The 144,179-nt window shown below is 35.6% G+C and overlaps 1 protein-coding gene, 1 long non-coding RNA gene and 2 other non-coding genes across 17 annotated transcripts in view; 1 reads left to right on the top strand and 3 right to left on the bottom strand.

Moving 5' to 3' along the window:
* SYNCRIP (synaptotagmin binding cytoplasmic RNA interacting protein) overlaps positions 1–10,154 on the bottom strand; it is a 31,458-nt gene extending 21,304 nt beyond the window's left edge. For 6 of the 14 annotated variants that reach the window (XM_074310365.1, XM_074310366.1, XM_074310368.1 and 3 more), the window contains exons 1-6: positions 8,802–9,257; positions 7,184–7,343; positions 6,465–6,583; positions 6,211–6,318; positions 3,391–3,504; positions 3,124–3,300 (exon numbers count right to left, since the gene is read on the bottom strand). In XM_074310365.1, the coding sequence (XP_074166466.1) occupies positions 3,124–3,300; positions 3,391–3,504; positions 6,211–6,318; positions 6,465–6,583; positions 7,184–7,331 (666 nt within the window). In that variant the 5' untranslated portion in view covers positions 7,332–7,343; positions 8,802–9,257. Of the gene's footprint in view, positions 1–3,123; positions 3,301–3,390; positions 3,505–6,210; positions 6,319–6,464; positions 6,584–7,183; positions 7,344–8,801; positions 9,264–9,686; positions 9,791–9,959 lie in introns of those variants that run through there. The other 8 variants (XM_074310367.1, XM_074310370.1, XM_074310374.1 and 5 more) reach the window with 3 other exon arrangements.
* Positions 10,155–39,744: 29,590 nt separating this feature from the next.
* LOC141542033 (small nucleolar RNA SNORD50) lies at positions 39,745–39,817 on the bottom strand. Its single transcript, XR_012482038.1, has one exon. It is a non-coding gene; the product is annotated as a small nucleolar RNA SNORD50 (small nucleolar RNA).
* A 295-nt stretch (positions 39,818–40,112) lies between these two features.
* Positions 40,113–40,184, bottom strand: LOC141542032 (small nucleolar RNA SNORD50). The gene has a single exon (XR_012482037.1). It is a non-coding gene; the product is annotated as a small nucleolar RNA SNORD50 (small nucleolar RNA).
* A 2,681-nt stretch (positions 40,185–42,865) lies between these two features.
* LOC141541235 (uncharacterized) lies at positions 42,866–91,471 on the top strand. The gene is made up of 3 exons (XR_012481703.1): positions 42,866–43,685; positions 54,730–54,873; positions 91,242–91,471. It is a non-coding gene; the product is annotated as an uncharacterized LOC141541235 (long non-coding RNA).
* The last annotated feature ends 52,708 nt before the right edge of the window (positions 91,472–144,179 follow it).

Raw genomic sequence — 144,179 nt, 5'->3', positions numbered from 1 at the left:
CTCACAGCCCATTTGCCATAACCCGAAGGGGCAGCATAAACGTCATCAGCGGGCTGTATTTGGCCCGCAGGCCATAATTTGAGAACCCCTGCATTAAACTATTATCAACCTTTCATGTTTACAACTTTTTCCAAGTGAAATATATTCTCCATGTGGGCAAGGCCCTACTTGAAACTCTGATAACAAGAATGCTTTGTATACTGAAGTGCAACTATTAAAAAATATTGTTAAAAAATAAAAAGCCAAATCTTAAGAGTATCCAACAGTCACCCTTCTTTATCATCACACTTTCATTTTCTACTGGTCATAACAAAACATCTGCTAGTAATAAAAATCTCTTTATATTAACAAAAGAAAAAAAGGGAGGGGGCTTATTACATACACTACTCAATAAACAAATCACTATTAAATTTTTTCAAAGATAATTTTTTCCTAAACACTTGAAAACACAATTTATGGATGTAGAAAATATGTTATTTCCTTTTTCCTCCATCCCCAAGATAACTACCTTAAATAACATAAGCATAAATAGCATAAAATAACATAAATAACAAAAGCAAAGTAGACAAGTCTCCTAGCAAATGCAGGATTTAAAGTACCTAGAATGAAACCCTCAAATCCAAACTGTATTAAAAACAAAACTATATAATATGGTCTTAAACCTAGGGGAAAAAAATTTTGGTAAAATTGGTTCTCAAACAAAGTTATGTAAAAGACAATAATATGCCTGTACCAAACTTCCATTTTTAATCATCTTTAATAATGAACATCATTACATACAAAACAAAAAGTTGATCTGTATGAGTCCAATGACAGAAAATTGATTAAAAAAATTTTTTGGAAAATATTTGTGTGCTATATTCCAATTATTAAACTTTTCCTTCCCCACTGGTTTTGCCAGTTCCCTCCTCCTTTGATGCTGAGAAGTGAACTTAATTCTCCCCTCACCATGGTCCTGACCACAGTTATAACATCTCTTCAGGGTTATAATGCAAATAGGAGAAATATGTGATTCTGGATTCATCCCTACTAAGCATATATATCCATGATCATTTATATTATATTGCTATTTATATTTGTATTATAGTGCTAACCAAATTCAGGGCTAGATGCTACTACTGTCACTACTACTTCTGGTTTTAAGGGTCCTGAAATAATCTTACAGACAAGGCATAAATACAATAAACAAACAGAAGATTAGGTTTTTAAGAGATTAACCAAAGAGATAGCATTAATAAAATAAGTAAGATCTTACAATAGTTACATTCAAAATTAATTTCATCAAGAGGAACAACAAGGCATAAGAAATAGTGCGGGACTCAATCAGGAAAAACTGAATTTCAAAATCCTATTGTGGAGGCTTACTAGCTGTGGAATTATAGGCAAATCTTTGAATTTAAAGCCAACTCTAAGCTTAGATGAATTTCTGCCTGCATAGGTGAAAAGAGTTCATACAGAGAATCTTATCTACTTGTATACTGACATACTATGAATAATGTCTGAAAGACTTAAAAGACAGGAAGACCATTTCAGAAGGTACCTATCAGAATATACAACCATAATACCAGTTTTACTGTTTCTGAAAATCTTCTCTATATTCTGGTATCAAAATGTATTAACACCCTGCCAAAATACCAGTTTGCATGACTGATCTGATCCCTCCAAAAACTTTTAGTCTACAAAGTCATAGCTAAGTAATCAGACATTTTACAAATTTAACAAAATAAAATCCAATAAAATCTGATTGAGAATAATCTCTCTAGATAGATTTCCAATTTTATGTAACTATTTCTCTAATTTATGGGTTACCCAACTTTTTAACAGCTTAAGCTTTTAGTGCTATCAAGTATTAATTCCTCTATTAATTAAGGGTGCTACTGTGAGATGGTCTCTTCAGGCTTCTTTCAAGTCCAATAATTCTATGATTTTATTTGAACTACCAAATAGGGGGGGAAAAATTAGATCAAGTGCCACTGAATTCACTAGAGAGCTATATACCCTATATCTATGAAGTTAGAAACATTAATATGATAACTTAGGAAGGGGGCATCAAAAGAACAGAAATGTGCAAATACATCGTTTTAGAAAAGGAAGAGACTACAGCATTAAATCCTTTCTACATTTTCTTTAAAGATCTAGTGTCCATCAAATATCTGAATTTTATAAGTTATAATTTTGAAATATTCAAAACACCCTTGAAGAAAATAAAATGGAGGTTCAGCAGAGAATCCAAAATTACTTTATATGTCTTTGAATGTGGAGAAAGGAAGGCAAATTTACCTCTTGCCATTACATTTTATTTGATATTATTAATTACATATTAATGTTAATTAGTATAATATTAACAAACACTCCTAATCATAAGAGAAAAATAAGATGGCAAGAGCAAAAATATCAGTTTATGCTTTAAAGTATATTTCAAATAGAGATTAATTAAATCAATTAAAGTCAAAAAATAATAATTTTCTGGTCATTGGCCATAACTAAGTTCTGAAAACAACCATCAAAATTGTTACCAAAGATGAAAATAATCCATTTACCTAACAGAAAAAACACCCTTTTCAGACATGCTTACCTAGCCTATATCACCAAGTGTTTTTATCAATTTGCCACTGATTATTAGCTTCACTGTTTAACAAGATCACATCATTGGCAAAAGTCATTTGATCAGAACCATATCATATGAGGGTCCATGACAAAGAATAACATCCAATGAAGCTATTTCTTGAATCATTTTTCAGCATTTACATAGCTCTAAATTTTAAAATTAAAAAACATTGACACACACAGGCTCTCAGAAATTTTGCCTCATCATTTATCTCCCATCCAAATAAAGGAAATTCAACAATCGTTACTGTAGAGCTTTAAAGGACCTTAGAAACAGGCCGCCTAATCAAACAAATGAGAAAATTGAGTCTTAAGGAAGTTATAGAATCAAAATTAGAACTCAAGCCCTTTGATTCCAAATACTAGTGCATATACCACACCATCTATGAATTAAAAAAACAAAAGGATAGTGACTACAACTTCATGAAGTATGATTTAGCTCATAATTTGCTAAAAATATTTTTTAATCAACTTCAAAGGTTTTCCTTAAAAGGAAAAAAAAAAAAAAAAACTTACCAGTTTAACAGCCTCCTGAGCTGCTTCTTTTGTACAGAAAGTTACAAAAGCATATCCTCTATTTAGACCAGTAAGGGGATCCATCATTAAGCGCAGATCCCAAATAGGTCCAGCTTTTTCAAACAATGGAACAAGTTCATCTTCAAATAGATCTCTTGGAATCTTTCCCACAAATATCTATAAACATACAGATGCAGTTAAGATTCACAAATGTGCTTCATGAATATCAGTTCTATGGCTTTTAAAATTAAAAATGTTTCTCTTTACCTCTGTGCCAACAGAGGGCTGTTGTCCTGAATATACTGAATCTGGAGGGGGTCCCCCATATTTCCTCTGCCCGGTGGTCACATCAAGTGTGTAGCTTGTCCTTTCCAAGAGTGCCTTCAAAATTTCAATTGAATTAATATATTTTGGCCCAAAGAAATCATACCTAATTTTTTTTTAAATTCTGAAATTTGTTTAAAGGTTCTATTCATAGTAGCATTAGCCCTTTAGATTCCCAACATGATAACCCTTTTTCTAATTACCTGATAGTTATTTCATAGGATCACATTATTTAAAGCTGGAAAAAATCTTCAGGATCATCTAATCGTCCCAACTCATCATTTTGCAGATGAGGAAACAGAGGACATTAAGTGATTTGCCAAATAGGCATTTAGTAGTCCAAGCAAGATTCAAACCTGACACCAGACACAATTTTTCCACTACACCAAATTATGTACATTATACTAAAAATATGTATCTACTAAAATTAAAACAGGCGGTTTTGTCTATTAATTTTATTTACTTCAATTAGCACACCAAGCAAATTGCTTAGAAAAGACACAATGAAAATGTTAGAACATCTTGGAGGTCTTTGATTCTCAGTCTGCTTTGGTTTTGTTTTGGGTTTTTTTGCCTAGAATTAAGTCCAAAAATATACTAGCTTCCACCTGCTGCTTAGGATCAGTTTCATCCTGCCTAGAAGCAAAGGATAATTTACCTCTCAGTCCCCTTTACCTTCATGGTACCAAACAATAATTGTTAGGACTACTGGTTATAGTCTACCATACTGCCAGTTCCCTTTTCATGAACTCAATACTTTTAAAACAATTTAGAAATATATCATTGGTCCAAGTTTTAAAGCAATAAAATACACTGCAATATAAAAATTTGAGTTACTATAAATTTGCCAAGTGGTTTTTTTTTTCCGCTAAAAGAACAATTTTCTAGAGCATTTATCTATTTGGTCTAAATAAAATTCTGGAAAGTATAATTTGAAATGTTTTTACTATTTACACAAGTGTAAACTATTTTACATAAGACCCGTTAATTTTCCAATCCTAAAAATGTTATATATATTTTTTCTATATAACACCACTTCTCAGTAACAAGCAAACATGAAAAATTCATGCCTTTTCTTTTTTTCAATTTAAAACAAGCCCAAAAATACTATCTAATGATTTCAGGGGAATTTAATACACAAAAACATACTGATTAACCTTATTCATAATAATTTTAAAATCACACTTGTTCTAACATACTTAGCTCATATTTAGGTTTTTCAACATTTTAATAACTCAAGAAAACAAAAGGTTTATATCTATAAATTACATCTTTACCTTTTTGTACTAAGGGTTGTTTTGGTGTTGTGTCTCTTGATGAGAGCAGCAAAAAAATGCTAAATTATTTAGATTATAAATTGAGTAAAACTAAGAAACATGGAACTTTTGAGATTCATTTTAAAAAAGCCAAATTGTCTTATGTTAAACCTTGTATCCAAAGTTCAGCCTTGCCTAGAATGCATAATACTGAAACAAGGTCTCAGAATCTGATGAATTCAAGAGTATCACGGAAATAAAGAAATTCAAAGATACTTTTAATTTCCTTCCTCAGGGAATAACATATTGATCAGTATATAAAAACTTGTTACACATCAACTTTTATGCATCAAATTATCATTAGTGCTTTCAAAAAAGATACAAGGCAAAGAGCTAACTCATTGCACCCTATGTCAAAACAATATATCAAAGAAAATGCTGTATACTGTTATTTTTACATGAAACCTAGAAAAAGTTTTCCTGATCTGGCCCTGAACAATTGATTTGAAAATATGGTTTTGATCACATCACAATTTCCTGTAAAATTTAAAGAGAAAATCATTTTTATAATTTTAATTACATTAAGATATCCAGTTCAATGGTTTAATAATTTATAAATATACCAATGTGGAAAAGCCTATTTAGATTTTTCTAAAAATAGCTTTACTACCTATATGTGCATATATATATGTATATGTGTGTGCATGCATGCGTGCATAAACTCAGTAAACTCTTTTAATAATGTGAATATTTAAGAAATCTCCTTTAGTATCTGACTATCAACTTCTCTCCATGCCCAACTATCCTATATCCATTCTCAAGTCTAATATAACTTCTCCTGTTACTTCCAATGCCCCAATTCCTTTTTCCCTCTCATTTTTGTCAGTTCCTATCAGTAATTCTTAAATCTGTGATATAACAGGTTTTAAATCTGTTCTTGGCTCCCAACACAACGGATTGTTCTACAGATAAAGTGGATGGACCTGGGGGCAATAGGGATTTGGGCTTCCAAATACCCCTATTAAGTAAGTACTGTTTAGTTAAGAAGCTAATGGGGAAAGGAGGGGTAGATTCTAAACACCTGTTTAAAACATGAGACATCAAACCATAAAGAAGAGAATCTCTAGAAATCAGGCATACGCTTTCTTACACTCTAGTTCCCCCTTATTTAGGATTAAAAAACAAAACAAAAGGATAAATCTTAATTAATTGTACTCTAGAAATTAATTGTAAATTACAGATTTTCAAAGTAGTTAAGAGTACAAAAAAGATTGAACAGAAACAGGTGCTTTACAACCTAAGAATTAAAAGTTTAAAGTAAAAGGTCTATTTCATAAATGTTTCTTACAGATTTGCTCTTGCCATTCAGATTAAACATTCCATAGCTAGAAAGGCTAAAAGTTTTCTCAAACCATACTTATAAGTCATTTGCAGAAAAACTTCACAATTCTCAATTAAGTTTGCCTGTCTTGTTTTCAAGGAAAAAAAAAAAATTAAAGGTATATACCTTAATTTTTGCCTCATCTGGTCCTTTGCTAGAATCGGCCACTTTGGTCCCCTGTTTTTCTCTTTGCCTATATGTCTTCATGACTCCACATAAAAAGGCACTTTTGTTCTACAAATAAATAAATAAATGTTTCCTGTCAAGTTTAATGCAACTGTTACCTTCCTCTTTGTTTCAATATAAAAATTCCAGAAGACAATTCAAACATATGTTTTATCAAGCACTCATGAACAGTAGTATAAATCGGTGAACATTACCTGAACATGTGAGAGATCACTGTCTTTAAACTGTTGAAGTACTGCCAATGCACCGTCTTCATTAAATTCTTTTAAAGCTTCAATAGCTCTTTCATCTAGATCACTGTGTGCAACTAAACCTAGGGAAGAAAATGTTTACTAATTAGTAAGTACCTCATAATGCATATTTTTCCCAATGTTATTTTAAGGGGAAATTTCAATTATTTTAATAAAAATGTTCTCCAATAACAATGTCTCATTAAAACAGCAAGCTTCGTGGATAAGATTAGTCTCGATCACTCAATACTGCTACAGTACTGAACCTGCCTTATAAAAACTAAAAATCAATCTATTCCAATTGAAAACAACTCAAATCCAATTGCTATGTGAAATACAAATACCATCACCAAGGAAAATACATTAAGCAAATCTGAAGCTACTCAAAATTACTTAACAAGAAGCCTAGTGGAAAACACCAAACACATCACTTGCTCCCACTACTAACAGCAATTTCATACATGCTTCACTAGACCCCCTAGCCAGCCTGCCTACCTGTTCTATGCCCTCCCCTCCTCCATTATTTTAGTCTCATGACTGATTTCTATTTCAATAGAAAAATTACCACAAAATCAAAACTGCAGTCCCCATACTAATTGGAAACCACAAAAAGTTGCTCTTTTAGTTTAATTCTATAAGTCCAATAGACAAATTTCATAATGATTTTGCAAGTTGTATCTTACCTGCAACGTAAATTTCATCTAGTTTTTCAGCAACTTTCTGTGGTAAACCAGCATCAAGCAATGTCTGGAAATGCTCAGAATGGGTAACTGCAGAAGAAGTATCCATGGGCTCTTCAGTACCATTCCCATTAACATGTTCAGTAGCCATGTTTCCAGAGATCTGTTCAAATGCAATAGGCAAAATTAACCTACATTCTTCAAAAAGGACATAGATGACAATATTGAAGTCCCAGGCTGTCCTCTATCATTTATTAGCCAGACAGCACCTACTGTGAAAGACACTAATAATGCCTGACAACTGACTGAGTTAAAGGGCAGAAAAAGAAAATCACTATTTTACTCGGAACACCACCCCTGAACTCACCTAACACAATAACCATAAAGGAATATTTTTCAAACACGGGTAGGCATGCCACCTGCAGCTCCGCTGCTCAGTCACTTGGCAAAAGGTACGTGGAGAAGTATCAAAAGAAACCAAAAAATAATTTTTCTACCTCTAAAGATCCGAAATGCACACTTTTTCCCGCCTGCCGCTTTTGAATCGATAACAAGCAAAAAGAACAAAGCGCTCAGATAACTACCCCCCCAACTCTCCAGGCCCGCACCCCATCCCCCCAGCTCCTCTCCCAGAGCAGAGAGGCTCTACCATCACGGCCGCCAGGAGCCCATTAGAAACACGTGCTCCGCGCCTTCAAATGTCCTACAACTTCCTCCAACGTCTCCACACCGAGCTCCAAGGCCACAGTGGCAAAGGCCACACCAGACTCCAACAACACCCTTCACAACGAAAATAGACCCCAAGGTATCAACAACCTAGTCACCCCCATACCCCACAAGGCGGCAGGAGATGACTCCTGGCCACGGCTTCTTCCTCAGCTCCCCACGCCTTCCCCTCCCCCCTCCACCAAGCACCACCATCTCCGCCGTGACACATGGCTCTCCCCGGGGCGGCGGCACTATCTCCCGTCCCGTTCTCAACCTCGCAACACTCCAGCCCCATAAATACGTGACCCACAGCACGTTAAACAACTCCCCCACTCCCTCGACCGGTGCAATGACTCTGCAGCTCTGGGGTAAACCCCTCTTGCAACGGGGCATAGACGTCGGAGCGGGAGCCGGCATGAGGGAATTCCCCGGACGGCCCAGCTCCCCCAGCTGCCCCGCAGACCTACTCCCCGAACTCGCACCGCCTACAACCTGGCCCCTGCCTGCCTGCCTGCGGGACCTAGTGCCCCCTCCCCCCGCGCGGACCAGACCCACAGCACTAGCCACGACAGCAACAAACTCGGGCACCTCTGCTGCCCGCAGTCGGCACGGGGCACTCGCTAGCACCAAGGAAGGCGCCTCCTCCCTCCGGCGCTGCAGACAAAGCCCAGGCGGCGGTAGCACATGGGCGAGGAAAAGAAGCGGAGGCGGCGCTACGGGCCGAGGCCTAGTCCCAGGCAGCACCAGCAGCCAACGTGCTCCTCTCCCCCTTGGAATCCATTTTCCAGAAAAGCCGGTTTCTCTCTCCCCGCGCCGCCCTCTCCTTCCTTTCCCTCCCCCCCCCCGACAATGTCGCCGCGCCTAGGAGCCCAATGCCTTCCCTCCCAGCCCAGCTGGGCCCCGTGGTTGTTACCTCCCCGTTGGGCTGCCGCGGGTAAATCCTGTCCGAGGGGATCGGGTTGCGGGAATCGCGTGCTCGCTGCTCCCTATGTCCGGCGCGAGTGGAGCTGTTGTAAAATGGCGGCCGAAGCTCACGCCGCTGGCAGCAAACCCGATCCAGTTCCACTCGCCTCCGAGCGCGCTCCCGGTGCGCGCGCGCCTCCGCGTGACCCCCCCTCCCTCGCGCGTCCGCTTTCCTCTCACACAACCCCTGCTTTCCTCCTCCCCCCCTCCCCACCGCTCTTAGCACCCTCCTCTATCTTTTTCCCTCCTACTCGACTTCTCCTCTACCCTCCCCAATCAAAATTACGGCCCGAGCTCTATTTTCCGTGAAACGACGTCTCCCTTTCGCCTTCTTTCCTCCCTGTCCCCCACTGGCCTTTCTCCCCGGGAGGGTTTCAGCCCCTCTTTCTCTCTCCCGCGCTGACGTGAGACGGAGACGACTACGCCGGGTCGCGCGCCCGTGAGCTCCGCCCCGCGGCCGGCCACCTTCCTCTGCTCCCCCCCCAATGGGCGGGGCTCAAGACCCCGCCCTTCCGCTCGAGCGGCCACGAAGGGGGCAGACAGTGAATGAGAGACCCGCCCCTTCCCCTCCCGTCTCCTCCTCCTCTACTCCCTACCCCCCCCCCCACAAGCCTCTCGGCTAGGCGGGGCGGGCTGGGTCGGCGTGTCCCACTCGTTCTCCTTTGTCAGGAGACAGACATCTCCTACCCCACCCCCACTCCAACACACATGCCACCACCACTAGTCTCTCACCCACGCATCCCCTCCCCCTCGCCCCCAGCAGACTGGGAGCAGCGGGAGGAGGGAGAGGGCGGGGGTCACCCTCGGAACGCTGTCCTTCCCCTAGAACACCCACCGGCCGTGAGCGCGGAGCCCCAACCGCCAGCGCCGCCGCCGTCGCCGCCCGTTCGCTCTCCCTCAGCTCGCTCGGGAAGCTGCCGGCGCACGTGTCCCCCGGGGCGGGGCGAGGCGAGGGAGACAATGGGACTGCGGGGGGAGGGGACAAGCGAGGGAGGCGGCGAGAATAGGAGACACGCGGCGAGACTGGTACTGCCGGAGCCCAAATTCGGGTGCAGTTGTCCCGAGCTCCGAGCTGCCGATCGGGACGCACACCTACACATGTACATACTCTGCGCGTGGCGAGAGAAGCCCCGAAGTGCTGCGTGCGCCCAACCCCGCGGACTCCGGGGTAGCGGCGCTGGAGGCTTGCAGTCGTTTTCGGGGGTTGGAGTACCCGGTGCCGGTTGGGAACGTCTCTCCTCGATGCGGTCTCCAGCTAGCAGTCCCCGAGCCCGCCTGCTTGCTCTCCTAGCCGCCCTTCCTTGGGGAAAAAGGCCCGATTTGGAAGCGAAACCCTCCCTCCCCCCCGCCGCGAAGGGTTGTGCAATCGTTTCGATTTCTACCCTGCTTGGAAGCTCTCCAGTTCGTCCTCGTGGATAATATCTGCACAACTCGAAGCAAATTCCTGCGCGGGTCTGAGCAACTTGGTGGAAAACCACTTCTTTTCAGAAAACTTTGACTGCTAGTTATTATCATTTGAAATGGCATCTCCTTTGTAGTAACCCTTTATGAGTTACAAAGGACTTTAGACAAAGACACGGGTTTTGTTGGGTTTTTTTTTTGTTTGTTGGCTTGTTAAGGAAATTTTCCCTAGAAAGCTAACTAACCCATCGGAAAAGATATCATTGACCTTTTGTTTTTTTAAGTTTTTATATTTATAATTTCAACAAAACAAAACTTTTTGTGAGTCACTATCGAGTTCATAGTTTCGGAGGAAAGTTTGGTATACTTCCATTTAAAATGGTCCATAGTTATGCAACAGTTCGAAAATAGTTTTACCCCATTCGCACCAAAATAATAAATGTGTATTGAGCGTGAACTTGAAAACTTAACTTACCTTTTCATACATCCTCTTACTAGATATGTGTAGGATATAGGGTTTACCTTAGAATAAATTTTTAAAATCTTCTATTAGCTAAAATCCAGCTGCCAACCATTGGGATGCTTGGTGTCCCATTAAGGAAATCCAAGAAGAGCAGCCCAGTTAGTGAACAGAGAGCTGCCTTTCAAAGAATCGATGTCACATTATGATCCTGGTCAAGTCATTTCACCTTGTCGCAGCGCTCTAAAATAAGTTGCAGAATATTTTCCAAAGTACATTTGGAAGAATTTCCCTTCCTGGGAACTTGAAAGTTTATCAGATCCTCACTTCCATTCTCCAATCCTACCTTCCCCCTAACAAAAAGTTTTAATGAATAGGGCTTGATTCACGACAATAGATCATCTAATAAATCATCTCTTTTCTTATACCACTTGTTGAAAATTCTGTTCTAGGCTATAATAGCCTGAAATATAAAACATTAAATGTGACAATGCAAGTTTAAACATATTGCAGTTACTACAAGTCCCCCACTTTTAGATTTTTCTGGATACTAGAGAAGTATGGACATAATGGGAATGATCATAGTGAGAAAAATGGCAAACTAAGATATTGTTTGTTCTTTCTCAGGGTATTGGAAGGTCTAATAAAGTGGTCATTGCAGACTTTGCCTATCTCAAACACCCAACTGAACTTCCTCACCGGTAAATTATTAAAGAACCCTTCAGTGTTGTTAGTATCCCAAAGTGTTAAGCACTTATGAATACCTTTAAGCAAGTGACCTCCCTCTGGGATTAAACCCGAGAAACTATTATACTTTAAAGTGCCAAGTGCTAATATACCTCTTAAGGGCTATTTTCAAAGCAAATAATAAAACTATTTCCTAAGTTTTTGAGGAAGAAACATAAATTGAGAAAAATTAGCACATTAGCAATATAGAAAAATAATTGGATTTGAGAAATAGTTGTTCTTTGAGATAAATTGGGCTATAGTTTAAGTAGTGGAGATAATTGAATTATTTGCTGCTAAATATCAAATCAGTTCAAATGAGATAATATTTATTTAGCACTTATTCCTGACACACACATAGTCGGCACTATCTACATGCTTATTCTCTGTCCTCCTCCCCCTTCTTCCCAACACACATCTCAGAAAAGATAAATATCTTTACATTTATTTTGTTAGAATCTCTTGCTAAAAGTGTTTTGTCTTTGAAGGCCATCTCAATAAGCTAAAGAGAAAAAATATTCTGTCAAAATATTATGGGGAAAGGAGGAACTCTCTGACATACCATAGGAATTGGAACTGAAAGGGACCTTTGGAAAGGATAACAGTATGGTCCCATTAGTAAGCTAATTGGATTTAGAGTTAAGGATATGAGTTAGAATCCATGCTTTGCTCTGTCTGTATGGCCTTCTACAGGACCTTTCAACCCCAAATTCTGTAAGGCTCAGAGAGGTTATTTCCAAAAAGCCACAAAAGTCATAGCAAGTAGCAGAGTTTATATTTCAAAGCCTAGAACACCCATTCCACTATATCACATATCACCCCAAATAAAGAGCTTGGGTTAATATTTTCTCCTCTCATATCTCTCTCTCCCCTCCTACTCCTTTACTATGAAAAGTAACGTGGATAAAGAACTGGACTTGCAACCAAGAAGAACTGGATTCAGATTCTACCTCTGATGCTTACAACAACCTGGACAACTCAATGCTCTAGACAACACAACTCGATAAAACTGAAAGTTGTCAAATTATGTATTCCAGTTAACTGTGTTAATATGTAGACAGTCTAGTGGACTTAGAAACATGGGTCAGTCTTAATTCTTCCACTTAGCAAATATTTGACTACTTCCTTCACAGAACTTCAAGGATCAAATTAAATAATACCTGTGTAGTGAGACATTGGAAGTCAGTATCTACTAGAGGATATAAGGTTCCCAACATGAGGGAGAACTGTCTTTTCAGGTAGAATCACCACTCTGAAGCGCCAAGAGGCTCCAGCAGACAAATGTTTGTTCAGGACTTTATATCTACCCAAAGGAAAAACAAAACAAAACACTTATTCCCCAATGCCCTATTATATTTGTAAAGTGAAAAGTCTGAAGGCTTAAATCAATCTAAGATATTATTAAATGTGGCTTAAATCATGCTTTATGCGGCTAGAAAAGGTCTTTCATACCTAGCACCTCAGAAACTAAGGGAAATATACATCATCGAACTTTGAACAAAAGAAAAATAATTATTATAAGCGAAGGAACATGGTTTTGAGAGTGAAGATCTGGCCTTAGAGGAAGACATGGGTTCCAGCCCTCTAACACACACACTAGCTTTGTGAGTCCAAGTAAAATCACTTAACTATGTGCTTTGTCTAGCTATAAAATTTTCAAGGAAGGGGCTGATTTGCATTGCCTAAAAGATATTTCCTCACCAGGAAGTTTCTAAGCCAATAAAATGATTATCCCTATATCCAGAGAACTTTTGAAATGAAAAAGTAAGATACCCAAAAAAAGGATAAGGATCACAAAGTGGATCCAAGATATGAAGGGAGTGTGTGGGGAAATAGCTTTAGAAGGCAGAGCCAAAATGATTGAGTAGTGGGGATGGGGAGGAAGTACATCCAAATTCCTGCTAATCCTAAATCCCTTCAAACAGCTCTAAAAAGTTGTTGTTCAGTCGTTTCAGTAATGTCAGACTTGTTTGTGATCCCATTTGGTGTTTTCTTGGCAGAGATATTGTAGTGGTTTCCCATTTTCTTCAACTCACTTTACAGATAAGGAAACTGAGGCAAATAGGGTTAAGTGACTTGCTCACAGTCACACAATAAGTATCTGAAGCAGGTTTTAAACTCTATCCACTATGCCATCTCTTAAAGGAGAACTCTTAACAAAAAAAAAAAAAAAATCATTTTTCCAGCTCAATGCAGCCTAATGTCTCTTTTTAAAAGATAGGAAAAAATATCTGCAGACTCTGGGGGCAATCAAAACACTTCAGCCCAAGGAGAAACTGCATCAGGACCAGAATATACCCCAAACTAGGGCTCTGCTATCTTGTGTAAGATGTGGGAATAAGTACCAATTGGCAACTTTGTCATTTAGTACCCAGTTTCATGTCACCAATCCAGGATGCACTAAAGAGGGACTGATACTAAAGTAGGAGCAAATTTAAAAACAAGCAGCAAGGGTGAGATTGAGACCCCCTCTCACTTTCCCTCTTCCCTCCTCTCTTCCCCAGGACAGAGCAAGGTCTCAGTTCCAACTTCTAGCCCAGTGTGAGCCAGCAAAAAAAACACTGTCACAGAAATCCCAAACCAAAGGGAATCTTGTGATTCTGTCACTATGAAGTATCAGAGCTTCCCTGTTATCTAACAGTGGCTGAGATTAGCAGTAGACTGTTAAAAGACTGAAAAAAATACAAGAAAATGTAAGCTGTCTCATAGCAAAAATAACTGATCTGTTAAATAGATCAAAGGAAAAATATTTAAGAATCATTGCTGTTCAGTTGTGTCTGACTCTTCATGATACTGCTATTGGGTTTTCTTGGCAAAAGTACTAGTTTCTCATTATATCTTTCTCTAATGAATTAAGGTGAAGCAGCAAACACATTAAATGACTGGCCTAGAGTCATACAACTAGTAGTAAATATCTCAAGAATTATGGGAGTAAGAGCAGCTAGATAGTATGATGGATAGAATAGGATCTTTGAGTTTGAAGGACAATAAGTGCAAATTTCACTTCCCTTATTAGCTATGTGACCCTGAGCAAGTGACTTAAGCCTGATTGTCTCTCAAAAACAACAAATGCTAAAATATTACTTTACTGAGTTAAAAAAAAATAATAAAATTAATTTGGAAGAGCAAAAGGTCAAGAATTCCAAGTAATTAAAGGGGGAAAGGCAGTACCAGCTCTTAAATTATAAGGTAAGAGAATTATTGAAGATAAAAATGGATAATTTTGATTATCCTTTTCTTTTTTAAAATATCTTTTACTCCCCCCCATTACGTTAAAACAATTTTTTAACTTTTTTTTTTAAGTTTTGAGTTTCAAATTGTATCCCTATCTTCCTTCCTTCCCTCTCCTCTCCCTGAGATGGTAAGCCATCAGATATAGATTATACATGCACAATCATGTAAAATATTTGCATATTAGTAATTTTATACAATAATACTTGAATAAAAAAATGGAAGAAAGTAAAAAATAGCATGTTTCATTGTTTCTGTTAAACCCTTTCTCTAGTCAGTCAATTAGTAAATATTAAGCACCAAAAGCTTGGTTGGACATCAGAGATGGTAAAGTCATTCACAGTATCCCAGAATATCACCAGTCATTTTGATTTTTGTCTTGCCACTGGACTTCAATGATTGTGGAAGAGAAAGTAAGGCTGACTACTTTTGCACAACTCTGCCTTACCTAAATTCAATTCATGAGCAAGTCAAAACATTACCTATACATCATTGATTCTCTTTGAAAACTAAGGACAAACAACAATCAACTATTATGCCAAGTACGTGTGTTAAGATGCTAGCAATACAAAGCTATTCAGGAAACCATATACTGAAATTACTACAGAAATGTAAAAAGAAAAAAAATACAGAAATTCAAAACCAAGTAAAAAATATTTAACTCCTCTCTGAAGACTTAGAACAAAAAACACTTTAGGAATCAGACCATCTAGTTAATCACTCATTTTTACAGATGATAACTGATACCAGGAAAGTGAAATGACTTGTCCCAAAATTCATATAGGGAGCAAAGGGAGTAGAGCTAGGATTTGATTCCACAATTCTCAGAATGCAGGGCTTTCTTCACATCACAGACAATTTCACATGGACAAAGATTTAGATGCAATAGAAATACCAACTACGATTTCTCACCATGGAGGAATGATTTGTCTCCTTGGTTCTCTTCCTTTTTTTTTTTTCCCAATAACAAGAAAAGATTTTGCATGAAATCAGTTGGAGCAAGAACAAGAAGAGTCATAAATAAGGGATAAACCTAAATAGTAGTTTTATTAAAGAACTTCAACTCTAATCTAAAGAAATTATTTAAAGAAATGCCTGAATATAGGCAAATTCTAATCATTCTTGATTATCAAAAACTCCCTGAAAGACAGCATTGTAAAATAGGAAGAGCATATCATCAGAAGTTAGGAAAATCTATTTTCAAATTTTGTCTTTGACATTTACTATTTTTGTGACTTTGGGTGCATCACTTGACCTCAGCCTCAAATGCAAAATGATGTAGGGCATGGGGACAGTAGGACATGGAAGAAGAGATGGATTTACAATCCAATTCAGTCTTCTCCAGGAAACTGGTGTTCCTCTCCTTACATTCTATTTTCTCTAAATTTTCAGCCTCTCCTAGCAGCTATTACCCAGCTGTCTAAAAATAGTTCTATGTCTCCTCCATTCTTTAAAAAAAAAAAAAATCTTCAGTTGACCTCATCATTTATGCTATTATCCTTTATCTTTCCCTCCCCTTCTCCGATGAAAACTGAAATAGCCACCTATTCTTACCTAATCAATTTACTTTCTACTACCCAAAACAGCAGGTCCAAACTTTACAGTCTCTCCCCAAGAATCCCACAGCCCTTCTTCCCCCTACTTTCAAAGCTAAGAACCTTGCCTCATTCTTCACTAAAAAATTAAGACCATTTGATGAAAGTTCTCCCTTTTCCCTTTCCCTTCTATTCACATCATTCAGATATCGTTCCCCAACAATTTCCCCACTTCAGTCTTAGAACTAGAGCTGACTCTTTTCTTTGACAAAGAAAACACTTCTCCATTCACTTATGTCCTCTCCTTATGATGACTTCTTCAGCAGCTTCTCTCCTTTACCAAGTACCTCCGCTTCCTTTTTTCTCACTTATTTTTAAGCTTTCTGAAATCTGGCTTCCAACTTCATCTGTTGTAAAGTCTGAGCTAGCTCCCTGGGGGCCTCAGGAGCAGCTAGAGTCAGGATAAGTAAAGGTCTTTGGTCTTCAGGGGGAGAAGTGAAGGAGACAGACAAACTGCCACCTGATCGCCACCAACCTTTCTTCTCCTGGTCCTGCTGCAAAGTGAAGTTCTCTCACCTCTTTCATCCCACCCCTTAATCCTTACCTACAATTATCTGTATATACCAAACATCAAGCCAGCACGAACAGTGAGAAAGGCCATTTTTCCAAACATATGCTAATAGAATCATTGTCCCGTAGGTAATTAGCCTTAAGTGCTGGGTTGTCTTATTCAAGAACACCTTTTAAGAGTTTCAGCTCTTTACAATCTGTTCCAAGGAAGGAAGAAAGGAAAGGAAAGGAAAGAGGGAAGGAAGGAGAGAAGGAAGAAAAAGAGGGAAGAAGGAAGGGAAGGAGGGAGAAAGGAAAGGAAGGAAGGAAGGAAGGAAGGAAGGAAGGAAGGAAAGAAGGAAGGAAGGAAGGAAATAGGAAGGAAGAAAGGAACTTTCTCTCTAGTCACCAATGATCTCTTAATCTCTTATTGCCAAATTTAATGGCCCTTTCTCAGTTCTCATTCTTGACTTCTCTACAGCCTTTGACATTGTTACTAACTCTTCTGAATATTCTCTCTATTTTCATTACATTATTCTCTCCTAGTTGTCCTATCAGTGTGGTTGCTCCCTTTTGCCTCTGCTTGATTTTCACCCACTTCATCCAGGTGATTTATCCCCCAAGGCTCTGTTATTGGTTATAAACATTGGTTATTTTTGATTCTCTTTCCCATATTCTCTAGTTTGGTGATCTCATCAGTTCCCAATTAGTTCAAATCATATCAAGTTTCATATCACTAACTGCTTTTTAGATATCTTGAATCAGATGTCCCATAAGCATTTCAAATTTCAGATAATGCCCAAAACCAAAACTTGTTATCATTCCCCCAAAAAAAAACCCTCCCTTCTTCTCAACTTCTCTATAATTTTTTAGATCTTAGTAACTCTGTAATGCTGAAGAAACTGAGGCAAAATAGAGATTAGAAAGTTTTTAATATTTTATTTGAGAGGGAGAGATTGTTTTGGAAGCATGTTGCCCCCGGGGCTGATGTATCAAAGCATCCAGCCAGGAAGTGAGGTTCCCATGAAATATATCTACCGAGGTAGACTGAGGCAAGGGCAGAGTCAGAGCACTGAGAGCCGGAATGGACTATGAATCCGGTTCTGACAGGGTGTGGGAGGTATAGAGTGATTTGTCTTCATCAACCTCCACTGTCTATCTCTCGAACCTCTGGGAATCTTTAAACAACCTTTGAAATATTGATTAGCATATCCTTAGACCCCTCTGGGACCTGGTAAGCCAGGTATTTTCCATCTGGCTCCTCCTTGATTCCTTCCTTTGAGCTAACTCTCTCTTCTCCCCCAAGGAACCCCAAGGTTGTATTTCCTCTATAAAAGATGTACCCACATTGAAGATCTTTGCTAAGAATTTTTCAGGACTAAGACCTCTGTGAGATACTCTTTCTCTCTCTCCCTCAGAGTATTTTCCCTTTAATGACATCTTTCTCCTTCCCATAGCTAACTCTGGTTATTCTGCTAAACTCCTCTGTGGATCTAACCAAGCATACCCAGGCTTCATAGCATATTCCTTTAACAGATTCTTCCAAACTCCTTTCCTTGGTAATTCTATTGCTCTTGCGAGTCTATTTTCATATTTGCCACTCCTGGTGCTTATTTTACCCCTTCATTTTGTCTGTAACCTCCTAAATCAACCTACTTTTTTTGGTAAAGAGAATGACCAATATGAATTAGTCACGTTTATTTCAAACTAGAAATTTCTACTAGAAGGAAGGAAAGAAGGGAGGGAGAGAAAGGGGGTGGAAGGAAAGGAAGGAGGGAGGAAGGGAGGGAAGGAGGAAGGAAGGAAGGAAGGAAGGAAGGAAGGAAGGAAGGAAGGAAGGAAGAAAGGAAGGAAGGAAGGAAGGAAGGAAGGAAGGAAGGAAGGAAGGAAGGAAGGAAGGAAGGAAGGAAGGAAGGAAGGAAGGAAGGAAGGAAGGAAGGAAGGAAGGAAGGAAGGAAGGAAAGAATTTCTCAACTGATTAGCTCCAGTTTGTGGGACAGCTCCACTCAGGAGATTGTTGTTTGTCCTTCATTCTCGAAGAAAACCATGATAACAAGGAGAGGATACCATGACATGCAACTGAATTGGATGTAAGTGAGGGAAGCTATGCAAGGTCACTTGCCTCATTCTCCCCTCCAGAGCCACCTGGGTCCAGTGGCAAGCTGTCAGGACGACTGGAGATGGACCTAGATGCAATGAGAGATCTTGGGATTTTTAAGCTAAAGTCTTCAACAGATTTGTTTGTCTGAAGCTGCACCCATTCAGTGATTAAGACTAGGTAGCAATTGGACAAAGAATCTCCTCTTTCACTTAGTCCAAAAAAAATCTAGATAAGTAAATCTGGCAGGGGAAGACTCTTAGGGTTTCTGGACAAAGAAGAAATGATTGCTATTTACTTTCAATCTGAGTCAATCAGGACCCAAACAATCACCAAATGGGCTTGGCCTAAGAGCCATTGGTGGCCAATCAATGAAAATCAGAGCTGGTTTTGGTTTAAAGCAAGGTCTTTAAGAAAGAAACCCAGCCAGTATACCCCAAGATATCTTATGAAAATTCAGAGATCCAAAAGAAAAAAAAAAAGTTTTTAAGAGCATCTTGTATGTATGGTTGTAATGAAGGAAGAAAAGGAGGGAAGGCAGTAAGGGATAGGGAGAAAGAGAAGGAAGGAAGGAATATAGCCACCATCTTAGTGCAATTTTTCATCCTCTCATTTCTGGACTATTATAATAGTCTTATGGAATGTCTTTCCACTCTAAATCTCTCCCTATTTCAATCCATCATCCATTCATTTGGCAAAGTGATTTTCCTAAAACATATATAGATAAAACCATATCATCTCACGCCACCACTACTACCATCCACCTACAAAATAACTTTCAGTAGCTCCTTATTACCTCCAGAATCAAATATAAAATTTTTCTCTTTGACTTTTAAAGTCGTTCATAACCTGACTGCTTACTACCTTTCCAGTTTCCACATTTTAATCCAGTAACACTCACCTTCTTAGAAACAAAATACTTCATCTCACAGTTTATGCCTTTTCAGTATCTGTCCCTATCTCCCTGACTCTAACTCCATTCTTGGAACAGTCTCCTCCCTGCCTTCATCTGTTGTACTGCTCAGTTCCTTTTAAAACTTGGTTCAAAATCCCTGAAGGAAGTTTTTTCAAGTCTCCCCCTTGTCCCCTGGTATCTTCTCTCTGAGGTAATCTTTCATTTGCACTGTATATATCTTGTATATACAGCTTTTTGCTTATTGTCTTGCCCATTAGATTATGGGTTCCTTGAGGGCAGAGACCCTGTTTTTGCATTTTTCTTTGTATCCCCTTTATTGATTCACTGCCAAGCACTCAGTAAAGGCTTAATAAATGCTTGTTGGCTATTGATTGACTAACTGTTCTCTGAGATTCCTCCCACTAAATATATAAGCCTATAAACTTCAGGCTTCTTGTAAGTGAAATGTGCAGTAATGCAATTTCACAATTACTTACACTTTACTCTCACATCAGACTTTTTGTCAGAGCTGCTAAAAACAGCAAAATTGAGTGGCAAGTTTTATCCTTTCTTGTTTCACCTTGAGTATAAAAGCAATTAAGAAAGAAGAGATCAATAAATCAATGAGTCAGTTGTGTGATGTGAGGTCAAAAAGAGCTAGATTTGAACCCTGCCTTTGACATTTACTCATTCATTGACTGTGTGGTCATAAGTAAATCCCTCAATTCCTTTATCTGTATTAACTGTAGTATCTACCTTATAGGATTGTAGCTATAATTCAATAATGTACATAAAGTTCTTTGCCCTTAATAGAGCACTTTACAAATGACAGCTGTCATTATTTCCAATAATATTGGGTATCTGGGCTCTTGAAATTGTTTCTCCTTGTGATTCCAATATTTCTAGCTACACCACTATGATGGTGTAAAAAAAAATCACAAAATTTTAAATTTGGAAGATTCAACTAATTCAGATTCTTCCCTCCCCAATGCAAAAACTTCTTCTTCACCATAGCTCATCTGTTTTCCTTTTGGTGTCTGACTTATTTAAATACAACTGCACCATTATATATTATCTCATGTCCAAGAGGAAGCAAACAAATAACAAGAAAAATATGGAGAACTAAGTTACAAACAAGTGGATTATTAATCAGCCTCTGAACAAGAGAGGTCTTCACTTACTGCAGACTAAAAATAAAGTACCTAAGTGAATGACCACATATATTGTGTATGACATCTTTTTTTCTTAATATGGACAATCATATTGACTTATTATTACAGGAGATACTTTATATAGGTCAATGACCATTTATATCAGACAATAGCAACTACTGCTCATTGCTGATATTCAATGAATTTCACATAACAGTCTAGAGCTAATATTTTCTTGTAACTATTTCTTTCCTGGAGGCTTTTATAAAGCAGTTAGACAGGGGAACCAAAATAACATTTTATGCAAATCATAGTTTAACATTTTTAAAACTGTGAAAATATGACATGCAAATATGATTTTAAAAAACAATCATGACATAGTATTAAGTCAAGCTAAAGGCATTATCAAATAACTATCTCTTGGCATTACACTTAGATTGGAGAGGAAAAAATTGAATATATCTGTCCTTTCTCTTCTACCAAAAAAAAAATCTAAAAATATTTTCAATTCCATATAATTGTGAAAACAAAATAGAGGTGACTTTCTGTGGTGATTGAAATTTTAGGTTGGGCAGTCAGAGAGACAGCTTCAGGGAATTAGACAATTTCAAATTACAGAGATCCACCTAAAATAAAGCTGCCTAGTGATATGGAAAGATAATTAGACTTTGCATTAGAAGATGGGGAGCAGAGAGAAGGTTGGGAAGACAAGGGGGTTCCTCTGTGACCTTGACAAATCACTAATACTCTCTGAAGCTCAGAGTTCTCATCTTGATAATGTATGTTCCAATAATATCAGAAACAGAACTCATTGTTTTTCCCAGTACTTTTTTAAAAAATTTTAAATAATTTTTCTACAACTGCTAGGGGAACCATCCATTCTTACTCTATTCTCTTCTATGATTAACCTCCTATTATCTAGTCATTTTCCAGGCTGATTTCAACTCTCCCATCTGGTCATCTTCTCTTTACTCATAATACTCCCACTCTAGTCCAGACCCTGAACTATTAGAATGGACTCCTGGGGCAACTAGTTGGTGCAGTGAATAGAGCACCAGCCCTGAAGTCAGGGGGACCCGAGTTCAAATTTGACCTCAGACACTTAACACTTTGCAACTATGTGACCTTGGGCAAGTCACTTAACTCCAGTTGCCTCAGCAAACAAAACAACAAAAAGAATGGACCCCTAATGGGGTCTGCATTCATAATCCCTTCCCTTTAATCCTTTAATTTATCCTGAACATAGCTGCCAAATTGATATTCCTAATGTTCAGGCTTGAGCACATTCCTCTGCTCAAGAAATTTTGAGGTTTCTACTGCCTTTTTTTTTTTTTTTTTTTTTTTTTTTTTTTTTTTTTTTTAGAGATAACTCCTCTAGTTAGTATTTAAAATACTTCACAATCTGATTCCAGCCTGTCTTTGGAGACTGATTAATTACATATTACTCTACTTCACACTCTTGTCTGTTCCATTCATCTTCCACCTCCTTGCCTAAGTATAACTGGTCCCTAATGATTGTAATGCTCAAAGTCTCACCTCTACAGATAGCTCCCTTCAGGGTTCAGTTCTTATTCTGTCTCCTTCAAGAGGCCTTTCCCAACTCCTGCTCTCGATTCCAGTACCGGGCTTTTATTTTGCGGATTACCTGTGTTTTCTTAACTATGAACATTTTGCATCCAGCTAGTACCTGAGGACAGAGACTGCCATTCCTTTGCATTGTATTTCCAACACATAGCACAGTACCTGACACGTACTAAGCACTTAATACATGATTGTTGATTGGATCTCACAATTATGTGGAGAGGGCTTGGTCCATACAAAAAATAACACCCTTTCATTGTAAGGCCAGTTTTTGAAATATTTTGATTTGATTCTCCCAACTCTGTGAACTAGAAATGATAGACTATATAACATAACAATAAGTCCATTTTTGCCCTTATTTTTTTGCAGCTAAGAAAATCAAGGCTCATCAAGTGTAATTCTCTGAGTTCATACAGCTAGTAAGCTATAGAACTTAGATTTTTAACCTTTAGGTCAGTGCTTTTATCAATACAACGTGTTCCTATTACAATACCCTCCACTTCCCTTCTATGGAAAAAAAAATATTTAAGGAACACTGAGTTGCTACAATAAGAGACATCGATAAATCAATAGCAAATTTTATTGTCGTGTTGTCTGAATGCATTGTGTTTCCCAAGAGACCACTGTTTAGTGAGTTGGAAAAAAAAGGCTCTGACCATGGTTAATATCATCATTAATAAAAGTTTTCAATATGTGCATATGCGATAGCACTCACCTCTCCAAACAGTATCACTCAAGGTGAAACAACAAATTCTTTGTTTTCTGTTTCTTTACCATAAGTTGAATTCTCATATAATTAGTTTCACAATGAGAAACAATAAGAGTTTCAGACTATGCCCTTAAATTATGATTGAATATGTTGCACATATTTCATGACATTCAATTCAATTAAAAAAATTAATAAGTGCCTACTATGTGCTAGGCATTGTGCTAAATGCTGAGTATAAAAAAAGAATCCAGATAGTCCCTGCTCTCAATTTACACTCTATAATAGGATGGAAAGGCCTAGTTCCATTACTAGTTGTATAATCATGATCATATCATTTAAATTCTCTAAAACCTGACTTCATCTGATAAAGAGGGATAATAGTACATGCACTACATATTTCATGGTGTGTGTGTGTGTGTGTGTGTGTGTGTGTGTGTGTGTGTGTGTATTTTTTTTTCACATTATATGTAAAGACAATTTTTAGTTCTCACGGGCTTAATTAGAGTAAATACTTTCCAGTCACAAAATGTGGATCAACATGAACTGTTACTGTTATTACCTATATTCTAGATTACAAAGGGGATAGAGGGAGAGACTATGAATGGCTTGATTTGAATCCATCATCTATATTCTAAATTCAATTTAAAATGCATCTAGTAGATAACAATAGACAATATTTGTGAGGTCCTTCAAAGTTTGCAAAACGTCTAATGGACTTTATTTCAAAGAAGACTCACACTAACCCTATAAGGGAGGTATTATTCTTCCCATTTAATAGAAAAGTCAAGTTGATGAGGTCTTCAGTGTTGTGGGTTATTAGCAGAAGAATTGATAAAAATTAATTCCTGAGGCAAGCAGGAAGAAGGCTCTGACAGAAATAAGTTTAGCTCCATAGTCCCACTATCTGGGGAGGTTGTCCAGTCTGAAATTCAACTTAAGTCAAACCCCTGAGATCCACCCTTTGTCTAGAGGTCTCAAGCAGTCTGACCTTGTCCCACCCTGTCAGAAGTCCCAGCATGTCCCTGAAGTTAAATTTTCCCTATAAAATTTACTTATGGGCCATCCCATCGGCTTCTGCCTTCCTTTGGGTCAGCCCCCACAGTCCCTTTCAGGATTTAGCCTGCCAACTAAGGCATGTCCAACCTCATGGGGTGCTCCCTTTCTATGGGTAATTGTGAGTTCCTCTGAAGACCTTGTATTTCATATACTCTCCTATTCCACTTCATATTTATCATTCCTAGTGTCTATATTGTATCCCTTCATTTTGCCTATAACCTCTTCCCTCAAAAAATCTATCTTTTGCCAAAGAGAATGGCCATGATGAATTCTTCATATGACCAAACCGCAGTTTTTGGTGCCAGAACCCACATCAAAGTGACTTGCCAATTATATCACAATTAGTAATCATAAGAGGATTCAAACCATTATCATCCTGACTCTGTGTTCAATATTCCAGATAGGAGGCCATGCTGTTTCTGGATCTAGAAGCAGCATTTATAGGAGAAAGGAAATACCCAGTTAGTCATCCTCACAGTTCGATTATCTTATCTATATTCATATACATAGCAGAATGATCAAGAATGTTAATTAGCCTCTCATCTTCTGGATTAGGAGAATAAATGTCAGAATTTAAAGAAATATATTCCAGCACATGCTCAAATTCAATGACCTATCTTATGAAAATATTCCCATTATGTGTTGACTAAGTATGTAAAAATTATGTAAGAAATGTAAAAAGTTTCAGGCATCTTGAAGAAAGACTTAAAGAAATCCAAGTAATCTGGATTTTGTTCTGTAACATAGTTCTACAGATTGTCATGTCTGGGAGGAAGAATCAAAATGCTACTTAGAGAGGGACCATTCATAAACATATTAATTAAAATAATGTGTAGCTTAATACAGTATGTAGCATAAATGATGCTGGTTAGGTTTTTGTTAAAAGGAAGTGGGGGGAAAAAAGATATAGGTTGTGGTGCTACAAATAGAACAGAAAGTAAAAACAAAACAAAATAAAACAAACAAACAAACAAAAAAAACATCATGTGGTTGGGTTTGAAGAATTTCAATTCTATTTCAGATCTCATCTTCAAGGTGTGGATAAATGGAAAGAGCAATGACCTAGGAGGTGTTAATCTAGATTTCAGTTTTGTCACTAGCTAACCATGTCATAGAATTTTAAAATTTAGAATTAGTTAAGACTATAAAACCGATCTAGTATAACATCTTCCACAGTGAGGAAACTTCTTTCTTTAATCATTAAATCTCTTCTTGAATACTTGCAGAGAGAAGGCAATGTGGTATTATGTCAAGAACACTGGACTGTAGTCACAATCTGGGTTCTAGTCCTGGTTCTACTCCCTACTACTATTGATAAAGAAAAGTAAAATTTAAAATAATTGAGGTATTACCTCACACCTTTCAGATTAGCTGATGTGATAGAAAAGAAAAATAATGAATGTTGGAAGTATGTAGGGAAATTGAGATATTAATAAATTGTTGGTTGAGTTGTGAACTGATTCAACTACTGTGCAGAGCAATTTGGAGTTATGCCCAAACTGCTATAGAACTGAGCTATAGAACTGTTTCAAAAATAAGTTGGTTTTTTTTTTCAATATATATGCAAAGATAGTTTTCAATACTCACGCTTGTAAAACCTTGTATTCCAAATTCTTTTTCCTTCCTTTTTCCCACCCTCTCCCCTAGACACCAAGTAATCCAATATATGTTAAATATATGCAATTCTTCTATACATATTTCTACATTTATCATGCTTGTGCATATCCTTTGATCTGACAATACCAATACTGGGTCTGTATCCTAAAGACATTTTAAAAAAGAGTTGGGGAAGGATCTACTGGAATTGTCTTGGTTCACTATATTTCTGAGAACAGCTAAGTCTTTCTTTCACAGCTAATCAATGTATAATGTTGCTCTTGCTTGTACTATTGATATTTTCTGGTTCTGCTCACTTTTCTTTGCATCAGTTTGTGTAAATCTTTTCAAAATTTCCTAAAAACAGCCTTCTCCTCATTTCTTATAGCATAATAGTATTCCATTACAATCATACACCAGAACTTGTTCAGCTTTTCCCAAATTAATGGGCATCCCCTCAATTTCAAATTCTTTGCCACCACAAAAAAAAAAAAAAAAAAGCTGCTACAAATATTTTTGTAAAAATAAGAGTATTATTATTATTCTCTTTTCCAGGCTAAATGAACTTCATTTCTTCAATTACTTGTTATGACATGTTTGCCAAGCCTTCACAATCTTGGCAACTTTTGTTGGGAGGGATTCAAGTTTGTCATTATTCCTCTTTAAATGAAGAGCAAAAGATGAAGCAAATATACAATAGCATGCTAAAAAGGATCTGTAAATTGTAAAATTTGTAAAATTGTAGAATATACCTTGGGTAACCTTAACAATATGCTCCTAGTAATAGGAAGAATATAGATGACCTCTCTGAGCTGATTTTTTTGTCTGTTAAAGTTGGAGGTATTGATGCCCACTCTACATACTTCATGGAGTTGTTGAAGGATAGAATGATAAATATTATTATTAGTTTATCCTAAGGGAATGATGGGTCCCAAACCATGTGGTATAGCAGAAATATCTCTGGACTTGGAGCTGGAAGACCTGGACACAAGCTCTGGCTCTACCTAGTACCATCTGGGTCGCCTAGATCAACTCTATTTGAATTGTGACATAGGTTTTATCGTCTGTAAAATGCAGATGATAGTTGCACCACCTACTTATTTCACAAGGTTGTTAAAAGGATCAAACAAAATCAAATATGTTATAGTACTTTGTAAATTGTAAAAGCACTACACACACGTACAATGTAAGCTATTTCTTCAATGGAAAAAAAATGTTCATAGATGTTCTTTCAGAGAGTATGAGGTATCCTTTTTTATTTTTCTCTGAAACCCATTATGGATGACATAAAGTTCAAAATATATTTCAGTCAGGAAAAGAGAAGTTAATATATTGGGAAATTAAGAAGACTAAAGGGCAGGGATAATGATGTTTTACTTTTTTAAAGAGGCAACTTGTTCCTCTGACATAGAACACATAGCATCAAGTTGCTAAGGAAAAAATCTAGACTATTCATTGCTTTAGATAAATATAAAGATATGTAGAAAGCAGGAAGAAGGGAAATTATACTTACTCATATTCCATAAGAAATAGGAACCATAGGATGAATTTCTGAATAGTGAATGAAAATCAAGAGGAGAAATCCATGAAATCAAAAAGACACATCAAATAATCTACTCCTAATTGTCAGAGGAACTATGGGGTTTTTCACAAGTATCAATCATAAATATTTTGAACTGGAAGGGAGTTTAAAGGTGCTTTCACTGTACCCTCCCTTCACTTTACTGATCAGGAAACTAAGGCCGAAGGAAGTGAATGAGTTTGCTCAAGATCATATAAGGAATTAATGGCTAAGCTAGGACTAAAACAGAATTCCTACACTATACTGGGGTATCTTTGCCAAAAATAAACTTAGGAAGTTATACCCATCCTTGCTCTGATTTCCTTTGCTTTATAAACAAACAATATCCAAGATTTTTCTTTGCTTCTGTCAAAATTTTTAGAGTCATCATTATCATCTAGCCGAAATATGTATCAGTTCCTTATGGTCAGAAACTATGTATCTTAGGTATTTAAAAATTTCCCACAGTACTTAGCATAGTATATTGTACAAAGTAGGCATTTAATGTTTGTTTAATGAATAATTGGTATAGCCAGAATCCATGAACTGATTATTGTCCATTAAGGAGTAGCAAATCAGACTGTACTTGTCTTTTCCTGTTTGTACACAGTCTAATGATTTAGTTAATTACTAATATACAAAGTACTTTTACATTTTGACTCATTTGATCTTTATAATTAACACAAGTATTATTATCCCCATTTTCAGATTAAGCAACTAGGGCTCAGAGAAATTCAGTGACTGCCCAAAGCCACATAACTATTAAATGGTGTCCAGTTAAGAGAAGCTGGATTTCATTCCAGAAAATTTACTTTTCATAATACTACTGTTCTTTTCCAAAAGCTGTTTGTATTAGAAAAAAATGGGGTTGCTTAAGTATAGCAATGTGATAAAAATTATGTCCAAATAGAGTATAACAACTTCCTTGTCAAGAATATCAAAGGAATTAATGAAAAAAAAAATGTAAAGGAAGGGGGTTTAGCAATGCCAGATCTTAAACTGTATTATAAAGAGGTAATTATCAACAATCTCTGGTACTGGTAAGAATATAGTATATAGTATATATATATATATATATACATATGGAATGGTAGATCAGTGGAATAGAGGAAATATATAAAACACAGTATTAAACAACAATAATAATACTGTGCTTTATAAATGTAAAGTTTTAATTAAGATTTTAAAGGGATAAGAATTCACTGTTTGGTAAAAATTGTTGGAAAAACTGGAGAGCACTCTAGCAGAAACTAGGGATATCTTATAACATTTACCAAGATAAGTTCAAATTGAACACATGACATATATAAAGGGAGATATCAGAAGTAAATTAGAAGAACATGGAATATATTATCTATCAAACTTATTCATCAATTATTATCAATTATTCATTTATGAACGAGATAGAGAGCACTGTTAAGATGTAAAATGAATAATTTTGATTATATTAAATTAAAAACTTAAAAAAAATAAAATCAATGTAGCCTAGAGAAAAAAATTGGGAAAATTTGAAAAGCAGAAAATTTTGGGAAAATTTATAGCCAGTTTCTCTGATAATGGAATTCTACTGTCTTCTAAGAAGTGATGAGCAGGTTATTTTTAGAAAAATATTTTCATGTTTTCCTGAAACAATGAAGAGGAGACATACAGAACTAAGAAAATACTATATAATGTTAGCAATATTGTTTAAGGAGTAAGTGTGAATGATTAAGCTATTCTAAGTTATGTGAATATTCAAATGAAGTATAAAGGACCTAAGAAGGAAGATTCTATCCATCTCTAGGGAAAAGAACTGACATGGAACTATGTATTGTATGGTTTCAAATATATATCTATGTCAAATGTTTCTCTAGTTTAGGTTTGGAAGGGAGGGAAGGAGGGAAATAACTTGGAACTCAATGTTTAATACAACAACAAAATGTTTTTAAAAAGAAAAAAAGAAACTAAAGAAAACTAACTTCCAGTGATGTTTTTAAAAATTGTTTAGTTTTTTTTTGTTTGTTTTCAACTTGCTGTTATAAGATTTTGAGTTCCATTTTTTCTCACTCTCTTACTTCCTTCTCACCCGCCCCCCTTTCAATTATGACAAGCAATCTGATATAAGTTAAACATGTACCATAATATTAAATTTATTTCCTCCAATACTGTTTTTGCCAACTTTACACTAAGATTTAAGTTAAATTTCTTTGAGAATAGTTAATTACTGAACGGATGCCCATCAATTGGAGAATGGTTGGGTAAATTATGGTATATGAATGTTATGGAATATTATTACTCTGTAAGAAATGACCAACAGGATGAATACAGAGAGACTTGGAGAGACTTACATGAACTGATACTGAGTGAAGTGAGCAGAACTAGGAGATCATTATACACTTCAACAATGATACTGTATGAGGATATATCTGATGGAAGTGGATATCTTCAACGTAGAGAAGAGCTAATCCAATTCCAATTGATCAATAAGGGACAGAATCAACTACACCCAGAGAAGGAACACTTGGGAAATGAGTGTAAACTGTTTGCATTTTTGTCTTTCTTCCCAAGTTATTTTTACCTTCGGAATCCAATTCTTCCTGTGCAACAAGAAATTCAGTCTTATTCATTTTTTTTATTATTATTATAGTCAGATAAAATACATATTATAAAGTATAATACATAATAATATGTAATAAAAATGTAGAGGCAATTTCTATAAATAAATAAATAAATAAATAAATAAAGGAGCAAAGTAAAAAACTACTGAAGAGAAAGTCCACATAACAAGTTTGAACCTTCATTTTCCATGAAGTGCTAGTTCTAGGGTTGTTGGTTAGAAGTAGTCTTTCATCATCTCAGAAGGAATATATGTGAGTAACTTAATGTCAAGTACCTAGTAATATCTAAGAAAAGTACTGCCATTTTGGTTCATCAATCAAAAAACATTTTATTAGTAAGCTTTTTGAAACTGTAATTTTTTTTTAAATTTATTAGTTTTTTACATTTATTTTTACAAGATTTTGATTTCTATTTTTTTCTTCTTCCCCTCACTGCTCCTCAAGATGATAATCAATTTGATATAGGTTATACATGTTCAATCAGATTAAACATATTTCCATATTAGTTATGTTGTGAAAGAAGAATCAGAACAAAAGGGAAAAACAATGAGAAAGAAAAAAAAAAAACAAGAAAAACATGAAAATAGTGTATTTTGATATGCATTCAGATTCTATAGTTCTTTCCCTGGAAGTGGATAGCATTTTCCATCATGAGTCTTTTAGAAGTGTCTTAGATCATTGTATTGTTGAGCAAAATATATCAAAGTTGATCATCCATTCAATATTGCTGTTATTGTGTACAATGTTCTCCTGGTTCTGTTCACTTCATTCAGCATCAATTCATGTAAGTATTTCCAGGTATTCACTTGCCCATTATTTCTTATAGTACAATAGTATTCAATTATATTTACACACTATATGTTTAGCCATTCCCCAAATGATAGTCATTTCTTCAATTTCCAATTCTTTGTTACCATGAAGGGAGCTGCTATAAACATTTTTGTACTTGTAGGTCCCTTTTTCTTTTTTATGATTTCTTTGGGATAGAGACTTAGTAGAAGTATTTTGGGTCAAAGGATATACACAGTTTTTTTATTTTATTTTTAATTTTTTTATTATAGTTTTTTATTTACAAGATATATGAATGGGTAATTTTTCAGCACTGACAATTGCAAAACCTTTTGTTCCAATTTTTCCCCTTCTTCTCCTTACCTTTCCCCCAGATAGCAGGTAGACCAATACATGTTAAATATGTTAAAGTATATGCTAAATACAATATATGTATACATATCCATAGTTATTTTTCATGCACAGTTTTTTATAGCCCTATAGACATAGTTCCAAATAGCTCTTCAGAATGGTTGGATCAATTCACAACTCCACCAACAACGCATTAGTGTTCTAATTTCCCTGTAACCTCTCCTACATTTATTATTTTCATTTTCTATTATATTAAGTATGAGGGGATACTTCAGAGTTGTTTTAATTTGCATTCCTGTAGTCAATAATGATTCATATGATTTTTTCATATGATTAGAGATATCTTTAATTTTTTCATCTGAAGACTGCCTGCTCCCATCCTTTAACAAATTATAAATTAGGGAATGACTTATATTCTTATAAAGCTGGCTTAGTTCTCTATATATTTAAGAAATTAGGTCTTTATCAGAAATATTGGCTCTAAAAATTATTTCCCAGCTTTCATCTTCCATTCTAATGTTGGTTGCATTGGCTTTGTGCAAAAAATTTTAATTTAATGTAATCAAAATTATCTTATATTTCATAAAGTTCTCTATCTCCTGTTCATAAATTCTTCCCTTCTCCATACATCTGAAGGGTAAACTATTCCATGCTCCCCTAATCTGATTATGATATTACCTGTCTAGATCATGCACCCATTTTGACCTTTTTAAAAAAAAATTTATTTTTTTATTATAGTTTTTTATTTACAAGATACATGCATGGATAATTTTTCAGCATTGACAATTGCAAAACTTTTTGTTCCAATTTTTCCTCTCCTTTCCCCCACCCCCACCCCCAGATGGCGGGTTGACCAATACATGTTAAATATGTTAAAGTATATGCTAAATACAAACATATGTATACATGTCCATGCAGTTATTTTGTTGCACAAGAAGAATCGGACTTTGAAATAGTGTACAATTAGCCTGTGAAGGGAAATAAAAAATGCAGGCGGACAAAAATAGAGGGATTGGGAATTCTATGTAGTGGTTCACACTCATTTCCCAGAGTTCTTTCGATGGGTGTAGCTGGTTGTATTCATTATAGAACAAATAGAGCTGATTTGGTTTATCTCATTGTTGAAGAGGGCCACAGTGTTTCTTATGCAATACCAACTAATTTTGATGATTATAGTATAGGTTAGGCTTGCAATGGCTAGATCCCCTTCCTTTGCATTTTTTTTTTCATTATTTCCCTTGATATTTTTGACCTTTTGTTTTCAAATTAATTTTGTTGTTTTTTTCTAGCTTTATAAAATAATTTTTTTGGCAGGTTGATTGGTATGGAACTAAATTAAGTAACTTAACTTAGAACTGTCATTTTTATTATATTAGCTTGGCTTATCCATGAGCAATTGATAGTTTTCCAATTATTTATATCTGACTTTTTTTGTGTGAAGTGTTTTGTAATTATGTTCATATAGTTCCTAGATTTGTCTTCACAGGTAGATTCCTAAATATTTTATATTGTCTACTGCTATGTTATTTTTTAAATAGTACTTTATTTTTTCAAAATGCATGCAAAAATAGTTTTCAACCTTTACTTTTGCAAAACCATGTGTTCCAAACTTTTATTCCTCTCTCCTCCCCTCCCCCACCAGAATAAAGTAGTCCATATAGGTTAAACATGTGTAATTCTTCTAAACATATTTCCGTATTTTTTATTCTGTGAAAGAAAAATCAGATCAAAAGGGGAGAAAATATGAGAAAAACAAACAAACAAGCAAACAAACAACAAAAAAGGTGAAAATACTATGCTTTGATTCACATTCAGTCTCCATCACTTTCTCTCCTGATGCCAATAGTTCTCTCCAACATAAGTCTATTGGAATTGCCTTAAATCACCTCGTTGTTGAAAAGAGCCAAATCTATCAGAATTGATCATCACATCGTCTTCTTGCTGTGTACAATGTTCTCTTGGTTCTGCTTATTTTATTTAGTATCAGTTCATGTAAGTCTTTCCAGACTTTTCTGAAATCAGTTGTTATTTCTTATAGAACAATAATATTCCATAACATCAATATATCATAACTATTCAGCTATTCTCCAACTGGTGGGCATCCAGTCACTTTTCAATTCCTTGCCACTATGGAAAAAAAAAAGTTTCATTTCCCTTCAAGAAAAAAGAATCTTATTATTGTCTTATTCCTCCCTGGTCTAGGAAACAGGTAGGTGGAAGACAATAAACTGCTGAGACTCAAGACTCTTCCTCATGATTTCAAATTCAACTTCAGACATTTGTGACCCTGGGGAAGTCATTTAATTTTTTTGCCTCTGTTTCTCACTCAGAAAAGGAAAGGGCAAACCATTCTAGTATACTTGCTATAAGAAAACTCCAAGTGGAATCACTAAGAGCTGGACAGGACTAAAACACGACTCAACAACAGAAATTCCTCTATTAGATTTTAAGGATTTTGAGGACTGTATCTTTTTGCCTCTTTATAAACTCAGTGTGTTACACATAAACACTGAATAGTTGCCAAATTGAATCTCTTTTAAAAAATACCTGCAATGCTTGCAACATTCTATTTTCTAAATTTGGCTACTATGTAGAATAAAGGCTTGTATCAAGAAAGATGTGTTCATAATTTGGCTATAGTTTCATGAATTATTTGAAAGTTTATCATTTGACCAATTGGTTTTTGTTTCACCAAAATAAGAACTAAAAAAGCTTGTACCAAATGATTTTTGAGCATTTTAAATGGTTTAAATAAGCATTTTTCTTCCTCCACTCCTCATTTCTGATTTTGAGAACAAGATTCTCTTACTCAGGGTAGTTTTTTCATTTGAATCCATGATTCAGGTCTATTTTGATTCTTAGGCTCTTGTTAAATCAATCATCTGCTCCAGCTTCCTCCCTCTCCCTCCCTTCTCTTTCTCTCCCCCATCCATGTCTGAAGCCTTAAAAAAAAAAAAAAAAGTCTTTTTCTAGACTTTTCTAGGCCTTTTACCCTCTTGAGCTACCATCTCCCCATTACAATTTTACTTTCATTGTCAAATTTCTTTGAAGCTTTACTTTTAACCACCATTTTTAATACCTTGCAATGGTTTTCCATCTTCAACTCTCTATCGAATTCAGTTTACTTTAACATTTTAAATTTTTTTCCATTTTCTTTTTTTTAAATTTTTACTATGGCTTTTTATTTACAAAACATATGCATGGGTAATGGGTAATTTTTCAGCATTGACTCTTGCAAAACCTTCTGTTCTAAATTATCCCTTCCTTCCCCTCCCATCCCCTCCTCTTAGATGGCAGATAGTTCAATACATGTTAAATATGTTAAAATATGTTAAATCCAACATATGTATACATATTTAAATAGTTATCTTGCTACACAAGAAAAATCAGATCTAGAAAGAAAAAAAAAAAAACAACCTGAGAAGGAAAACAAAAATGCAACAAATAATAACAGAACAAGTGAAAATGCTATGTTGTGGTCCACACTCATCTCCCATAGTTCCCTCTCCAGGTGTGGCTAATTCTCTTCATTACTGAACAATTGGAACTCGTTTGAATAATCTCATTGTCGAAGAGAGACTTGTCCATCAGAATTGATTATCATATGATTTTGTTGCTAGGTACATTGATCTCTTGGTTCTGGTCATTTCACTTAGCATCACTTTATGTAAGTCTCTCCAGGCCTTTCTGAAATCATCCTGCTGGTCATTTCTTACAGAACAATAGTATTCCATAACATTCTTATATTCTAATTTATTCAGCCATTTCCCAATTGATGGGCATCCATTCAATTTCCAGTTTCTAGCCACTACAAAGCACATGTGGCTTTTTTCCCCCTTTTCTTTTTATGTTCTCCTTGGGATATAGACCTTGTAGAGATGCTGCTGGATCAAAAGGTATGCAATTTTACAGCCCTTTGGACATAGTTCCAAATTGCTCTCCGGAATGCTTGACTCAGTTCAGAACTCCAACAAAATATTAGTATACAGTTTTCCCACATCCTTTCCAATATTCGTTATTATCTTTTCCTGTCTTCTTAGCCAATATGACAGGTGTGTAGTGGTATTTCAGAGTTGTCTTAATTTGCATTCCTCTGATCAACATTGATTTTCAGATGACTGGAAATAGTCATATCATAATATGGATCATATCATATATGGATCATATCATATCATATTATAATAGGTCTGGGGCAGGTGGCCAATATGAAAAGGAGAGGGTGGGAGGGCAAGTGGAAAGTTTTTGATTCTGCCAAATGCCAAGGCAATGATTGTAGGACTATAGTAACTATTGAAACTTGTTATTTATTTTTATGAAATTTGGATGGCACTTGCCATCTTCTTCTATCAAAGATAGAAAGAAGATCTTTCTTGATTATTATTTCTTCTCAAGCTTCTTTATCCTATCATCTCAATTAAAATGACTCTGCAGTTTACCTTTATTTCCAAACTCCTTCCAGCTTAAGCCCTGTAATTTGTCTACTTGTTAACTCCATTTGGATGCCAACCAACATTTTTTTTTTCCAGAAGGGAAATTGAAATTGTCCCTCTAATTAAAAAAAAAAAAAAAAAAAAAAGCTTTTTATATTCAAAATCTATGCAGAGTTTTCAACATTCACCCTTACAAAACCTAGTATTCCAGATTTTTCTCCCTCCCTTTCCCCCACTTCCTCCTTTAGACAGCAAGTAATACAATGTTAAACATGTGCATGCCTTCTATACATATGTCTACATTTGTCATGCTACTCAAGAAAGAATCAGATCAAAAATAAAAGGAGAAAGAAAATAAAAAGCAAGCAGACAACAACAAAAAAGGTGGAAATAACTGTGATCCAACCTCAGTCCCCACTGTCCTCTCTCTGGGTGCAGATGGCTCTTTTCATCATAAGTCTATTAGAACAATGAAGAGAGCCACATCCATCAGAATTGATCATCATATAATCTTGTTGCCATGGACAATGATCTCCCACTTAACCTCATTTCACTTAGCATCAGTTCATGTAAGTCTCTCCAGGCCTCTCTAACATCATCCTGCTGATTGTTTCTTATGGAACAATAATATTCCATAACATTCATACATCATAATTTATTCAGCCATTCTCCAATTGATGGGCATCCATTTACTTTCCATTTTCTGGCCACTACAAAGAGGGCTGCCACAAACATTTTTGCACTTGCGGATCTCTTTCCCTCCTTTAAGATCTCTTTGGGATCTAAGTCCAGTAGAAACACTGCTGGATCAAAGGGTGTGCACAGTTTGATAGCCCTTTGGGCATAGTTTTAAATTGCTCTCCAGAATGATTGGCTCAGTTCATAACTTCACCAATAATGTATTAGTGTTCCAGATTTCCCACATCCCCTCCAATATCATTTTTTCATGTCATATTAGCCAATCTGAGAGATAATGTAATGGTACCTCAGAGTTGTCTTAATTTTCATTTCTCTGATCAATGGTGATTTAGAGGACCTTTTCATATAATTAGAAATAGTTTCAATGTCTTCATATTAAAATTCTGTTCACATCCTTTGACCACTCATCAATTGGAGAATGACTTGTATTCTTATACATTTTAATCAATTCTCTATATTTCAGAAATGAGGCCTTTATCACAACCCTTAGATGTAAAATTTCCCTCCCAATTTTCTGCTTCTAATCTTGTCTGCATTGATTTTGTTTGTACAGAAACTTATTAATTTAATTATTTTGCATTTCACAATGTACTGTAGTTCTTCTTTGGACATAAAATTCTTTCTTCTCCATAGATCTGAAATATCAGAGTATCCTTTATTTTCCTAATTTGCTTATAATACCACTCTGTATGTCTAAATCATTTTGACCTTATCTTGGCATAGAGTGCTAAGTATTGGTCACTGCCTAGTTTCTGCCATACAATTTTCTAATTTTCCCAGAAATTTGTCAAATAATGACTTTTTATCCCACAAGCTGGGATCTTGGGTTTATCAACTACTAAATTATTAGTCATTGATTATTGTGAAGCCAACCTATTCTACTAATCAACTATTCTATTTTTAGCCAACATAAAATGGTTTTGATGATAATTGATTAGCCAATAGTTTAACTCAGCATGTTCAAAACTAAACTCATTTTCCCCCTTAAATTTACTCCTCTTGAATTTTAAGTTTCTATTAGTGATACTGATAGCAACATTATCAAGACCCAGGCATCATTCTCCCTCACTCCTATATTCAACTAGTTGTCCAGACACATTAACAGTTTATTAAGCATCTGCTCTGTGTAAAGTACTCTAATAGGCACTGATATTATATAGGACTTTAAGATTTCTAAATTATATATACAGTAATATATATCTATTTTTGTCTATTACTGTTAACAATGTTAATTTTACATTTCTGTCTCTCCCATTTATTCTCTTCTTTCCAGTTTTACTGCCTCTACTCTAAAATAAACATATTTAATAAGCACCTATTGCATTCAGATATTTTGACAGCTGCAATAGAAAGGTTAGATATCTTATCCCTGCCTTCAAGGAGCTTACAATCTGATAGGGTGATAAGGCATCAAGACAGTTATCATACAAAACTTACATTAGAGATGATACATTTTAATAGCTAGAAAGGACCTTAGCAATTATCCAATCTCTTAATTTTTTTTGGAATATCAAAGAGGTTAAGTGAATTCCTCAAAATACTACAGGCAGTAAGTTAGTATAACTGAGATTTAACTCCAGGCTCTTTGATTTAAAATCCAATTCACTCTCCATTGCATTCATGGTCAAAAATCATGCATATAAAGTTGGAGGTAGGCCATTATTGAAAAGAGTTGGTAGTGAGGAGGTAAGGGAAAGATATGAGAAAGTTGTTGGGAGAAGGTAGAATTTGAGGGTTCCCCTCTGCCCCGTGTCCTCCTGTTTATATTTCAATAGTATTTTTTTTCCAATTATATCTAAAGACAATTTCTAACATTCATTTTTTAGTAAAATTTTAAGTTTCAAACTTTTGTCTCCCTACTTAGATAAGCAATTTGATGTTATATATATGCAAATGTATAAATTCCATATTATTTCTATTATGAAAGTATGCAATTTTTTTTACAATTTGCCCTAAAAGCTTTCCTTAGCTTTTTACAATTCAACATGTCCAACAGTTCACATTGTATTTATATAAAATCTCACCATTGCACCAAATCAAATCAAAGGCACTGCTATCCATTTATCGATCTGATTAAACATGGATAAAAGATTATATCCATTTCTATCTTGGTGCTTTCAGATTCTTCTTACCCACCTCACTTTTTTTGTTGAAGATTGGGATTAAGTGACTTTTCCAGGATCACAAGCTAGGAAGTGTCTGAGGCTCTAATTTGAACTCGTGTCCTCCTGACTTCAGGGCTGGTGCTCTATCCAATGTGCCACCTAGCTGCCTCTCCCCACACATCATTGCAGTGCCAAGTTATTTAAGCCCAACTGTGAAAAGCAAAAACCAAGTTTGCATGAATAAAAATGCCCTTCATTTAGAGTACTGTGCTGTTCTTTAATAAGCTGGAGTTAGTATTGGCACTGCTTTATTATTGACTTATGAATAATCACTTAGCTCAGGAAAAAAAAAACAAAAAACGTTTTCTAACATCTGGAACTAAGACTAAATGGAACATGTCCTCAAATGTGGCTATGGCAAACTCAACATTCAAGTCTCTAAGCACCATCAATGCTCACAGGAGCATTCTAATGGGTTTACTTTCATTCAAGAAAGCACCATTGATAAGAGCAACTTGAATGACAGGCATTCTCCCCCCTCAGTATAATTATATTCAGCAAGTCCTTTTCTTTAACTACAACCACTGGGTGTTGGAATGGAGCTTTGTCAATACCAGAGGAGTTTGAACAATAACTTCTGTCTATCCACATAATAAGGTGAACCTCATCTTAGCTCTATTCTACTTATCATCCTAAAAGTCAAAGCAAGAGAATATTAAGTCACCACAAGAAAAAAAAAATTCAGTGTTAAAGATGTAGAGCAGTGGTTCTCAAATTTTAACTGTCTGGCCTTTCAGCCCATTTGCCATACCAGGTGGGCCGCAGTTTGAGAACCTCTAATGTAGAGTATACTTGGTGTTATCAAATATGTAATTCAGTATTTATTCAATTCACATGTGCCCCATGTTTTATTTGATTTGAAATAAGAAATTAATCACTTTAAAAAATACACACCATACACAACACCATTTTAAAAGTTTGATTCACTTTAATTTTGAACATTTTATTTCATTTTCGAACCATAGTCAAGTATAACACATTTATAATTTCCCCATGATTTCAAAGCCATAAACAATTTTTAGTTTATCAAAACTAGTTTTAGTTATCTAAACACAATCCAAAACTAAATGCATAAAATATGTCTTGGCATTTCTAGAATGATGTAAAAAGCTTTTTCAGTTTTCTTAGTTCTTTTTCAGTCACCATCCACATGTGTCTCATTCCACGATATCCCTGAAATGGGAAAACAGCAGGTTTAGGAATGACCATCTAAATAAACAGTCAAATATGGTCTCAGAGCAAAATGCTTTAACACACATATCAAATCCTTAGCCAAACAGTGCTTATGAAAACATTGTTCATATTTTGGTCTTATTTCAGAAGCCAGATCTGTAATATGGAGTTTTTCAACAGGAATTCAGGTTCGGGATAAAATCATCATAAATAAGACCAAGACAGTACTGAGACATTTAGCAATTTATAAAGTTTAGAAAAATTTAGTTAACACAGAAATACAATGTTTATGCAACTATGCATATGGCACATGTTACTTACTTTAGCTTATGGCAATTAAGAGTTGCTCAATCTTGTATGCCCCTGTTGGCAAAGATAATTGTCCATTAGTAAAACTTTGACCCAACATTTTATTACCCCATAACCCCTTGTTTAAAAAAAAAAGGCAGAATTCCTTTCTAGTTACAAAACAATACATGGTTAGTCCCATCTTTCTAATAGTATGGTCTTCTCAGAAGCCAGATCCGTATTATAAGTTTTTCATCAGGAAATCAGGTTCGGGATAGGTTCATCATTGATTAGACCATCAGATTTGTTTAGCAGCAAACAGAAAAAACAAGTATTAAAGAACATGTCAGTTAATTGTATTTTGGGTTAAAGTATAACATTTATATTAAATACCTCAAACTGAAGCCATGAACAGTCCACAGCCACCAAGATATTTGGCTTTGATCAAAAAAATCATTCAGATGTTTGTCCTGCCAAAATCAAAACAAAATAAACTACAGATTTTTGAAAAATTGAGACAGCAGCTCAAAAAGTTTGTTCCATGCACTGCTTTTCCAATGCTCACCTGGTCCCTTTCAAGTATTTATGAATACATAAATGTTAGCAGAATATCCATCCAGATGCCTTGATGTTTTCATTTGAGTCTAAAACAAGAAACAATTTTTCATTCATTGATATGCACGATTTTGTTGAACTATTCTCTCCTGCAGTTTCTCAAGGTCAGTTGCTATCTGTCTGATGGAACAATGGTTTCTGGCACTGCTGGGGAGGTTTTCCTAGTTGCTAGTTTTAGCTTAGAAATTTTATTTCAGAAGTACCTAACCCAAAAGTTCACACCAATAAAGTATTTATAGATACAAATAAAAAATAAGTCCTTTAAAAGATATATATTCTTTTAGTAATACTTTCATACCTGATTGTTCCTATAAGACACTCCTGAAAAATCCGCTTTTGCCATTATTCCTATAAGAAAAAAAATGAAGCTTTTTCAGTAATTTTTCTTATTCCGAAAATATCCCTTTCAGAGGAGAAAGACTCGTACTGGCTTACAAAATGCGATACCATCTAGAGTACATTTCGCACTGCCAGCACAAAGAAACTATGCAGGTGCTCTCAGGAAGCTAAAGAGTTTTAGCTTTTGGCCTATAAGTCACGCATCCTCAGTGTAGCGTTCCAGGGATCAATTAGCATCTGACTCAAGCGGGGGTGGGGGAAACTAAGCAGGGCATTCGCCATTTTCCCTACGACCTCCTTTTCAACTAATAGCTTAAAACCATCACTCTAAATAAAGCTTTAATAAACACGACAAAAACTAGAGAGGAGGAGTTACCTTTTGTACGACCCCAGTTTCAACTCTCCTCCCCTACCTAACGGCAGGGCTGGAATGCGGGGCCGCCAAAGCCACGCTTAGCTTTTCGCCTCCACGCGGTCGAGAACGCTCCTCCCCCGACCTCCTACAATGCATTGCGTGGCCCCGCGAGGATGGCGGTTTTTGGCCGTCTGGAACTCTAGGATTTGTAGTTTCCTAGCCCGCCAATAAAGGACGTCAAAGGATAATTGTCCGCCATCCCAAATCCTCTGACTCATTCACCAACCCCCATTCTCGCTATTAAGGGACCCTGAAGGAAAGGATTTTTTTTTTTAAACTCTCCGGTCCCTCCCCCGCCTCCTCCTCGCAAACTAGTAAAGGAAACTTAAATTCACAGTCTCCTCGATTTTACCGTTCCTCCGAATATTGCAAAGAATTAGGAACGTTGTCCTCTTGCCCCTCCCCAAAATCGTCACCCTTAAAGTTGCAGTTTTCTTACCCGAAAGCGGAGTCGCAGCCAGGCGAGCCGAAAAGAATTCGAAAGCTTTAGAGCAGTTCCTTATATAGCCTTTGCGTAAGCAAAATGAGGTTTGCTCCGTCCCCTCGTTTGCCATTGGACGTAGGAAAGGCGATGGGCGGGGAGATAAGGGGCGGTACTCTAGCTGATATGAATAGGGCGTGCCGAGTAGTTTTGGAACTCCTAGCTCGCTTTCCGAGTTTCAGCATGTGTCGCTCCTCTGTCCTTCCGGGGCGCCTTGGGTGCGCGCACGCACGGACTGACGATCGAGACGCGACTGCCTTCTTGTGGGTGGGGAAGCGCGCTGCTTGCCTAGCCCTGGCAAGTTCGGCGTGCTTTTTCCTCAGGCTTACACTGTCGGGCCGGGCCCTGCTTGGCTCGGGGAGTGGCGCCAGAATTCAAACGGGAGCTCCCAGTTGGTGGCATTGGCTGCAGCTGCCACTGGAGCCAAATTCAATACAGCCAGGAACTAGGTCTCTCATATTGTTAGTGTGGGGACCTGTCAGCTGAAGAAATGCGAGCCACACCCGTCTGTGCAATTTGTGGTCCTAGAGATGCTTTCTAATTCATCATTTCTAATAGTTCGCAATTCGATCTGATTTCCAAGGGAGAGGAAGCGCTCTCTACCAAAGTCTTTTTTTTTTTTTTTTTTTGCCTTTTATAATGCTAAGAGATCGTCAGAGGTTAAGTCCAATACGGAGTCGCGAAGTAAAAGTAATAAATGTGTTTGATTTCCCAAGCTGGCCGGAGAGGGACGTGCAGCCGGGACTGCTCCGGGAAAAGGGAGGATTAATAGTAAAAATGATACCAAAGGGCCACCCTATTCTCCCGACCTTCATCTCGGGTACTTCAAGTGCACCCGAGGGCCGTTTCCTGTTCTGCGGGCTGTGCGGCTCATTGGCGGGTGCATTGCACCCTCCTCCACCTCCTGCCTGGTCCTGTAAGGCTAGACGTATGGGAGTCTGTGGGATCGCGGCGGGTGCTGGAGAGTCCCCAAACAGCTTTAGCGCCCGGACACGAGTCCGCTCCCCACCCCGATTCCCTTCAGCCCACGCCTCGTTTCCGCGTGGCCATCGCGAGCGCGTCTGGACCCCCTAGTGGCCAATGTGAATGAGGAACGGAACGGTACTCGAGCTGCCCTCCGAACGAGTGGGGCGCGGCCGTCTTGGAGCGCGGCCTGTGTAGTTTTGAAAGCTATTCATTTAGTGTCTAGCGCTGCGCAGCAGCCAAGTATTAAGTGTCCCAAAAATTTGGATGTCTCCTATTTGGGGAATGGGGAAAGCAGGCAGGGCTAATGGAAAGGGAGGAAAAGTAGTTTGAATGGCCGGCGATTTTACCATTCAGCAAAATGGAGAGAACTAGCTAGAGCCTGCAGTCTGCCACGATGCAGCCCACTTGAGACAGGAAGCATTAATGTACTAACAAGCACAGAGGAGGCCGGGCGGCCCCACGCGGCCAAGCAGCTCGCCGTGACTCAATCACAGACCGGGCTCGGCAGAGCGAGCTTCCTTTCACTCTCCCACAGCGAGGAAACCGGGTCTGGGCTCTCCCTGCACTCCCCGCCCTCACCCGGCCGCATGGCCGTGAGGAGAAGAGAAAGGGAATAAGTGTCAGACATCGCGTCCAGAGCTTTACAAATGCTAACTCACTCGCTCGAAAAAGGTCTTTTTCTTTAAAAATCTTTGGGAAAGGGACATGGTGCTACAGGCCTATAACGCGAGCTACTGGGAGATAAGACTAATGCTTCGCTGATGTACAAGGCTCTCTGAGGCTAGAGAGACATACACGGAAACAAGGAGAGAGAGAGAGACGTCTGAAAGAGAAATTAGACTTAGTAATGTTAAGCCCAAAGACCTCTTGTGACTGAAGCTAGAAGTGATCTAAAAGTGCTATGAATGGAGGTGGAGAGGGACGGATTTCCAAGAAGGGCAGACAGCACAGTCACAAGAGATGGCATATTGAAATAGGTATGTCTCTGAATCACAGAATGTGGGAATAAATGTATAACCAGTCTGGAAAAACAGGTGGAACCAGATTGATAGATTAGTGTTAAAAGACAAACAGCAAAGTGACAGAGGATGGGCTAGGAACATCAATAGTAAACATTTATTAAGCACCTTCTATGGGCCAGGCACTGTGCTAAGGGCTGAAGAGAAAAAGAAAAAGAAAAGATAGTGCTGCCCTCAGGAGCTTACAGTCTAGCAGGGGCTCTCAACCTTCCACCGCCGAGGACGTTTATGCGGCCGCTGGGTTATTATGGCAAATGGGCTGAGGGGCGGAGAAAGAGTATGAGCTTTTGTTTTTACTAGTCCGGCCCTCCCACAGTCTGAGGGACAGTGAACTGGCCCCTATTTAAAAAGTTTGAGGATCACTGGAAGGAACAACAGACAAAAGGGAGCTGAAAAGAGGTTTGGGGGCTGAGAGAAGGAAAACAGGAGCAATGGTGATGGTGGAATGGAATCCAAGGAGAGCAGTTACTGGGAAATGGTTGGATTGTAAGTCGTCTTTATTTTTATTTTTTAAAAGCTTTTTATTTTCAAAGCACGCATAATTTTCAGCATTCACCCTTGCAAAACCTTGTGTTCCAATTTTTTTCTCTCCCCCCAACTCCCTCCAACAACAAGTAATTATGTTAAACATGTGCAATTTTTCTATACATCCACACTTATTGTGTTGCACAAGAAAAAATCAGATCAAAAAGGAAAAAAAAAAACAAGAAAGAAAACAAAATGCAAGCAAACAACAACAAAAAGTGAAAATACTATGTTGTGATTCAGTTCCCACACACAGTCCCCATAACAAGATCTTTGGAACTGGCCTGAATCACCTTGCTGTTGAAAAGAGCCATGTCCAGCAGCACCGATCATTGTATAATCTTGCTATTGCTGTGTTCTACTCACTTCACTTAGCATCAGTTCAAGTAAGACTGTGAGACTCTTTAAACTGAATCTTTGGGGAATGCTTTTGCTCTTCCAGCCTTTCAGACGGGCAGAGGCACTAGGAGTAGTGATGAAGTGTGAATTACTAAAGTGGATGAATGCTGAATTTCCCAGTGATGATCTTTTCCTGGATCATGGTAGTGGATGTCAAATTCAAGTAGTATCAATTTGGGAACTCTACAGAGGATGGATTGGAGATTGAAGTCTGGAAACAGAGAAACCAATTAGGAAATTGTTGAGGTAGAGTGGCAGTAGTGTGTCAAGAGATAAGATGTATTTGAGAAATGTCTTGGAAGTAGAATGAATGAAACAAGCATTTATTAAGCTCAGGCTATATGTCAAACATTGTAATGATTCCAGAGACTTAAAGACAAAAATGAACAGTCCATATTAACAGTTCCTGCTCTCAAGGAACTTAGGTGTCTGTGTGTGTGTGTGTGTGTGTGTGTGTGTGTGTGTGTGCAACATATAGATAAATGCATATTGAATAAACCTAGGGAGAGCACTAACAATCAGGGAATTAGGAAAGAGTTCATATAGAAGGTAGCATTTTTCCTGAATCTTGAAGAAAGTACAATAAACAATGAGATGAAAGTAAGAGAGAATATTTCAGGCATGGGGGGTGGCCAGCAGGTAGAGGAGAGAGTGCTGTCAGTGACTTAATAGCAAGAAGCCAGGTTGGCACAGTAGCATTTTGTTTGATAAACCTGACTCCACTTAGTGAGAGAAAAACTCACTATTTGACAAAAAATTCTGGGAAAACTGGATAGCCATCTGGTAGAAATTTGGTATATAACTGTTAACCAAAAATAACATTAACACTTCACTTAACATACTAAGATAAGCTCTGAATGAATACATCATGTAACTATGAAAAGTCATATCATAGATTACTGGAGCAAGGAAGAAATTGTCTTTCAGATTTATGAACAGAGTAAGAATTCATGACCAAATGTGTTAGAGAAGACCATACAAAGCAAAATAGAAAATTTTCATGACATAAAATTTAAAAATCTTTGCCCAAATTAAATCCAAGGTAGTTAAAATTATAAGGTACATCGTTAATTAAAAATATTTTTACATCAAATTTTTTTTTGGATAATGTTCTCATATCCAAGAACTAATTGAAAATTTTAAGATTAAGTGCCATTCTCCAATAGGTGGAATGATCATAGAATAGAAACAGTTTTTAAAAATTAAATTAATTTTTAATTAATTAATTAAAATTAATATTAAATTAAAATTTAAAATTAAATTCAAATAACTCAAGTTCAATTTTAGTTCCTCTCATCTGCTTCTGCCCTTCTTTGGAAAAAAAAAAGAGGGAAAAAAACATAACCTCAAAGAAAATATATGTAGTCAAATAAAATAGATTCTTACATTGGCAATGTCCAAATATATATATATCAGCCTGCATTCTGTTCTATCTATAACCTCTCCTTTCATCAAACAGGCAGCATGTTTTATCATGAGTCCTCTGGAATTATGGCTGGTCATTTTATTGATCAGAGTTCTAAATCTTTCAAAGGTGTTTTTCTTCACAATATTGCTGTTTTGTTCTCCTGGTTCTATTCACTTGATCCTATATAAGTTCATACAAGTTTTCCAAGTGTCTCTGAAACTGTCCACTTCCATCATTTTTTACAGTATAATAGTATTCCATCATATTCATATGCCACAATTTATTCACCCATTCCCCAATTGATGAACATTCTTCAGCTGCCATTCGTTGCCACCACAAAGAAAACTACTATAAATATTTTGTACATATAACGCCAGTTCCTCTTTGTTTAATTTCTTTAGTAGTGGTATCACTGGGTCAAAGGGTATGTATAATTTAATAACTTTTGAAGCATTGTTCCAAATTGTTTTTCAGGATTCCTGGACCAATTAAGAGCTCTAGTAATAATGCATTAATGTACTAGTTTTCCCATAGCACTTTTAGTATTTGTCATTTTTTTTTACTTAATAATTTTTTATTATATATATATTTTTATAATATTATCCTTTGTATTCATTTTTCCAAATTATCCCCCCCTCCCTCTATTCCCTCCCCCCGATGACAGGCCATCCCATACATTTTACATGTGTTACAATATAGTCTAGGTACAATACATGTGTGTGAATACCATTTTCTTGTTACACAATAAACATTAGATTCCGAAGGTACATGCAACCTGGGCAGACAGATATTAGTGCTAACAATTTACATTCACTTCCCAGTGTTTCTTCTCTGGGTGTAGCTACCTCTGTCCATCATTGATCAACTGGAAGTGAGTTGGTTTTTCTTTATGTTGAAGATTTCCACTTCCATCAGAATACATCCTCATACAGTATTGTTGTTGAAGTGTACAGTGATCTTCTGGTTCTGCTCATTTCACTCAGCATCAGTTGATTTAAGTCTCTCCAGGCCTCTCTGTATTCCTCCTGCTGGTCATTTCTTACAGAGCAATAATATTCCATAACCTTCATATACCATAATTTACCCAACCATTCTCCAACTGATGGACATACATTCATCTTCCAGTTTCTAGCTACAACAAAAAGAGCTGCCACAAACATTTTGGCACATATATGTCTCTTTCCGCTCTTTAGTATTTCTTTGGGATATAATCCCAGTAGTAGCGCTGCTGGGTCAAAGGGTATGCACAGTTTGATAACTTTTTGGGCATAATTCCAGATTGCTCTCCAGAATGGCTGGATTCTTTCGCAACTCCACCAGCAATGTATTAGTGTCCCAGATTCCCCACATCCCCTCCAACATTCATCATTATTTGTTCCTGTCATCTTAGCCAATCTGACAGGTGTGTAGTGGTATCTCAGAGTTGTCTTAATTTGCATTTCTCTGATCAGTAGTGATTTGGAACACTCTTTCATGTGAGTGGATATAGTTTCAATTTCTTCCTCTGAGAATTGTCTGTTCATATCCTTTGACCATTTATCAATTGGAGTAATTTCTCCTTTTTTGTCAACTTTTCCAATCTAATGGGCTGTTTTAATGTTCATTTTTCTAATTATTAGTGTCACTAATTTTATATATCTTTTGATAGATTGGATTTCTTTCTTTGGGAAAAAAAGAACATTTTCAAAGGAAGAAATGCAGGCTATGAAAAAATGTTCTAAATCACTAATAGAGAAATGTAAATTAAAGACACTTTAAAGATTGAAGATGAGAAACTTACCTCCTGCCAGTGAGGTTATGAACTTAAAATGATGAAAAAAATTAAGATTTTTGAACATGGCCTTTATAAGAATTTGTTTTCGTTAGACTATACATTTGTGTAATGAAACCTTTATTACTTGAAGACCAAAAAAAGATATTTGTAACCATTGTAACCATACATGTAACAATTTTCATTAGAGCTTTCCAAAGGCTTTAGTCCTGTTAATATCATAGAAAAATGAATGGTTCATAGCTTTTAATTTGTAATTATAATTTGTATAATTTTAGAATATGAATCTTCTGCCTTTGTTCCTTTCTACTAAAACTACATTTCTCTTCTTGTTCCAGAAAGTAAAAATCACTAACAACTATGTAGAATAATTAGTCACTTCTGGGACTTTTTATTTAAGGAGTTAATTTTTAAAAATTAAAATAGTTAAAAAATTGTTATTTATGAAAAATTATTTTCAGATCATGTGCTGTACTTTGTTAAAAATTGCTATTGCTATTTCTTGCAGCTACTAAAGGAGATACTCTGAGTATTATATATTTGGTTCATATAGTTAACTAATTTAATGTGATTCTTTTTTTTTTTAAATTAAAAAAATTTTTTTTAACATTCATTTTTTTGTTTTGAATTTTAAATTGTCTTTTTTTCCTCTAACACCGACTCAGTCCATTGAGACGATAAGCAATATGATATCTATCATTTAATATGATTCTAAGAATATTTATTTATACTAATTTTTTTTTTCAAAAAATTAGGTCTGCTTGGCACACTAAAGTATACAGGAAGGAGAACAACATATAATGAAGCTGCAGAAGTAAAGACTAGATTATGAAGGACTTAAAAAGTCAAAAAGAATACTTTATATTTGATTTTCAAGACATTTAGAGCCTAAGGAGTTTGAGTAGGAGAGTGATATGTGTAGACTTATGCTTAATGAAAAATGACTTTGGAAACTATATGGAGGATGAATTGGGATGGGAAGAAACATGAGAGCCACAGAAACTATTAGGACTCCTTTGCAATGATTCAGGGGATAGGTACTGAGGGTCTGAACTAAGGTGATAGCTGTGTGAGTAATGAGGTGACACATACAAAGAAATGTTCTGGAAGTAGAAATAGCAAGATTTGTCAACTTACTGCATATGTGGAAGAAGGATAAGGAATAGAGGAAGAGTACCGAATCAAGGATAATGCTATCCCAGATTGCAGTCCTGAGAGACTGGAAGCATCAAACATTTAATAAGCATTTACTGTACTAAGTGCTGAAGATACAAAGAAAAAGTAAAAACTTATCTGCCTTCACAGATATTTACATTCTAAAGATTTGTAGTGTTCTAGATAGAAACAGGGAAGTTTGATAGAGGGATGGATCTTAGGGAAAAATAATGAACTCTTTTACATATTGAGATCTTGAGCTATAGAATATCTAGTTTAGTGTTTAGTAGACAAACATCGATGTGAGAATGAAACTGTGGGTAGAGATGAGGTTGGATATGTAGATTTGGGAGTTATCTGCATATAGATGTAATTGAATTCATGGAAGCAGGTGAAATAATCGATATAAAAGAGGTTGAGGCCTTATACAGACTTAGCTGATGATTCTGAAAAGGAAACAAAGGGAATTTTTTTTTAAGATAGGAAAAGATATATTTTATTTTTTTCAATTACATGTAAAGATAAATTTCAACATTCATTTTTATAAGATTTTAAATTCCAAATTTTTCTGCTTCTTTCCTTCTTTCCCTCTTTCCAAGACATCAAGCAATTTGAAATGGGCTACACATATTGCCACATTAATCAGGATATGAATGAATAAACAAACCAAAAGGGAAAAATCACACACACACACACACACACACACACACACACACACACACACACACAATCAAAAAATAAAACTAGTATTCCTTGATCTGCATTTTGACTCCATAGTTCTTTCTCTGGATGTGGATAGCATTTTCCATCATAAGTCTTGGAATTGCCTTGGATCATTGTATTGATGAGAAGAATTAAGTCAATCATAGTTGATCATAGCACAATGTTGTTTTTACTGTATACAGTGTTTTTCTGGTTGTGCTCACTTCACTTAGTAATGGTTCATGCAAGTCTTTCCAGGTTTATAAAAACAATTTTTAACCTTCATTTTTTATAGTTTTGAATTCCAAATTCTCTTCCATTCTCCCCATTCCATTCATTGAGAATGTGAACAATTAGACAATGGTAGTACATGTGTAGTGTTACAAAATATATTAACAGATTAGCCATGTTGGGAAAGAAAACAGACAATCCCTTTTCCCCAAGAAAAATATAGAAAGTAATACAAACAAAAAACTCAACCCAATATGCTTCAATCTGCTTTTAATTTCCATAGATTCTTTCTTTGGAAGTAGATAGCATTTTTCATCTTAGGTCAAGAAGGATAATTTTTTGCATTTAAAAAGTTTCCTTCTAAATCATCAAAAGATATGAATCTAGTAGTATGGTATTGGATTAGTTTAGTGCAATACCTGACAGATAATTGTAATGTTCTTCTCTAAAATATAATTTTCTCTGGGAGCAGGTTTCTTGGGGGACTTCTGGAGGAAGCCTTAGTTTCAGTTCAGAATAATAATCACCTCAAATGCAGCCAGGAGTTAAAGGCCAAATCCTTTATTGTTTTCTTTTAAGTCTTGTCTCCTTCCTTGGGCCCAGTTAGCTTTCTTAGAGGTCTATCTCTCTCCTTGGTTCCTGCTGCTAGTTTTTTGCCTCTGCCAGCTTCAGCCTCTCCTCCTCCAAATGTCTCCAGCCAGCACAAAGGTGGAAGTTGGAATGAATCTGACTCCACCTCTGAGAGGGGGCTTGTGGGTCTGGCCCTGAGAACTTCTTGCTTACATGCTGTACACTGAGTATACTGCAATCATTACATCGCTAGGAAACCATTATTTGTTGTAGGATTAAATGAATGCTAAATTAGATTTAACCATTGTCTCCTCTATTCCACTTAGTACCTTGTTTCAAGTTCTGGCCCATAACATCTCTTTGTAGGATCAGATCAATCATACTGAACCATGCTAAATTAGATAATTATTGTCTCTATAAATTCCACTGTCTTAGCACCTTGTAAGAATCATAACAAATAATAGGTACTTAATAAATGCTAATGGACTGGCAACTGACTGATTAGATGGACTTGAAGTTCCTTCCAAATCTTACTCCATAGTTTTATAAAATATTGATTTAGGTATCCCTATTTTCAACTATTCCTACCAAAGTTCCTCAGCACACTCTCCAGTCCCTTTTTTCCCCAATTCTAGGAACTATTTAAGCGGAATTTAAATTTATGTTAGCAATATTCATTGTTTCTTACTCTTCTGTTTCTCAGTTTTCTGTGCTTAGCTTTTGATCAATCAAAATAAGGTTCATGGAAGAGAGTATAGATTGCAAAAAAGAAAGATTAAGCAAGTATTTATAAATATTGTACTAAGCCCTAAGGACTATTCTTTGCCTTTAATTCTACACAAATGTTATTGAACAAAGGTAGAGAAAAATCACACAACTGTTCTGACTGGGATCCACTACAAATTTATGTTAATCTCAACTGGACCTTTACTAATTCTGGGCAATCCCACTATACTTCCCTTATCAACTCACTATCTATCTCTCTCTACAAGGACTCTGCCAAACCTTTTCATTCCAATCTCTTATGTCTCCTCCTTCCTTAATTTTTTCAGCTTCCTCACTTAAATCCAACTCACTTACATATTATGTCATCATTTCCCTGATGTCATGATTCTCTTTGAGACTGAAGGATAAGCATTACACACCTGTCAGATTGGCTAAGATGACAGGAACAAATAATGATGAATGTTGGAGGGGCTGTGGGAAAACTGGGACACTGATGCACTGTTGGTGGAGTTGTGAAAGAATCCAACCATTCTGGAGAGCAATCTGGAATTATGCCCAAAAAGTTATCAAAATGTGCATACCCTTTGACCCAGCCATACTACTACTGGGCTTATACCCCAAGGAACTACTAAAGAAGGGAAAGGGACCTGTATGTGCCAAAATGTTTGTGGCAGCCCTTTTCATAGTGGCTAGAAGCTGGAAGATGAATGGATGTCCATCAATTGGAGAATGGTTGGGTAAACTATGGTATATGAATGTTATGGAATATTATTGTTCTATAAGAAATGACCAACAGGAGAAATACAGAGAGGCTTGGAGAGACTTACATCAACTGATGCTGAGTGAAACGAGCAGAACCAGAAGATCATTATACACTTCAACAATGATACTGTACAAGGATGTATGCTGGTGGAAGTGGATTTCTTCAACATAGAGAAGAGCTAATCCAATTCCAATTGATTAATGATGGACAGAACCAGCTACATCCAGAAAAGGAACACTGGGAAATGAATGTAAACTGTTATTTTTACCTTCTGAATCCAATTCTTCCTGTGCAACAAAAAATTCGGTTCTACACACATAAATTATATCTAGAATATACTGTAATATATTTAACATATATAAGACTGCTTGCCATCTGGGGGAGGGGGTTGGGGGAGGAAGGGAAAAAATCTGAATAGAAGTAAGTGCAAGGGATAATGTTGTAAAAAATTACCCATGCATATGTACTGTCAAAAAATGTTATAATTATAAAATAAAATAAAAAAGTAAATAAATAAAATAAATAAATAAATAAATAAATAAATAAAAAAGAGACTGAAGGATAAGCAACAACAATTACATCTTTAATTCCTTTTCTGCTGACAACTTTCCTATTATCTACAACCTTTTTCTAAAAGCAGTACCTTTTGCTCAGTCCTCATCTCTGCCTTGATACTCTCCTTAGGTTTTTGATGTACTGCTTTCTTCTGCTTCTCCACTCAGTCCTCAATCCTCATCCAACTCAAGCCCTCTAACTCTAGAAGTCCTTCAGACCCAGAACAGAGGTCTCCTTCTCTTCTCCCTCTAAAGTATTTCACTTAATAATCTCATCAATTCCCATGGATTTAATTATCATCTTTAAACTGGTTATTTTCAAATCTACCTATCTGCCTAATCTTCAATGAAAGAAGTTCTAAAACATATTTAAGGAAAATTAAGATCAGAAAGATCATTATCAAGAAAATATTTGGTCCACAAGCATGTGGTGCTATGAAAGAAGCTGATTAAATTCTGTACTGTTTCTGGCATTTGGAAATTTAAGATTTAAAATAGAAAGTGTTAGAATAGAACTGTATCTTAAAAAGACACACACATGGGCATTATCTAAAGTTAATCTAAAAAAATCTAATTAACCCTCAAAATGTTTAAAGAAAACCAACAAAGCATATTAACAACATATGTAAATAGTCCCATAATCACTTCCTATATAGGCAAAAATGAAAAATAGAGAAATTATTTGGATAATCTAAACTCAAAACACAAACAACCCTAAATTTCAATTTTTCCTCATTATGTTTTCTGGCTTTCATCAGTCATATAATTGCTTTAACATTCTCTTTTTCAAATTATCTAAATGTGGAGTATTTTTTCGCCAAAAAATACAAGAGGAAAGATAAGAACATAAAGGTACTTACATAGCATTCTACCATTAGTAGATCTTATGTCAATATCCTTTTCTAAGACTTTGTCTAACCTCATTATCTCATAATGTGCATTACCATTAATATTTATCAAACACCCCACTATAAAAAGGTACTCATTGTTGGTAGCTGGTTAGAACAGTGGGCTAGATCAAATGAGTCCAAGGTGACAAGTTTTCATTCTTTGTAGTTTAATTTGCTTTGTGCCATGGACACAAACTAGCCCCCACGCCACACCAGTTCATTTTTTGTGTGCCATTGATGACAAGGGGAACTAACTAACAGAGTGTGAATGAATTAATGTGATTACATCACTATTATTGGAAATAGGAATTCAAAGAGAATGCTTTGCTGACATTGGGTTTGCAGCATCATTAAATTAGAAGGATAGCACATTATTATTCATTGAAGTGGTTGGCTCTTTTATCTGGGGACCATTAGGCTTTTGAGGTAATGTTCTATCTATTAGCTAACCCATTGGTTTTTGTTGAATTTTTTTTTAAATTGATTATTATAAGATGATTCTAATCATAGGCTGTTTTAAGGAAGCATGGTGGTGCAGTGGAAAGAATGCTGTCTGTGGAATCAAAGAATCTCTGTGATTTTGAGGAAGCCACTTAACTTTTCTAGGTCTCAATTTTTTCATCTGCAAAATGAGGCTGAATAGAGGCATGTTTTCTAGGAATAAGGAGCTGATGGTTCCAATATGGAGTAATATAGATAGTTCTCAGTTCTACATTTTAGAAATTATAGGACCACAGATGGTGAAGATTATTCAGAGATGCAAAATAGGATGGTGAAAGGCTTTAAATTCACTTTAGACACATACATACACACACACAAACACACATGAGAAATAATTCATTTGAACTCCTACTCTATTCCAATCAGTATTAACCAATTTGATAGAATCATATTAAAGGAATCATATTAAAGTTTTGTATATAAAGTCCTAGATCTGTGAGCTGCAGATTCTAACTTTATTTGCTTAACTATAGGAAGTTAACTAAAGATCCTCCACTCTTGTTTTGCTTTGTCATGGGGACCAAGCCCAGGATGACAATTTCAGGGAAAGTCCCCCAAAATATTTTTGTACCTCCAGACCAATCTCTTGTTAAAGAGGAGCAGGTGATCATTGACTGTGATAGCTTCTACCATTTAATAGGGGCAAGTGACCATCTTATGACCATTTAGATCCCTGACTGTGATAGCTTCCTCCTGCCCAAACCAAGGAGAAGCCTGTCCAACTTGTGATCCTAATGATATATTATTTTACTTATTTTAGTTTATGCATCATATGTCAATCAATGAAATTATTCTTATTTGGTACAGCTGTTCTTGAGTAACTGGATATCTAGTCCTACAAAAATGGAGCAATGAAAGAAGGAAGTATCTCAGATCATGAGGAAGATCTGAAGTCTACTTTATTAGAAGGGACCATTGACTCAGAGTTCTGCCTCAATCTCTTTATTGCAGGTGAGATAATTTTAATCCCCTTCATATATATATATATATATATATATATATATATATATATATATATATCCCCAAACTTCACATATACAAAAATAATACATTAAAAAGATTATTTTATGGAGAACTCACACAGGGTAAGTACTCACAAGGGATAAGAAAAAGCAATATAAAGACACTCTCAAGATCTCTCTTAAGAATTTTAGAATTGATTGAATAATGTGGAAGATACTGGCACAGGACCATACAACATGGAGTGCCCCATCAGAGAAGATGCTGTGCTCTATGAGCACAGCAGAATTGAATTAATTCAGAAAAAGCATGAGATGAACAAAGTTAGAGAAGCCACTCCAAATGTTCATAGTGTTTATGTCTGACCTGTGGCAGAGCATTCTGAGCTCTTATTCATCTGATCTGCCACAATTGGACACATTGTAACTCAACTCTAACATAATGTCTTTTGGTCCTCTTTGAAAATAAAGGACAACAACCAACTAACTAGACAACTATATATTATATAATACACAACATATACATCACATATACTACATATACATCTTGACCCCTCAGGACAGAAAGAGGAAGAATATAAAGAAAAACTTAACAATTAGAATTTATAAGTATATTTTGTGCTGTTTTGGGAAGTAGAGTTAATCCTCATTAGAGGTTTTTTAAGCAAAAAGGATGACTATTTATAGGGTATGTTGAAGAAAGAATTTTAGGTCAGGCTTGTAAAATATCTTACTAAGGATTCTTGGATCAGATAACCTCTGAAGTATCTTCTGAGATTCTGGGATTTATCTTTATTTTTAATACTTGTCCATATTTTTAAGTAGTTACTGTAGTCAGGATTGCTTCAAGTATCTTATCTTTATTTATTTATGTACTTATCTATCTATTTGTTTGCTTATTTATTTATTCATTATAGCTTTTTATTTACAAGATATATGCATGAGTAATTTTTCAGCAACGACTCTTGCAAAATCTTCTCTTCATACTTTTCCCCTTCTTCCCTCCACCTCCTCCCCTAGATGACAGGTAGACTAAGACAACTTCATGTGTCTTATATTTGACATCCCTACATTAATTATATGGGCTAAGTGGTACAGTGGATAGAGGGCCAGACCTAGAGTCAAGAAAATTCAGCTTCTTAAGTTCAAATTCCAAGTTCATCAGCTATGTGACTCTGGGCAAATCACTTGAACCTATTTGCCTCCATTTTTTTCATATGTAAAATGAGCTGGAGAAGGAAATGGCAAGATACTCCAGTATCTTTGTCAAGAAAATCTCAGATAGAGTCACAAAGAGTCGGACATGATCAATAACAATGATAAGGAAAAAAATTTAAGAAAAAACAATTTTCCCAGTATATGCCAGAGCATATACCATATGCTACATTTATATGATTATTTTCTTAATGCTAGTTTTGCCATTTCCCAAATTAGGTTAATCATAGTATAACTTATGATGGTTATTCAAGTGTAAACATGGTAACAAAGTCTTTTTTTTTCTTTAGAAAACACTTATTGTTACTGAGACAGTTAAGGGACTTGGAAGGAGTAAAGCAACAGGAAATATTCTCTTCCTCAATTCTGATCCTCCCAGAGGGCAACCAACAACACCCTTACCTCCTAAAGTGAAAGAAATGAAAGAATCCCAAGAAGGAAGGTGATGATTGAGAGAGAGGAATTTAAATAAGAGATATAGAGTAAGGAGGACCCCTAAATCTTTGGGAATGGACTACGTATTCTTTGCACTTGTTGAACCAGACTTGGTCTCCAAAGGCAGAAATAGAAGCAGAAATGAAGCAATTGTAGCTCACTTGTTCATAAAGTTTTTTTTTTTTTTTTAATTTTTATTTTATTTTATAATTATAACATTTTTTTGACAGTACATATGCATGGGTAATTTTTTACAACATTATCCCTTGCACTTACTTCTATTCAGATTTTTTCCCTTCCTCCCCCAACCCCCTCCCCCAGATGGCAAGCAGTCTTATATATGTTAAATATATTACAGTATATTCTAGATACAATATATGTGTGTAGAACCGAATTTTTTGTTGCACAGGAAGAATTGGATTCAGAAGGTAAAAATAACAGTTTACATTCATTTCCCAGTGTTCCTTTTCTGGATGTATCTGGTTCTGTCCATCATTAATCAATTGGAATTGGATTAGCTCTTCTCTATGTTGAAGAAATCCACTTCCATCAGCATACATCCTCGTACAGTATCATTGTTGAAGTGTATAATGATCTTCTGCTTCTGCTCGTTTCACTCAGCATCAGTTGATGTAAGTCTCTCCAAGCCTCTCTGTATTTCTCCTGTTGATCATTTCTTATAGAACAATAATATTCCATAACATTCATATACCATAGTTTACCCAACCATTCTCCAATTGATGGACATCCATTCATTTTCCAGCTTCTAGCCACTATGAAAAGGGCTGCCACAAACATTTTGGCACATACAGGGCCCTTTCCCTTCTTTAGTAGTTCCTTGGGGTATAAGCCCAGTAGTAGTATGGCTGGGTCAAAGGGTATGCACATTTTGATAACTTTTTGGGCATAATTCCAGATTGCTCTCCAGAATGGTTGGATTCGTTCACAACTCCACCAACAATGCAACAGTGTCCCAGTTTTCCCACAGCCCCTCCAACATTCATCGTTATTTGTTCCTGTCATCTTAGCCAATCTGACAGGTGTGTAATGATACCTCAGAGTTGTCTTAATTTTCATTTCTCTGATCAATAGTGATTTGGAACTCTCTTTCATATGAGTGGAAATAGTTTTAATTTCATCATCTGAAAATTGTCTGTTCATATCCTTTGACCATTTATCAATTGGAGAATGGCTTGATTTCTTATAAATTAAAGTCAATTCTCTGTATATTTTGGAGATGAGGCCTTTATCAGAACCTTTAACTGTAAAAATGTTTTCCCAATTTGTTACTTCCCTTCTAATCTTGTTTGCATTAGTTTTGTTTGTGCAGAAACTTTTTAATTTGGTGTAATCAAAATGTTCTATTTTGTGATCAATAATGGTCTCTAGTTCTCCCTTGGACACAAACTCCTTCCTCCTCCACAAGTCTGAGAGGTAAACCATCCCATGTTCCTCCAATTTATTTATGATTTCGTTCTTTATGCCTAAATCTTGGACCCATTTTGATCTAATCTTAGTATGTGGTGTTAAATGTGGGTCCATGCCTAGTTTCTGCCATACTAATTTCCAGTTTTCCCAGCAGTTTTTGTCAAATAATGAATTCTTATCCCAAAATTTGGGATCTTTGGGTTTGTCAAAGATTAGATTGCTATTTTTATTCACTATCTTGCCCTGTAAACCTAACCTATGCCACTGATCAACTAGTCTATTTCTTAGCCAATACCAAATGGTTTTGGTGATTGTTGCTTTATAATATAGCTTTAAATCAGGTACACTTAGACCACCTTCCTCTGACTTTTTTTTCATTAGTTCCCTTGCAATTCTCGACCTTTTATTCTTCCATATGAATTTTGTTGTTATTTTTTCTAGGTCATTAAAATAGTTTCTTGGGAGTCTGATTGGTATAGCACTAAATAAATAGATTAGTTTGGGGAGTATTGTCATCTTTATTATATTCGCTCGGCCTATCCAAGAACACTGAATGTCTTTCCAATTATTTAAATCTGACTTAATTTTTGTGGCAAATGTTTTGTAATTTTGCTCATATAATTCCTGACTCTCCTTTGGTAGATATATTCCCAAATATTTTATACTATCGACTGTTATTTTGAATGGAATTTCTCTTTGTATCTCTTGCTGTTGGATTGTGTTGGTAATGTATAAAAATCCTAAGGATTTATGTGGATTTATTTTGTATCCTGCGACTTTGCTAAAATTCTGAATTATTTCTACTAGCTTTTTAGCAGAGTCTTTGGGGTTCTCTAAGTATACCATCATGTCATCTGCGAAAAGTGACAATTTGATTTCTTCATTTCCTACTCTAATTCCTTGGATCTCTTTCTCGGCTCTTATTGCCAAGGCTAGAGTTTCTAGTACTATATTGAATAGTAATGGTGATAGTGGGCAACCTTGTTTCACTCCTGATCTTACAGGGAAAGGTTCTAGTTTATCACCATTACATATGATGTTTACTGAAGGTTTTAAATATATGCTCCTTATTATTTTAAGGAATAGTCCATTTATTCCTATACTCTCAAGCGTTTTTAGTAGGAATGGATGTTGGATTTTATCAAATGCCTTTTCTGCATCTATTGAGATGATCATATGGTTTTTATTAATTTGATTATTAATATGGTCAATTATACTAATAGTTTTCCTAATATTAAACCAGCCCTGCATTCCTGGTATAAATCCCACTTGATCATAGTGTATTATCCTGGGGATGATTTTCTGAAGTCTATTTGCTAATATCTTATTTAAGATTTTAGTATCAATATTCATTAAGGAAATTGGTCTATAGTTTTCTTTCTCAGTTTTCGATCTACCTGGTTTAGGTATCAGTACCATGTCTGTGTCATAGAAGGAATTTGGTAGGACTCCTTCAATCCCTATTTTTTCAAATAGTTTACATAGCATTGGAGTTAGTTGTTCTTTAAATGTTTGGTAGAATTCACCTGTAAATCCATCTGGTCCTGGGGACTTTTTCTTAGGAAGTTGGTTAATAGCTTGGTCTATTTCTTTTTCTGAGATGGGACTATTTAGACTACTTACTTCTTCCTCTGTTAATCTGGGCAAGCTATATTTTTGAAGGTATCTTCCATTTCATTTAAGTTATCGAATTTATCAGCATAAAGTTGAGCAAAGTAGCTCCTAACTATTGTTCTAATTTCCTCTTCATTAGTGGTGAGTTCACCCTTTTCATTTTCAAGACTATCAATTTGCTTTTTCTCTTTCCTTTTTTTAATCAGGTTTACTAAGGGTTTGTCTATTTTGTTGGTTTTTTTCATAAAACCAACTCTTAGTTTTATTAATTAATTCAATAGTTTTTTTACTTTCAATTTTATTAATCTCACCTTTTATTTTTTGAATTTCAAGTTTTGTGTTTGTCTGGGGGTTTTTAATTTGTTCCTTTTCTAGCAATTTGAGTTGTAAGCCCAATTCGTTGGCCCTCTCTTTCTCTATTTTATGCAAGTAGGCCTGTAGAGATATAAAACTTCCCCTTATTACTGCTTTGGCTGTATCCCACACATTTTGGTATGATGTCTCATTATTGTCATTTTCTTGGATGAAGTTATTAATTATGTCTATGATTTGCTGTTTTACCCAATCATTCTTTAGTATAAGATTATTTAGTTTCCAATTATTTTTTGGTCTATTTTCCCCTGGCTTTTTATTAAATGTTATTTTGATTGCATTATGGTCTGAAAAGGATGCATTTACTATTTCTGCCTTACTGCATTTGATTTTGAGGTTTTTATGCCCTAGTATATGATCAATTTTTGTATAGGTTCCATGAACTGCTGAGAAGAAAGTGTATTCCTTTCTGTCCCCATTTAGCTTTCGCCAAAGATCTATCATATCAAACTTTTCTAGTATTCTATTTACCTCTTTGACTTCTTTCCTATTTATTTTGTGGTTTGATTTATCTAATTCTGAGAGTGCAAGGTTGAGATCTCCCGCTATTATAGTTTTGCTATCTATTTCCTCTTGCAGCTCTCTTAATTTCTCTTTTAAGAATTTAGATGCTGCACCACTTGGTGCATACATGTTTAATATTGATACTGCTTCACTATTGATGCTTCCCTTTAGCAGGATATAATGCCCTTCCTTATCTCTTTTAATTAGATCAATTTTTGTTTTTGCTTGATCTGAGATGAGGATGGCTACTCCTGCTTTTTTGGTTTTGCCTGAAGCATAATAGATTCTGCTCCACCCTTTTACTTTTAGTTTGAATGTCTCGTCCTGTTTCAGGTGTGTTTCCTGTAAACAACATATAGTAGGATTCTGACTTTTAATCCAGTCTGCTAACTGCTTCCTCTTTATGAGGCAGTTTGCCCCATTCACATTTATGGTTAGAAGGACTAATTCTATATTGCTTGCCATCCTATTAACCCCTGCTTATGCTTTTCCCCTTTCCTTCCCTTTTACCCTCCTATCCAGTATTAAACTGGTAAACACCACTTGCTTTTCACAGCCCTCCCTTTTTAGGATCCCTCCCCCACCTTAAAGATCCTCCCCTTATTTTACCCCTTTTCCTCGAAATTACTGTATTCCCTTCCCCTTAGCTTACTCCTTCCCTTTCACTTTTCAATGAAGTGGAAGAAGTTTCACCATAAATCGAATATGTCTATTGATACATGCTATGTTCATCTCCCTCCTTTCTTTCTCTCAGATATAATAGGTTACCTTTGCCTCTTCATGAGATGTAGTACCACCACTTTACACTTTTTTATGATATAATCTCCTTTCCACCTCTAGTTTCTAAGACAAATTGTACATATGTTCTTTACATATTTTTTTGACAGAAGTATAGTTCTCAAGATTTCTTTTTACCTTTTTAGAAATCTCTTGAGTTCTGTATTTGAAGATCAAACCTTTTATGTAGGTCTGGTTTTTTCATCAAAAATAGATGGAATTCATTTATTTCGTTAAATGTCCATCTTCTTCCCTGGAAAACGATGCTCATTCTTGCTGGGTAAGTTATTCTTGGCTGCATACCAAGTTCCTTAGCTTTTCGGAATATCATGTTCCAGGCCCTGCGTTCTTTTAATGTGGACGCTGCTAGATCCTGGGTTATCCTTATTGTGGATCCTCCATATCTGAATTGTTTTTTTCTAGCAGCTTCCAATATCTTTTCCTTTGTCTGATGGTTCTTGAACTTGGCCACTATATTTCTTGGCGTTTTGATTTTAGGGTCCCTTTCAGTAGGTGATCGATGAATTTTTTCAATGTCTATTTTACCCTCTGTTTCCAAAACATCTGGGCAGTTCTCTTTGATAATTTCCTCGAAAATGGTGTCCAAGCTCTTTTTTTCCTCCCATTTTTCAGGGAGTCCAATTATTCTCAAATTGTCTCTCCTGGATCTGTTTTCCAGGTCTGTTGTCTTTCTGGTAAGGTACTTGACATTCTTTTCAATTGTTTCATTTCTCTGGTTTTGCTTGACTCCCTCTTGGTTTCTCCTTGAGTCATTCATTTCTACTTGTTCCAGTCTGATTTTCAATGATGTATTTTCTTCACTCACTTTTTTTATATCTCTTTGTAATTGTCCAATTGAATTTTTATCTTCTATGGAATTTTTTTCCATTTTATCCATTTTATTTTTTAGAGAGCTGATTTCTTTTTCCAGCTCACTAATCCTGTTTTCCTTGGAGTTGTTTACCTTTTCCAGCTCACTAATCCTGTTTTCCTTGGAGTTGTTTACCTTTTCCAGCTCACTAATCTTGTTTCTCAATGATTTGATTTCTTTATCCACTCTGTCTTTGAATGCATGGGATGACTTCTCCAGGCTCTCTTGCCAAGCTTCCCTTTCCTTTTCCCATTTCTCTTCCAGCTCTCTTGTGAGAGCCTTTTTGATTTCCTCTATGAGGTTCTTTTGTATTAAGGAGCAGCTTATATCCCTCCCAGGGGATATATCTGGGGACAGTCTGTTCCTAGTCTCCTCAGCATTTGAAGTCTGCTCTCTCTCCACACAGAAGCTGTCAATGGTTAGAGCCCTTTTGAATTTTTTGTTCATTTTGTCAGAGTAGGAATCAAAGAAAACAAACTGACAAGAGAAACAATTGGTCTGTTTTGCGGGGGATGGGGCTGGATGGTATTAATGGGCTTCCTCTACAGACTGGGGGTAGGGCAGCAGAGAGCCACTAACAGAACAGCAATGACTGCACTGAGTCTGCGCTCTGAGGCTCCGAGAACGCACCGAGTCAGTCCAGGTGGGGGTTGGGGGTGGCCGGGCTCTGAGAGATGCTGGCTTTCTGGGGTTTTAATCTTCACCTCCGGTGTTTACACCCACTCTACCGCTCCTGGCTTGCTGCCAAGACGGAGCATCCACACTGGGGCAAAAGCCCTTTCACAGAAACGGCAGAGATCACACCCCTCCCCCTCCGATCTGAGCTGTGTGAGCTGCCTGTCTTGCTCTGACTGTCTGCCCTCAGTCTGCGCCCAGTCTGATTGACCCTCCCCCGAGCAAACACAGACCTTTTCTGGCGACTTTCAAGGATGTCTTCTCTTGGTGATAATTTGTGGATTTCTTTCTGGGTCAAGCATTAAGTCAGAGGCTTGTCATGAAGTAAGTTCTGAGAGAAAACGAGGAGCTCAAGCAGCTGTCTGCCTCCACGCCGCCATCTTGGCCGGAAGTCAGTTGTTCCTAAAGTTGATAGATTTTCTGAGGACCACTCTCAGTAAAAGGTACATCCTCAATTAGCACAGCAGAATGAACATTGAAGAAAATTTCTAACAAGGACCAATGTGATCATCACAAGTGGCCAGTTTGGGCCCACTACAAAAGAGGGAAGTCATGGCTATTCCAGGCCAGGATGGACAATGCAGGAGCTATAGCAGAGCAGGAAATTAAATCCAGGACTGAGATGCCTTAGCGATAAAGGAATGTATATGGAATCACAACGACTTTTTAAATTAAAATCAATATTGTGAATGAGAATTTGTCATTTTCATGTTAACTGTCATATGTTGTGATGTCGAAGAATCACTGAACTTATTGTTTTAGTCCATGGGACAAGATCAGTAATCAATATGAGTTGCATTAAGACAGATTTAGTATAGATCTAAATATTTAGTGTTAAGAAAAAAACTTCCTAAGAAATGGATAGAGCACTGACCCTGAAGTCAGGAGGATGTGAATTCAAATTCAATCTTTAACATTTACTAGCTGCACACCTGGGCAAGTCACTTAACCTCCAATTTCTCTCCCTTCAAAAAAAGAAGTAAATCTGTTTCAAAGCAGAATGAGCTTTACCCAATACAGATACCCACTGTATCTTTAAGATAACAATGGGTTCTCCCTAACAAAGGTCTGCAAGCAAAGGCTTGATTACTTGTCAAGGATGTCATAGAAGAGATTACCATATAGACATGCTGGCCTCTGAAATCTCTTTCAGCTTTAAAAATATGTGTTTCCTCTCTTTTGTTGCTGTAACAATTGTAACTAGTTGAATGTGGCACAAATATGATCAGGACACATAACAATACAATGTCTATTATATCATAACAAAGAATATCAAGTTTGAAGTTGTTCCCATGTTTCTCCTAGGGAAATTGACAGTATGGTTCTTTGCCAATATTTTTAGTTTGGGGGGACTTGCCTAGAATAGTACAAAATTTACTTTTAAAAAGTTAATTTCTCATATACATTTGTATTTATTTACTTATGCATGCATTTTTTTCTTAGATTGTAAGCTCCTTGAGGGCTCTTTCTGATTTCCTCTTTATGTACACAATATCTAACATGGTTGTTGTCCTTTGTGCTGGAAGATGACTAAAATGACATCACTAGGCTGGGGTTAAGGTACAGGGTGTCCAACTGTGACTGATAAACCAATATGAGCTTGAAAAGAAGTCTGGCATAAATAGTCCCTATAAACATTTGGAGCAGAGATGTCTCTAAATTTGCACATCTCAGTTTATTTTGAGTTTTTGTAACTTTGCTTCATTCATAGAGCACAGCACCTTTTTTGATGTGGGTGTGCTATGCTGGGTAGTCCCATTCCATTGTCTCCTTTTTAGCACAACAGATTCCAAAGTTCTTCAGAGAGACTGTAAGAGTGTCCTTGTATGATGTGAACAGACAATTCTCAGATGAAGAAATTGAAACTATTTCTAGTCATATGAAAAGATGCTCCAAATCATTATTAATCAGAGAAATGCAAATTAAGACAACTCTGAGATACCACTACACACTTGTCAGATTGGCTAGAATGACAGGTAAAGATAATGTGGAATGTTGGAGGGAATGTGGGAAAACAGGGACACTGATACATTGTTGGTGGAACTGTGAATACATCCAGCCATTCTGGAGAGCAATTTGGAACTATGCTCAAAAAGTTATCAAACTGTGCATACCCTTTGACCCAACAGTGTTACTACTGGGTTTGTATCCCAAAGAGATCTTAAAGAAAGGAAAGGTACCTGCATGTGCAAGAATGTTTGTGGCAGCTTTCTTTGTGGTGTCCAGAAACTGGAAACTATGTGGATGCCCATCAATTGGAGATTGGCTGAATAAATTGCGGTATATGAATATTATGAAATATTATTGTTCTGTAAGAAATGACCAACAGGATGATTTCAGAAAGGCCTGGAGAGACTTACATGAACTGATGCTGAGTGAAATGAGCAGGACCAGGAGATCGTTGTATACTTCAACAACAATACTGTATGATGATCAATTCTGATGGATGTGGCCATTTTCAACAATGAGATGAACCAAACCAGTTCCAATAGAGCAGTAATGAACTGAACCAGCTACACTCAGCGAAAGAACTCTAGGAGATGACTATGAACCACTACATAGAATTCCCATTCCCTCTAATTGTGTCTGTATGCATTTTGTATTTCCTTCATATGCTAATTATATACTATTTCAAAGTCCGATTCTTTTTGTACAGCAAAACAAGTGTTTGGACATGTATACATATATTGTATTTAACTTATACTTTAACATATTTAACATGTATTGATTGGTCAACCTGCCATCTGGGGGGGGGAGGAGGGGAAAAATTAGAACAAAAGGTTTGGCAATTGTTAATATTGTAAAATTACCCAAGCATATATCTGGTAAATAAAAACTATTAAAAAAAAAAAAAAAAGAGTATCCTTGTATGCTATGTGAACATTTGCCATGTGTGAGTTCTCCATAAAATAGTCTTCTAGGCAAATGTATGTTTGGCATTTGAAAAATGTGGCTAGTGCATGCTCTCTGTTCAGCTTGACAAATGACCTCATAATCAGTATCCTTATCCTGTCAGGTGATCTTCAGAATCTTCCTAAGATAATTCAAGTGGAAGCAATTCAGTTTCCTGGCATGGCACGGGTAAACTGTCTAGCTGTCTTAGGCATACAACAGTGAATTAAAGACAACAGCTCTATAGACCTTCAGTTTGGTAGACAGTCTATCCCTTATCTCTCACACTTTTCTTCAGAGCCTCCCAAACACTGAACTAGCTCTGGCAATATGTCTATCAATTCTCATTCTGTACATCCCTGGAAAGTATATTGCCAAGGTAATTGAACTTTCTTTAGCATTCAAAATTTCTCCATTTTCTGTATCTGATTGTGCAGTGCTGGCTGATGAGAATCTCTGTTTTCTTGGTGCTAATTGTTAGGCCAAAATTAACATGAGCAGCAGAGATTCAACCCATACTTTGTTGCATCTCAGCTTCTGATATTACATTGAGTGCACAGTTATCTATGAACAAAAAATTGTTCACCAACTCTCAGTACACTTTAGTCTTGGCTTGAAGCCTTTTCAAATTAAATAATTTACCTGACTTTGATGCCATATTTGTTCTCATTGAAGGAGTCTGACAATATTGCTGAAAACAATAAAAATCATGGGAGCAAGCACATAGAGGTTTCACTTCATTGATAACTGGGAAAGCTTGAGAGCATCATTTATTATCCAAAACCTGGGCAAACATGCAGTTCTGACATACAATACTGATAAACACTGGGCAACTAAATTTTGATATAAGCCCTCATTACTGACAGTATCAAAAACCTTGTCAGATCTATAAACATTGTGCATAGACCTTTGTTCTACTCCTGGCATTTTTCCTGGACTTAATTGGGCAACAAACACCATATTGAATGTTCTTCAGCCCTTTCTGAAGCCATACTTTCTCTCAGGTAGATGACCATCTTCTAAATGAAGGATCAGCTTATTAAGGAGGACTCTGTCAAGAATATTTTTGGCAATGACTAAGAGATCCCACTGTGATTATTATAGGACCACCTATTTCCTTTTTCTTTTATAGGGATGGATAATAGGGGCATCTTTGAACTTCTCTTGTCATATTTCAAAACTTCTTCTGTTGAAAATTTGGCTAGAGAGGGATTGACTTCCACTTGAGGTATATGGTCAGTGGCTTCAGCATTGGTGATATTAATCTGTTTGGAGCATTGTGGAAGTATTCAGCTTATGTCTCCAGGATCATGTCCATCTCACTAATTGATGTAGCTCCAATCAGCACCGTGTAGTTGAGATGCACCATAAGTCTTTGGCCCACAAATAATATTCAGAGCATCATAAAACTATTTTGGATTGTTACTGTCAGGGTAAAACTCAATTTCATCTGCATCCTTACTATGTCAAGAATCCTATCTGTAAATCCTATCTGTAAATTGTGTTTGCACTTTACTTTAGAGAGATAAACTAGTCTTCTGGTAAAGTTGTGGAATTCTCACTTTTATTTTTCATTTAACAGCTTCTGACTTTCTCCATTATTTTTCTCAAACTAATCTTGGTATTTGTAAGTATCCAGGCTTGGATGAGTAAATGTGGTGTTATATATCAAGTCTCTATTAGTTGTCCCCTCTTTTTCTGCCTCACTATTGCCAAACATGTGTTGGTTCAGCTTTCTCTCAAACTATTCACTCTAGAAGTACACTAATCTGTTAACATTAAGACTTTCTTGCCAGCTGGATCAATATTTTTCTGGCGTGGCCACTGAAATATCCAACACCTGCTGCTTTATCATTTTCCTTTGAGTAAATCTTTACACAATAAACTTCAAGGAAGTAAGATAGTATAATAGTAAGATATTAAAATAAAAATTAGTAAAATAGTTAAATAGTGAAAAATGGGTAATATCTTGACTTGCACTTGAATTGGACTTAAGTGAGGCATAGTTATATAGAGTCATCAGCCTTATTCTTTCTTCCAGGGTCATTGAAGTCCAATGGCAGGTCAAAAGTCAAGATAATTATTGATAGCTTGGCATGTTGTACATAACCTTGTTGTCTTCAATGTCTGACCAAGCTCTGTACACCCAGCAGATGTAGGCGATCATGAGATGCCTCCCAGTAGGAGATATCAGTAAAATTTTTCTATTGGTCCTGGCCCTAAAGGGAGAGTCTTTAATTACCTGGTCCTTTGTTCTTCATCTAGACCTCAGACACTTGATCAGACCTTTGACCACTGCCCAGGATCTGGTAGAGATGCAACCTGTAGCATAGGTAGCAATAGGTATCTCCTATTATTAGATGAGGAACTGCTGAAGTTTAACTGCATTTGTTTTTTGTTTTCTTTTTCTTTTTTTTTTAAACCATATAAAGCCATTAGCTAACTAGGCAAAATGGTATTCCTCAGGAGCTAGACCTTTATAGATGGGAATCCACTGGGCCACGGAGTTTGCCAGGGTCTGGATTGGAGGCTTCTATCTCTGATATAGATACAATCTCTTTGTGAAGGGCACACACACCAGAGGAACCTAGGCAAACATAATTTCTGATGTACCATTTCCATTTAGCAATAGAAATCTCTAGTGCTCCATGAAGGCAACTCTTGACAAAAAGTGATTGCATGATCCTGTGTCATCTGTTCTGAAGCAACTAGTATGCAGTAAGACTCAAGCAACTACTGTTAAAAAAAACAGTATATATATATATATATTTTTAATTTATTTTCATAATTATAACATTTTCTTTGACAGTACATATGCATAGGTAATTTTTTTTTTTTTAACAACATTATCCCTTTTACTCCCTTCTGTTCCGAATTTTTCCCCTCCTTCCCTCCATCCCCTCCCCTAGATGGCAGGCATTCCCATACATATTAAATATCTTATAGTATATCCTAGGTACAATATATATGTGCAGAACCAAATTTTGTTGTTGTTGTTGTTGCAAAGGAAGGATTGTATTGGCAAGGTAAAAATAATCTGGGAAGAGAAACAAAACAAAACAAAAAAAAAAAAACAATGCTCCCAGTTTACACTCATTTCCTAGTGTTCCTTTTCTGGATGTAGTTGATTCTGTCCATCATTGATCAATTGGAATTGGATAAGCTCTTCTCTATGTTGAAGATATCCACTTCCATCAGAATACATCCTCATACAGTATCATTGTTGAAGTGTATAATGATCTTCTGGTTCTGCTCGTTTCACTTAGCATCAGTTGATGTAAGTCTCTCCAAGCCTCTCTGTATTCCTCCTGTTGGTCATTTCTTACAGAACAATAATATTCCATAACATTTATATACCATAATTTACCCAACCATTCTCCAATTGATGGACAATCCAAAAAAAAAAAAAAAAAAAAAGCAGTATAGTGAGTGATTGCTATGTGGAACTTGGAATTCTAGATATTTATCAGTAGCTTATTATGGCTCACCCTTTGTTGCCTGCCAATGGCTCCTCTTAGCCTATGGACAGAATCTTCCAGAAATACATGCCTTTCAGGGTCATAAAGGCCCAGAGCCTGCTGGATAGCCTGCTTTATATCTTCTAGGACTATATGCTATTCTGGGCCCCACCTGAAAAATGCAAATTTATAAGTGATTCAATAGATGAAGACCATTAAAATACCTATCAAAGTAATGTGGGATCTATTTATTAAGTTTCTAAATTTCTCAGATTGAAATGAGCAAATGTCAATAGTTTATTCTAGATAATGCTTGGGATCCTCTGGGTTTCTTCACCCACTAGGTTCCCTAAAATTTAACTGAGTAGGCTTTTCTTAAAGTTTTCTTAAATTTTCTTAATTTTCCAAGACTTAACATGAACTGATGCTGAGCAGAACTAGGATAATATCGAATGCAGTATTAGCAAGATTATGTGATGACCAACTGTGAAGAACTTGGATTTTCTCAGCAATATGATGTTTCAAAACAATTGCAATAGTCTTAGGATGGAAAATGCCATCCATATCTTTCACCTTTTGTTTATTTGCTTTTTTTTTCTTGTGGTTTTCTCCCTTTTGTTCTGATTTTTCTTGCACAATATAACAAATATGGAAATATGTTTAAAATGATTGCACATATTTAACCTATATCAGATTTTTAACTGTCTAGGGGAGGGAGGAAGTAAGGGAGGTAGGGAGAAAAATTTGGAACACAGTCTTACAAAAATGAATGTTGAAAACCACCTTTACATGTACTTGGAAAAATAAAATACTATTGAGAAAAAAAAAAAAAGTTTTTTATCTCTTGTCCCTAATGTGTGTCATCATCTGATCTAGGGCCTTTGCCACAGTGGTCTAATCTGCTGCCATTAACATTACGTCATCAATGTAGTGGTTATATCAGTGCCCCAGGGAGGTCTTTTTCAAGTCTCGAACTATCATAATGTGGCAGTGTGAAAGACAGTTCAGGCAGTCTAGGGAAAGGATGGTGAAAATATATTGGACTCCCTCAAATGAAAGCAAAATGTTTCTGACTCTCAGACACAAGAGTGGGGGGGGGGGGGCGGGGAAAGAAGGCCAAGACTGCTAGCTCCCTACCATTCACCTTGGACTTGGGCTACCTGATCTACAAAATTGATGAAATGAGGAATGGCTAAATGTTCCAAATACTGCAGGAACTTTAGGGAATACTTCAAACTTGGATACTTGGATAAAGCTGAAGGACTTCTAGTATCTTTAGTGTCTTGTAAAAAAAGGCATTAACAAAATTTAATTTACAATTTTATAAGTATCTTCCAGAGTTAATCATCAGTTGCTTTCTTGTTAACCCTGTCAGCCATACCCAAAACTCCCTATATGGGAATGGTGACATCCTGTCCTGCCCACCTATAATAGGATGATTTTGGGTTCTTTGACAGCTCCTTTCATTACTAGATTGGCTATTTGCTTTGAAGCACTATTTGCTCAAGTCACAACTGTCCTGACCTCCTACTCAAATTTTACCAATTCATCAATCTACAACTAATTTTAATATGTAATGAGGAAAACTTTTAGCTAAAGTCTGAAGCCATTCAGGTGGGAATTGATTCAGAAGATAGGATCTAATTGCTTTTAAAGAAGGGTGGCCAGTCTTAGTTTCCTCACCCATCACAAATCCAATCTATTAAGCCTATTTCCTTTAAGAATGCCTTCTTTTGAAAAGATGGTTATTCAATGAAGTAAAGTATTTGAAAGCATTCCAGAGCTGAATGGAAAATTTTCAAATACATGACTCTGGAGAAGCATAAGGAGGTAATCAGGAAAGTGATATCATAAGGGACTTAATAAGATTTATCTGTTTACATTTCTACTTGGGAGGATGATACTTGTAACTCATTAGAACTTTCTCATTATTAAGGCAGTTAGAAGAAATATATATAGACAGAGAACACTGGTGTGAGTTCAATATGAAGGGATAATATCTTTTTTAAAGAATGATGGAATTAAGGGGTGATACAGAATGTACTGGAAGAAAGGGAAAAGGAGAAGTGGAATGGGTACAAATACTATGCCATAAAAAAAGAGGCAAAAAAACTTTTATAGTGGAAGGATAGTGGGGGAGGAAAAGGAGAGTGAATGAATCCTATTCTCATCAGAATTGGCTCAAATAGGAAATAATACATCCTCAATAGGGGTATAGAAATATCTTACCCTGAAATAGAAAATAGAAGGGGAATGGAATATGGGAAGAGGGGAGGAGGTGATAAAAGAGAGGACATATTCAGGGAGGGAATGGTCAGTACCAAAATACTTTTGAGGAGGAACAGGGTTAAAGGAGAGAGAGAGAATAAATGGGGGAAAATATAGTTAGCAATAGTAATTGTAAGAAAGAATTTCAAAGTGAGTTTCTCTTAAACCTCATTTCTCAAACAAAGAGAAAATTTAGTCAAATTTCCAAAAAATAAGAGCCATGCTCCAATTGATAAATGGTCAAAAAAAAAAAATGATCTGTGTTCAAAGGTCTATAAAATCATGCATATACTTTGACCTAAAACATCACTAATAGACATGTATCAAAAGAGATCTGGAAAAAAACAAAACATAACAAAAGGAAAATGCCTTAATATGTACCAAAAAAAAATTCATAGCAGCTCTTTTCTCAGGACAAAAAAAACATTAGAAATTGAGGAGATGTCCATTAATTGAAGGATGGCTCAGTAAACTGTGATATGTGTTTGTGATGGAATAGTATTGTTTTCTGGGAAATGATGAACAGGGTACTCTCAGGAAAACCAAAAATCTGCAAGGCCTCCATGAACAAAGTGAAATATACTGTTTACAAAGTAATAGTAATATTCTGGGTTGACCAGCTGTGGATGACTTTGCTCAGTAGTACAATCATTCACGACTACTCTGAAGGACTTGTGATGGAAAAATCCCATCCAAAAATCAAAACAGGAACTAATTGTGTCTGAATATATATTAAAGTATTTTCTATTTCTCTCTTTTAAAATTAATTTTTCTTGACAGATTTTATTTTCATTAGGGTGGGAGAGTTAAATTTTTTTTCATAACTTGACTTATGTCACATATGATTTCTTAATTGTGGATGGGGTTAAGGGAGAGAACCTAGAACTCAAAAATCTTAAAAACCTGTAAAAACAAATGTTTTGAATGTAATTGGGAAAAACAAATAAAGAAAAACTCAATGGAAGAGAAAAAAAAAAGAATATCTTCTTTTTCTTTGCAGATCCCCATTTGTTCCCCAATCCCTCAATTCTGCTATCTTCTACTTTCCATCCTCCTCCTCCTTTTTCTTCTTTTCTTCCTTCTCCTCCTCCTTTTCCTCCTCCTCATTATCATTGTCATAATTATAATAGCACTTATTATGTGCTAAGCATATTGTAATTGTTACCTCTTTTAATCCTCACAACATCCCTGGGAGATAGGTGTTATTCCAATATTGTAGATAAGGAAAATAAGTCTGGTAGATATTAAATGGTTTTTCCACCTCTTGGCTCCTTTATCAGCAGAAACCTGAAATACTAAGTCAGAGAATATAAAGTGGGTTCTTGTCTGGGACCCCTAAACCTCTACCTCTTTGAGGGGAGATCATTTTACTTTTATTACATGCTCTAATCCCTGAGCTTTCAAGCTAAAAACTCTTTTCCAAGCCTCTGATTTTACAGGCCAGTTTATTCTCACTCTGATTATGCTGACAGCCCAATTTAGGCAGAGCAATCAACATCAGGAAAGGCTGACTTTCTTTACTCTTCCTAGAAGCCTTCTCCAGTATCCATGAAGCTAATGTCTCTGCCCCAAAGGGTGTCTGCTTCTTATCCCACATCAAGAATTTACCATACACAATCAAGAAGGCCCTTTCTTCAGGGACATTTGCAGTGTTCCTCCATTAGCTTACACCACCCCCTCCTCTGAATTTCAGGGCTCTTTTCCCCAAATCAAGCAGAATGTGAACTATGAGGCTATCTCATTTCTACTCAATCTGCTAAAACATTCTCTCCCCCAATTTTCTCAACAATTTATTAAATTAACACTCAATTCTTCTTTTCACTTTCCCACCATCCTTTACTCTATGTAACAAAAGGGAAAAAACAAAACAAAACAAACAAAAAAAAACCCTTTCATGTAAAAAAAGTCATAAGTCTCCTGGAAGCCAGCCAAGCAATCTTTTCCATGTGGAGCATTGCACTCTGAGCACGCTTGTAAGGACTGGACTCATTAGTTGGTTCCCTGTTATACTACCCTTAACCCCAATTTGAAAAATTTGCCGTTTTCAGCATATTGTTTGAGAAGTATTTTGAATTTGCTATTCATGTTTTAAACCAAGAGCTCTGGGGTCAGATGAAGACATATACACTTCATTTGCTTCCCTAGTATTGTAGAAGATTCTAAATAACGTGCTGTATCATATATAACCTTACATGTATAAGTAAAAAACAACTTTCCCCCCCCCAATATAAAGTTATGCAGATTCATTAAAGAACATTTCATAAAATTTACTAGGGATTGCCATGTGCTTAACACTTAATAAAAGGGCCTATCTAGATATTTGAAGTGGCTTTCCCAAACCCAAAGGCAATGAAGAAAAGAAAAAAAAAAAAAAAGATAATCAGCTTCCTATCTTAGAGGGAAATGTTGTCACTACTATATCAGACTACCCAAATACATAGATCTACAAATCTTCCCTAAAGAATCTAGTACAGGAGTGAGGCATGAAACCAAGTTGGTCCTGTGTTTGTAAACTGGTTCTGGATCCTGTCGAGTTGATACAATGAACTCTTTCCATTTCCTTTTAGGGACACCTCCTCTCCCTTGTCACCTCCCTGTTCTTGACCCATACTTTCAGGGTGGATTTACTTATTGAATCACTTCAAAGAAAAAGATAATCAAACTTCTTATCTCAGAAGCAAAGCTGAGTCCCTATTCACAGAGCACAAGAGTCTTTTCCTTACAAGAAGTTTGTGACAATTGCCTTAGCCAAACTGAGAGCTGTTACAGACCTGAGCTTAAAAAGGCCAAGGTCTCTCACTGCATCCGGGGCCATCTCTGATCTTTATCTGGCTACTGGACCCAGATGGCTCTGGAGGAGAAAGTGAGGCAGGTGACCTTGCACAGCCCTCCCTCCATGATGTCACGGTCATCTTCAAGAATAAAAGACAAACAATAACAACAACAATCCCCATGGAGGTCAAAGTAATTTCCTCTGGGTTCTTATTTCAAAGAGTAACCAAAATTTTCCCTATTAGATCCCTGCCATTGCAAAGACACTTCTATTTGAAGTCAAAGCATACCAACAGGACAAGTAGACTAGATTAGAGAGAATAGCAAACAAAATCAAATAAAATCTGAAAAAGGGAAAGGTTTCAAAGGAAAGGTTGTAATCACCAAGGGTTGATTACTTTGAGTCTCTAGGCAAGTGGACAAACTTAATCCTATGGACTAAAGATCTCACAGGAAAGGTTAGGTCAATTTAATTGCAAAAAGGGAAAAAAAGTAATATTTTTTAATGAGGTGCCATCATTTTAATGATGTAGAAACCATGCTTCTCATGTTAGCCTCACTATCAATGCTTGCACAGAATTCAGAAATACAGAAAATAACACTATTTAAACATTTGGCTAATTAACAACTGCAAAAATCAGAAAAAAATCATCTCAAAAGGAACTGACTTTGGGGAAAAACATTGGAAATAAAGACTGAACAATAATAACTCAACACAGAAGTATAAAAAAATTGCTAATTTTTCTCTAGTGGATCCTGAAAATTAATGCATTTTAAAATGAATGTTCTGGGCAGAGAATCTCTTGAGGGGGTTCCTACAAATGTGAAGCATAAATTTATTCCAAATAAGCTCCAGTTTGTAACAGTAGCTTTATTCCAAATCCAACTACAGCTCCCTTTCATTGTGCTAGGAGTAGCCCTGAGATTTTGAGAGTGCTTGTTAATTCATTGAGTCAGGACCAAGGCTTTCCCCTTTTTTACTTCCTCATCCAGCAGCTGGACCAGATGTATGCAAATTGAAGATTGGACTCCTAAATCTCTGGTGGCTTGTTTTCCTGACCTTTGGAAGCTCACAAGGTTGTCAATCATTTCACATAAAACTAAAAAGCAAACACCAAAACCCAAAACTAAGGCCCTGATCATGGGCCACATGTCTGCAGTAGATTGAGAGAGCTTCTCTCTTTATAGCATTGTCTCACTGGATGCTGAAAGGCAAGAAGTCAGCTAAAGAAAGAAGAAACAGATTATAGGGTCATTTGAAGATACTGGCAGTTTTAGGTCTAAAGCCACAGTCAGAGAACCTTATCTACACTTGTGAGATTAATAGACTATAACCAGTTTCAGAATTTCTCCTGACTTCTTGGAAGCAACCTCCCCAATCTTTTCCATGTAGGGAATTACATCAATTAGCACTCTGCACAGCAAGAACTGGGCTCTTGCCAGTCCCCTGTTATATTAATAAAACCCTATATGCAATTAAATCATGCATGTGTGATCAATTCCATTATGCAATGCTCATGCAATTAGGACCCTTTGCAAAGCTGCATTGAGTGGAGAAGAGAGATTTTCCTTCTGGATTAGGCTAAAACAAGATTCTAATTAGATAAATCTATACTGACAGTATTCTTAGGCTAATAAGAAAGATAAACATTGTCACCTAAAAAAGTGAGAACACTAGGGAAAGGAAGTAGCTTGCTCCCGGCTAAGCCATAGTTTGTTTTTCCCTTGAGCGTCCTCTGGTGTTAAGAGCTCATAATTTCTAGAGTGAGCAATCAATATCTGAAAAGATTCAGATTCCTGGGTAACATCCCTTTTGTGTTTAAAATTATTACATTGGTGTAAAAAAAAAAAAGGGGTTTTGATCTGGATGTAATATGCTTACAAGTTAATAATATGTATAGACAAACAAGTAAAGTGATCCATTACATTACATAAATAAATGGCTTGATTTAGAATGTCATCAAATGGCATTAATTTGGAAAAATACATGCAGATAGAATTGAATTTTATTGTCATTTTGTTATTTATCATTATTACATTTTCTTTTATATGCTTATTTATTTTATTTTTCCTAATTACATGTAAAGACAATTTTTAACATTCACTTACAATTTTTTTTGAGTTCCAATTTTTTCTTCCTCTCTAAAATGGTAAGCAATTTGATATAGGTTATATTTGCCATAAGCTTATTTCTTCAATATTTTAACTATGTTTGATTAAATTTGTGTGGTTACTCATTACAACAACAAAAAGAGTAAACCATTAGAGGTTAGTGGATTTTTTTTTTTTTTAAATCACACCACAGTTTATCCAGCTAATCTCCAACCGATGGACATGCTCTCAATTTTCAATTCTTTGTTCCCAGAAAAGAGCTGCTAGATAATTTGTGCACATATAGGTCTTTTTCCTTTTGTTTTGTTTTGTTTTTTATCTCTTTTGGATAGTGGCATTGCTCAGTCAAAGGGTATGCATGTTTTTTTCTTTTATTAAAGCTTTTTATTTTTCAAAACATATGCATGGATAATTCTTCAATATTAACTCTTGCAGAACTTTGTGTTCCAATTTCTCCTTCTTTCTCCCCTTCCCCAGATGTATGCATGGTTTTATAGATCTTTGGGCATAGTTATAAGTTGCTTTACAGAGTGATTGAATCAGTTCATAATTCTACTAACAGTGCATTAATGTCTCATTTTCCTCACATCCCCTCTACCACTTGTCATTTTCCTTTTCTTCTGTCCTATTAGCCAATCTAATATGTATATATTATATTAATATATATAGTAATATTTCAGATTTGTTTTAATTTGGATTTCTCCAATTAATAGTGATTTAAAACTTTTTTTTTTTCATATGGCTATAGATAGCTAGGATTGCTTCATCTTTTGATCATTTATCAATTGAAGAATCATTCTTATTTTTATAAATTTGACTATGTTCTCTATGTGTTTAAGAAATGAAGCCTTATTAGAGAAACTTGCTTCGATCCCCCTCCCCACAGTTACTTATTAACTGTATTTCCCCATTATTTATTCCACTCTTTCTCCTTTCACCTTTTCCCTCGTCAAAAGTGTTTTGGTTCTCATCACCCCCTCCCCCAATCTACCCTTTCCCCATTTTCTTATCCCCTTCCCCCCCTACTTCCTGTAGGTTAAGATAGATTTCCTATACACAATTGAGTGTGTATGTTATTCCCTCTTTGGGCCAGATCTGATGAGAGTAAAGTTCACTCACTTGTTATCTCCCCCTCATCCCCTTCACTATAAAAGCTTTTTTTTTTTTTGTCCTTTTATGTGTGATCGCTTACTCCATTCTAGCTCCCTCTTTCCCTCTCTCCCAGGACATTTCACTCATTCCTTAATTTTACCTTTTTAGATATTAATTATCTCTTCACATTCAACTAATACCTGTACCCTGTCTATATATACACTCCCTCTAACTGTCCTAATATTGAGAAAGTTCTTCTAAGTTACAAATATTATCTTTCCATGTAGGAATATAAACAGTTCAACCCTTTCTGTTTATATTGTTATGCTTCTTTAGAGTCTTGTATTTATTTGAAAGTCAAATTTTGTATCCAGATTTTTTTTTAAATAAGAAAGTTTAGAAGTCCATTATTTAATTTTATATATGGATTATACTTTTGTTGGGTAGGTGATTCTTGGTAGTAATTCTAGCTCTTTTGCCTTCTGGAATATCATATTCTAGGCCTTTTGATTTTTTTTTTTTTTTTGAGGCTGGGGTTAAGTGACTTGCCCAGGGTCCCACAGCTAGGAAGTGTTAAGTGTCTGAGACCAAATTTGAATTCGGGTCCTCCTGAATTCAGGGCTGGTGCTCTATCCACTGCGCCACCTAGCTGCCCGGGCCTTTTGATTTTTTAATGTAGAAACTGCTGAATATTGAGAAAAACCTGTGGTTCCTGACTGCAGTTTTACTATACTTGAATTATTTCTTTCTGGCTGCTTGCAATATTTCCTCCTTGACCTGGGAGCTTTAGAATTTCCAATAATTTTCCTGGGAGTTTTCATTTTGATATTTCTTTCAGAAGGTAATCAATGAATTCTTTCAATTTGTATTTTGACCTCTGGTTTTAAAATCTCAAGGCAGTTTTCCTTGATAATTTCTTGAAAGATGACATCTTTAATGAGCATGATTTTCAAGAAGTCAAGTAATTTTTAAATGATCTCTCCTGAACCTATTTTTCAGGTCATTTGATTTTTCCAATGATATTTCAAATTGTCTTTTATTTTTTCATCTTTTGATTTTGTTTTATTATTTCTTGATTTCTCATAAAGTTATTAATTTCTATTTGCTCAAATTTTAATTAATTATTTTTTCCAATCAATAGTGAGCTTTTGTATATTCTTTTCTATTTGTCTATATTTTTAAAGAAGTTTTTTTTTTTTAGTAGATTTTTTTTTTACCCCCCCCTCAATTGGCCAGTTCTGATTTTAAGGCATTCTTTTCCCCAATGACTTTTTGTATTTCCTTTTCCAATAGATTTAGTCTGTTTTTTGTCTGTTTTACCAAGTTATTGACTTACTTTTCATGATTTTCTTGTATCACTGTAATTTCTCTTCCAAATTTTTTCTCTACTTCTCTTACTCTTTTTTGCTCTTTCATGGCTTGAGATCATTTCATATTTTCTTGGAGGCTTTAGATGTATAAGTTTTGACTTTGTTATCTTCTGGATGTGTGTTTTGATCTTTGTCACTATAGCAATGTTATGTGGTCAGAATCTTTTTCTATTGTTTGTTTATTTTCCTAGCCTATTTCTTGATTTTTAACTTTTTGTTAAAATAAAGCTCTAATCCCAGGGCAAAAAGTACTCACTCTGTCTCAAGCTTCAGGGGTTTTGTATAACTATTTTCAGAGATCCTTCTAGGGATCTGTAAATTTTCAGTTCTAAGGTGTATGACTTAAGTAGAGGTGTGTTTACTACTATCCTGGTCTGTGCTCTGGTCTGTGAGCAACCACAAGCACTCTTTTTTGTTCTGAAATTATGAAGGAGGGTCTCCCCTCATTATGGCAGTAAACTGGTGTGCTAGTATTTTTCTTTGCCCTGGGACTGCCACTGAGGACTGACTCTGAGAATGGGCAAAACAACAGTTTTTTTTTTTACCACAGTGCTAGCAAATAGACTCCTGTAATCTTCTGACCAGTTGTTCAACCTTAAGCTGAGAACTCTGGACGCTGCTATAGCTGCTGCTGATTCAGTAGCTCCCAAGGCCTCCTGCCACTTTACTGGAGTTGGGCTAGGCTGTATTCCACTTTTACCTTGGTGATATAGACTTTTCATGCTGATTTTCCAAGTTGTCCTGGGATGGAAAATGGTTTTACTCCATCCTTTTGTGCATTCTGTTGCTCTAGAATTTCTTTAGAGCCATTATGTATAAGTATTTGGAAGGGCTTAAGGGAGAGCTAAGGTAAGTTCCTGCCTTTACTCTGACATTTTGGCTTCTTATTTCACTTAATGGGCTTTTTTTTTTTTTTTTTAAATATGTGGTTAAAAAAAAATCCATTACCCCAAACCAACCTAGTCATAAGCTTCTTTGGACTTAGACTTGTTAACCTGAATAAACTGAGCCTTAATCAAAGCTTTCTGATACTGGTGGGATCTAGTAAGGTTTGTACTCTATTGGAATAAGAAAAGAGGTCACTTTCACACCACAATGGGGTCATCAGAATATAATTTTAGTGCAGGTTTTTATGCTCAAACTATATGTAATATTTTACATGTAATAGTAAACCACTAAAGAAATAGGAAGTAGTTTATAAATTGTGAGAAATGCTGACAAGTTGGGTTTCCACAGTGTAACAAGCTTTGAGGTAGTGAGGGATAGTGGACATCACTGACCAAGAGGTTTTCAGAATGTAAGAGGTTAAGGAAGGTTAAGATTCACAGAACAATTAAGTGATCAATAGAAGCCTTGAGCAAACAAGGAATTTGGGGGCGAGGAAGGCACAGGTGTATTCAGCAATCAGAAAGGATCTTGTGGTTTTGAGAAAAACAAAAACTTAAGATAATAGCCCATCCAGCCCAAACTAGTTGGGGTCAATGACCTGATTTGACCAAATCACTACTAAGACTGCTTAATAGGCTAATTGAATATTAAACAACACACCCCAGAGGAGTTTTCTGCCATTTTTGAATATGGGATGTATGATGGGGGCAGGTACTTTATACATACAAAGGGGAAACATGTAGTGGGTGTATCAGAAAGACTGTAACCCGAATAAAACAGACCAATCCACTCTCTGAAGGAAGGAGCTGTCTCTCCAAGTATAAAGGTTCCCTCACTTCTGTAATCCATGCTCCCTCTTCCCAAAGAAGAGGGGGGCCTGCATGTGGCCAGAAACGTTAAGACAATTCCTTAAGATTCTTCTTTAATAAATTTTCCTTGATATCTGATTTTCAGTGTCAAGAGTATTATTTCTAACAAAAATTCAAGTCAACTGGAGGCATATAGTGGCTATCCATGCTCTGACATCTTTGTTCAAATGAAATGATGACTCATTTTCTGATTCCTGCAGACCAAGTGGATCTATTTCTCAGCAATAGGTGGTTGTGATGAGGGTTGGGGTCCCTTTAAGATTCCTAATTGCCCAACCCATGACTGACCTTGATTCACAAATCCTGGTCAAAGGCACCCTATGAATATCCGGGCCCAGCCCCCATCATCAGCTCAGCTTCCCCCAGCCCTCACCTGATCTGGGCTAACTGAAAAGCCCGCCAGAACTGGGTACCGCCCATCATCTTCTAGGTATAAAAGAAACAAGCTGGAGCCCTCATTGCAGGAGCCCTCCCAGCCAACACATGGTATCCTTCCAGCCATGTAAGGGTTCCTGCCCGCCCAGCGGCCACCTTTGGCCCTGGCGTCTTTCTAACTGAGCTTTACTTCCAAATTCCTACAATAAACCTTTTATTTATCAATCTAGGTTTTCGGGCCTGTAAATTCATTTTATAGGGGACACTGCTTCTCATGGGATCTATGCGCTGACAAATGGGGTTCCCCCTTTCCTTTCCCTCATTAGTTGTGCAACATTTTCTCCACTCACATTTCAGTGTTCCTCTTTGTCCTATTTATCGTTGCTTCACTTCAACTCTTCATTACTGCTCATCATCGTCATTGCTCAGGAATACAGGTCACTGCTATTACTTATCCTCTTAGATTCCAGGACATATAACCCAATGTAATGAAATTCCCAAAGTAAAAATTTCAAAGCCTATTATGTCTATTCTTTTTTCTCCTCTGAGGCAATTGAGGTTAAGTGACTTGCCCAGGATCACACAACTAGGAAGTTAAGTATCTGAGACCACATTTGAACTCAGGTCCTCCTGACTTCAGGGCTGATGCACTATCCACTGCACTAGCTACTTGCCCCTATTATATTTTCAATTTTTATCTATATAATACATGCCAATATATTATGTTTGATAAACTTAATTTAAGAATTTCATAATTACTCAGTTTCCAGTGATACAAAGAACAAGAAGACAAAGGGGGTTGTCTACTGCAGGTTTAAAAAGAAAAAAATTAAGGTTTCTGTCTCCAAATCATCATAAAAGCCATTTTCTGATGCAGATCATCTGCTGCTTCTTTTTTGTTTTATTCCCTGCCCCTGCTTGCTAATTGTTTAATCAAATACATAATGGCTAGGCTTTTTTTCAAGAGGCAGCATTATTTTGGGGAAAATACATGGACATCAGAAAAAGAATCTGAATGATTAAATTAACTTAAAAAAAATTACAATGATGTTGGAAATAGGACACAATTTTTCGGTTACTCACATAGCAGTAGTTACTATTTTCATATCCATTTTAATAAAATTCCCTTTGGGGTTGGCTTAAGAACATTGGGTAATGTGCCCATTTTGCCCTTAGAACTAGAAGGAGGAGCAGTGACTTATTACCTAGTGACCAGGCAAAAGGAGAATTTTAAAAATCAACTTTGTGAAGGTAATTTGATCTTGTCCACTACTCAACTCCATTCAATTAAAGTTGTGGAAGAGAAGAAAACAGCTTCATTTATACTATACCTAATATATCCCCACCCTGAAGCCCACTTTTCTTTCTTTTTTTATTCTGTATTATAGCTTTTTATTGACAAAACATATGCATGGGTAATTTTTCAACATTGACCCTTGTAAAAACTTCTGTTCCAACTTTTTCCCTTCTTTCCTCCACCCCATCCCCTAGATGGCAAGTAGTTCCATATATGTTAAATATGTTAGTGTATGTTAAATACAATACATGTATACGTATTTATACAGTTGTCTTGCTACACAAGAAAAATCGGATTTAGAAAGAAGGTAAAAATTACCTGGGAAGAAAAACAAAAATGCAAACAAACAACAACAGAAAGACTATAAATGTTATGTTGTGGTCTACACTCATTTTCCAGTGTTCTTTTGCTGGGTATAGCAATTACTGATGAATTGGAATTGGTCTGAATTCATTGTTGAAGAGAGCCACATCCATCAGAATTGATCATCATATAATCTTATTGCCATGTATAATGATCTCCTGGTTCTGCTCATCTCATTCAGCATCAGTTCATGTAAGTCTCTCCAAGCCTCTCTATGTTCATCCTGCTAGTCATTTTTTTGCAGAACAATAATATTCCATAACATTCATATAGCATAGTTTACCCAGCCATCCTCCACTTGATGGGCATCCATTCAATTTCCAGTTTCTAGCCATTATAAAAAGAAGCCTACCTAAGGTCATATGGCTAGAAATAGTTTCAATTTCTTTGTCTGAGAATTGTCTGTTCATATCCTTTGACCATTTATCAATTGGAGAATGGCTTGATTTCTTTTAAATTAGAGTCCATTCTTTATATATTTTGGAAATGAGGCCTTTATCAGAACCTTTGACTGTAAAAATGTTTTCCCAGTTTATTGCTTCCCTTCTACTCTTGTCTGCATTAGTTTTGCTTGTACAAAAACTTTTCAATTTGATATAATCAAAATTTTCTATTTTGTAATCAATAATGTTCTCTAGTTCTTCTTTGGTCATAAATTCCTTATGGAGGTCCTTTCTTGAACTGAACTGCCAAGCATTCTAACTCTACTGCAAAGAGTGCAACTCCGTTGGGCTGGCCACATTGTTTGAATGTCAAATGAATGCTAAAAAGATTATTTAATGGAGGACTCAGACAGGGCAAATGCTCAAATGGTGGTCAGAAAAAACAATACAAAGATGCTTTCAAGGTGTCTTTTAAGAACTTTAGAATTTATTGTATTACATGGGAGACACTGGCACAGGACTGCCCAGTGTGACATGCTCTCATCAAAGAAGGTGCAGTGCTTTATGAGCAAAGCAGAATTGTAGCTCAGAAGACACACAAGATTAGAGAGCTAGCCCAAATGTTCATAGAGATTATGTGTGTCCAACCTGTGACAGAGCACGCCAAGCTCATATTGATTTGATCAGTTACATTCAGACATACTATAACTCGACTCTAACATTGTGATAATATTTTGGTCCTCTTCCAGAACAAGGGACAACAATCAACCAGACATTTACTAATTGAGTGATCCTTTCAGAATCTCTCAGAAAGTTTGAGAGAAAGAGTAAGAGAGACAGAAAGAAATGGAGACAGAGAGAAAGAGAGACATATATACAGACAGAGATAGAGATAGAGAGATAGAGATAAAAAATGGAAAGACAGAGACAGAAAGATGGAGGGAGAGGAATGCTTGTTTCCTTCTTTCTTTTCTTTTTTCTTCATTTTCCCTCCTTTCCTGCCCTGCCTGATCAAAATGAGTTACCATTTTGAACTCTGTTCCCATTCCAACACAAGTGACTTAACTAAAGAATCAGGGGGATACTGCTCATTGATTTGGCTCATTCTCTTGGTGAATAAAAATTTTGCCTCTATTATGTGCTCCTGAGGAGCATTCTGAGGAGCAGATATTTCTCCCAAACTCACATCACACAGATTTATCCACTTTCTATGATTTTGACTCCATATGAATTCAAACCTTTAATGGATAATTTTTCTTAGGACATTTCATATTTATGCTATTAAAAAAATCTAATTGTTTTGGGTTGGAATAATATATACTTACAAAATACAAAGGCAAGTGGTTACCTGTGGAAACTGTTATTTGTTTACCAGATTTGTATAACTATGTACTCTTTAGGCTCAACAGCTCTGGATCCTCCAAAAGACTTAATTTTGGCAGTTTAAGAACTTATTAGCATTGTTTTGTTTTGTTTTTTTTTTTTTTTTTCTTTCTGGGACTTCATGGGTGGCACTCAAGAAGCACTCAAGAATTATGGCTAACGGATAAATGCTGGAGCTTTTCCAAGTCTCCAGAGAACAGTCCAGGATTAAGAATGCAGACAAGTGAGCCTAAAAGATCCCAGTTGCTTTGATGAGGCAGCTAATGTTTAGTTAAGGGGAGAGTATTTGTAATGAAGTTCAAGTTAGCTTTTGCTCATTTTGAAGGATTTCCTCTCCCTCCAATTAACTTGCTGAGATTATAGGACATGAATGGCTCCTCTTATGGAGATATATTGTGGCCCAGCCCCTTGCTGAGACTACTTAGGGAACTCCTTTGGTGGATCAGTGAATAAAGCCATCTCTGAGATAATTAGAGGAGAAGGACTCTTACTGAAAGAGCCACCTTTTCTCCATGGTCTATACAATCTAATTGTGGAAATAGCTTTTTTTTTTTTTTTTTTTTTTTTTTTTTTTTTTTTTTTTTTTAAAGTTTCCTCTCCCTTGGACTTCCAGACCAAAATGTAGCAGGACAGGGGTGGGGGTGGAATGGGGGATTTTTACTCTTCTTCCCCACTGAAAGGAGAAACATATGGTGAGCTGCTTATGAGAGGAGTCTTTTGTCTTTATTTTATTTTTCTAAGGGCAGATTTTCTGAGCTAGCTTCCGGAAAATGAATTTTCTTTTCTTTAAAAAATTTTAACATTTCTTTTTTATTTATGAACTTAATCATCAATAAGCACATACATTCAAATACAGAAAGAACAATAGATTGCATATGAGAATTTGTCTAATTAATTAATTTCATTTTAATAAGTATATATGAAATTTGATGCTACTCTTCATATAGCTAATTCTACTTGGGAGACCTCTAAATGAAAAGGAACTTATTTAATAGCTCTCCTCTTCTTTGGATTTGAAATGTCTGTGCTGGATGGGAACAGAGCTCAAATGGTAACCATTTTGATTAGATAAAGCAAGCAAGGAAGAAAAGAAAGAAGAAAAAAAAGGAAATAAAGAAGAAAGCAACCATCTCTATCTCTTTGCCTCTCTGTCTCTATCTTTGTCTCTCTCTGTTTCTCTGTACCTCTCCCCCCCTTTTTTTTTCTTTTTCTCTTTAGTTTTTTTTCTTTCTGATGAGCAGATATTTCTCCCAAACTCACATCATACAGATTTATCCACTTCTATGATTCTGACTCCATATGGATTCAAAATCCTTATGGATAATTTTCTTAGGATATTTCATATTTGTGCTATTTTAAAAAAAATCTGTTTTTTTCTAATCATTTTGGGTTGCAGTATACACTTACAAATATGAAGGCAAGTGGTTACCTGTGAGAACTCTGTCTCTCTCTCCATTTACTTATCCAAATCATATGCTTACTATATGCTAAACCCTGGGTATAAAAATATAAGGAAAAAAAAAGGAAAAAAAGGAAAAATAATCCTTGCTCTCAAGGAGTTAATATCCCAATTGGGGAAGATAACACACAAAAAGAAAGATGAAAATCTGAGGACTGAGAAATACAGAGAACAGTAATGCTAAAAGCAGACTTGATCATGGAATAGGGAAAACACTACAGCAAGCTGTCTTGGGCACATGACATTTCTAAATATTTAGGAGTAGAGTTTTTGGACTCCAGCCTTTTATGTTAGTAGACTGGCAAATTCCTCAACAATGTCTAATTTCTGTGGTATTTATGGAATCAGTTCTTCTAGTAAGAGAAGGGGGAATTTCTAAGTTATTACTGGCTTCTTAAAAAGAAGATCCCAAGGTCCCTCTGTCTGTTACTCTAAATATGTATCTGTCTATCCTAGCTAATTTATCTATCTATAGGATATAGATATAGGATAAAAAAAGACGCTGAACTTTGTCCTTTGTTACTATTCTGTATTATCTGGACAGTACATTTTTATGGAAAGGGAGCAATCTAGATCTTATAGTTGTCCCTTTAGAAATCTTAAGCCCATATTCCTTCTGAGGTAATTCCAGTCCTTAGGGTAATATAAGGCTGGAATCCTGTATTTATTGCTGAGATCAAATATATTATTATTATTTTTTTTTTTTGGCAAGGCAAATGGGGTTAAGTGACTGGCCTAGGGTCACATAGCTAATAAGTATTAAGTATCTGAGGCTGGATTTGAACTTAGATTCTCCTGACTCCAGGGCTAGTACTTTATCTACTGTACTATGTAGCTGCTCTAGAAATATCATTTTGGGGGGAGAGTCCAAAACACAATATAGAGCTATGAACTAACTAACTAACTGTAGGGACCCAGGAGGAACAGGGGAATCATTAGTAAGATAGGAAAGTTTTATTGTTTAAAGACTACTATGTCCTTTAAGTTTTTTTTTTTTTAAAATTTTCTGTAGAATGAAATAAAGGTGATCCTGTACTTATTATATAAATTATTATCTTTTGTGCTTATACAGGATCTGGGTACTCTGTTAAGCCATATCCATGGAGACTCAGACTGAAGTATAGTTATATACTTGAGCAATATTCTGGGTCATATTCTGAAACAACTCTGGGTAGGAAAAAAACAAGCTAAATAGATATGATTGAACCTATTTTATAGAAATCCAGAATATGGCATGCTATGTATTAGATTATATCTGTAAGTCTAGATAATTTGATAGTTTGGCAGAGTGTTGGATCCCTTCTCAAAATAATTTTTTTTAATGCATAACATAAAATAGGTTTAAAAAGGAAATAAGTTCTATTGAAAAATAATTATCAAGATATTAATGAAATAAGTTCACAGACCCCAGGCCTCTAGTCTGTCTCTAGTCTATCTCTAGTTTGTAATGATCTTCTTGGAGAGACTTTTGGGCTGCTTAGGAACCAAAACAAAAATTCTTCATCCATCTCTATCTTAGAACCTTGAACACACGTCAATCTTCTGTCTTTAGATCATCTACTGGTGTCATCTGTAACTTAGTCTGTTTCTCAGATAATTTCTGGGTTGCATTCTAAGCTCATTTGGAGTTTAATGTAGTTTAGCTGAAGAGAGGTGGCTGCAAAATTCAACACAGCTTCTGTTTACTCTGTGCATAATTTTATCCATTTTTTGTTTTCATTTTTTAAAAGCCACTGGAATGTTTTGCCTTAGGCTTATGTATTCGTCTTAATTCTCTTAAAGCTCTCTTTCCAGTAAATTGGCAAAGATTTCACTCTTGGAAGGGGAAGACAAACACACCAATACACTGTTGTTAAAACTGTGAATTAATTGGTCCAATTACTTTGGAAAACAATTTGCAATTATATGAGAACAGTCATCAAACTATTCAAATAAGAATTGAGTCACCAACTGTACTCTTTCTCTAAGAGAGTGGACTGGTGATCTATATTATTACTATGCCTTCTGGATTCCCAGACATTGCCATCTGACCTGCCATTGCACCTTAAGGATCACTTTGTCTTTCTATATCTTTTGCAGAATCTATTTATATGTGTTTTCTCTCCTAGTAGGCAGCTGGGTGGTACATGAATGGAGTCAGGAAGACCTGAACTGAAATACAGCCTCAGATACTTACTAGCTGTGTGACCCTGGGCAAGTCACTTAATTTCTTACTGTCTAGTTTCCTCAACTGTAAAATGGGAACAACAGTAGCAACTACCTTACAAGGTATTGTTTTATTTGTTTTTCCTATGTTTAGTATAGAGTAAATAATAAATGTTTTTTTTTTTCTTTTTTTTTTTTAATTAACAAGCTGGAATCATTAACAAACATGAACATTTTCATATGCATAGAAGATCAGAAGAAAAGGACTATATGTAAAATCATTACTTTATTTTAAAATGTATTAAGTTTAATGTGGTAGTCAACTTTCTTTGCTTGTCTGTATCCCCTTCTGAAATTCTTTCTGCTTTTTCCTATATATTTAAAAAAGTATCTTTTATACTCTTTTCTTTCTTTTTGCTTAACTTTCACTCTCTGCCCTCCTCCTCACCTTCCTTTCCCTTGTAACAATTAATGGAAGTGGTTTTGCACAAGCAAATCCAAAGAAGTTAAATTAAAATTAGAAAGGAAACTGGTAACTGGTAAAAAAAAAAAAAATCTTTGGAGCAAATTTCTCTGATGAAAGTCTCATATCCAAGATGTAAAAAGAATTGATTCAAACTGATAAAACTCAGATCCATTTCCTAATAGATAGATAGTCAAAGAATAAGAACAGAAAGTTCTCAAAAGAAGAAAAGCAAGCTATCAAGTACCACATGGGGAAAAAAAATTCAAAATACTATTAGAGAAATGCAAATTAAACAAGCTGTGAGGTTCCGCAATGAGGACAATATCAAATTTTGGAGAGAACTTAGAAGAGGGGAACATATAAGTGCATGGTTGGTAAAAGTGTGAATTAGTTCAGCCATTCAGGAAAGCAATTTATGACTATGCTTAACATGTTACTAGATTGTGTATATGTTTTAATCCACCTATGCCACTGTTAGGAATATATAACAAAGAGGGTCCAAAATAGAACAGTGAAGAACACTGCATCGGAGATCTTGATCTTGATGAGGATCCAGCCAAGGAGACTGGGAGGGAGTGACCAGATAGGAAAGAGTAGTATCCTAAAAACCCAAGGAGAAGAGAGTATCAAAGAGTGTCAAAAGTTGCAAAGAGGTCAAGAGGAATGAGAACTGAGAAAAGTCCATTGGATTTGGCAATTGAAAGATTATTTATAACATTGGGGAGAGCAGTTTTGGTGGAATGATTAAGTTGACAGCTAGATTTAAGGAATTAAGAAGAGAGTGAGAGGAGAGAAAGGGGAGGCATCTATTGTAAATGGTTTGTTTGAGGAGTTTGACCATAAAAAGCAGAAGAAATATAGGACAATAGTGGGGATAAAAGTATTGAGAGTCTTTTTGGGATGAGGGAGACATGAGTATATTTATAGACAGTAGGGAATAAGCCAATAGAGAGGAAGAGTTAAAAAATAAAAGAAAAAGTAGGAAAGCAGAGCAGGCAGTCTATTGGAAGGAATAGAATGGAATGGTATTACTTGAATAGATAGAGGTTATCCTTGGTAAGAAACAGAACCACTTCATCATGTGAAATGGGTGAAGAAAAAAGGATTTGAGAGAAAGGAGATGAAGAAGGGAGAATAAAGATCTTATGATGATGAATAATCTCATTTTTGGTAAAATATGAGGCAAAGTTTTCAGCTGAGAGAGTCATGGGAGGTTTGAGGAAGAATGAAAAAGGCTGCTGTGTAGAGTGGAATAGTGAAATGAAGAGAGAAGTATAGTAAGATTGCTTAGCATCAATAAGGACCCAGTTAAGATTGTGTAACATAAAATTTGCAGTGGATCCAGTTAAAATAGCTGTATGGTTTTCTCCTTTTTTGTTCAGTAGCATGTGTGGAGGAGTAAAGGCAGTGAATTGTGAGAATGATCCAAGATTTAGACTTGGCTGGATGCAATTGGCAATGTGCTAAAGGGATTAAGTATTTAAGAGAGGAGAACAATGTAGATTTAAATTAGTTCATCAAGGGGTCACGAGGGGGAAAAGACAAGAGAGTGTCTAATGTAAAGCCTTAGAGAGGACTTAGAGAGGTCAAGTGATTGGAGTTCATTGGACAAAGAGAAAAATTTGGAGGGAAGGCAGAGTAAGATGAGTCAAAAGATTATGGTTGGATGAGGGAATTGTGGAATTCTTGAATATAAAGAGGTACATTTGGGGGTAATGGTAAGATCAAAGGTATGACCATCTTAATAGGTGATGTGGCTGAAGTGGGGTGGAGGTGTAGCTCATGGGAAATAAGTAGGCTGAGGAAGTGAGTGGTTAGAGTGCTTGAGGGAGAGTAATTATATATTTTGAAATCACCTAGTATGTAGGCAGGAGAAGAAAAAAATTGTGAACTAAATACTAAACTCATTAAGGAAGGAAGGAAAGTGATCTGGGGCTTGGTAGACAATAATTTCTAGGATTTTGATTGGGTAGTTGATATGAATAGCACAAACCCCAAAGAAGTTACTGAGTGATACAGGTAAGGGAGAATCTGGAAATGGCAATGGGGAGTAATGAGTATTCCAACTTTCCCATCTCAATCAGTTAGCCAAGGAGAAAGAAGGATGAATGAAGGTCAAGCCAGTAAGAATTAATAGTTGGAAGGAGAGATTAATGATTACCTGATTTTTTTTTGCAGGGGGGGAGGGGAGTGAGGCAATTGGGGTTAAGTGACTTGTTGAGGGTCGCACAATAGGTGTTAAGTGTCTGCGGTCATATTTGAATTCGGGTCCTCCAGAGTTCAGGGACAGCACTCTATTCATTGCACTATCTAGCTGCTTTAAAATAGTGGTGATTTAAAATGAAGGGAAATTTATTTCCCATGAGGGCAATTCCAGAGGCCATAATAGGAAGGCTGGGTGGTATTTAATTGCAACTTTGGGATAGGTATGTTAAGTGTAGGCATTGGGTGGTGGGGAGTAGGAAATGGGATTTGGATGATGATCTATAGGAGTTCAAGGCTCACTAGGATATAAAGATGACCAGGTGTGAGAATATTTATCATTGGATGTAAGGCACACTCCTTCTTCACAATTTCCCTTTCCTTCAAAGGCTGGAGATTAGGCAGGAATAAAGCACAGCAGGAGCTGGAGGTTGAATCTGCTTGACAGCAAAAAAGAGGTCCCATTTCCCACCAATTTTCTCCTTCCTCTTGCATCAAAGGAGAGGCATAGTAGGAGATGAGAGGCTTAGGGGCAAAAGGTAAATTGCTCCTTTTTTTAGTGGAGGTTCTCCACATCCTAATCCAGCTGGAAGCAGAAAGTGGAAGTTAGTTGCCTTTTGCTGGCAGAGGTGGAAGTCAAAACTCCCAGCCTAGTTCTTTTGCTTTTTCACTCAGGGGACATTCACTCAGGAGGAGATGGAAGGCATGAGAAGTTCTGACTCCTCTTCTGAAGAGGCTGGCTGGGGGAATGCAACAAGGAATGGTAGACTGCCTGCACAGTGGATTCCTTTGGGACAAATGGAAGATAACTGGAGCAGCCCTTGCTGTTTTCCCTCAGGGGACATACTGTACCTAACAAGGTCAACACTTTCCCCCAATAAATAAATATAAAAATATAAAATAAATTTTGTTATATTTCTTGAGCCTGAAAATGATTGTCTGATTGATCACCATCTTTCCTCTAAGAAGTGGGAATCATTCTTTTTCACAATCTTTTTGAATCCTGATTTGTCATTGCATTTATCAGAGTTTTTAGTCTTTTGAAGTTGCCTTACAATTTTGTGGTCAGTGTGTGTGTACATATGTATATATACATATATGCAATGTGTGAAACACACAATAAAACAATATAATATAACACATACATGTGTATGTATGGTATTTATTCCATATGTAGAGACATACTTGTATATATGATATAAGATACCATAAAATATTTATAGTATATATATATATGTATATATATATATATATAAATGGTATGTGTATATTATCTATCTATTTATCTATAAATATAGATGTACTTTTGGGACACAAACATATAGAATATGCAGAACACATATAGTTGCTTGTTGTCTTTTGTTCTAGAAGAGGACCAAAATGACATCACTGTTAGAGTTGAGTTATAATGTGTCTCACTGTGTATGATCAAGTCAATATAAGCTTGGAATGCTCTGGCATAGATGGGACATAAATAATTCCCAGACATTTGGGGTGCTTTTCTAACTTTGTGCATCTAGTATTTCTTCTGAGGTAATTCAATTCTGCTTTGCTCATAGAACACAACTTCTTTGATGAAGGCACACCATGCTGAGTGATCCTATGCCAGTGTCTCCCATGTCACACAATCAATTCCAAAGTTCTTGAGAGACTTTGAGAGTGTCCTTGTATTGCTTTTTCTGACCACCATTTGAGCACTTGCCCTGTGTGAGTTCTCCATAAAATAATCTTTTTGGCAAGTGTACATTTGGGATTCAGACAACATTGCTAGCCCATCAGAATTGCATTCTCTGCAATAGATGCTTGATAGTTTAGTTTGAGAAAGGACCTCATCCTTTCAGAATCTTCAGAATATTCCTAAGACAACTCAAATGGAAGCAATTCGGTTTCCTGGCATGGCACCAGTATACTATCCAGGCTTCACAGGCATACGACAATGAAATCAGCATCATAGTCCTGTAAGCCCTTCAGCTTGGTAATCAGGCTAATACCTCTCTTCTCCCATACTTTCCTGTTGAACCTCCCAAACACTGAGCTAGCTTTAACACAAATAAACATACACAGAAGATATATATATATATTCAACATGGATTGTGTGTATATATATATATGTGTGTGTGTGTGTGTATACATATATATATATATGACAACATATCTATCTATCTATATATAACATACATGGAGTATATATATACATTCTGTTCACTTCATTTTGCATCATTTTTACAAATCTTAGATTTCTCTCAATTGATTAATTTTGAAATTTTTATAGTATAATAACCTTCTATTATGTTCATACACCATAATTTTAGCCATTTCCCAATTTATAGATGCCCATTTTATTTCTGTTTCTTTGCTTTAACAAAACATGCTACTAGAAATGCTTTTGTACATTTGTATCTTTTTACCTTGTTTTTGATCCCTGGGTCAAAGTATTGTGTGTACAATTTAGGGATTTTTTTGGTTATAGTTCCAAAATGCTTTCCAGAATGGTGTATTAGTGCTCCTGTTCTATATCATTTTAATAATTGTCATTTTCCATTTTTTTGGTCAACTTTGCCAATCTGATGAGTGTGAGGTGAAAACTTAGAGTTGTTCTAGTTTGCATTTATTTTATAATCAATGCTTTGAAGTATTTAAAAATGACTTTCTTCTTTTGAGAACTTTCTGTTCATGTTCTTTGATCTTTTATTTGTAAGGGAATGACTCTTGTTTGATGTTTGTATCATTTCCTGGATTTGAATATCAAACATTTATCACAGAAATCTGTGGCATAGATATTCCTTCAAATTGTTTCTTTTTAAATTTTAATAACAAATGTATCTCATTTTATTTCATTCCTTTCTGTTTATACTCTTTGACCCAGAGATTCCACTGCTGGGCATATAAACTAGAGAAGTCAGATACTGAAACAAGGATCTCATAATATACTAAAATTTTCATAGGCATACTTTTTGCCTGCAAAACCAAAACCCAAACCAAAAACTCTCTGGAAATAAGTGGGTGCTTATTCATGGAAGAATGATTGAAACAATTGTGACTTATAAGTGTAATGGGATATTATTACATCACAACTATGAAGGATTCCAAGACACATAGGACATGTATAAACTGATAATAGAATGAAGTAGAACCAGGAAAATCAAAAAATATAATTACTACAAAAATGTAAATGTTTTTTCTCTTTTATTTTACACAAATTCTTTTATTTGTTCTTTCTCAAGATATATACAGCAAGCAAAGTTTAATCAGATCATTACTTCTGCTAAGTATTAGCTCTTCCTAGAAAATTTTCAAGATGTCTATATCAATATTTAAATATCAGTTTTAATGTTCATCATCAGAATCCATTCCTTTTATTCATACTAAATTTAACTATTCTTTTCTTATTATTCTATTAACTTACTTTTCCAAGAATTCCTATTAGTCTTTTTTCTGAAATTTTCCCACCTAGTTGTCTAAATTTTGTTTACCTACAAGGTAGTCTTTTACTATTTTACTTTTATTGTCTTTAGAAGTGCTAAATTATTAAGTTGTTTAACCTTTCCCAAGATAACTGATCCAGAATTTGAGGTAGAATATTGTTTTTTTATTTCTGTTTACCTGTGTTTTCCCTGTCTTGTGCTGGTCACCAGAAAACGTGCTTTGCTCACAGCTCAGCTATCTTGTGTTTCTGGAGGGGCCTCTGGGTCTTTGCAATAGTGAGACTGGTGAAAGGGAAGTTATTGTAGTTGCCAGGGCAACAAAAGAGTTGTTCTTATTAAAAAATGTCTATGAATATATTTCTCTGCACAGTACACATTCTCCTCCCACCTTAACTCAAAGGACATATCTTTCCTTAAGATACCTATGGCAGATTGAGTTTAGTTTAAATAATATAGCTTTAGCTCAAGGAAGAGGAACAGTCAGAATAAGGCTTTTTCTGCTCACTTTGGCTATTGTGCCCACCTGTAGTTCTGGGGGAAATTTTTCATAATATAACTTAGGTGTATAACTCATGTCTCAGATCTTCCCTAGAAGTGTTTTACAGGGTCCTTTCTAGGGAATGTACTTAATATATATAAGAAGATATCACATTTTGATAGGCAGGGCCTGACTTAGGTTGGTTTCCTGATAGTTTTAATATAAAATTAAATGAATCACTTAGGTCATTCAACAGTTAACAAAAGGAGGTTTAGTAGTTATAGCTTTGAGAGATTCTCAACCAGGATATAGGTCCTCCTTAGAGAGACATAATCTCCCTCTCCTCCAAGAATCTAGTCAAGAGGGCAGGGCATGGTGACAACTGAGGCCTTGGAACTTCTTCCATTTTTAAAGGGACATGATTTCACATGAGCCAGTGTTTTTATATTCTTAGGTAATAGAGAAGTGACATCAATGTGACCTGAGGCCAACAGAAAGCTATGGCTTCCTCAACTTAAGGAGGACCAAGTCTCAGATTTCAGTCATATGCTTCATCTGGTAGATACCACTACTACTATTACTACTTCTAATTAACAACAACAATAATAATATACTTAGCACTTATATTGTGCTTACTGTGTGCCAGACACTGTATTAATCACTTTATAAACATCTCATTTAAATGCAACATTATTATCATCCTTATTTTATGTTGAGAATTGGAAGCAATTTGAAGACAAATTGAGGCAAATTGAGGATAAGTGACCTATTCAATATCTAGTAAGCTGGCAAGTCCCTGAGACTGAATTTGAATTTACTCTTTTTTTCCCCCTGAGGCAACTAAGGTAAATGACTTGCCCAGGGCCACACAGTTAGGAAGTGCTAAATGTTTGAGGTCAAATTTGAACTCAGATCCTCCTGACTTCAGGGCTGGTGCTCTATCCACTGAGCCACCTAGCTGCCCCTGAATTTACTCTTACATTCAGGCCTTAGACTCTGTCTACAATGCTACCTGGCTACCAAATCTTTTTAGTTCAAAGTAGGTCTTTTGATTCAGGACAGTGAAATGACTAGGAGAAAACTAGAAATATAAGGGCAATAGCACAGACTGATGTTAGCTTTGCTACAGTTACTGTATATCATCATGGGTCAGGATCATCTGTAGTACAGGTGCAAAGAGCTCCTCATAAATTTGCATGAAATCCCTCCTGGGGCTGATTTGATATGGAGGTTCTCCCTGTACTTCTGTTCACTCAGTGTTCTATAGCCCACCAGCTCAAACAACCCCATCCCTACAATGTAACTCCTGGAGTTACTGTAGCCTAAGAGAAATTGACTATTTTCTTCAAGTATCTCAGAAAGGCCCTGAAACAGACCTGGGCTGGTAGGTCAGAGTAGAGTGCCATCTAGTGGCTAACTCAGGTAACTCACTAATAATTAGAGATGTACAAGTTCCACTGCATTCTCATCAGGTTGCAAAGCTGACAACAAAAAAATATGACAGCTGTTGGAACTGTTACAGGAAAATAGATTAATGAATTGTTAGTAGAATTGCAAATTGGGCTAGTCATTGAATTTGGAAAAGAATTTGGAATTATGCCCCTAAAATTATTAAACTGTACATACCTTTAGATCCAGCAATATTACTATTAAACTTATACTCCCAAATTATCAAAGTAAAAGAAAAAGGACCCATATGCATAAAAATATTTACAGTAGTTTTATTTTTTGGTAATGGCAATGAAGTGGAAATTGGGATAGTACGGGGGAGGAGTGTGGTGCTATAAAGTGCCTATTAATTGGGAAATAGCTGAACAAATGATGGCGAATGAATGTAATGGAATACCATGTTGTCATAAGAAATTATAAAAGAAATATTTTCAGAGAAATATGTCGACATAAGAACTAATGTAGAGTGAAGTGAGAATTAAAACAATAGTTTATGCAAGACAAACAATAATATATACAAGAAAAATAACATGATATAGGAAACCACTTGGAAAGATTTGAGAATTCTGGTCAATGCATTTGACCAACCATGATTCCAGAGAGAAGATGACAAACATGCTACTTCTGGATATTTGTTCTGATTTTTTCTTTTTTGAGGGGACATGTAGAAGAGACAAAATAGATTTTTGTTAATCAAGAAAAAGAAATAAATAAACTGCCAAACACCTTTTACTGGATAATTAACCTAATGACATGTTGTTTTCCTGTATCTTAAGAAATATAACCATGAGGGGGGGAAAGCAATATATTTGAAAGATAAAGAAAAGAGTTTCCTTAATTTTTTCCCCCAAACTTTGAATCTCTTGGAGAGACTGCAAAGATATACAAGGCATGTGAGAGAAGTCTAGTGACAAGCAAAAATGACAGCCACGTTCAGTAGCCATTAGTGCCATCCAGATGGTCCATACCTAAGATAAGAGTCACTATCCAAACTGTATGCGAGTTTAAATAGAAGAGTTTAAAAAAAAACTCCTGACATAAAAAAGAGAGAGAGCTAGAGAATTTGATCTCTAAGAAATAAGATGTTCTAAGGTCCTTGATAGGAACTACACTCTATGCATCTTTCAGATATGTGCATTCAGGGTTCAGAGACATAAAGGATGATACCATAAACAAATTAGAAAAAAAGAATAGTCTACCTTTCAGATCTATGGAGAAGAAAGGAATTTTTGGCCAAAGAAGAACAAGACATTACAGAATGCAAAATGGATGATTTTGATTATATTAAGTTAAAAAGTTTTTATACAAACAAAACCAATGCAAACAAAATTAGAAAGGAAGCAGTAAACTGGGGAAAAAATTTTACATCCAAGAGTTCTAATAAAGGCCTCATTTCTAAAATATGCAGGGAATTGATTCAAATTCATAAGAATACAAGCCATTCTCCATATGATGAATGGTCAAAGAATATGAACAGACAATTTTCATATGAAAAAATTAAAACTATTTCTAGTCATATGAAAAAACGCTCTAAAGCACAATTGATCAAAGAAATGCAAATTAAGACAAGTCTTAGGTACCACTATATTCCTCTCAGATTGGCTAAGAGGACAAAAAGATAATGATGAATGTTGGAAAGGATATAGGAAAACTGGGACACTAATACATTGTTGGTGGAGTTGTGAACTGATCCAACCTTTCTGGAGAGGAATATGGAACTATGCCCAAAGGGCTATTAAACTGTGCATACCCTTTGATACAGCAGCATCTTTAACTAGGCCTATAGCCCAAAGAGATCATAAAAAAAGGGAAAAGGACCCACATGTGCAAAAATGTTTGTAGCAGCCTTCTTTTTTTGTAGTGGCAAGGAACTGGAAATAAAGTAGATGCTCACGAGTTGGAGAATGGCTGACTAAGTTATGGTATATGAATGTTATGGAATATTATTGTTCTATAAAAAATGATCAGCAAGATAATTTCAGAAAAGCCTGAAGAGACTTACATGAACTAATGCTAAGTGAAATGAGTAGAACCAGGAGAACATTGTACACAACAACAAGATTATATGATGATCAATTTTGAAGGACATGGCTCTTTTCAACAGTGATGTGATTCAGGCCATTGTAATGATCTGTACCCAGAGAGAGGACTATGGGGACTAAGTGTAGATCCCAACATAGCATTTTCACTTTTTTTGGTTGTTGTTAGCTTGCATTTTATTTTCTTTTCTTTTTCCTTTTTGAGCTGATTCTTGTGTAGTAAGATAAATGTGGGAATATGTATAGAAGAATTGTCCATGTTTAACATATATTGGATGATTTACTTTCTAGGGGAGGAGGTGGGGGAAGGGAGGGAGAAAAAATTTGGAACAAGGTTTTGCAAGGATGAATGCTGAAAACTATCTATGTATATGTTTTGAAAATAAAAAGCTTTATAAAAATAAATCAAAAAAGAAACCTTAAAAACATATGGGTATTCATTTTTCCAAATATAAATACCCACAGAAAACTATAGGTAGGGCAGTGGTCTATCTGAGTCTCATCATTTAACTGCATATTTGGTAATGTTCTCTTGACCCTTGGTGAACCCATCTGTCCTGTTTGCCTACATTTTCTAAATTCTAGGTAAGAAGTACACATTCTTTCAAGATAAGAATATTTCTTTGCTGGAATGCAAATACTTCTATAATGAAGATTTTTGAAGAGTGTGAGGATTAATTGCTATTAATTGCTCATTAACAAAAAAACCCATCTGGCTCTTCTTTTCCTAAAGTTCCAATTAAAGGAGTTACAGTCTGTGTAGGGTCACTTTATGAATTAAATCAGTCAGAAGCTTGAACAGGCATTAGATTTTGGATTCTATGAGATATTTGCAACTTTTGGAATCAATAGTCCATAATTCAGCCAACACAGTTGTCCCAAGAAAGAAAAATAATTTGTAGTAGTCAGTCCTTTCTATAAATATCAATTTTGGCATCAAAGTTCAAGCTGACGTGTGCATTTGTACAATCATTTCCAATCAATCAACTTTATTAAGTACCTATTATGTGCCAAGTACTGTGTTAAGTTCTGGGAAAGTCAAATGGAGAGACAACATGAAAATGAATATATACAAAGCAAGGAGAAGAAATAATTAGCAGAGGGAAGGCACTAGAATTAAGAGGAAATGGGAAAGACTTCCTCTAAATGATGAAATTTTAGTTGGAGCTTAAAAGAAGAGAAATTGGTAGGTGGAATTGAATGGGGGAGAACATTTAATATGAGGACTGACCATTGTATTCTTTCAATTTCTACTTCGCTTTCTGAATCTAAGATGTTATGTCTGGAAAAGTTTTCTTTTATGACTTCTTAAAATATGATGCCTACACTTTAGATGTCTCATGATTTTCAGATAGTCCAATTGATTCATAAGTTATTCTCTTCTGTTTTCCATATCAGTTGTTTTTCTCATGAGATATTTCACATTTTCTCTTACTTTTTCAGCTTTTGATTTTGTTTTTATTATTTCTCGATTAGTCATGAAGTCATAAAATTTTGATCAATTCTAATTTTCAAGAAGTTATTTTTGGCAATAAGATTTTTTAGGTTTTTCCAAACTTAATTCTTTTTCTAATCTTTCTTTTTTTTTAAACTCTTTCTCCATTCTTTCCTCTATTTATCTCATTTTGTTTTTAAAATAATTTTCTAAGTTCCTTCTTTAATTCTTGTTTTAACTTGTCTAAAAGTTCTAGTTGAGTTTGTGCCCAAGCTACATTATTCACTGAGGCATTGCTTGTATATATTTTGGAATTATTCTCTTGTGTGTTTGTGTCTTCAGCTTTTCTGCTGCCAGAATAGCTCATTATGATGGTGTCTTTGTTGTTCATTTATTTTGCCTTTTCTTTTAGCCTTCTTTTTACTTTGGTATTAATGTTAGGGGCTGACCTCTGCCATACTTCTGAATGGAAAATTTGGATTGATCCTATTGCTACTTTCTTGGCACGTAGAATGGTATGTCATTCCAGGATTTTGTATATAGGCTAAAAGCCTACATGTTTTCAGTGGTCTGACCTAGGGCAAAGTCTGATTGCTTCCTCCCTGCTCTGAGATCTACAAGTTCCTGACCTAGGTTTGGATCTATATGAGAATAGACTTCTGGAATTTGTACCTATCAGCCAGTCTGAAAGCTCAGCTGGTTCAGAATGGCAGAATTATAGGTACTCCTTTAGTTTGAGATTCCTGCCTTGGTTATTATTCTGCAGCCTGGATTAAAAGGCTAGAGGTGAGACCCTGCTCTGAGTTTAGATCTGAGCCATATTGCTGCTGTAGCTCTTGTTGCTCACTTCTGAACTTCCTCCTTTCTTGGTACAATCAGGGCCTCCCTCTCTAGGAATACCACCTCCATATGCAGGTCCCTTTTGCACTCCAAACTGAATCTGTAACTTAGACTTAAGTAATGGACAACAAAGCTGCATTTGGCCCTTATTTCCAGTATATATCTGGAGAAGTTCTTATATGGGTCTGGTGGGGCCCTAGTACCTCCTTTTGCTCTGATACATAGCCATTCCTTTGACAATTACATGCTCCATATATTCCTCTCCTGACCCCTTCAGTAGTGCTAGTAGACCTTTCTCTCTGTTTTCCTTTCCTTAGCTGGGCTAAACAGATGATAAAACTTACTCTGACTTTTTGGAGGGTTTTCCCATCAGGACAAGATCTGGTGCATTTTTCAGATCTGTTTGGAGGTGTATGCAGAGAGGAGAAATAGAGAGAGAGACAGAGAGACAGGGATAAAGAGACAGAGAGACACAGAGAGACTGAGGAAAAAGGTAGAGACCCAGACATATATATATATATATATATATATATATATATATATATACATATATATATATATATATATATATATATAAATATATATAAAGAGAGAGAGAAACAGAGACAAAGACAGAGACACATAGAGATAGAATAATACTGACAGACAGAGACAGACAGAGGGACAGAGACAGAGGCAGAGACAGACAGAAAGACAGAGAGGGACAAAGAGAGTGACAGAAAGACAGAGAGGGACAAAGAGAGTGACAGAGAGAGATAGAGTGATACCGATGGATAGAGACAGAGGTACAGAGGCAGAAAGAGAGAGAGAGAGAGAGAGAGAGAGAGAGAGAGAGAGAGAGAGAGAGAGAGAGAGAGAGAGAGAGAGAGAGAGAGAGAGAGAGATGGAGGAAGGAAAGGGGGAGAGAGGGAGAGAAAGAAAAAATAAGAGAAAGACAAACAGAAAGGGACACAGAGAGAAACAGAGAGAGATGAATAAGATGAATGGATGAGTGGGAGAAGGGGGGGCAGGGAAGGAAGGGAAAGAGACAGATAAACACAGAGAGAGATACAAAGAGACAGAGACATATATGAAGAGATAGAGAGACAGACAGAAACAGTTTTATTCAGTTGTCTAGGGATGTGATAGTGGTGAATTCTATCTGCATATGCTACTTTGGTTGTGTGAAGGGATGTTCAAATAAGACATGGTCATATTAAATCTTTCCAGGTATTTGCTTCAGGAAAAGACTATGGTTTGTATATAAGAATATGTCCTGGATATATCCTGAGTGTGTTTTGAACATGATTTATGAACAAATGAATTGAGTTATTATAACACAAATTCTGTAGTGGGTAGTAGGATGTCACAGTACTTTTAGTAATAAGAGTTATCGCACCAGAGATATTGTTCCAGGTTTTGATTTGTGTGTTCTGCCTGTTCTTTGTTAGTAGAGAAAATATACCATTGAAAGCTGATTTTTTTTTGTTACCCAAAGGGACTTAAATGTTATAGTTTAGAAATGTGAGGTATTCTACTGAAACTTATTAGAAGAAATGAAAGAGAGAAGGTTGTGAGGGCAAGAAAACTTTGTAAATGGATGGATGGTCTCAGTTGCAGTAGGTTTAATACTGGAGAGGAAATGAACCATTTTGGTAAAGTTATCTACCTTTTCCGTACCTTGGTTATACCTCTGGGATAGGGGCAAGTCTAATGTGAAATATATATTTCCTCTAAAATGGAGAGCAGCTTTTAGGAATTGCAATGAGCTTGTTAGATGCACTACTGAATGTACAAGCTTGATCATACTCTATATACCTAGCAGTCTAGGTATGTATATATATATATATTGTATAACATATCTATTGCAGTCAGGATTTCCAAAAAGTCATGGGTAACTTTATATAAGATATTAAAAAGACTCCTATGGCTTATTACCATTCTATAGTGGCAGACATTGATCACTGCCTAATGAGCCTTACCAAGAAAAGAGAATGAGCATTATTAGAGGTGCCAGAATCCATTCAAGAATAAACTGTCCTTGGATGCCAGTATTATACAATTTCTATTGAGAGCAGACAACTGGGTTTGAGTGAAGGTATTCTTTGCCCAAGGTTGATAAACTAGATCTGATTACTGACTGGGTTTTATGATTTCAAAGTTTATAGTTTATAGAAGGTTCAGGCAATTGAGTACCCAAATTTGGGTTTTTGCCAAAGAGATTCTGCCCACAGATTTCAGAGTCTGGGAATGTTCTGATGGTGAACTTGAACCTATTAAAAACAGTCTTAGGCAAACCTAAGATCGGAAGAGTTCCTAGAGAGAATGAAAGTAACTCCATTTCTTGTGGACAGTATGGCGATGTTGGGGTAATTTATTCCTTCAAGGTGGTGTCTCTATTACATAAATGTGGCACTTAACATGAATAGCTCCTCTCAGACTATTCAATTCTTTTGTACATCAGTCAACTAGGGAAAATTCTGCCATATTTTCTTTTTTATTGTAGTAGGTTTATTTGTTTTTAATGCACATTACTTTATGAATCATGTTGGGAGAAAAAAAAATTAGAGCAAAAGGGAAAAACCATGGCCGAGATAAAGAACAAAAAACAAAAAACAAACACCCCCCCCCCCGAAAAAACCAAGTGAATCTAATATGTGTTGATTTACATTAAGCTTCCTTAGATCTTTTTCTGGATGCAGATGACATTTTCTGTCCCAAGTCTATTGGGATTGCTTCAGATCACTGAACTGTTGAGAAGAACCAAGTCTTTCATAGTTGATTATTGCATATTCTTGCTATTATTGTATATAATGTATTTCTGGTTCTGCTTGTTTTGCTCAGCATCAGTTCATGTAACAGGCTTTTCTATAATCAGCTTGTTCATCATTTTTTATAGAACAATAATATTCCATTACCTTCAGGTACCTCATCTCGTTCAGCCATTCCCCAATTGATGGGGATCTGTTTCTTTTCCAATTCTTTGCCACCACAAAAAGAGCTGCTACAAACATTATTGCACATGTGGGTCCTTTTCCCTCCTTTATGATTTCTTTGGGGTACAAAACCAGCAATAGCACTGTTGGGTCAAAAGGTATAGTTTTGTAGCTCTTTGGGAATATTTCTAGATTGCTCTCCAGAATGGTTGGATCATTTCACAACTCCATCAACAATGTATATTAGTGTACAGTTTTCTCACATCCCCTCCTATATTAATCATTATCTTTTCATGTCATCTTGTATGAGATGATACCTCAGAGTTGTTTATTTATGTTTCTCCAATCAATAGTGATTTTAGAGCATTTTTTTTTCATATAACTATAAATGGCTTTAATTTTATCATCTGAAATTTTTGTTCATATCCTTTATCTATTGGAGGTATGACTTGTATTCTTATATATTTGACACAGTTTTTTATATATTTTAGAAATGAGACTTTTATCAATTATATGTTGCCAAGATGAAATCAGTGGCAACTGCTTGTATACAGAGATAATGAGGAATCCAGGATGGCTCCTGTTTTGTGAGTCTGAGAAATTGGGAAGATGGTGATTCCCTCTACAGTAAAAGGGAAAGTAAGAGAGAGGGAAAGTTTAGAAAGATGTCACAAGTATCTTTCAGTTCTTGAAAGAACCCTTCCATGTTGTCAGGTGGGGACTATTTTCAGTAAGGTACCACTAACACAATGCCTGGCAGGCTATTATCAAGGATACCTTGGCTGGTCTGTAGGAACTTTTTTTTTTTTTTTTTTTTTTTTTGCTGAGGCAATTGGGTTTAAGTTCCTTGCCCAGGATCACACAGCCAGGAAGTGATATTTCTGAGGCCACATTTGAACTCAGGTCCTCCTGACTGAAGGGCTGGTGCTCTATCTACTGCGCTACCTAGCTGCCACCTAGCTGCTCCCCTCTCCTCCCCCCCCCCCCAGGAACTTCTTGAGGATGGAAATCCATAAATAGGTGGATCAATGATCTTAGTGAGTCTTCTATCCTCTGTACCAAATAATTGAGAGGCTCATAGGTGCTGATTTCAAGAACTGCTTATACCAGAGTTTGACTTTCTTGAGCCAGAAATGACCTATGCAAGAATCCTTTTTTTTTTCTTTCCCCCGCTGGGTCTAGGAATCCTTTTTTGAGCAAAGCCTTCTCTTCTCTGTATCACATCCCTTCTTCTCTCAGTTTACTTTCAACTTGCGTTGAGTATCTATATATACAATTTTTTTTTGCAAGTTATCTGGTCAGTTAGAAAGTAAATTTCTTGAAGGCAGGGACTGTGTTTTTGTTTTTATTTGTTTCCCTTGCACTTAGTACAGTGCCTGGCATAGAATAAAAGCTTAACAAACAAATAAATAATACTCACTGATTGATAAAGGCAGATATACTCCCAGCCTCACTAGAGCTTCAAATCTGGTACAGCTGTCCCACAGTTTTTTGGACCTCTGAAACCTAGGACCTCAGAATATATCTAATGTAATCTGGTCTTGCAATCTAGCCAGAAATGACTGATATAATGCCTATCTCTTGTGATAAGTGGAGACTATAGGTTTATAGATTTTACAGAGGAAAGACCTGAGAATCAAGGAAGGAGGTTAAAGTGACTTGCCCAAGTTATAAGCATCAAAGTCAGAATTTGAACCCAGATCTTCTGACTAATGATTTTTCAATTATATGATGATGGCATTTATGATTTGTCAAACTATTTTGTCATTGTTAACCATAGGTGGATTACTTAAGGAACTAGGCCATACTGTTGTTTGCTGCCAAAGGAGAACTGACAGGAAACATTGGTCAAGAGATAGAACAGTCTGTATCTAGGGGTTGGGAAATTCAAAAAGTTCTTGAAGATCAGGTGGCCAAGAATCAAACAAAATCCAGACTGAGTTGGTAGCAGGTCATCTTCATATTGGTAAAATGCAAAAAGCTGTGACTAAATGGCAAAAATTTCTTGAACAGAGATTCAGGCTAAAAATGTCAGTTAATAAGCACTTATTAAGCTCCTGCTAATAGTGCCAGGCATTATACTAAGTCAATGTTTGATTAAAAGGAAAATAGGTGAAAAGTCTATATCCTCTCCCATTCTCTCAAGTTACTTGCATTCCTTATCCCTTCCCTATGCTAATAGTGTATCATTTGCCTGATTTGACTTCTAGTTTTCCTTACTCAAAGTTCAATATATTACCCATTGTGTCACCTAGCTTGAAATATTATCCATAGTCCAAACTATTAAGAATTAAGAGGCATGGAAAATACAATATTCTCCAAATGAATCCTCTTAATTGAGAACAAAAGAGTATGAGAATTTAAATTATACAATTTAATATAAATAAATAAAATAAACAATACAATTAAAGCAAAATGTAAGGTGGGATAATCAGAGGTAAAAATTCAGATCTGTAATTTTTTTTTTTTTTGCTGAGGAAATTGGGGTCACACAGCCAAGATATGTTAAGTGTTTGAGGTCAGATTTGAACTCAGGTCCTCCTGACTTTAGAGTTAGTGCTCTATGCACTATACCAATTAGCTGCTCCCAGATCAGTAATTTAAAAAAGAAGATAAAATTTATACCATAGGTAATTATATGAAAATACAAAAGCATAAGCAGAAATTGAATGGGACCAGGTGAAGATTTCTCAAAAAGAAGAAAGGGCAAGTTCTTTAGTGTAAGGATCTTGCCATTTGCTAAGAGAAAGGAAACACCCCATGAGGTTAGGACATATACTTAATTGGTAGGCTGAATCCTAAAGGGACTTAGCACCCTAAAAGAAGTAGCTCTAGGGAGGAGAAGTGGGGTTGAAAAGCATAATGGAGTTAGGAGAGATATCACATGGCATGAGGAAAGGGGAAAGATGTCATGAGGTGGAGTGCCTCGACAGGCTGACCCAGAGGAGGACAGTGGCCATGGGGTGGCCCATGGGTAGATTTTGTGGGGAGGATTTGGCCCCAGAGATATGACTGGAGTTTCTGGTTGGGCAGCCAGGGGAAGCAGACTCTAGCTCCTGTTTTGTGAACTTGTTGGGTTTTTAAAAAAGCTTGTTTCTGGGTGTATAACTCCAGTCTCTTCACCTTTAGGTTTCTGGAGGTGTTGGGATTTTGATAAAATTTGGAACTGAAAACTGTATACCAATTATTTTATGAAGGCAAGGTCATTTTTTTGATCCTGTATCAAAGATTCTACTGTTTAGCAATGTAAGAAATTTGTAAGAGGTTTGTTAGAACTGCAAATTCTCTGATAGTGATTTATTTTTTTACCAAGGTCTTCATCTGTCTTCAGCAAAATTATTTAATATTTATTTAAGTGCATAATGGTATAGATTATGCACAATGGTTTGTAAGGTTTTTTTTTTTTAATATACATAGACCTGAAGCCTCTGATTAATGAAACTTGCTATTGAGATGAAATCTCTTGGGATTGTAATTAATATAATTTTGAGTTTTGAATTTGGGAATGATTGGCTGACAGATAATTAAATCAGTAACCTACCACTTGAGGAAAATGCCATAAGTTACTCAGAGGGATGCCTACTTGAACTGTTACGGGGGGGCAATTTTGGCTTCCACTCAAGATAGGATCCTTCTGACTCAGAAATTTGTGTTTTTTTTTTTTTTTTTTTTTAATAAGAACTCAGTGAGTCTGGCTGTAAGGTGGAATTGTTACTGAATGACTGGTTGTCAAACAGATCTAAGAATGTTTATCCTGTCATGTATATGCTCTCAGGCTGAGGCCCTGAAGGATCAGTTTTAATGCTATTATAATCATGTCCCTGCTTTTTTCTTTTCTTTTCTTTTCTTTTTTTTTTTTCCTGAGGCAATTGGGGTTAAGTGACTTGCCCAGGGTCACACAGCTAGGAAGTGTTAAGTGTTTGAGACCAGATTTGATTCAGATCCTCCTTAAAAGCTAAACTGATGTCTTTCCCAAAAGAAAAATGTGCTGATGAAAGGTGGGGCCAAATTCTAGGGGTCTTGACTCAATCCTCCTTGCTTATTTCTCAAAGAAACTTGATGTCTTTGGGGTGACTCTCCTGCCTTAGAGCAATGGTTGCCATAGTCTTTCTTTCTTTCTTTTCTTTTTTTGCTGAGGCAATTGGAGTTAAGTGGTTTGCTCAAGGTTATACAGCTAGGAAATGTTAAGAGTTCAGATTTGAACTCAGGTCTTCCTAACTTCAGGGCTGGTGCTCTATCCAATGCACCACCTAGCTGCTCCTGACATAGTCTTTCTAACTGAGGAAGCCTCTAAGCTCATTCTAACCCATTTATTGGAGATTCTAACTCCCCACCACGTTCAGAGCATTTTTGCCTATATCAGAGCTTTAGAATTGGGGAAAGGAATGAGAGTGAATATACTGACTCCAAATATGCTTTTCATGTTTTGTATGCTCATGGGGGCTATATGGAAAGAAAGGTGATTTTTAATAGCCAAATATTCTCTCATTAAGTATGCAGAACAATTACTGTAAGCTGTTCTTGGACTTAGAGAGGTCTCGTTATGTTGTGTAAAGGACAACAGAAGGATTCACTTTAGGCCAAGGGAAACAGACTTCCAGATTCAGCAGCCCCTACCCCTGCCCCAACTCCTGACTCCTGAATTCCCTCATAAAGCTCCCAGACAAATAACTTCTGAAAGGGCTATCTGGAGGAGAGGTACATACTTAGGGGAAGATTGGCAGATGGATTTTGTACATATGCCCCCTGTCAGGGACTTCAGATTGGTTTTGCTTTTTGTTGACATTTGTGCTAATTGGGTAAAAGCCTTCCCTTGTAAAACTAAAAAGGATCTAGAGTTTTTGCTAAAGGAGATCATACTCACCTGGCCACACTGTTCCACTTATTGCCCCTACTCCTTTGAGTAAATAAAAGCAGGAATTTGGGGAAAATGCTGTTTGGTGTTTATTCTAGAAAAGCTGTCTGAATGTGAGACATTTAAGATAGCCTCATCTTACCCTCTTTCCCCCCATTCTTCCTCTGGGTGGGGTTCCTGGAGTTCCCTAGTAGCCTCCATACTAACTCCACTTTTGTTTATTCTTTTTTTTTTACTCATATTTAGTCCTTTAGTACTGAAGATTGTCCAGCCTGAAGACCTAGGTAATAAGGAGGTCCTACAGGAAGAAATATATCAGGATTGGTGTGAGAAATCTTCAGAAATATAAAATGAAGAGGGACTGAATGGGACCAGGTGAAGACTTCTCAGAGGCTGAAGGACCTTAGGCCTAATCTTCAGGAAATTATGTGATCTCTATTCTCAAAGGGTTTAGAGCAGAAGAGGTCAGACCCTAGGCCTTAGCTTCAGGAAGTTACGGGACCAACAGAAAGTAGACAGCATTGTTGATCATTGATCAATAGTTACTTCCTTTTCAGTTCATCCAATGACCCCAGATCTTTTGGTATATAATTCACTCACTGTTTCCAGCTCAGAGCCACACACCATGCTGGCCTGCTCAGCTGGTGTGCTTGGACCTCTCCTTGCAAGGAACAAATAAATACTTTCTGTTTGTATCTGAAGATGTCTCTGAATAGTCAATTTGGGTCTAGCACTCCATCCCACATGCAGTGATAGGAAACAAGAACAATTACACTAGACTAGGCTTAGAGAGAAGGGAAATCTGTCAGGTCAGTGGTGACTATGAGAATTGCAGGGACACACACAACTGAAAAGACAGAATGGAAATGATGAAATTAGAAGAAAAGAGAGCAGTTAAATGGGTACTAGCATTGAGAAAATAGGTATGAGGTGGTGTGAGCCAGTGTTATGGGCCAGAACTTGAAACAAGGTGCTAATGCTTATGTACTTAGTTCATACCTTTAAAAGAGTTCACACATTAGTTCACACATTCATACCTTTAGAGACATATATAAGGAGGAGTTCACAAGCCCACTAAAGGACAAGCCCACTCTTGGATTTCTGGGAGATTCACAAATCAGAAACCCACAAGCCCACTCTCTTGGAGGCAGGCTCAGATTCATTCCAGATTCCACCTTTGTGATGGCTGGAGATTTGGAGAGAGCTTTGGGAACCAAGGAGAAAGAACCTCTACTAAAGCTAACCGGGCCCAGGAAATGAGACAAGACTTTGAAAGAAAAAAATAAAGGATCTGGACTTTAACTCCTGGCTGCATTTGGGGTGATTATTGAAACTGAACTGAAATTAAGGCTGCTCCCAGAAGCCCCCCAAGAAACCTGCTTTCAGAGAACATCATATTTTAGAGAAGAGAACATTACAGGAAAAGGGAGGAAGATCAAGGACAAAAATATAAGGTGATTAGCCCTACACCCAACTAAGAGCTTTGACCTAGCTCTATTTATATGTGAGACAAGAAAAAAGAAAAAGGAATTAAGGTTCAAGTTGATAGCTCACACATTACATACCCTTTTTTATTCTTTGCTTTCTCCTACTTCTCCTTATTTTGTGTGGGAGATGCAGGATGAATGTTAATGGACTGAGAAACTGTAGTACTTTGTTTCTATGCAGATGTTTGGCAGAATTCCTTGAAAAAAAGTTTGGGAAACACAGGACCCTCATTAAGGAGGTTCCTCAACAGAAATTACAATGGTTTCTAACCTTAAATCAAAGAGGGGTTTGAGGCAGAAATATAGATTCTGTTAGCAGGAGGAAGTAGGTTAAAAAAATTAAACAGACTAAATCCCACTGGACCCTAGTTAATTAATTGCAGGTTGGTCTGTGTTCCAAAAGGAGGTTAGTTCCTAGGACTAGGATTTTGCTTAGTGTGAGGTGAAATATCAGATTAGGTTTAATTTGTCAATTAGTCAGCAGTCATTATCAGACACTAATATTTCTATTTCCTAAAATAGCTCCTCCTCCTTATTCCCAAAATTGTTTTTTCTCTCTCATGTCTAACTTTGAGCTTTTCTTTTATTGTGGATCATTATCCAGGGCTTAGCACCACCATACTTTCATCAATCCTGAAATTTTTTTGTGGCTAAGATGAACTTAGGATAGTCAAAACTGAAGTGGTATTAGGCACCATATTGTGAGAAAAGGATGGGCATTTGTTTTCTACAGTTATGAAAATTAAATTGGAGAAAATTAAATTAGAAAATTGAAACCCACAAGGAAATCAAGGAATAATTACAAGTGAAGGTTATCTTCTCCCCTCAAAATTTAAGCTCCTTGAGGGCAGGGACTGACTTTTGTAATCAGGGGTAGTGGTCTGAGATTTGAAAAGAAACTTTTGTTCTTTACCCATAGCCCTCCACTGTTACCTTTCCCCCTTCTAGAATGGAAGCTCCTTTGAGGCAGGAACTGGCTATGTAATGAGGGATGAGATTCATGTTGAATAACTTCTATAACATCCAATTAAAGGGGAATCAGAGGAGGGACTTGTACTTTAGCACATCATTCTATGCTAACAAAATAGTATGGGAAACTGATGTGATCATGATTGATAACAGGAACAGGATGGGCTTATTTTTAGTAATTCCTGAGAATAAGCAGGTTTAGTGTTCACTAGCTGGATTAAGAGTTCCTATCAAAAACTTTTCTTTTTTTTTAACTCCAAAAGTCAAAATCCTTTGTTTAAAATTTTTTAAATCACATATTTAGATTTACTTCCTTAAGCAGAACTTTTTTATTTTTAATTTTTTTTCTCACAATTATTCTTCCTTTTTTCCCCCTGACCTGATCCTCATCTCAAATTTCTACTTCAGCAAACACTTACCAAACTATGTGCCAGATCTAGGTGCTAGAGGCTGAAAGAATAAAGACTGGGACTTCCTTCTGGCTGACATCACCCAGAATCATTTCTGTCACTATGCTTAACACACTGATTTTGTAACTCGCTTCCCGTAATAAACTTAACTTCTCTTGTCTCTTGTTTACTTTAAAATATTTAATTAACACCTTGAGCTGAGATTCTATTTTAGTTAAATTATTAGGGTTTGTATATATTATATAATTATAGTAATAACTCTTCCTTCTGACACATTCCAGCTTTTGAATATGACTTTTAAAACATAGTATCCAAATAGGAATATTAATGCACTGTTAGTAGAACTATAAATTGGTCTAATAATTCTGGAAAGGAATTTGGAACTGTACTCCCAAATCAATTAAACTGTGCATACCTTTTGATTTCATTAAGTCTATAATATACTGTTAAGTCTATGCTCCAAAAAGTAAGAAAGAGGGAAAAGACCCATATGTAGAAAAATATCAATAGCAGTTCTCTTTGTAGTGGCAAGAAATGGGAAAATGAGGAATTGGTCATCAAATGGGAAATGGCTAGACAAGTTATGGTATATTAATATGATGAAATATGATTTTAATTTGACAAATGATGAAGAAAATGGTTTCAGAAACAGCTGAAGACATATGAAGTAATGTAGAATGAAGTGAGAAGAATCAAGAGAACAGTTTATATAACAACAATATTGTAAAGACAGCTTTGGAAATCTTAAGAACTCAGATCAATACAATGACCAACCCTGATTCCAGAAGACTCGTAAAAAAATGAATTTAATTAAAAAAACGAAACATTATTTTAAATTGACAGTACTTATTTTCTCTCCTTTCTATCTACTCTTCTCTCTAATTTCTTCCCCCTGAAAAAAAGAAAAACAAATTGATAATAATAATAGCAGCTAACATTTATATAATGCTTACTATGTGCCACTATGCTAAATGCTTAACAATATTCATTTACTCTAGGGTATCAACTGAAAGATGATAACAATTCCTAGTTCAAATTAAACATGTGACAAATTTAAAATGGCCACTCTCTTTGCCAAAAGGGACATTTATTTGGGAGAACTGGTTACAGACAAAATGAAGAGGTAAATTAGGCATTAGAAGTGGTAAATATGAAATAGATTTGGGAGAGCAATAGGATTACCAAGGAAAACAATTTTGAAGAATACATTAAAATAATATGCCATGAAGTTTGTGTATGCCATTAACTGGCAAGTTAAATCCATAGAGGAGTTTAACAGACCAACTAGAATTAGCTATAACAAGTAGAATGCTGTGTGGGCTAAGCCAAAAAGGGTTCATCAAAGATGGGATATATGATAGACAGATTTATAGGGTAAATATAAGTTTTTGGGAGGAGGGGAAGTACCAGGGAAGAATTTGGTAGCTCAGAGGAAGAGAACAAGGAATAGTTAACTGAAATGTAGCTGGCTGTCCAGATCCCAAATCTTTCTAAAAGATATGCTAATCAATATCTCAAGGTTATTTAAAGATGCCAAGAGTTTAGAGGGATAGATAGTGGAGGCTGATAAAGAATTCCATCCTTACAATTGTTTTATTCAAACAGGAGAGACTGAGACTTGGCTATGACTGATAATAACTGCTTCTTCCTAATATGGGAAGAGAATAAGCTCCAAGTCCACATCACTGTTATTATTCCCATTTCATGGTGAAACTATGGCAAAAAAGAGATCAAGTGATTTGGCTAAGGTTCCACAGGTAGTAAATGAATAAGGGTGGATTTGAACTCAGATCTTCTTGATTCCAGGCTCAGCTCTTCACTATACTACTTCTCATCTTGGTCATAGCTAAAAATGCATATCTTCTCTGTATATTGACTCTATCACCTATCAAGAGGAGGGTTGCATACTTCTTCGATCTTTTGGAATCGAGATTGGTTATTGCATTGATCAGAGATCATAAGTCTTTCAGAGTTGTTTATTTTTGTAATATTGTTGTTATGGTATAAATTGTTCTCCTATTTCTGTTCACTTCGCTCTTCAGTGCTTCATGCAAGTCTCAGATTTCTCTGAAACTGTCCCTTTCATTTCTTAATATATAACACATTTATATATTGCAATTTGTTCAATTATTCCCCAGTTAATGGCCATCCTCCTTAGTTTCCAGTTCTCTGCTGCCATTAAAAACAGATACATCCACACATAGACACACACACATATTTATTAAAAAAAACATAAAAGTCTTCTTTTTAAAAAATCTATTCTAAATCACTTTCAGAATGGTTGGACCAATTCACAGTTCCATTGATTCCAGAGAGCTCATAATGAAACATGCAACCCACTTTCAGCTAGAGAAGTAATAGACTCAGAAAGCATTGGGGACTGCAGAGTACAAATATGGAGATGCCATTTTTAAATTTTTAGACATAACCAACAAATATAGAAATTTGCTTCTTTTGATTACCTATTTGTAACAGGGAACTTTGTTTTCATTGTTTTCTCAATGGAGAAGGGGGAGGAGAAAGAACAGAAAGTAGATCTTTGGAAAAAATTTTAATTTAAAAAAACCACATAGTGCCTAGAATCAATCAATGCTTCAGGTATGGTCTGAGCAGGATAGAGTTCATGATATTTTTGGATACTATATTTCTAATGAAACAGTCTAATACTATAGTTGTTTTGTGTTGCTTTACCACATTGCTGATTTACATTGAGTTTGTATTCCTCTGGGGGGGGGGAACTATCTTAAAGTCTTGTTTACCTTAACTATTTTGTAGTTAAAGAACGCAAGTTATTTTTGTAGATTAATTTTTTTTAACCCATATGCTGAACTTTATATGTAGCCCTGCTGAATTTTGTTTTGTTCCAGTCAAGCCTTACTCTAATTTTTTAGTGTTGAAAAGAAGTGGCTTTGCAAAATTTATATCAGTTGAGGGCAAATTCTTAGAAAATGAAAAGAGTTCTAATAAAGTTCTGGTAATGAACAGTATGGCTGTTGCCTGAGGACCATTCTTACTAGGTTAGAGGAGAATTGTTAACTAGATTGGCTAAAAGGAGATGGAATTCTTTTCTAATATTAATTCTTGAAGACCATCTATGAAGAGTTGTGAACAGCATTAGTTGAGAGAAGGAATACCCACACATATGAGGTTACAGATCTTTTGAAGTATCTAAATAAATTTCATCTTGTTAGCTTTAGTCCACATCACTTATAATTTGTTGAGATCTTTTTGGACTACGATTCTATTCACAAATTTGATAGTTTTCAACTTTTTGTCATCTATAAATTATTTTTCATTTTTTTTCATTTTATTATTATAACTTTTTATTGACAATACATATGAAGGGGTATTTTTTTTTACAACATTATCCCTTACACTCACTTCTGTTTCGACTTTTCCCTATCCTCCCTGCATCCCCTCCCCTAGATGTCAGGCAGTCTTATACATGTTAAATATGTTACAATATATGTGTGTAGAACCTAACAGTTATCTTGCTGCACAAGAAGAATTGGATTCAGAAAGTAAAAATAACCTGGCAAGAAAAACAAAAATGCAAACAATTCATACTCATTTCCCAGTGTTCCTTATCTGGCTGTAGCTGATTCTGTTCATCATTGATCAATTGGAACTGAATTACATCTTCTCTTTGTCAAAGATATCTACTTCCATCAGAATACATCTTCATATAGTATTGTTATTGAAGCGTATAATGATCTTCTGGTTCTGCTCATTTCACTCAGCATCAGTTCATGTAAGTCTTTCCAAGCCTCTCTGTATTCATCCTGCTGGTCATTTTTTACAGAACAATAATATTCCATAACATCCATATATCACAATTTACCCAGCCATTCTCCAATTGTTGGGCATCCATTCAATTTCCAGTTTCTAGCCACTACAAAAAGAGCATTCACAAACATTTTGGCACATACAGGTCCCTTTCCTTCTTTAGTATCTCTTTGGGATATAAGCCCAGTGGTAGCACTGCTGGATCAAAGGGTATGCACAGTTTGATAACTTTTTGGGTATAATTCCAGCTTGCTCTCTAGAATGGTTGGATTCTTTCACAACTCCACCAACAATGAATCAGTGTTCCAGTTTTCCCACATCCCCTCCAACATTCATCATTATTTTTTCCTGTCATCTTAGCCAATCTAACAGGTGTGTAGTGGTATCTCAGAGTGCCTTAATTTGCGTTTTTCTGATCAATAGTGATTTGGAACATTCTTTCATATGGCTGGAAATAGTTTCAATTTCATCATCTGAAAATTGTCTGTTCATATCCTTTGACCATTTATCAATTGGAGAATGGCTTGATTTCTTATAAATTAGAGTCAATACTCTACATTTTGGAAATGAGGCCTTTATCAGACCCTTTAACTGTAAAAATGTTTCCCCAATTTGTTGCTTCCCTTCTAATCTTTTTTTGCATTAGTTTTGTTTATACAAAGGCTTTTTAATTTGATATAATCAAAATTTTCTACTTTGTGATCAATAATGATCTCTAATTCTTCTTTAGCGATAAATTCCTTCCTCTTCCACAGGTCTGAGAGGTAAACTATCCTTTGTTCCTGTAATTTATTTATAATCTAATTCTTTATGCCTAAATCATAGACCCATTTTGGTTTTATCTTGGTGTATAGTATTAAGTGTGGGACCATGTCTAATTTCTGCTATACTAATTTCCAGTTTTCCCAGCAGTTTTTGTCAAATAATAAATTCTCATCCCAAAAGTTGGGATCTTTGGGTTTGTCAAACACTAGATTGCTATAGTTATTGACTTTCTCTTGTGAACCTAACCTATTCCATTGATTAACTAGTCTATTTCTTAGCCAATACCAAATGGTTTTTGTGACCACTGCTTTATAATATAATTTTAGATCAGGTACAGCTAGGCCACCTTCATTTGATTTTTTTTCATTAATTCCCTTGAAATTCTCAACCTTTTGTTTTTCCAGATGAATTTTGTTGTTATTTTTTCTAGGTCATTAAAATAGTTTCTTGGGAGTCTGATTGGTATGGCACTAAATAAATAGATTAGTTTAGGGAGTATTGTTATCTTTATTACATTCACTTGGCTTATCCAAGAACACTTAATATTTTTCCAATTTTTAAAATCTGACTTTATTTTTGTGGCAAGTGTTTTATAATTTTGCTCATATAATTCCTGACTTTCCTTTGGTAGATAGATTCCCAAATATTTTATGCTATTGATGGTTATTTTGAATGGAATTTCTCTTTGTATTTGTTGCTGTTGGATTTTGTTGGTGAGGTATAAAAATGCTGAGGATTTATGTGGATTTATTTTGTATCCTACAACTTTGCTAAAGTTGTGAATTATTTCTAATAGCTTTTTAGTAGAATCTCTGGGGTTCTCTAAGTATATCATTATATCATCTGCAAAGAATGATAATTCGGTTTCCTCATTACCTACTCTAATTCCTTTAATCTCTTTCTCAACTCTTATTGCCAAGGCTAGTGTTTCTAATAAAATATTGAATAATAATGGTGATACTGGGCAACCTTGTTTTACTCCTGATCTTACTGGGAATGGTTCCAGTTTATCCCCATTATATATAATGCTTACTGATGGTTTTAAATATATGCTCCTGACTATTTTAAGGAAAAGTCCATTTATTCCTACACTCTCAAGTGTTTTTATTAGGAAGGGATGTTGGATTTTATCAAATGCTTTTTCTGCATCTAATGAGATGATCATATGGTTTTGGTTAATTTTGTTTTTGATATAGTCAATTATGCTAATAGTTTTCCTGATATTGAACCAGCCCTGCATTCCTGGTATAAATCCTACTTGGTCATAGTGTATTATCCTGGGGATGATTTTCTGTAATCTTTTTGCTAATATTTTATTTAAGATTTTGCATCAATATTCATTAGGGAGATTGGCCTATAATTATCTTTCTCTGTTTTGAACCTACTTGGTTTTGTTATCTACAAATCTGATGAGCATGGGGGTGGCACATGACTAGGGACCTGCTACTAGGAAGGTTGAGGCTGGTAGATCACTAGAATTTGGGAGATGTGAGATGCAGTAGAGTTAAAAACAATCAAGTATTCACAGTAAATCTGTTGTTAATGTGATGACTCCCAAGAGTGGAGGGCAGCCATGCAGACTAAGCTCAGCTCAAAAATTGGAGAAGTAAGTTAAAGCTTGTGGGCCTTATCAGTCTTGAGATTGAGCCCACAAGTGGCTATTGCACTTCCAGTTTGGGAGAGGGAGAGATGTAGTCTCTTTTGCTTTTTTTTTTTGCAATTAATAATATTTTTTTCCAATTATATGTAAAGATAGTTTTTAGCATTTGTTTTGTAAGATTTTTGTAAGTTCCCTTTCTCTTTTCCTTTCCCTTTCTTCTCCTCTAGACAGTAAGCAATATGACAAAGGTTATACATGTATAGTCAGTCTAAACATATTTTTACATTTGTCGTGTTGTGAAAGAAAAATCACAACAAAAGAGGAAAACCACAAGAAAGAAAAAAAAAACAAATTTAAAAAATGAAAATAGAATGCTTTGATCTGCATTCAGACTCTGTAGCTGTTTTGCTGGATGTGATGGCATTTTCTATTATGTCTTTTAGAATTGTCTTGAATAGCTTCTCAGACTGAGCTGAGAAGACCTATGTCTATTATAGTTACAATGGTGCTGTTACGATATACAATGTCATCCAGGTTCTTCTCATTTCAGTCAGCTCATGTAAATTTTTCCCACTTTTTTTCTGAAATCTACCTGCTCATTATTTTTTATAAAACAGTATTCTATGGCATTTATATACAACTTGTTCAGCTATGCCCCAAATTGATGGGTATCCCCTCAATTTCCAATTCTTTGCCACTATAAAAATAGCTGCTACAAATATTTTTGTACATGTAGGTATTTTCCCCTTTTTTCTGATCTCTTCAGGATAAAGACTTAATAGTAGTTTTGCTGGATCGAAGGCTATGCACAGTTTCATAGCCCTTTGGGCATAGCTCCAAATTGCTAAGGAAACCTAGTCTTTAAAAATAAATAAATAAATATCATATCATCTTTACCCTCTTCCACATCACTACATAAAAATATTGAACAAACATTGGCAAACTACTCCACTATCTTTGCTAGGAAAACCCCAAGTGGGTCATGAGGAGGTGAATGTGACTAAAACAACTGAACAACAACAATTGAACAGAAATGTGACAAGAATAGAGTACCATGATATTTCCTGAGAACTCCTTCTTAGATCAATTTTTAAAAAAAAATGAAGATTTTGCTTTGAAAAAAATCAATGTAATTTTTTTTAATAGGTCATGTAAGTAAATAAACATGCTATATAGGTAAAGAGTACTCTCTTCTTGCTGAGTTTTAATGACACTGGTTTGAATTTACTTAAAAAGGATACCTTTTTCCTGGTTTGATGTTGCATTACTAATTTGTTATTTTTTAAAGAAGTATGGGAGGTGGAGAGGAGAAATATTTACATTTAAATGTGCCAGAACCTCATTATTACAGTAATATTTTCCTAAGGATTTCTGCCTGGAGATTACTTTATAAGCAAAATCACTTTATAATGCAACTCAGCTAATTAGCAGTAAAAATCCTTTTTATTTGAGATGGGTTTTTCTTATGTTAAAATTGCTTTACAGTGAATATTCTTCTATTGAAGTACAATGCTAGTATATTTAAAATAGATTAAGGATGGGTAGAAGAGATTATTTGATATAATTCAGGGACACATAGATTGATTTTAATAAATTTAGTGCATTTTCTGAAGTAATAATTAAGTAAGTAATTTAACAACAGTAACAACCACTCCCTTAAAATAAATTTTTTTTAAACTTACATCATACCTGATGATTGAGGGAACAACAGACATTAGCCCATCTTAGCAAGATTAGCAGTCAACCTTTTTCACATACTTCAGATCCTTGTCAATTTTCCGTTTCATTTTGTATTGCATAGACTAAGCATTAGAGGGCGTTGGAAGCTTGTGAAATGATTTTCCTGTAGTGATTCTCTATGTAACCCTTTGGTAAACGTGATTTGAGTAGCTTATTTTTTATTTATTTTTTTTAAACAAGAGAGGGAGCTCATGTCCCACTTTTCATGAAATTACCAAACTATCTTATTAAATGAAAAGACATTTACTGACTTAAAATTCAGTCCCATAAATTGTTTTTAATTTAAGATAAAGTCTGTGCTCTGGTGTGATTGAAAAATGGCAATTAATAAAATATTTGTTAAAATTACTTGGTATGTCATGCATATGTTACCGATTTGGACAGAATTAGAAAGATATTCAGTTCATTTATTCCAGTAAAAAATTCTTAACAGAAACTTTTTTTTTTTGTTTCAGTCTAGACTCATTAATTTTAATATGCAGCCTCTCTCCATCAGAGCTGATAAACAACAGCTCATAGTTTCAGCATTACCTGGTAGTCCTGGTACATTAGGTAATTTCCTTATAGTCACATAGTTCTTGTCAGAGGCAGCCTTTGGATCATAGTCTATGCAGATGTAACTCTGGCTCTTAACTACTTTACCATGCTGTCTCCTAATGGAAATCCTACCAAACATACTTGAATTTTTCTCTGATGATTCAGAAGTCATCTCAGTATTTTATATTACTTCAGAGTTAACACAATGAAACCAAATGCTCCTTCTTTTGTCAGTGTAAAGATTATAGATAATAGAAGTTTTTCCAGTTGATAGAATAAAAGACAGCAGTAAGCTTTATTATATTCAAAAGGCTTTACTGAATAATTTCTATATAATGCATCATTATTTATTTATGTCTCAGTATTTGTATCTGTCTAGATTCTTAGCTACATGGTCACAGATAGTATATTATAGTCATAAAAGGGTGACATTTTAGGTTATTCTTGGGTCAGACAAGCTTTAGCATTTTCCACATCTTGATTTATTCTCTTACCATAACTCAGCTTATTCCAAGAGTTTTCTGTCTCTTGGCTTGTTAATTGTCACTTCTCTGGTGGGGCAGATGCCTGCTTCTATTACTAGCAATGCAGTGAGTCCTCCATATTGATTCACCAGGTGGGAAGTGCAGAAGTGTATAAGATGACAGGATTCAGAGCTTGAGGGGAAACTAGGAGGTCATTACATCAAACCTAGACATTATGATGAAGAACTGGGGCCCAGAGCAATTGAGTGACTTGATGATGGGTCATAGAGGTTCTAAGAGGTATAGCTATGATCTGGACTAGTACTGTGATTCTCAGTATAACATCCCTTCTCCTCTAGACCACTTTGTACTTCCTAATTCATCATGCTAGCTCTGGTTTGTGGAACAGATCATATTATTGCTGGACCTTTATTTTCAAGGTTAATGTGGCCTACATAATGCATACTGACTTTTTGATTAATCCTTGTTTTGGATGAAGGGGAGGGATGATAGAGCAAAGAGACTATTGATTAACTCCCACAATTCAAAGTTGCTGACCATGAGCTTCTCAAGGCCATCTAAGGAATCATTCTGAGAATTTGCCGGTTTCTTTATGATATAAAGCAGGGTTTGTTGTGCAATTCTTCTGATCTAACCAATCATTTTTTAGAAGGTTTAGTTGGGCTTATTTGAAATGAGTTAATCTGCTGGTACTGAATGCTATTCTGTTCAGTATGTTAGGTAGAACATCTGTGAAGGAATAATGGAAAGAGGACAGTAATTGCACAAGATAGGAAGGCAAAAATGCATTTTGATCTGTAACAGTGGAGGGATTTTCAATGGCAATGAAATCATAGCTCCATTAGAATATCAAAGAAAATCAGGCAGAGATAGTTATCTACCTTAATTCATCTATTAATGAACTTGTATAGTTGTTGTTCTTTGTTCTTGAACAGGACTAAAATGACACCGTTATGTTGGATTTGAGTTACAATGTGTCTGACTGTGGCTGATGTATAAGCTTGGAATGCTCTACCATGTGCAAATTAGTCCCTATGAACGTTTGGGATGCCTTCTCTAACTCTGGGCATCTCACATTTATTCTGAGCTAAATTCAATTCTGCTTTGCTCATGGAGCACAATACCTTCTCTGTTAAGGGCATGCAAGACAGTCCTGTGCCAGTGTCTTTCATGTCATGCTTTTAATTCTAAAGTTTTTAAGATAGACCTTGAGAGTGTCCTCGTATTGCTTTTTCTGACCATCTTGTGAGTGCTCATTTTGTATGAGATCTACATGAAATAATCTTTTTGGCAAATGTATGTTTTGCATTCGAATAATGTGGCCAGCCCAGTGTAGTTACACTCTCTTCAGTGGAGCTTAAATGCTTGCAGATTAGTTCAAAAAAGGACCTTAGTGTCTGATATATTATCCTGACAGATGATCTTTAGGATCTTCTTAAAACAATTCAAATGGAAGCGATTCAGTTTCCTGGCATGGCGCTGGTAGACTGTCTAGGTTTCACAGGCATACTATAATGAGGTCTGCACAATGGCTCTGTAGACTTTCAGTTTGGTAGCCAATCTGATACCTTTCCTATCTTATTCTTTTCTTTAAAGCCTCTCAAACATTGAGCTAGCTCTGGCAACAAATGTGTCGTCGGTCTCATTATCAGTGTGAACATCCCTGAAAAGTGTACTGCCGAAGTAAGAGAATTTATCCACTGCATTCAAAATTTCACCATTTGCTGTAATTGAAAGTTCCATAAATAATGATGATGTGATGCTGGCTGATGGAGGACCTGTGTTTTCTTGATGTTAATTGTTAGTCCAAAATTAGAATAAGCAATAGGGACTTGATCCATACTTTGTTGCATCTCAGCTCTGGAGATTACATTGAGTGCAGAACCATCTGTAAACAAAAAAATTTGTTTTGTTTGCAGATAAATAAATGTACTTCATTATGGACAAAAGACAAGGTATCTTTCATCCATTATTATCAAAAATTTAATTTTTTTCTGACACACTATTTATAGTATATATATATTGTTTTCTCCAGGAAGAAAGGGAATAAGCATTTGTATAGCACTTTTCCTTTCCTTTCTTTTCCTTTTGTTTCTTCTCCGGACCTTTCATTTTCCCTTTTCTTTCATTTTCCTGAGGTAATTGGGGTTATGTTAGAGTTTATTACTCTCCCTAACTAATGCTAATCTGTCCTTATTCCTAGGCCTATCAGGGAAAATCTGGTAAATATACTATATCAATCTCACCTCTGTTTTGAGGTCCTCAGAATCCTCTGGCTACTCATATGGAAGTAGTTGAAGCATAACGGAGCACCCAAGAGTTTAAATGAACAAACTTAGCTTTTATTCCCGGAAATCTCATCTACTCTATGACCTCCTGCACATACCTTAGTAGCGACCTCCTAATCTAGTCTCCAGGTGGTAAGAGGGGGAAAAAGGAAAGAGAAAAGGGGAAGAGCTCTTCTAGTTCAGAGCTTAAATAGGGTCAATGAGGTCACAGACACAAGCCAATCAATGATGAAGGCTACATCCTGAACTTGACTGAGACTTCCACTTCTGTAGTATTTTTCAAATCTTTTCACTTTCCTCAACTCATTTAGCCTTCATCCTTGTTTGTTTGTTTGTTTGTTTTTTTTTTATCACCTCTTCCTTGTATTGTTGTAATAATGTCCTAATTGGTCTTCTTTATGCAGTTTCATCACTGTCTGATCCTTCCTTCTCAAAACTGACAATTGATAGTACCAAAGCAAGGACCTCACCAAATCCTTTTCCTGCTTAAGAAGTTCCATTGGCATCCATTTGATTCTAAGCTATTACAAAATTCTTTGCTTGGCATTTTAGGCCCTCCACAATCTGTCTTGAAATGAGTTTTCCAAGACTTAGATGAACTGATGCAAAATGAAATGTGCAGAGCCAGGAAAACATTGAACACACTAACAGCAACATTGTATGATGATCAACTGTGAATGAGTTAGCTGTTTTTGATCCAATGATTCAAGACAACTCCAAAGGACTCGATAAAAAATGATACCCAGAGAAAAAGCTGATGTAGTCTGCATACAGATCAAAGTATACTATTTTCACTTCATTTTTTGAATTTAATTTATGTCTTCTTTCTTAGCATGATATGGAAATATAGTTTTAATGATTGCACATGTATAATTGCTTATCATCTCAGGGAATGGGGAGAGAAAGAGGAATGGAGGGAGGAATTTGGAACTCAAAATAAAAAAAAGAATGCTAAAATTTTTTTTACATCTAACTGGGAAAAATAAAATAAAATAAAATATACATATATTATAATGAATGAAGTAAAATATAATACACATAATATAAAGTAAAAAACCCCAAATAAATAAAAAAATTACCTTTCCAGACTATTTGCATATTACTATCTTATAGTATACTATCTTCCAACTGAACTGGTTATTCATCTTATAATACATTCCATTTCCTACCTTCATAACTTCATACCCTCAGAGGCCTGTCTTCCATGTCCAGAACATGCCCCTGTGTCCTGAAATCTTCCAGGACTTATCATTTGCCTTGCTCTTTTGTTCTCTTGCTTTCTCGTCACTGTCATCTGGTTTCCTAGTCCATCCTGTATTCTCCTAGGTCTTGTCAACAGCTAGGACCTTGTCAGATCTCCAGCACCTTTTCATCTTCCTGGATGTTTGACATCCTCTTCACCTCTACTTTATCATCTTAAACTTCTTTCAAAGCTCAATTTAAGTACCAGGCACAGGAATCCTTTCCTGATATCTCCCATTGCTGGTCCCTCTCTTTCTAGAAATTAGAATTTTCTATCTATTTTGTATATTTTTTGTGTTTGTGTTTTTGTGTATATGTGGCTTCTCTTAAATAGTATATAAGTTCCTTGAGAAGATTTTGTTTTTGACTTTGCAACTTATGTACCTTACACATATGTATGTTATATTACCTTGTACAATGCCCAACATATAGTTGAAAATTAACAGATTTCTGTCAGATAAATAACTGTGTCCATGAGTATAGCTATATGGCTCTGTTGTTTAAGAAAATGCCATGCTCATCAGAAAAGGACATTTTAGGATGATTGCTTGCATGAGATACAGTCAGTCACCAGCATCTTATGGCATTATTTTTTTGACCTTGCTTCTTGAGAATCCCCCCTGAGGTTTTGCTTCTTAGATGTTTGTTGCTATCTACCTAGTCTTCTGGATCAGTTACCCTGAAGAACATTTATATTTGATCTTGGTCTAGTTTTTAAGTTTCTTCTTTGGATCTTGGTTCAATCATCAGCCCCTTTCCTCTATATTCCCTTGGTATTTCCCTTGACTTCCAGTCAGCCCAAATACCATTGAGTCCCCTGGCAGGAAGGATGACATAGTTATTCACACCACCCCACTACCATATCTTACTTTTGTGAGATGGACCACCTTGCTTTAGCATCTGCTGTGCCACTGTATCCCAAAGTCATCCAGGACTTATAATTTACTCTTCTGTTTTCCAGCTACTGTCACCTGATCTGTTGATTACCATATATACTCCTGGGTCATGTCATATACCCTATTACTGAACTCCTAAGACTTTGGGATCTTTCTATCTACCTAGAAGCTCAATTCTTCTATGTGTTCTTTCCCAAAGCATGAAATCTTTAAGAGCCAAGAATTATCTTGTGGTTTTTTTTTTTTTTTCTATTTTGTTCTCAGTGTTTAGCAAAGAATACTTAGTAAATGCTTTTTTATTCATTCACTTGTTTGGACAAATTCTTGCCCTACCAAGCATTCTTTGTTTTTTTGATTCTCTATACTACCATTTCTTTTCCAGTGCCACATGCAAATTAATCCCCAGTCAGTCCATCATAACTGCATTAAAAAAAATCTCATTTGATCTTTACAACAATGTTATGGGGTATTTATTATCCCCATTTTCCAAATGAGGAAACTGAGTCAAATGAAGATTGAGTCACTTGGCCTGAGCCAATAGCTATTAAATGTCTGTGACTGAATTTGAACTCAAGTCATTGATTCTAAGCTCAGTGCTCTCTCTACTGTACCACCTAGACATCTATTTTAAGGCCCTAGAATTTCATTAGCATGAGTAAGTAAACAGTAATGCAGATGGGAAGCCTCCCATGACACAGTAGATAGTCTTTTTTTTTTTTTTTTTTGCAGAGGTGATTGGGATTAATTGATTTGCCCAGGATCACACACAGCTAGGAAGTGTTAAGTGACTGAGATCACATTTGAACTCACGTCCTCCTGGCTTCTGGGCTGGTGCTCTATCCATGGAGCCACCTAGCTGGCCCACAATAGATAGTTTTTAAGCATTAATGTGGCTGAAAAAATTCCTTATGTTGTAGCCTTTCTGAAATTAGATAGGATATAGGAGTATAGTTTTTAATGGACACATTTTTGTAACTTTTATGACCTAGAAGATTCTACCAGAGCTTGTGGTATACTGGAATATGTTTTGAAAACTCAGGGCCACTTCCACATAATTATGGGGTAGAAGAATAGACTTTTAGTGAAACTATGACTTTTTTCTTAAATACTATTTCCTCCCAATTACATATCAAGACAATTTTTTGTAGTGTTCTGTTTCTCTAAAATGTAATCGTTTTTTGGGGGGCAGGTTTCTTTTGGGGAGCTTCTGAAGGCAGTCTTAGTTTCAGTTTAGTTCCAATAATCCCAAATGCAGTTAGGAGTTAAAGTCCGGATCCTTTATTGTGTCCTTCAAAATCCTGAATCTTTTTTGGGGCCCAGTTAGCGATAGAGGCCTATCTCTCTCCTTAGTTCACTGAGAGCTCTTGTCTGAATGTCACCAGCCAGCACAAAGGTTGAAATGGGAATGAATCTTCACTCTGAATCTCCCCGAGAAGTTTTCCCAAAGTCCTCCTTGGCCCTGAGAGCCTCTTGCTTATATGTTGCTCACTAAGTATACACCAATCATTTCATCACTAGGAAACCATTATTTGTTGTAGGATTAAATCAATGCTAAATTAGATTTAACCATTGTCTCCTCAATTCCACTCAGTACCTTGTTTCAAGTTCTGGCTCATAACATCTCCTTGTAGTATCAGATCAATCATGCTAAATTAGATAATTATATCCATTCTAGTGACTTAGCACCTTGTAAGAATCTTAACAATTTTTAGCATTCATTTTTACAAGTTTGAGTTACAAATTTTTCCTTTCTCCTTCCCTCTTTCTAAAATGGTAGGTAATATGATATGGATATTATACTTGTAGTATCATGTAAAACATATTTCCATATTAATCACAATTTTAAAAGAAGAAATGGCTCAAAAGGAAAAAAACAACAAAAAAGAGTAAAATAAAAAAAATAAAGTAAATTTTAAAAGTATGCTTTGATTTGCACTCAGAGTTTGTTAGTTCTTTATATGGATGTGGATAGCATTTTATTTATTTATTTATTTTTTTTTGTGAGACTTTTTTCTTTGTCTTGGATTATTGTTTACTGAAAAGAACTGAGTCATTTTGTTGAGTCAAGCTGAGTCAAGTTGGTCAGAACACAATGTTGCTGATACTGTGTATGATGTTTTCCTGATTCTGTTAATTTTACTTGGCATCAGTTCATACAAATCTTTCTAGGTTTTTCTGAAATCTGTTTGTCCATCAATTTTTTTATTGCATACTAGTATTTCATTATGGTCATGTATCACAGCTTGTTCAGCCATTCCACAATTGATGGGCATTCCCTCAGTTTCCAATATTTTGCCACCATGAAAAAAGCCCTTTTTGATGATCACTTTGGGATAAAGCCCTAGTAGTGCTGGATGAACAGTTTTATAGCACTTTGGACATAGTGTCAAATTGTTCTCCAGAATGGGTGTATCAACTTCACCAGCACTGAACTAAACAACATTTGTCATTTTCCTTTTTTTGTCACATTAGCCAATCTGATAGGTGTGAAGTGGTACCTCAGAGTTCTTTTAATTTGCATTTCCCTGATCAAAAGTGACTTAGAGCATAGCTTCACATACCTTTAGATAATTTTTATTTTTTTGTATCCTTTGAACATTTGTTAGTTAGAGAATGGCTTATATTTTTATAAAATTGACTCAATTCTTTATATATTTGAGAAATGAGGCCTTTATCAGACTCTTACCATAAAGATTATTTCCCAGCTTTCTACTTTCCTTCTAATCTTGTTGCATTTTTTTTTTTTTTGGGTGTAAACCCTTTTTAATTTAATATAATCAAAAAGATCTATTTTGCATTTTATAATGATTTATGTCTCTTTTTAGATTATTTTAAAAAAGAATTATAAGTATCATCTTTCCACGTAGAGATGTAAACAGTTCAGTTTCATTAAATGCCTTATATTTTCTTTTCCCTTTTTATCTTGTTGGGATTCTCTTGGGTTTTAATATTGGAGATCAATTTTTTTTTTTGTTTGGTTCTAGTTTATGAAAGCTTGAAATCCTTCTATTTAATTGAATGACTTTTTTTTTTTTTTTTGCTTGAAGTATCATGTTTAATTCCTCTAGGTAGATGAATCTTGATTGTAGTCATAGCTCATTTGCTTTTTTTTTTTTTTTTTTAAATTTTTCCTCCCCTGAGGCTGGGGTTAAGTGACTTGCCCAGGGTCACACAGCTAGGAAATGTTAAGTGTCTGAGACCAGATTTGAATTCGTGTCCTCCTGAATTCAGGGCTGGTGCTCTATCTACTGCGTCACCTAGCTACCCCCTCATTTGCTTTTAAATATCATTTTCCATGATTTCCATTTCTTTGATGTTGCAGTTGCTAAGTCCTGTGTAATCCTTATTGTGGCTCCATGATATTTGAATTGTTTCTCTCTGACCACTTGAAGTATTTTTTCCTTGACCCAAGAGTTCTATAATTTGGCTATTATGTTCTTTGGAGATTTTATTTTAGTATTTCTTTCCTGAGGTGATTGGTGGACACTTTCAATGCCTGTTTTACCCTCTGATTCCAGGAAATTAGTATTTTCTTTGATAATTTCTTGAAAGATGTTGTCTAAGTCCTCTTTTTGGTCCAATGATTCTGACACTGTCTCTCCTGGTTCTATTTTCCAGGTCAGGTGTTTTACCAATAAGGTATTTTACATTTTCTTCTATTTTTTCATTCTTTTGAATTTGTTTGATTGATGCTTGATGTTTCACAGAGTAATTAGCTTCTATTTGTCTAATTCTAACTTTTAAGGAGTTGCTTTCCTCAGTTAATTTTTGTACTTCCTTTTCCACTTGGCCAATTGTACTTTTTAAGGAGTTCTTTTCTTTTCTTTTTTTAAAAATAGTATTCTTTTAACAGCATTCAAACTTGGGAGTTCTTTTTCTGGATATTGACAGCATTTTCTATCAAAAACCTTTTAGAATTATTTTAGATCATTCAATTGCTGAAAGGAACTAAATTTATCAAAGTTGATCATTGTACAATGCTGCTGTTAATATGTACATGGTTCTCCTGAACCTGCTCACTTTGCTTCATATTAGTGCATGTAAGTCCAGGTTTTTTAAGGAGTTATTTTCTTCAGTGGATTGTGTATATTCTTTTCCATTTGGCCAATGGTGCATGTTAAGCAATTGTTTTATTTTTCTAAGTTGCTGATTTTTTTTCACAATTCTCTTGTATCACTCTCGATTTTCTCAATCTCAATTTTTCTTCTACCTCTCTTTTATGATTTTTAAGCTCTTTTTTGAACTTTTCCATTAATTTCTTTCTGAGCTTGAGATCACATTCCATTTTTTGGAGGAGGTATTGCCTATAGGTATTTTGACATTATTATCTTCTGAGTTTGACCCTTGAGCTTTCCTGTCACCATAATAACTTTTCATGGTCAGATTTTTGGGGTTGCTTTTTTGTTGCATCTTTTTTTTTTTTTTTTAACTTTTTCCTTTTTTTTTTTTTTTTTTTTTTTAATTTGAGCTCTGGCTCCTGGGATGGAAGGGGCCCTGTCTTAGCCTTCTTGTGCCAGGAGTTGCAGGCAATGGCTGATTATCTGCTGCTGACTGATGTTGTCCTGAGCCCAGGAGGAACCCTTGTGTTTGATGCTGTACTGAGGGCGTGACTGGTATTGCTGGGAGGTCCTAGCAGTCTGGCAGCTTACCTGGTGCTGGGTCAGAGTCCTAATGCTGGTGTTGGGCATGTCCGGAAGCCAGTGAAGTGTTTTTGTATTTCTTCAGGGCTGCACTGTAGCACTTGGCAGTCTGACTGCTGGGGACTGGCATTTGCCTGCTCCATTGCACTGTTTCTCAGGATCTCCTACTGGTTTGCTGAGGTAAGGCTTTCTGCTAGCTTACTGGAAAACATCCTGCTTGGATTGTGCTTTACTTTTTTTTTACCTGAGTGAGACTTTTCTTGCCAACCTTCCAAGTTTTTTAGGATAAAAGACTGTTCTACTTCATCTTTTTGCTGGTTCTGCTTTCTAGGATTTGCTTGGGTGCTCTCTTATAGTTGCTTAGAGGTGAATATGGGAGAGTTATAGTGATTTACTGCTTACGCCATCATCTTTTGAAGGTATGACTTCTAGATAAATACATCTGAGAATCATGGAGGGTAACACATTTGTAATAAAATTTGTATTTGTAACAAAATTAATTTGGACATGGCAGAGTAACATACTAATGTTTGTTAATCAGAAGAATTAAATGACTATTTGAAATGAACCCATATTTTCTCGCTTGTTGGCATTTTATAATTACATAGTAATATAGTATTTAGTCTAATCAAACACTGGTTATCAAAGAAATGAAGACTCAGCCTAAGAAAGTTATGCATTTGAAAAAAAAAAAAAAAAAAAAGACTACTTAAACAATTTGGATTTGTGCCCAGAGATATACAGAGGGATTTTATATGCTGGAATTACTTTTATTGCATGTTACTTTGTTAGGACCCAATGGGTAATTAACAACAACAACAACTCATTTTTATATGGAATTTAAGGTTCACAAAGTGAATATAGATCTTCACAACAACCCTCTAAGGAAGGTATTTATTATTTTCCTCATTTTGAAAATAGGGAAAGGTTTGTGTGGGGCAAGCAATATGGTTTCTCAGAAATTGTCTGCTGAAGTAAAAAAAGCCTTGACCTTGAAGAAATGAAACTTTTTATGTAGTTACCTCAGCTCTAGTCAGCCCATTATCACCCCACACGCCATAGAAGAGAAAAGTAATCGCAACAGTCAATCTAGACTAAAAGCTTTGCATAAGGGGATTTTTGGGAGGAGCTGGGTAGTGCTTGCTTATTTAACTGAGCTCTCTGCTTCCAATCTGGTTTCCTCCTTCTGGAATTCCCAGAGATAAGGACTGCTCGCTTCTCAGGAGATTCTAATAAAAACTTTCTACCTTTACTTTGAGTGATCTCTGAATAGTCAATTTGGGTTAGGATCTCTGTACCCCACACAGGTTGATGTGAGAGAAGTTACATGATTTACCATGGAACACATAATTAGGAAGGACAGTGAGGTATCACAGTGGATAAAGTGTTGGGGCTGGAGTCAGGAAGACTCATCTTTGTGAGTTCAAATCTGGCTGTAGACTCTTACCAGCTATGTGATCCTGGGCACGTCACTTAACTCTGTTGGTCTTAATTTCCTCTTTAGTAAATTGAAGAAAAGAATGACAAATTACTCTAGTATCTTTACTAAGACAACTCCAATTGATCTCATGAAGAGTTGGGAATGATTGAAAACGACTAAACAACAACAATACAATTAGCAAATGTCTGATATAAAATTTAAACTCAGGTCTTCTTTTTATTTATTTATTATTTTATCTTCCCCCATCCTCCCCTGAGGCAATTGGGTTTAAGTGACTTGCCTAGGGTCACACAGTTAAGAAGTGAAGTATTAAGTGTCTGAGGTCAGATTTGAACTCAGCTCCTTCAGGGCTGGTGCTCTATCCACTGCACCACTTAGCTTTCCCTAAACTCAGGTTTTCTTGACTTCAAGTCCAACTACTATGCCAAATTGCCTCTCTGTACTACACTAAGTTAACCTCTTGAACACCATCTAAACACAACACCATCATCTCACTCAAAGGCCTGTGAAAATTCCTGAAGAAAAGGTGTTTGCTGAGGGCCCATTGGAGTGCACATTGAGTTATGTAAAAGGAAGTGGAAAAAATGTGTGGGGATATTTTTTAGTTGTTTTGTAATGACATGAAGTCCTTCTGTCTTTCCCCACGTCCATTTTCTATTCAGGGGAGTTAATATTTGTTTAGATTTCCCTCAGGAGAAGCATAGTTAATTCTTTGGGATCCTCAAGTTCATGAATTTGGGCATTGATTTGATTTGGATCTTTTGGATTTTTATCAAGTATAGATAAAAATGATTAAATTTTGTTTTGGTATTTTAAATGAACTTCAATATTGTAATGTATATGCTTTATTAACTACATGTATTGTTACACCATTTTGATTGTAAGATTAGCCATTATCTCTGTGGGTTGACAATTAACAGATTGATCAGGAGCGAATTGTTTATGATTTTATTCATCCCTTTATTCTCTCATTCCTCTAATATCTGTTTTAAAAATGTTTTATTAAGCACTTTTGTCTTTACACCATATTTATATCTGAGAAAACCCAAACAAAACCTTTCATTTCACTTCAGATTGAACCCTCTGTTGTGATAAAAAACCAAATTTAGCAAAAATATCTGTAACAAAGAGACTGGTGAGCATATGTAGCAAACTTGACAATTAGAACTCCTTGTAGAAGAGGCTTGAAGAGATTCCAGTTTGGAGCAATTGGTTCTGATCTGTTAACTGTATGGTGAAGAGATGGAGCTCAGATATGGAATGTATTCAAAACACACCAACCAGCCAAATTGAATCTCTTGCTCTGGCATTCAAGCAAGGAAAATAAATTGTCTCCAGGTGTCAGAGGGGCTCAGGGCCATCTCTCACCTGTGTCTCTTATGCAGATAAGAAATCATGGGTCTGTTATAATTTCTGTTTGTATAGACGATTATGACATTCTGAACTTCAAATGTTAAAGCCCCAGAGGTTTTGGACCCATAATTTATGCTAGGTTTTACAGTCAATCTGAATGGTGCAGAGTAAAAGTCTCCAAGCATCAGTTTGATTTAGCATAGATCAGAGATGGTCAAGAAATAGCTTTACTATTCATCTAGTGACTATGATGAATTTGGAAATGAATCTGGTGGGGGTAAATGCCCACTGTCTCAAGGGAATAAGGTAATTTGGGACAGACAACTATGAAAGCATAACTATAAAAATATAGTTTATGAAAAAAACCTATGAGGTTTTAAAATTGCATAAATTTTGTGCAGAATTCAGATAATCTTTCTTATTGAAGAAGTGATATCTTTTGCATGATTAACTGTCCACCTATTATTACATACCTTTGGATGTCCTTTGTTTCTGATATTGACCTCTGCTTCTAAAGCAGATACTGTCATCTGTCTCTGGTTCCTCAGTTCAACACACACAAAAACTGATAACTTTGGCACTGTCTAACCAAGTGAACTTTTCTGACCTTTTCCTGAATGGGAGCCTTTTGGAATCCATTCTTTGATCATCAACTCAGTAGGCTACAACAAGACCAATGGGAAATCTTTAAACACAAAAGATCCCATCCAAGGTGCTATATATTGATGGTTCTGGAAGAACAGTGAAAACATAGATATACTATAAGATAAGACTTTAGGAAATTAATTCCAGAAGTTTATAAGGACACATAAGTTGAAATTTGAAAAAGGAAGACATCTCAATGTAAGAATACAAGTCTCAAACAAGACATTCTCATTATATAAGTGTGAATGTTTCTGTAAAGAAGAGAATGCTGTAAAGAAGAAGAGATGTGATTCCAGAGTGGGCATCAAAATTCCGGTGATGAAAAAGAATCATAAAAAGAGACCAGTGTGGTATTACAGAAAAATCTCTGGATCGCTTGCATTTAAAGAGGGACATATATGGAAAATGTAGAGAAGAATACATTGCAAAGAATGAATATTCAGAAAGTAAGTGATTTACCCAGAGTCAGACAACTAGAAAGTCTGAAGAATGGATTTTACCCAATGTCTTCCAAAATCAAGGATATAGAAACTATAATTTAAGAGAGAACAGATTATAAGTCCCACTCTTTGGTTCCTACTTGATTTCTTCTTTTCTTTCAAGAAAAAATATCTTCAAACTGGAAAAGGGTAGGACAAAGTCAAGAAATATTTGATACCCAAAGAAGTTAGTAACCACATACTTACTTTGAATGGATTCTGACTTCAAATATATTACATACTTGAGTACTGAGAAAATTCACAGACGAGTTGCTGGATGACAATTATTAATCTTTAAATAATCATACAGAAGAGAAAAGGTCATATAAGATTGGAGATAGGGTGAATATTCCAAATTTTAAAAAGGATAACAAAATTAATTTTTCCAGATTTTAGAACAATGAGCTTGACATCAACACTTAAAAATTTTTTTTTGAGAGATAATTGACCAATATAGTTTGTGAGAACTTAGTGAAGTGGTGATCACTAAGAGTTGGCCTTAATTAAGAAGAAATCATACCAAATTTAAAAGGATTGGAAGTAGATTAAATGACCAAAGAGTGTTGATCAGTGGATTAATAATAATCTATAGGGCTCTGTCCCTGGCCCTGACCTATTCAACATTTTTATTGGTGACTTGGATGAGGACATAAAAGATATAAAAAAGAACTATTATCAAATTTATGGATGACAGCTAATTGAATATATGGTAGAATTAAGACAAAAGATCCTAAAATAATAGGAAAGATGAGTCAAATGTATATAAATAAATTTAACAGGGATACATATAAACTATACTTAAACAATACTTAAAAATCAGTCAAAGAAATATGGAATAGTGCACTTTTAAAGAAGGGATATAAGTTCTATACCTACTTCTGTCATTTAGTAGCTATATGACATTGGACTAGTCACCTTGGCTTTCTTATTTGAGAAATTAGGGAGTTAGATTAGATGATCTTCAAGGTCTTTTCTAGATTTAAATTTATGATTAAGGTAAAAAGATAAATAATACTAAAGAGGAGGAAAATGTGAGATTTTCTTAAAAGACTGATATGAATACATAGGGAACTTGTATTTGTTAACTTAGATTTTTATCTTTTTTTAAGCTTTTAAATTATCAAACAATATGCATTGATATTTTTTTTAACATTAACTCTTGCAAAACCCTGTGTTCCAATTTCCCCCCTTTCTCCCCATTCCCTCCCCTAGATAGCAAGTAATCCAATATATGTCAAGCATGGTAAAAATGTGTTAAGTCTAATATATGCATACTTTTTAATACAATTATCTTGCTGTACAAGAAAAATCAAATCAAAAAAGAAAAAAATGAGAAAAAATAAAATGCATAGTTTAGATTTTTAAAAGACTTGAACACAAGTTGGAAATAAGGGGATGTGATGAAGTATGGATACCAAACCATGTCATGATCCTGTAAAAACAGTAGGAACTCTTTAGAGACTAAAATGAACTACAATTTGTGAGGAGAGCTAAGGACATTTTTTTTGAAGAGCTATTTGTGGAAAAAAGATGAAGAAGGGATAGATGACTCCTATTTGGATGAGGATAAAGAATCTAGAGAGTCAGCACTGGCTTAATCCTATTTTGTTTTTATTTTTTCAGAAAAGAGAATGATCTTAGCAAAAGCAGAACAAAAATAGAAAGTCTGTCCCATGATAAACAGAGAAATAATAAGAACCGTGAGCCCCGCCTTGAAAACTTCAAGGCAACAGGTTGTTTTGAAAGAATGGCAGATGTGATTAGTGAATCATTATAAAAGATTTTTGAATTATTAAGTTGAATGGAAGAAACATTATAGGAGAGGAGAAAGGCAAATGTTTTGATTTTTTTTTTTTAAAGAAAGAGTGGATTTTGCAAATTCCAATGAATTTTACTTTGCATCTGGGAAAATTCTAGGCAACTTTATTAAAAAAGATATTATTAGAAAAGGAATCTCTAGAAAAGAATCAGTAATCCCCAAGAGTCATCATGATATCATCAAGAACAGTCCATATCAGCAACACTAATTTCTTTTTGATTGGAGTGATCTGATAGATCTAATAGATCAACACAATACTATAGGTAGTTGACTTGGATTTCAGCAAAGGATTGGATGGATTCTCTCATGCTATTTTTGGGGCAGGATGGAGGGATATGCACTAGATGATGTATAATTAAATTGATTTGGAGCAGGTTGAGTGGCCAAACAAGTTAAGTAGATTGATGTCTGCTCTCTAGATCTCAGGGATCTGTGCTTGGCCCTAGTTAGCATTTTTATCAATGATTTGATGGAATTTTCATCAAGATCAAAGGTGATTAATTATACCAGTAATGAAAGTAGCAAAAATTACATAATTACAACAATAGGTGCAGAAAAAACTTTGTATAAAATATCGCACTCATTTTTTTTTATATTTTATTATATATATATATATATATTATAATATTATCCCTTGTATTCATTTTTCCAAATTACCCCCCCCTCCCTCTATTCCCTCCCCCCGACGACAGGCAATACCATACATTTTACATGTGTTACAATATAGTCTAGGTACAATACATGTGTGTGAATATCATTTTCTTGTTACACAATAAACATTAGAATCCGAAGGTACATGCAACCTGGGCAGACAGATATTAGTGCTAACAATTTTCATTCCCCTCCCAGTGTTTCTTCTCTGGGTGTAGCTACCTCTGTCCATCACTGATCAACTGGAAGTGAGTTGGATCTTCTTTATGTTGAAGATTTCCACCTCCATCAGAATACATCCTCATACAGTATTGTTGTTGAAGTGTACAGTGATCTTCTGGTTCTGCTCATTTCACTCAGCATCAGTTGATTTAAGTCTCTCCAGGCCTCTCTATATTCCTCCTGCTGGTCATTTCTTACCGAGCAATAATATTCCATAACCTTCATATACCACAATTTACCCAACCATTCTCCAACTGATGGACATCCATTCATCTTCCAGTTTCTAGCTACAACAAAAAGAGCTGCCACAAACATTTTGGCACATATATGTCTCTTTCCGTTCTTTAGTATTTCTTTGGGATATAAGCCCAGTAGTAGCGCTGCTGGGTCAAAGGGTATGCACAGTTTGATAACTTTTTGGGCATAATTCCAGATTCGCACTCATTTTTAATAAAAATGCCCTAAAACATAAGTATAAATGTGTTTTTCCTAAAATGATGAGAAGTATCTACCTAAAACTATCAGGAAACCTTATTTGTAATGGGGATAAGCTAGAAGTCTTTCCAATAGCATCAGAAGTGAAACAGGGATGCCCATTATTACCAATATTATTCAATATTGTATTAGAAATTCTAATAATAGCAATAAGATAAGAAAAAATTGAAGGAATCAGAATGGACAATTAAATAATAAAATTATTTCTCTTTGCAGACAGTATGAGACCATATATTCTACATTCATCATGGTATTAATAAAGAACTGGAAATTGAGGGGATGCCCATCAATTGGGGGATGATTAAACAAATTGTGGTATATGATTTGTGATGAAATACTACTATTATGTTATAGGAAATGATGAGCTGTTTGGTTTTAAAAAAATATCAAAAGTCTTGCATGAAATAATAAAAAGCAAAGTGAGCAGAGCCAAGAGAACATTATATACAGTAACAACAATATTGTTTGAAGAATAATTGTGAACAACCAAGTTATTCCGAGTACTATAAATACTTAAATTAACCACAAAGGACCTATGAAGGAAGATGCTATCCAACTCCAAAGAAAGAACTGATAAATAGGAGTATGCATAGTATTGTTTTATATATATTTATAAATCTGTGTCAGATGGTGGGGTGGTGAGGGAGAGAGGGAGACAGTTTGGAATTTAAAATGTAACAAAAATATTAAATTAGAAAAGTCAAAGATGATACAAAGCTGAAAGGGATAGTTAATAATAATAACAATAACTAACACTCATGCACCTCTTACTATGTGCTAAATACTTTACAATGATTATCTCATTGGATCCTCACAATTCTGAGAGGCAGGTATTATTATTATTCACATTTAACAGATTAAGAAATAAAGGGTTAAGTGCTCAACAAATGTTTATGCCAAGTTAGAACTGAGGCTTCCTGATCCCAGGTCTAGTATTCTGTCCACTGAGTCATCCAGTTCTCTCTGAAGAACCTATATCTGAAAACATCTTGGTCGACTAGAATTTTGGACAATTTTAATAAGAAAGAAAAGTGAGACAAAAAGGAAACACAAATGATAATATCTCTCTAATTTAGAATATTTACTTTTTAAAAGCTGGTTCTGATTTTAGTTATTACAGTGTGGTGGAAGTGATGTTCTCCTTTGAACTTTGTGACATACTGAGAACACTGCAGTTATTTAAATGTATAATAAAAACATTTTGTTGGATGTAAATTTAAAAGAGGGCAACTAGCTGGTGCAATACCTGAAGTCAGGAGGACTCACTTTCCTGAGTTCAAATCTGCCTTCAGACACATATTAGCTGTGTGATCCTGGTCAACTCATTTAACCCTGTTTGCCTCAGTTTCCTCATCTGTAAAAGTGAGACAGAGAAAGAAATGGCAAACTACTCCAGTATCTTTGCTAAGAAAACCCCAAATGGGGTCATGAAGAGTTGAACATGGATAAAAAAAAACAACTAAAGACAAATTTAAAAGGCAGAAAAAATTAATAGTGGAATAACCAAAGTTCAAATCAGAGCTATGCTTATACAATTATCACAAAATGAATATAGAACAATTTTGGATAGATCTGTTAGCAGTATGAAAGGCCTCATGATCAAGTATAAAAACTTAAACTTGTACTAAGACTTTTGGGGATACTCTGTGCAGACAGGTTTGTGTGTATGTGTGTGTGTGTGTGTGTGTGTGTGTGTGTGTATTCTTTGAAATTTTCATTAAAGTTACTTTTCATTACATTCAATTGTTTACATGCTTATAGGCTATTTTCATAAAGATTTTATCCAGATAAGAAATCAGGGATATGGATCAATAGTTATTGATGACTTCTTGGTTACCTTTTATTGATAAAAACCCCAGCATTTTGGAAGGTTGCTTTTTTTTCTGAGATATTTTGAAAATTGAAAACTGATCTCTGCACTTATAAAAATTTGTTGACACTGGAAGAAACCTAAAAAATTAGTCACTGTATTTTCAACTATTAAAGATGTAGCTGAAATGTGATAGATAAAAAGTTGTCCTTAGAGCCAAAATCACACGGGTCCCATCTCTATTCCATGCTAGCTGTGTGACCTGGGCAAATCATTTAAACTCTCAGCGCTCTAAGCTACCTTCTGATTCTCTAAGGCAAAGGCTATATTAATAGGAAGAGTTCCTTTTATCTATAAGTTACCTATATGAAATTATAGATTCTGATCTTATTAGACTGCAGTGTATAAGTTCTGCTTTGAGTCAATTCAGATCCATATATCATATGTCATGCTCCCATTATTAAAAAAAATAGGATATGGGCCTTTACTCCTACATGGGTCAGGCAGTCATCCTTCCAAAATAATTACCAATATTATCCACCAAGGACTTTGTCTTGTATGTGTATGTTTGCCTTCCCAACAAGACTAAAATCACTTTAGAAAGAAGGGACCCCTACATTACATAGGACAGCACTTGAAATATCATATGTGCTCAGCAAATATTTATTGATTTAGGGATTCAGATTTTATCAAGAGTAGATAGAGGATTTTTTTTTGACAAGGAAAAATACAATTTTTGGTTATTTTTCTTTTCATTTACCTCAGCTTCTCCAATCTCTGTTATGACTGACCTAAAATCATTGGATTAAAAGGTTGACAGGGTCTTGAAGAGCCCTAGCCCCATTCTTCATTTTATAGATGGGGCTCAGGGAAATCAAATCATTTGCTTATGGTTATGAAGATACCAAAGTAGTACAATGGTTAGGTAGAACTCTGGGGCTGGAGTCAGTAAAACCTGAGGTCCTTTGATAGTTACTAACTGTATGATGTTGGGTAAATAACTTGCCTTCTATTTTCTTCAGGTTCCTCAACTGAAAACTGGGAATAATAATAGCATCTACCTCCTAGGGTTGTTGTGAAGATCAAGTAGATAGTATTTGTAAAGGGCTCAGCACATGGTAGTCCCTAAATAAATGTTAGTGATTATTATTAGATTCTAGACCAGCTGTTCTGACACTAAATTGAACACTTTTCCAGTTTTATCTTGACCATGATGAGTCAGTGCAGAATTGGGAACAAAGCTTTTATACCACTGAATCTATTACATTAAAATCTCTTGATTTGTATAACAAGACCTTATTTTATCCAGCATTTAATCCATAGACATGAGTCTCACTCTCAGAATAAAAAAAAATTTCAAGAATGCTAACTGCTCTTATAATCTCTTCCATGATTTTCCATGTTTTCCATTCTTTTGGAAAACATGTTTTATACTTTGTTTAATTTGAGTAGCTTTAATAATAATGATCAAATTATCTTTTTATTTGTACCCATGAGCACTATATAGGGCTCAAATGAAGTAATGGATAAAAAGCATTTTGCAAAATTGAAGCATTATATTAAATGTTTCTTATTGTTCAGTCATGTCTAACTCTTTGTGACCTTTGCAAAGATACTGGAGTGGTTTGTCTTTTCCTTCCCTAGCTCATTTTATGGATGAAGAACTGAAGCAAACAGGGTTAAGTAATTTGCTTAGTGTCACACAATTTGAACTCATGAAGATGAGTCTATCATCTATTTGTGTCACCTAGAGGCCTATATTAAATCTAGTTATTGTTTTTTCTTGTTAGCCTTCAGTCATCAGACTTCCAGTCTAATGATGACTTGATTCCCCAATCCTTCTGCACTTCTAGTAATCTCAGTGATGTTTATAGATCAATACTGGGGTGTGCTGATAAATGCTTAATAACAGGCTCTTTAGGAGGAAAATGTATGCATATATTCTTTAAAGTTTAACATACATTATTAATGCTTTCTTAAGCATTTAAAAGATAATAAATCAAACCCTAATTTGTAATTTCTTGTTTATTTCTGAAGTATAAATGCTAACATTAAAATGCTAACCAAATGTTAACCATTGAAAGCTAACCAAAAACTGGTTAGATTTGGCTCCAGTATATCCCTCATTGTGCCTAAAAAGGAAACTTATTTGATCCTAAAATATTGATGGGAAATGTCCCACATAGAAACCAAACCTGATAATGATTACTTGTATACACATACACATCCATTAAATGAAAGTTTCAGAGAAACCTGGGACTTATATGAACTGATACATCATGTAGTGTGTTGAACCTGGAGAACAGTTTACACAAAAACAGCATTAAAAAGAAAAACAATTTTGAAAGAAAGAAATATGATCAATACAAGGAGAAACTAGCATTGCAGAGAACAAAAATGAAGGATGCTACCTGCCTTCTAAAAAAGAGATAATAGACTCAAGGTATAGAACTAAACATACATTTTGGACCCAGCCAATGTGGAAATTTGATTTGTTAAAAAAGGGCTTTTTTTCTTTTTCTTTTTCTTTTTCCAGTGGGGGAGGGAACTATCAGAAGGGAAAATAAAAGGAAGTATTAGGGGTTGACCCACCACCCTCTCTCCCCTCAAAAAAAAGAAAAAAGAAAAAAAGAAAGAAAAGTGTCATTAAAACATTTTAAAATGGTTCATAAAAGATAAGGGAAGAGAAATATTGAAGAATTATAGACAAGTAGAATTTGAAAATTACATTGATGAATTAATTACATTTTTAAAAGAAAGGACAAAGTATTTATAACATAAATTTGTAGTTAGTTACATGTATACTTCCCTTTGAAACCCATAATCTCTGGAACAGACCATTCTACTTTTGATTAGGTCAAATTGTTATGAAGTTTTTCCTAATGTTAAACCTGAATTTACTGCTTGGTAAATTATATCCATAGTTCTTAGTTCTGCCATCTAAGACCAATCATTTTCCCATGTGATTGTTCTTATAAAGTACTTTAATATCTCTTTTTCAGGTTGAATATTCCTAGTTCTTTCAAGTCAACTTTGTAGTGGCTCATATAGATTAGAACAGTATATAGGATTATAGGATTCTATTTTAACAAAGAAAATTGAGGTCCAGTGATTCTAAATTACTTGACTAAGGTAGCAAAGATGAAATTTGAATCCAGGATCTCTGTTTCTAAATTCAGATCTCTTTTTTTCTATACCTTGATCTACTAGGAAATTCATGCAACAGAGGGGAGAAATATAGTACGAGGCATTTGGGTAGCAATTATTTTAGGAAGAAATAGAAGTAATATTATGCTAGGAAGCCTCCCAGTTAGAAAGGGATATTGGCTAATATATTCTAGAAAAAGACTGCTATATTGGCATGGATTATAGTGATACAATGTTTCTTTTCTTTCTTTTTTATATCTTAATTTTTTAAAAACATTCTTTTAAATATAAAATTTTGAGTTCCAAATGTTCTTCTTTTTTTCCCTTCTTCTCCCCAAAGATAACAAGCAATTTGATATGTTATAAATGTGCAATCGTGTAAAACATATTTCCACATTAGTCATGTTGTGAAAAAAGAAAGATAATTAAAAAAAACATGAAAAAAGTAAAGTGTATGCTTTGATCTGTATTCAGACTCCATCATGTTTTGATATAAATAGCATTGTTCACAATGAGTCTTTTGGACTTGGACTTGTTTTGGCTCATTGTTTTGTTGAGAAGAGTATAGTCAATCATGGCTGATTATTGCACAATATTGCTGATACTGTGTACGATGTTCTGGTTCTACTTTCTTCACTTTGCAACAGTGTATACAAGTTTTTCCTGTTTTTTCCTGAAATCTGCCAGCTCATTTATTATAGCAAAATAGTATTCCATTACACACACACATATATGTTTGTTAAATTGTTTCCTAATTGATGCTCCATCTCCTCAATTTCTAATTCTTTGCCACCACAGGCTGCTGTAAATATTTTTGAAGAGAAGTCCTTTTCCTCTTTCTTAATCATCTATTTGGGATATAGTGGTGATATAGCTACATCAAAGGGTATATACATAGTTTGATTACTGATGAGACACTTTAAATATTCCGACAAATGTCCTGTTAGAAAATATAAAACATACACTTTGAAACAGATCAACTTTCTCTTTTCTCTCTAGAATTACATTTTTGTCAGATTAAAGATATTGAAACATTGGCTTAAAACAGGGGTATAACTTAACTGAGAACTGTGAGAGTCTATTGAGAGATTTCAGGGTGGAGTAGTTCGTGAACTTGGGTTGATTGATTGGAAGCGAAGAAAAAATTACATCTTTGATTTCACTATTTTTTTACTGAAATTTAACATTTCCTTCAATTGTAAATATAAGCAACAAATCACAGGATTATTAGTATATAGAAATTACTTATATTTTCATATCATAATTTGTTATAGATCTATCATTTATATTCACCAATACTTTCAAATTATTATAATCATTTGGCTTGCCATTTAAAAAAATGATTTGCTATTTCAGTATAATTGATTTCCTTTGTAATCCCTGTGTATTCTCTTTTATAAATATAGAAACATTTTTCTAAGAAAGCATCCATAGGCTTCCCTAGGCTGCCAAAGGGAGTCCAAGACACAAAAAGGTGAAGAATACTTGATTTATATAAGTATGTAACTCTACTCAGCATGGCAATGTCCTAAACTGGTTAAAAGAGTTATTTTATTATGTTAAAATTAACAAAAGTTCTCTCATTTTTTGAGTACAGAATGTCAGGCACCCCAGTGACTATTAAAACCATTTACTCAGGTAATGTGTGATGGACTTCTTGCCAATAGAAAAACTGATGTTTCTATAGCCATTTTGAGTTCTTATTTTAGAACAATGTGAATTACTTCAATGTACTCACATTTGGTGACAGCTGCATCTGTTGAGCTGAATAACTAAATTCATTTAGTACTTATGAATTCCAAAATGATATATTTCCTAGCAGCCTTGAAATCCTTTACCTTGGATTCAAACCACAACATTTGTTCCAATAAAGTCTTTAAATAACATCTTCCAGGGCCCAACCAAATTAAATTTACCTTACAGAAAGCTCCCCACTCCTGAAACAACAGATGTCATGAAAATGTATAGAGGAGAGATTTCTTAAATGGGAACATTTCTTAAAAAAAATATAAGGAAATTAAAAATAAGGTAAAAGATGATGGAGTAGGGGGAAAGGAAACATATCTTCTATATGTAGGTTAAACAGGAAACTTAGTTTTTTTCCCTCCTCTTCAAAAAATACATTTTAATTAAATACTTCAAGAGCGTGAGTATTTTACTTATACATTAATAGCCATATATATGATTTCTGATATTTTGAAAAAAAGGAAACATCACAAAATGCTCAATTCACATATTCCTTTGCAAATGCAGAGTGATCATCGTTGTCATTCTATTGTCAGTTTAAAAAATGTCAAACTCTACAATTTCAGAGGGAGAAAATTTTCATGAAAACCCAACAATCTCTACTAGGAAAATTCTGGAAGCAAATTAGAGTTGCTATGTTCTGATTGATCAAGTCAAATATTCAGTTGGATATAGGGGATAAACTTAAAGAGAAAAAATATTTAGGGTTCCAGTACATAATCCATTTATTGTTGCCTTTTTCTTCTCTCTTTATCTCAGCCACAAACTTATATAAAGAAGCTAGGAAGCAAGGACAAGGAAGCTACTTATCTATGAGTGGATGAGTTGGAAGATGGAAGAAATACACCTCCCATTTGTGGAGACATGACATGGAAAGGAAAGGAAGTCTTAAACTAAAGTTCCATAGGTATGGAATGAATATGTCTCAAGGCTCACTACTTGTATTTATATACTGAAATGGTTCTGGTACATTTTATTCCAAATTGGAACCTTCTCTAAATGAATTTGGTTAAATTTGTGTGTGTGTGTGTGTGTGTGTGTGTGTGTGTGTGTGTATGAATGGATGTTAGTCTTGCCATTTCATTTCTAAAAGCAAAAATTGAGTTGAGTTGATGTTACCATTGCCATAAATGGTAGTCCAACTAGGCAGCACCTTAAAATCATTAATATTTTGTTAACTGGTATTAAAGCAGGAATCCAGCTGAATCTAGTTTTAGTATTGCCCCTTTTGCCATGCTTGTCACTTCGTGCAATTCTCTCTAATCTCCCTCTCCCCCCACTTTTATAGGATATATTTTTCCTTTTCCCTTGAACCAACTAACTACCCAGGTCCTAAATAATTTTTGCCTACTCATTAAGTAAACCATCATTACATGTCAATTGCTTTCTAGAGTTGCAGTTAAAAAATCATGATTGATAAAAATAGCTTTAAAGTATTGAGTCATAAACTGGCAAAAATAATTAAATTGGACAAAATTCTGAACTGGTTGGGTTGCAGAGAGAATTGTACACTCAAAACACTTG

The sequence above is a fragment of the Sminthopsis crassicaudata genome, chromosome 4 (assembly GCF_048593235.1).
Source record: "Sminthopsis crassicaudata isolate SCR6 chromosome 4, ASM4859323v1, whole genome shotgun sequence".
NCBI classification, from domain to species: Eukaryota; Metazoa; Chordata; class Mammalia; order Dasyuromorphia; family Dasyuridae; genus Sminthopsis; species Sminthopsis crassicaudata.
Note: the sequence above shows the minus strand (reverse complement) of the source record. Positions and strands in the feature narration are given on the sequence as shown.